Here is a 144,179-nt window from a genome sequence, read left to right as displayed (position 1 = left end):
AAACAATCTTGGAGCAAACTCAATAGCTGATATTGGCGATAACTTTGAGAAAATCAAAAGAGGTATAACCATCTGCCAAATCTGATGCGTGACTAATCCGGAAGGGCTGCAAATTGCTAAAGAAGCAAACCTGCCTCATCCAAAGTTGTAACTAATTGCCAGAGCGTCACTGATATCCTAAGAACATCAGCAAAGCCTCTGTGGTACTTGAAAACAATACAATATTAAATGAACTATATATGAAGTAATTTTGAACATCTATTAATTGCCTTTATGACCTGGAATTTTAGTTGGTCAACTGGTTTCTTCCTATAAATAAATGCTTGATCAACTTTTGCCTTTTTTTCTCCTTTGTATGATCAACCTATGCAGTTGCAAAATTGAGGTAAGCTTTTCTTAATGATTAATTATAGATCGTCACTAGATGATCTTTATGTATGCCTGACATGCTCGTTATTGATATAAAAAGGTAATAAGACATTAAAGGAGTAAGTGTTGCTTAATCACTAGCCACTCATGAAGCTTCACATGAACACATGATAATTCCAATTCATCTTGTTTCATTAGCTCCCGAGGTATTATAAATACTAGTGGATGACACTATGATATAGTAGGCTATCTGAAATAGATCAAATTAATAGATTGTGTCTTCTTTCAAAACCGATTCTGGCTCCCTGCCTGACTTTTGAAAGCCGGTCAGCGTGGGCTTTCCCGAAGGAAAGTCCGTTGGTTCCCTCAGACCCAGTTCCAAGTCCCTCAAATCCGTCATCAATAAGGCCCTTCGATTTTTTATAAAGAAGCGGGACCACCAAACCCCTAAAAAAAGCGCTTGAATCCGCTTACCTAGAAGATCTATTTCAGAGGCACAAGCAGGTGTGGACGAAGCGGAAGCGAGAATGTCGGCCTGGAGTGGGTAAAACAGTACTCATCATGGAATTGATCAATAACATTGCCAAAGCTCATGGAGGCGTATCCGTATTTGGCGGAGTAGGCGAACGTACTCGTGAAGGAAATGGGTAAAAAATATATGTATGGTTATGGTAAAGAACTAAAGTGGGATTATGTTCCCTTTTTATCTCTGGATCTATGCTTATTTTCAACTCCCCGAAGCATTTCGTCGCTTGCTACGCCCTTCCTCGTCTCTGGGTGCCTAGGTATCCACCGTAAGCCTTTCCTCGTTTGAACCTCGCCATTAACGTTAAGGCTATGCCATCCTAAGGTGCTGCTAAATGGAAGGATCTTATCAACGTCCATGAATGATAAATCATATATCGAACTGCCGAATTGAAAAAATTGGGTGCTATCATAGTATACTACATATTACCCGAATACTAGATAGTGGATATCGAGATAGGTTACACATCAAAAATTTCATATCGAACAACTCTGATACACACACACACTTAGTAAAATAGATTTACCCATAAATAGCATGGTAATGCTTAATCATATCTATCTATGCATATGTAAGCAGAGAGTAAAGGTTTAGATGCAAATTTAGAATTTGACATAGACAAACCTTTAGAGAAGAAAAGACAAGGGGAGGTACAGTAAAAGGCAGGCGCTTGGGACCTCCAAGAAGAATATGCTTCCTCACAGTACATATGATCTGAAAAACCAATACATGATGGTCATAATCAACATTGTACTATAATGTGGTCCGATCTTCCCCCTCAAAAGCACAATACAATTAAGTGTTAAGTTACTTGGGCAACATAAATTGGTGACAGTTAGCAAGAAAATAAACATATTTCATTCTACCTGAAATTTCAACATAGTGATATTTAATTAATTTCGAATCTTAATGCACAAAAATTAGTAAGATAATTAGAAAAGTAATCAGAAAAAAGGCATATGAACAGAATGGATGGAGCACAGATAGCTTTATGCATCATTTATCCAATTCTTTTTCAATGCAAATAAACTTCTAGATCTTGACATTTGGAGAACGCTTCCTACATCAATTTGAAAGTTTACCAGGTAGTATATCTGTTACTCATAAATTTAGGACATGGATAATGGGGGAAAAAGCACCATCTTGATAAAGATTCAAGACTTTTCATGCTTACTATTCAGAACTGAGCATAGCATGATTAGCATACTTGCAATGTAGTTCAAATGGACCCTTCATTTAAATGTTTTATGTAGCATATCTAATGTCTGAAAAATTGGGATGCATCCAAAGAATTATAAGAATAAGGAAGAGCTGCTAGATATTGAATTGAGCATATTCTCCCAGCAAGGTATGGGCACACGACCATAAAAAGTTGAGAAAAATCTTCCAGTACACAAAGGAACTTCTATCCATACACAGCATAAAATCGAGGATTTTGATCTACATTTCAGCATAGCAACACTTGCACTCCAAGCCAAGATTGGTTCTGACTTGGTATGATTTTAATTTAACAGGGATTCATGTTTTAGTGCATCCCGCTAATACCATTACTGTTTTGACAAGAGAATGGTACCAGGATGCTCCCGGACACCAGTTAACTCATGAACCAGGGCATCCCAACTAATCGCAATTGATACTAGCTGAGCGGACCAGGACAGTTGCATCCTGACAGTTGAACAGCCTAGAATCCTGGGACATGATTTTTTTTTATTTTTTCCCCTTCATTCTGGTTGTTTCCAGTCCATCCTGGTACTTTACTGACTAAGCTATCAGATGGGGGTGAGAACTATTACTGGTACTTTAAACCTTGAACTGAACTGTTCTAAATATTCTATTAAATGTTTTAATGATATGTTAAGCTAGACCCATACTCGTAGGATTGAAAGCTCAGAATCCATAGATATCAAAAATCAAATTTTTTCTCAGCATTACTTACTAATGCATCAAAGTCATAAAATGCATACCTTTAAAAGCACAATAAATTGCTTAAATATGATCAACAGCTTGAATTCTCGATTTATTTGGCCTAAATATAATTTATCATTGTAACATTGTCTACAGTAGTTGGATCCACTTGATGCATGGATACAAGAATTCTTAAATATATAACTACTTGTTTTTAGAATATAATAGTAGATCATGATGAATGATGCAAAACCCAATTTGTAAGGCATGTCATTGATTTTGCACTAATAGAGATTGAGTTCCCAATCACATCAATAGGATTCTAACTTAAGATTCATGTTGACCAGAAATGTAGTAGCTATAGCATCTAAATCTTTTGATTGTCAATTATCTTCATGCTATTGTCATAATTTATCAGCAAACTGAAATGAAAATCAAAGTTTCAAGTCAACTAGATAAGTATGAGTAAGGCTGGAACATTATACAATCTGGTCACTCTTTATTGTAAACAAAATAAATACAATTGTAAACAAAATAAATACAAATAGTAAAATATTTTACTATCTCTAAGAACCTATATAAATCTTACCAGATTTTGCAGTTCAATTTGATCTGACCATCTCATGTTTTTATAAATATTTTATTTTAAGTTTGATTCTTGTTTGGGCCAACTGCACTACCAAGACCTCATCCAGATTTAAGAAAAGGTACACAATATGTAGACCTAGTCATCTTTAATTCAAAAATCCCTGGATTTTAATTTTGGCAGAAATGGCCCACAAGGAGTAATCATAAACAAAGCATCTGTTATTTAGTCTAGAACCTCATTTCTCCTAGCTCACTCTACAAAACAGTAAGAACCAAAAAAGGCACAAAACATGTAAACAGCTATAAACTTAAAGGTGGAAATTCATTGGAAGTTCTCATTATCAATTCAAGCATTGACAATATGCATATATGCAAATGAGAATAAAGATGTGCACATGAGCAATAATGTCAGCTACCTTCAACATCTCCTCAGGATCATCGTTATACAGCATGTGAATGAGTCGAGCAACAGAGTTCTGCTCCTCTTTAAAATCCTCTTCATCAAGCTATAGAAAAAGAAAAAATAATTGTAAAGCATGCCATCAACCAGATAACATGACACCAACAACTAAATCCTTGTGAAGGAAGGATAAAAGAGGAAGGTATCAGGTGGAAAGGTGTTTGAGCTTCTTGGCAGTGCAAGAATTTTTTTCTTGAAAACAGAAAGTGTAAACCAGATCATCTAATCAATATGGATATTTCAATGCTCACCTCATCATCTGGGGTTCCATCCATATCCTTTATAAGCCCTTTTATTAATTCAAATAGAGCTTCCACCTTTAAAAAAAAAAAGACATGAGAAGAAAAGGCCAATCTTATGTTATAACTAAAAATTCCCCCTATATGAACATTACAAACATGAGAAACAAAGACGTACTTTATCAGCAGTTGATATGCAGGTACTGTTTTTCATGATGCTTTGGATAATCACCACAGCCATGACTTTGTTTGTCCCATTATCTAAGTGATCCATGACACGGGGATAGTTAGAAAGCTTCAATGCAGTAACAATATCATTATACTTCTCCAGTGGAGCACTCAGAAGTGCGACAATTTGCTTAGTTGCTTTGCTATCCTCAAGCTTTGCTTTGCCTGAAAGTTTCTTAACACATGCTCCCTGTTGGAATATAGAATGGCACATATTAGTCAGCATCTTTATTCACATAGAGCCAATGTATGAGATTATGCACCAAAATAAAACACAACTAAACCAGTGAATATAACATCATCTTTGTGTGTGTTATAGGCATGACCTTAAGAGCGGTCATATAGATGTTTATCATATTATTTCACAAATATAAATGGGACGTTTTGTAAGGTAAGCTTGCACATTATATATTTTAGGTAAGAAACAATTCAAACATATCATCAGCATAAATCATCCTCTTACAATATAACATTCTTTTACCTTGGTCGGACCTGCATATCATAGTTCAACATACAGCTTAAAATGAAGAGCACATACCAGTACTTGATCCACATAATCAAGCCGATCAGGATGTACACGAAGAGTAAACGTCAGAAGGGACACATATAGAGTTATTGCTCCAACTATAGGCATGTCAACCTGTGCTTCAATCACCTGTCAAATAACACCACAAAAAAAAAACTAATTTTAAAATATCAAAATTTAAAGGAAAAATGGATCAGACCTTGACAACTTATCAAGATAACATTTAATACACCATGAAATAAATAACTACGAATATTATAGGGGATCTAAGAAAGATAATTATGGTGTGGAAATGCATAGTTATATGAGAAAAATGCACACTCTCACTCACGAAAGTGAAGCAAGAAAAACTGTATAGAAAATATTTATCCAAAGCATGAAATCAGAAAGAAACCATCTAAACAATGCAGACTTTTATAAAAACATGCATCCCCAACCTTCCATTACTGAGAGCCATATGATGATTACAAAATTTTATATAAGTTTACTTCCTTTACCCATCACAAATATTAAGATTTCAAAGCTTGGTTATGATTGACAGGTTGACACTTGATCAGCAACATAAAACTGCTACACATGAGATTATAAATTACACAATAACATATCTACAAACACAAAAGAGGTCCTGCAGTGATGATATCTTTTCAGGGTAAATAAGCAAATAGAATGGAAAGTATTACGCAAACCAAGAAATCAAGTACTATCCTAAGGGACTATCTGAAGGGTGAGCAGAAGATGATAAACTATAGAAGTGCAGCAGCAGAAGTGGGCAACTTGAACAGGCAGAAGAACAACATAATATACAATTTTTACACACTGGGACACCTTACTTATGCAGCAATACTTGAATTAAAAGATACAAAAAGACAGCATATATTCATTACAAGTTATACATTGTGTAAACACTGACACAGGCAGAAAGATTTAGTATAATAACTTCTATAAAATGCATATACAAAATACCTTTCCAATGGCACTGCTCAATTTGGCAAAAGCTTCAACTTGCAAGAACTCTGGTAATACCTGCAGCTTTCATATATGAGAAAGGATTTTGCAAATCTTAGGTCAGGGTACAAGCATGTTGAAAACTCACTTCTGCACTTGAGGCAGCATAATTTGACAACCTATCCATAAGCTGAGATAGTACTGTTTTGATGTCAACTGTTGGCTGCACAAACAATGAAAATTGAAACCTAAGAAACTTCGATATATCGCATTGACAAGTTTCTGTGTAGATAATTAACAAGAGAAATGAAGAGCAAATTAATAATAGAATTGAAGAGTAAATCACTATCACCACTTAGCAATCTACCCAGCAAATAATAACAGAAGGGCAGAAAAGGAGTCCATATTCTCCACTTAATATGTAAATGTTCCATTTAAAAGGAAATGAAAAGACCAAAAAAATGGGCAATTTTTAGATAATATTATGCTATTTTAGGCAAAAGCAACATCAGACCGAGGTGACTAGGTGCCACTTGTCAATAGACTAAGATTTATGCCCCCTCCCAGGCATGTTTAATCACCCACCCATTTATCTCTCCTTTGCTATAGAGTCTCAAGGTAAACGTGGACGATGGATAAATAGTGCATGAATAGGGATGGGGTGATGATAAGGCGGAGGTTTCAAGGTATGAGATGGTTCTAAAGATGAGGAAGCATCATATACGGGGAACTGAATCTTGCCAAGAAAGAATGGTGTTCATGGAAGTAAAGGTGAAGAAGTCCAAGTACTATAAGGATATAGAATACAATGGTTAAGCACTTCACTCAAGCAATGCATGTTGTCTGGTGGTGAGAAGATCCCATTAAGTTATAAATTTTTGTTGTCCTAGGTAGTTATCAACACCAACAAAGATCTTTATACGGCTTGACAGAGGTAATCTGTGAATTGGTGCAATAGAAAAGATAGAAATAACTTTAAGAAAGCAAAACTGATTTGTCTCCATGTCATGTTCAAGAGTTAAGAGAATGCCTGGAAGATAGAATGAATGTTCAAGTCAGAGCCGTAGAAGCTGTTAGTGCTCATGGTGGCTGTTATGGAATGTGAGAAGCAATTGAGAATGATCACCGAAGAGGGTATCAGCTTTTTGGTCGCTTGGGAGGTTCAAAGTTAAAGACACAAGCTTAGCTGATTTCAGGTGGGGCATTTGCAGGTATCATTACTCTATCAACCTTTAGGCAAACGAAATTCTCCATGATGAAGCATATACGGTAATTTTGCGTTATAACTCAATCTGCATCACCAACTTATTTGAGGGTTATAAAAGGATTTTTACCCCATATATACCTTTAAATCCTCTTCAAGCTTTATTTGGATGGACATGGAAGGGAAGCAAAAATGGTGTTCTATGCTTCAATGACTTGGTTGACTGTGATGCCATTCTTTCTTATTCCTTTTTAGTTTCTTTGTTTAGAAAGCAAGTATCAATCAGTCAACTAAAGCACTCTCACATTTTCTTCATCAACTGCAATCTTTTTGTTTCCCATGTAAACTGACATTGTACAAAACCAATCAAAGATGAGGACTGATTGCCTTCCTATTTCAAAGAAAAGGAATGACTGGTCATAAATTCATAATAAACAACCTTTGACCCACCCAATTTGGGCATTTGAAAGAATGTTTTGCCTTTAATTACTGAAAAAGATTAGACCATCGAATCATTGAAACAAGTCATTATTTTCAAAACCATAAAGAATGTTTCCTACCATTCACCCCTTCCACACCTCCATCTGCACGATTTCAATATTCTCCGTTCACTTTATTCTCCATTAATCCATGTCCTTATGCTCATCTATGTAAAAATCCTTTTTATTGCCTAATCAACAGTATTAATATTGTAATTATAATATTATAAATTAAAATTTAAAATTACATTGAGAGAACTCTAGCAGTTACATGATGCTTCTAAGAACATCCACATTATCCATTACATGAAACTCTGTTAGAGATGTCTTCAACTATCTCCCCCAATCTCCTAATTAATTTTAAACCGAGATTTATCTTTTGGACTTTATTTTACTGAGTTTTGTTCCATGGTTTCTATCTAGCATTTGCACTTTTTCTTGCTGCATCAATTATTACTAGATCTACCATAAGACAGAAGAGGAGAAATCAATTAGGATAAGCATCAGCTGCTGATCTAGAAGAGCAAATAATCCATTCGTGCAATTGCAATTTGGGAGATCAGCAATTTCATGCATCTAGTTCATAATGTAGTCGTTACCTTTCCAACAAAGATCCTTCTTTTTTTAGTTGCCAAAATAGTATTACTAAGTCTCTATCGCCCCCCAAATTACTGTTGCAAAACTTTATTATATACTCTCTGGAGGTGATATTTGTATGTATGCATAAATGTCTATGCATGTAATGGATGCTTCCTCTCAACAATCCATGAGTCATCAAAATGTTTCAGGCATCGCCTGCTCAGGAAATTCAAAACCCCCCCTTCACACTGCTAGCATGCAAACCACAAAGGTTACTTGAAGCAGTAGTTTCCTCTACAGTAAAAACTCAATTTCCATATTACCATCTTGCATTAGTGTCTTCGAGTACCTTACAGCTATGCTCATAAACTACTAGACAAATAGATAGCCAGTAAAAACCAAGATTTCAGGAGTAATTGTCGAAGTTTGAATTCAACATCAACTCAATATAGATTAGCACTGATCGAACTTCCATCCCTTTAAAAATTATTTCATCTAGGGTGGATATGCCAAAAAAAAAAGGAATGGAGGAAATAATTATTTCTCCTAAACATCATAGAACCATGAAGAAATAGTGTGGTATATCTGATCATCATGGTGAACTAGCATGCTCCAATCTCAGTGCTCTCAGACGTCTATCATTCCCCAAAACTCATGCCACAGATAGGTAGTTCATTAAGGGTCAAGGCGTCAAGCTGAAGTATCCCAGGCTCACCTTATACACGTTTAAAAAAATGAAACCCAAAATTTTATAATGATTGGGGAGTCCAATTTTGAACCACCATATCATAATCAATTGTTTAAATAACAGATCTATAAAGTTCCTTAGAATCATCATCCTAAGAAAAAAAATAGATCATAATAGAGGCCCCTTATTGTTTCCACATACATCTACCCAACTGCATGAAAGCAGAACTGAACAATGCCATCTAATAGATATAACTAATTATTCCAGCTTTTTTGTTAATATTTAATGGTTATTAGGTTTTTACCAGTATTATCTGAAATTCAAAATGTCTCAATCATGAGATATCTAGCCAACATCCTGCCAGAACTTCAAATCTTTCTTACTAATATGACATCTGATGTTTGGAAAAACCTTAGACTGAATAAAGTTATTTCAGATGTAAAAGTATAAATAATCACCATATATGGATGCTCAAAAATACAATTGACCAGATAACAGATGGAATATATGTGCGCGTGCATGACCAACTCAAGTAGAGGATGTTTGCCAGGTTTTGTTAAGTACCTGAAGCTGGGGGAATGCACTTAATAATGTTTCAAGAGTCTGCAAGTGGTACTCATCTGGAAAAACTTGGATTATACAATCCATCAAGTAATGCTGGGCAATATCATCTTTACAATTGACAACCTGTCGAACCAACACTCTCACCAGAAAAAGTATCAGAAAATGCGCTAAGCCATGATATTAGTCTAAAAATTCTTCACAGTTAAGAGTACTCTGACCTGTTCCAATATTCTGGGAAGAACGGTTTCTTTGTACATATCAAGATCAACACCCTCTAACTGGCTGAGAACATGAAGGTTTTTGCCGACCTAGAAACAAAAATAAGCAGAGGTAAAAACATTAGAAAAGGTGAAGAATTTAGCTTGATTGATGGGAGTTAATCAGTTCCAAGATTATGATATTACAAGATCACGAAGTTCACTCCTTTCTTTTTCCCGCTTCTCTTTTTCCCGAATAGGCCCCTGCAGACCAGAAAGCCCAATTCCTAGTCTCAACTCAGGATCACCTAACAGTATAAATAATTCAAAATCACTAAAATACCTGCATAACCACAACTATGGTTATGGTACAGAAGCATGCCGAGTCTATAATATGCATGTACTTGGGCACCAACTATACATGCACAAACAGAACAGTGTGTGATATCTAACTACCATTGCAACCAACCTGATGTTGCATCCGGACCCAGAGTTTATTCATCTCCGTGAAGTTTTGAAGTACGAACTCAACAGCATCCACAACGGTGTCAGCATCCCTGAGAGATGGCAATGCAAATGAAAGAGATAAAACCAAAAAAGTAAATAAATAAAATAAACATGTGCAGTAGAAGATCCCTATTGCATTGTGATCTGGTTAGCTGTTCCTCATACGAATGAAAGAATTGCCTTAATAACATTTCAATGACACAAAATGACTCCTGTGGATCAGTAGGAAGCAATTAAACAGTACCCAATGCAGGTAGGCTTGTAGAATGTTTTGCTAATTTAACATAAAAGGTTCACTCAGCAATCAATTTAGACAGCAAAAAATTTCTAGGCTTCACAAATCAAAACAGACTCGTCTCAACAACAACTCCCATTTTTGCTCCAAGTAGTGCAAAAATAGATGATATGATAACAAACACGGCCTGTCATTTATATCACATGAAATGCTCCTTCTTTTCTGGTAAAACATGAGATGCTCCTTGAATAGACAACTCGCATGAATGAAAGACTCCGAAGCTAGAAAAGAAACACATCAGTGTATTTTTGCTAAAAAATATATTATTTATCACAAATCCTTCTTACCCTTCATACTCAGAACCAATATCAGGCAACTTGTCCCTGCTGATTTGAGAGAGGTAACTTCTTAAGAAAAGTCCACGAACAGGATGCTGAATGCCACGGCACATTTCTACAAGGTCTTTAAGAACATCCTTGGCAGGTGCCTCCTTTGATTTGATGTATACAGATCCTACTGTGCAGAGGAGATACCTGATAAATCAACAATCTGAACTTCATATACATGAATAAGACGATTCTGTGAAAGTTTATTACATCCTTTGATTTGATGGATGCAAGGAAAGGTTAAATTACTCGGATACAAAGTAAAGAAAACAAAATAAATCAAAGTGGACTATATTAAAATGGCCTCGAATGAAAAAGAGGACAGAAGACAAGATCCATAAAATAAAATAACACAGAACAACTACTACCAACTAATCGAATCAAATGCTTTACAACCAAGAAAAACTCATAAACGAAAATTCCCTCATGACTTTGAGTACCCTAATTTTGAACAAGAAAAGTTCAATTAACAATCAAGGATCTAATGCTTGAATAATATTAAACATCCATACTAAAATTTGAAGAAATGGAAAAAATATGACATCATCATATATGTAACTCAGAAATATATCAGATGTAATACTTGAAAAGGAAAAAAAAAGTTTAACTGAAGCATTATAAACAAGCTCATAAATCAACAGTGAGACAAAAAATGGCATAACAATTGAGCTTCTATAATTATTAAGGTATACTGATTCTTCATTAGTGTTAGAAGAAGTAACATTCTGTCAATACAGCATAGAAATTATATGTCCCATGCACTGCCTATATCTCATTCCATCCCTTTAACAACAAAGAATTTGTAACATTTTATTTAGATGCAATCTTTATGCCTGATCTTGCTCATTACATGCAAGTCTGCACATTTAACTTTATTTGGCTCAATGATGTGACATGATTATTGAGATTATTTCAGTACTTGCCTCACATTGCATAGAATTAGCGAAACCGATCACCATTTTAGGACCAAATTCTTCAAAGATTTACTAGGATCCACTAATCGCACATTCCCATCCATGTCAAAAACTTCACTACAGCATTGGCAGTATTTAATGGCCCATCAACTGCCATCCATGGGTCAATGATCTATTAGAATTCGACATAATCATTCAAAGTTTTATCCATCAGACTCGATGCAACATTCTTGAAACCAGATTTCTTGAACTTTATTCAGGTCAGTAAGTAGCATAGAGATGGAGGTTTCAATCATTCTCCATGACCTAGTTATGGGGGGAAAATGCTGAGGTGGAAACTTTTAAATTTGGTTTAAATCCCAAATCATTGTTCAAAAAAATGATTGAAATTTCTAAGATAATTAACTTTGACGGGCAGTCTTTTTCCATTTAAGCTAATGTAGCTGACATACTTGCACTCCAATTAAAGTCCAAATAAACAAGAATCATTACCTTCTCTAGAGCATCTTTTGCACCCATTTACAGTTCAACTTTTGATTCTTAGAAAATGCCAATTTTGATGCCTTTTGCCCTTAAATCATTCAATTTGATTCTGGTTGACCAAAATTAAACTTCTTTCTTACATATTCAATTCACCTCTTATTTTTTTATATTTTAAAGAGTTTGTTCACCTATGAAAGTTTATTTCTAACTATTTTCGCCCAACCTTCATGCTAAACATCAGCAATTCGATCAACAGTTTGTTCCAGGACCATCCTGGATTAAAATGCTTACTTCCAAGATCAACTATACTAAAAAGTCTTTTTACAGATGGGCACTCCTCAAGAAAACACCAATGCAACTACGGATTCGTTACAAGTCTTCCTAAGCAACACATGCAACTGCATATCTAAAGGGCAAGTCCATCAAACTGGCATCTAAGTCGATCATCAATTCAGAACTTAGCACAAAGAGATAGGGTAAGTCACATGTCTTACAGCCTGGGCAAGATGTTCCCCGCATGCTGCACGAGCTCGTACAGATCGATCACGGAGAAGCTGCCACGCTTGGTCTCCTCCCTGAAGAACATCTCCAGCTTCCGCAACTCATCAAAAGCCCGCATGTCTTCCCAATCCCATCGCATTTCAAAAGATGAAGAAAAATTATAAACAGCTGCGCATCATCATCATCATGAAAAGGGAAAAAGAATGGATCGCATACAAAGCTCGTAGTATTTGTGCGGGGAGAGCCGGGAAGTCCGCAGCTCCGAGAGCATCTGGGCGGAGAACTTGAGAGCATCCCTCAGGTTATTGGAGTCCTAAGAAGGAGGGGATCAACACTATATACATATATATATATATATATAAAAAGAGCATTCTCGGAATTAGGGTTTGGGGGGTTTGGGGGCCGACCAGAGAGCGGTGCATGTAGAAGGCGTTGTGCTGGAGGCCGGCGATGCCCTCGGCCAGCCACTTCTCCTCGTCCTCCGCGCCGGCGTCCGGCACCATCTCTCCACCTCTACCGCGGTCCTCCGGTGGCCGCTCGCTCAGATCTCTCTACTCCGACCCCTTGATGGGAGTTAATTGATTGATCCAAGGAAGGAATTCGCCTGATTTCTTTACTTCTGATAACTCGATTTTGCTGCGGCGGCGACGCCGGTAACGGAATAATAGATGGGGGATTTCTTCGGTTGATCGATGAGATGGGGGATCGGGGTGGAGGGAATTGGTGATTGGGCTCGTCCAATGGGCGATGGGAGTTGGAGCTTGCCGGCCGTCCGGTATCTTGACCACGTGGCCCGGGTGTTTCCATTCTATTTGCATTTATAATGATCAGATGCGACCGTCCGCATAAACTAAGTGCACCTCCTCCCCCTCCTCTCTCAGCTCTAAATTTTGTACAGTTCGTAGAAGAATATACGCTAGGACCCAAATCTGAAACTAGGAAAAGCTTCGGAGCCAGGCGTCGTAAGGGAATTGGTTCCTTGCACCAGCCCGTCATGCATGGTGCTGACATCTAGAAGGCACAAATTTCCTATTGTCATATGGCACCCTAGTTATGAGTCTTTTTTTTGTGTGTGTTTTTTTTACCGTACTCGGCCCCCCATCGTTACTCTATATCACCTATGCATGCAAAGGAGGACCATGCAACATGACGCTGGGGGCTGGAGGGTAGAGCTAACATACACCATGCTTGTGATACCTTCATTACTTGGCATGAACGTATTTTTTAGTACCAAGCTTGGCCCTGTAGTATTATTCCACATTTGTCGAGCATGAATAAGAGGACAATATGCAATAGGAGATTTGGGGGTTGGAGAGTGGATTTAATGTATGCAAGGCTCCTAGAATCTTTACAAAGAGAGAAAATTAGCAAAATCTATAAACAGTAATTTGTTTCTTAGGATCATAATTGTTACTATGTTGGATCCGGACCGACATCGAAGCGCAGCTTGGACAACCCTGAGGTCGACTGAAATCGAGCTGAGCAGGTTGGCCGAGGCTTCCGTAGTCGAGCTCCTCCGAAGGTAGCATGCAAGAAGACCGTTTGCCGGACAATTTCTAGCGGGAACCCTCCGATGTCTAAGTCGGAATAGAGAGTCAACAATATGGGAGGAAGAAAACTTCAGTAGATGGTGGTTCTCTGTAAATAATATTGCATGTGTGTTCTTGCATTTTTGTTACGTACCTGAGGTCCTCTGGGCTGCCGCTTTATATAGAGGAGCATATTTTGTCATTACCCGGGCTGACATGGCATGCACCAATGGCTAGGTAACGACTAGTAGTACGGCTACGATGCAAACGCCAGTCCGCATGGATGGCATGCAGCGCTGGTCGGGCGCAGACTGTAATGTCGCCATGACTGTAGGCTGATAGAGTTGTCAGTTATTAGAACTATCAGTCCTTGTCGATACATGCTAATTGTTCTTCTCGGTTGATTGGTTCCTTGGTTGGTCGGCTCCTCGGCAAGGGGCGAAGTCGTTCACCTCGGGTAGACCTTTATGCCAAGGTCATGGAGAGGTCGGTCTTGTCTGAGGTCAAGTATTTAATATTTTCTCCATCACTTGCCCTCTACTTTGGAGGCCGAACTGTATTCTAGTTCGGGCGACAGAAGTTAAATTGTCAACTCGATCGAAGGTGAGATGTCCTAAGGCATTATCATTGCGGGGTTATCCCATAGCTTGGCTGATCTCCTCTTGGTCAAGGGCGTTAAATGCGTCGGTCGGTCTTCTTAAAGTGTCGCCGTATCCGGGGTGTCCTGAGGCATCATTATTGGGGGGCTATCCCACGGCTTCATCATTGTAGGGTGACTCTGGGGCTCTATTAATACAGCAATCCGGCAAATCACCCGTCTTGTACCTTTGACTGACACATAGCTCGATTTGACCGAGTACTCGAACCGGCACTTCGATCAGGGCTGCCCGCGCGTGCTCTATATAAGGGTGCCTACTTCCTTCAGCTTATACTTCTTGCTTTATTTGCTCTGCTCGAATGCCCAAGTGTTCAGGCTCCCGGATGGTGCTCCGGCGAATCTCTGTTCCTCCAGCACTAGCATCCTCGGCCGCTTTTCTTCGTCTTCTTCCTCGCTTCCTCGTCTATTCATCCTTCTTCATCTTTCCCACCATGAGTGACAGTGAGATTAACGCCTAGGAGGGGAGGTGGTCGTCGGACCCATCTCTCCAGGCTCGACAGTCGTTGCCTTCGGCCGAGTCCGAGGTCCAATCGAGTCCAGACCACGAGGTATCCATCCTCACACAAGAGGAGATGGACCTCGTCCGAGCCCAGCATTTTATTCTTTCCGAGTTTGTCCTCAAGCTCGCCATCCCCAGTGACCGGGTTATCCGACCTCCTCCTCGACTTAGCATGTACGAGGAGACTCTGAGGGCCAGGCTGAGACTACCTCTCTACCCTTCTTTATCAAGCTGATGAGGGCCTATAGCCTCATCCCGAACCAACTAGTCCCAAACTCCTAGCGGGTCCTCGTCGGCTTCCTTTCTCTTTGTTTTCTCTAGGGCATCTAGACCTCGATTCTCCTCTTTCAGGAATGCTTCACTCTAAAGAAGCATCTTCGAGACAATAGCTTGTGGTATTTTCTCTTCGAAAAGACCGCCAGTCATGATATGATGTATTGTACCGTACCAATATCGGTACCGATGGTGTACTGCACTCGGTATGCTGACGTACTGCATACCATACTGTACCGACACTATGATAGTATGGCACCGATACAGGATTCGATACCGGTACGGCGAACCTTGTCGCCAGTTGCTCCGAAGTACTCCCTCCTCCATCCACAGATGTAAAGGGAGGTTTTTCTTCATTTTTCCCGAGCAGCTATGGTGGTTTGAGACCGTATGAAGGAAACCTCGAAGAAATTTGAATCGGCCCCAAAAGCTATCTAATGGCGATCAAAAGGCATTGGACAAGCGTCTCTAGTCTTGATCCGAGATTCCTACATTGTAGGAGTTGTTGTCCAAGGAGATGCTGATCAACATCGGTCTGAGCTCAGCCGACCCCTAGGGTAAGTTACTCCTGAATTTTTCTTCTACTTTCTCACCTTGTCACATTCCTTTCTGACCTTGTCCTCGGTTCTGCAGTTCTCACTGCCATGAAGACTAACCTCGTGTCGATCCGTCAGAGGAGGAAGATAAAAAAGAGGTTAGTCGCGACCACTGAGGGTGATGCCCCTCAAGGGAAAAGGTCTGGGGGGAGATCTCCTTGGCTTGTGCTATCGGAGCTACCATCGAGGCCTCGGTTCCTGAAGTCTACCCTGAGGTGCCTGTACCTTGGGGGGAGACAATGGTGCTTGACGTTGGGGCCGAGGTTGTGTCGCTAATCAGGTCAGCCCCTTCGGAGGAGGTTGTCCTCGCTCAACCCCGCATTGCCGCCATGCCTCCACACTGATTGTCCTTGGGGGCCCTCACCTCGGCTCGGTCAGATCCAAGTCCATCTATTCTTGAGGAGGGCCCTCCAGCTCCGGCCCATGTCTCCAAGATCTACTCCCCAGGGTGGTCCGTCCAAGAATCAGATTTAGCTCTAGCGACCCCCAGGATGGTGAAGGAGTTAGTCCAAGCCATACGGCTCCCAGTCGACAAGGAGGTAATGCATTGTGATAGCGCCAGTAATTTCTTCAATGAGGCCTTCACTATAGTCATCCAGGTATGCTTCTAACTTACAAACCTCCACTAAATTCTTCACTTCAGCTACTGACCCTTATTCTTCTTTTCAGCATGCCCATGAGATCAGCTATGCGCATGAGATGCTCATGATGCTCGCGAAGCGCAGCTCGGTGCTCAGGGCGAAGGGGGAGGCTACCGAAGGGCGCGCCCATCTAGCCGAGGAGGTGGCAGAGGATGAAGACAAGATTGAGTTGGTAGAATCTCTGTCTTGGCCATACAAACCCAAGTAAAAACGAAGGAGGCCCAACTGTCCACGAGCATAGAAGCCATCAAAGCTGCAAAGTAGAGGGTCGTGGAGCTTTCTGCGAAGCTAGTGTGAGCCGAGCAGAAGGCTGCTAAGGCCAAACAGCAGGCTGCCGAGTCTAGGGAGCAAGCCACTTGCGCTGAGGCAAAGGTCGCGAATGCGGTCGAGGAGTAATGTGTCTCGGAGGAATTCCAAGAGAAGATCATGGAAAATGCGACCGACACCTTCGAGAAGGGCTTCGAGGAGTGACGAGCTCGAGCTCAATGACTCTTCCCATAGATGGACATCTCTGGCCTTGACGATGATGACGACGACGTTGGTGAAGGCGGGGGCGATAAAGTCAGCGACGATGATGGCGGTCTCGAGAGTGGTGGAGGTAGAGAAAGTGAGGAATGAAGTCATGCCTTTCCATTTGTTGTTCTTTCTTCCTTTTGCTCGGATTAGCCGAGCTCGATGTACTTTTTTTTTGTTCAGCCTCTACTAAGGTCAGTATAAAAGTTCAAAATATAATGAAAGTTAAGAATTTTCAAAGTACTTTCTTGGCTTCAATTTTTGTCCTCATTGTTTGTCTTTTCTCCGAGTTCAAATCGTTGCCCCAAGCTTCGACCTTCTTTTGTAACTCTTTTTGCTCGACTTCTGTCGAGATCAATGTATATACTAAAAGATAATGAAAGTAAACAATTTTTCAAAATACCTAACTTCAGTCTTTACTTGTGTTGTTCATTTCTTGGTTTGAGTTTGGGTTGTTACACTAAACGCTTCTCCTTAGGGGCTTTAGCTTGTCTTTGGCTCCTCGGTCAATCTTTTCAAAGTTTGGCTCCCTAGAAATTTTGAGTGAGCTCGGCTGAAAGAGGTCCCAGGTCAACCTGGGGTGTCTCCTTTATTGGGCCTCTCCAGACTATGATCCTAGAGGCATCCTTGGACTATGGTCCTAGAGGAATTTCGAGTGGGCTCGGTCTTTAGGAGGTTCCAGATCAACCCGGGGTGTCTCCTTTCATCTCTAGACTACGATCCCTGAGGCATCTCTAGACTATGGTCCTAGAGGAATTTCGAGTGGGCTCGATCTTGAGGTGGTCCCAGGTTGGCCCGAGGTGTTTCCTTTCATCTCTGGACTACAGTCCCAAAGGCATCTCTGGACTAAGGCTCCAGAGGAATTTTGAGTGGGCTTGGTCTTGAGGAGGTCCTAAGTCGGCCCGAGGTATCTCCTTTCATCTCTGGACTATGGTCTCAGAGGCATTTCTCGACCATAGTCCTAGAGAAATTTCAAGTGGGCTCGGCCTTAAGAAGGTCTTAGGTCGACCCAGGGTGTCTTCTTTCATCTTTGGACTACAGTCCCAAAGGAATTTTGGATGGGCTCGGTCTTAAGGAAGTCCTAGGTTGACCCAAGTTGTCTCCTTTCAGTTCTATACTATGGTCCCAAAAGCATCTCTATACTATGGTCCTAGAGGAATTATAAGTGGGCTCGGTCTTGAGAAAGTTCTAGGTTGGTCTCCGGGTTGTCTCTCTTGTTAGCCATCTCTGGAGTTTTTACCCTCAAAGGAATCCCAAGCAAATTCGGTTTAAGGAGGCCCTAGGTATCCTCAAAGGGTCTCCTTTATTGGGGCCCAAGCATCCCTGGGGTATCCCAAGTCGAATCCGGTTGCCATAGTCATCCTATCTAAAAGACAAATACAACAGGAGAATTTTTATTAAAAATAAGTCTAGACTATAATGAGCCTTACTGATAATAGGTGCAAAGGTTGTCGGAGTTCCAAGTCCGTGGAATCATGATGCCATCAAGCTACTCCAACCTATATGCTCCTAGCCATATAACTTCGGCTATTCGATATGGGTCTTCTCAATTTGGGCTTGGATTTTCGAGTTCTTCTGGTCGGGATGCTTCAATCTTTCTCAAGACGAGGTCAGCGGATCGAAAGAGCTTGCTTTTAACCCTGGAGTTATAGCACCGAGCTGCTTTCCGCTGGTATGCTGCCATGCAGATTTGAGCTCATTTTCTAGTTTCTTCCAGCAAGTTGAGGTTGGCTCGGGGCTGATCTGAGTTCGTTTGGTCATCGAAGCCTTCTACCTGGAGTGATGGAAGCTCGATCTCCAGTGGGATCACTGTCTTCATTCCAAAGACAATATTGAAGGGCATCTCTCTCGTGGGGATGCAATGTGCCATGTGGTATACCCACATGACACTATATAGCTCTTCAGCCCACAACCTTTTTGCTCGATCAAGCCTTGCCTTTAGCCCCTCCAAGATAGTCTGGTTGGTCATCTCAGCCTCTCCATTGGTCTGCGGGTGTGCCACCTGTTGGAAATTTTATCCTAAATGTCAATCGTCAGCATGTTGATTATTGAATTTTGTAAATGAATTGACATATTAATAAAGTGTTATTTGGCATTATTCATCATTTCATCTTCAAATGAACTCTTATATGATGAAGTTCTTAGGAATTATGTTATAATAAAGAAGGATTTATCTTTGAGTCCTTAAACTTGTTCGCGACCAAATGATATTTTGTTACTAGGATGACAGCATTATCGAGATTAGGTCGTTGTGTGACATATACGTTGGTTGTCCTCTTAACTAAGAAGTGTGGAGACACTGATATGCCACACAGGTGAAGTGTAAGAGTATATTTCACTGAACGTGACCAATTCCGAAATGCTCTACTGTCAAGAGATGTTCCGAGTGGATATGAGTATAAGTTTGGTCCTCTGACCTGAGACCGCAACTTGTGACTAGCAAGCAACTCACTATACTTTGGTACTGGACTACCTGAATTTCTAATTCAGTGACGGAAGGTCACTGGGTGCAGTCAAGTACTTGCGTAGTCAATTGTGAGTCGAGATGGAATTGACCCCTTCTGAAAATAGGAGATAACGTCTTGTGATTAATTTAGCAAAATCTTAGCTAGGGTAATCCCAGTGAGGAGTCACGGGATATCTAAAGTTAATCACATAATGGATGTACTAATTATAGGGTTGACAGTGAGCTCTAAGTCATCCTGGCATTAGGAGTTAAAGGGATTGAATTATACAATAACCATAATCCAGAATTCCAGAATATTTGCTTCGCATATATTCGGCCTATCTAGACGTCGGGTACCATTACTAGATGCTCACATCGATTAGTGTAGGAAGACATTCCTATACTACCGGCTTAGGTTCGAACCTATGAGGTCACACGCATAGAAGTTTTCTGATTAATCAAGATGACTGATAGATGATTGAGAATCATTCAGGAATAATTTGGTCAATTCGATTGAAAAATTATCCTATAAAATAATTAAAATAATTATTGGAGGATTAATTAGTAACTAGATTACTAATAAACTCTATTTGATTCAGTAATTGGACTAAGGATGAGCCAAATTGAATTGGATTCAATTCTGGGCTCAATCAGTATTTTTGACCTGATTGGATTAGGTCTGAATCAAGAGGACTTAGGTTGATCAAATTAAATTAGATTAAATTTGTGCTTAATTAGGGATTGACCTAATTGGATTAGGTTCAACCCAAGGTAATTGGACCATCCTAATTGTTAGGATTTAATTTAATTAAATGGGTTTGATCTAAAACTGTTCGGATCTTAAAATCCACATGTCAATGCATGGCGCCATAAATTAATTTTTTAATATGATTAAAAATTAATTTAATTTATTTAATGGTGCCATGGGACATGTGGCACATATCAGGGACCTCCTTCATCATCAGATGGGGTGACATGGAGAGATAAATTCATGAAAAGAATTGGATAAGATCAAATTATCTTTCTTCATGGCATATGTCATCTTTATCTTTATCTCACTTCTAATTAAGTTTGAATTTCAAATTTAAACGCCACAAAATCACCACATGACTCTCTAATCTGGTTGTGGGCATGAAAATTCGAAATTGAAAGAAAGAAGTGACGACATGATGAATGGTTTAGATTAGATCAAGCTTCATCATGTGATGGCACATGAACTTGAATTTTGAATTTAAAATTCAAAACCCCACAAAATCCTCTCCAAATATGGGATGGTTGGCGTGAAGTTAGAGAGGAGAGAAATATTAAAAGGACATCCATCAGCTGGTGGTCGAATTCAAGGAAAAAAGAAAGAAAAAAAGAAGAAAAAAAGGAAAGAAGCCCAATGCATGAAAAGAAAAATCAGCCTTCCACTCGCCATTAGTTAATCTACTAAGTTCATGTTGCCATAGCTGCTAGGGATCCCTAATAAGAGTCTTTAGATCAGATCTAAGTCCTCTTCAATCTCTCTAAACCTTTTCTCCAAGTTCTTCCAAGAAGGCGGATCAAAAGTTGATAGCGTTAGGAAGATCAAATTTCAGCCTTAAGAAATTCTGCGTAAGCTAGTACTTCCGCAGGATTGGATCTCTCCAGAAACTTCATGTGTACTTCTCGTAGAGGCCATTCGTGTGCGTGGCTGCGAAGTCAATGATCAGATCTATAAGTTTCATCCATCATAAAAGGTATTAATCCCATATCAATCTTTTATTTTGGTGTCAGGGTCTAGGTCCGATTCTCCGAAGTTTTACCCTCCTTTGGGGCTCCTCACAGAGTTATCTTCAGAATCCATTCGATGGATATTCGGAGATTAATCGGAATAGAGTGTTTAACTTTCAGATCTGATAGTTAATGATGTATAAAGTTTTAGCATAATTGTTTAAACGATTCCGGCATAATCCTATGTGTTCTTACAGTGCTAATTTCTAGATTTGATCTTATAAGGATGCACGAATTAAATTGTTTGATTCGATTTTTTCGCTGCGTTTTTTGAAACTTAAAAAGAACTAAGTACGTAGGCAACCCAATCAGGTTCAGCCATGGTTTTAAAAAAAAAAAAATTCAGCATGCTTAACACCGAAGAACCTAGGTTCACTTTCACCGCCGAGGTGAACTGGTGGTTAATCCCGAGTTCAAAGCAAAACTTCTTGAATCGGGCATTGTCAAATTGATGCCTGTTGTCTATGATGATCACCTAGAGAAGTCCGAATCTGCAAATAATGGCTTGCCAGACGAAGTCTCGAACTTTCGCCTCGGTAATCTGAGCTACTGGTTCGACTTTTGCCTATTTTGTGAAGTAGTCTACCACCCTGAAGAGAAATTTGCACTGCTCTGTTGCCAATGGAAAGGGTCCGAGGATGTCAATTCCCCATTGTGCAAAAGGCCAAGGGGTGCTAATCAGCATCAATAGCATAGCTGGTCACCGTTGGATGCTTGCATAGCGCTGATATCGGTCACACTTTTTGACAAAGTCGGCCACATCCCTGTGCAAGGTCGACTAATAGTATCCTTACCACAGAATTTTGTAGGCCAAAGACCTGCCCCTCAGGTGATTGCCACAAATTTCCTCATGCACTTCTGAAGTACATAATCTGCCTTGGTCGGACGCAGATATTTGAGGAGCGACAGCAAGAACGATCTCCGATATAACTTGTCATGAAGGAGGACATAGTGCGAGGCTTGGTGCTTTATCCAGCAAGCTCTAGCTCAATCTTCAGACACTTTTCTGTCCTTCAAGAAGTTGATGAGAGGATCTATCCAGCTTGGCTCATCGATGCTCGGTGCCTCCAGGACTTCGAGGGAAGTGGACTTCGTCAGCTCGGTAGTCTTCGAGGTGGCCAATCTTGACAACAGGTCGGCCCTTGTATTCTCTGTCCGAGGGATCTGTTATATGTAAAAACTATAAAAAGCTAAGGTGACGTCCTTTACCTTTTGTATATATTTGATCATCGACGGTCTCCAGGCCTCAAATTCTCCTCACACTTGGCCGACAACCAGTTGCAAGTCGCTAAAGACCTTCAGTTGCTAGCTTCGAGCTCCTTAGAAAGCTTGAGTCTGGTGATGAGCGCCTCATACTCATCCTCATTATTTGAGGCCAAAAACTCGAATCGTAGGGCATACTATATGATTACTCCATCCAGACTAGTGAGGATAAGTCCTACCCTGCCACCCCCAGGCCCGACGACCCATATACGTGCAGAATCCACGACCGCTCTGTGGTCTTCTTTCTGGGGAGCTCTGTAGGGTCTTCATCTAGGATGGTGCATTCCACCAGAAAATCTGCCAGTGCCTGTGCCTTAATAGATGGTTGAGGTCAATATTCGAGGTCGAACTCTCCAAGATCCACTGCCCACTTTGCCAACCGACCTATATTTCAGGCTTTTGCAGAATCTATCTTGTTGGTTGGTCGGTTAGGGCTGTCATTGAAAGGGCTTGGAAATATAGTCGGAGTTTTCGAGCTGAAGCAATAAGTGCATAGATCGTCTTCTCTAGTTTGGAGTATCTCATCTCGGCATCGCGCAGAATCCAACTTATATAGTAGATCAACTTCTGGCATTTCTTTTTCTTCTCGTACCAAAATCGAGCTCATAGTAGGAGAAATGGCTAAGTATAGGTAGAGCATCTCTCTGACCTATGCTTTAGTGAGGAAGGGCGACAAGCTAAGGTACTCCTTCAATTGCTCTAAGGCCTCTTGACACTCGTTGGTCCATTGAAAGTCCTTCGGGTGCTTCAAAGCTTTGAAGAATGGGAGGCAGCGCTCTGCCAATTTGGAGATGAACCTCATGAGTGTGGCCATTCGTCTAGTTAGTCATTGGACTTCTTTGATATTCTTAGGGAGCTACATTTGTTGCATAGCTCGGATTTTCTCGGGATTCGCATTGATGCCTTGCTGCATCACTATGAATTCTAGAAAATTTCTCGAAGTAACCCCATAAGCATACTTCGTCGAGTTGAGCTTCATATTATACCTTCTCAAAGTCACAAAGATCTCCTCTAGGTTGGCTGTGTGATGCTCTACTACTCAACTCTTCATAAGCATGTCTTCCTTGTACACTTTTATATTTCGGTCAATCTACTCTTTGAAGATCTTATTGATGAGGCGCTGGTCAATCGCCCATGTATTTTTTAATCGAAAGGGCATTACCTTATAGCAGTAGATGCCTTTGTTGGTGAGGAAGGCAGTTTTCTCCTCGTCCCTAGGTGCCATTTGAATCTGGCTGTAACCGGAGAAGGCATCTATGATTATCAATTGCTGGTATCCAAAGGTTGCATCCATGAGGTGATCAATCCTCAGGAGTGGAAAGGTATCTTTTGGGCAAGCTTTAATCAGATCGGTGTAGTCGATGCAAACTGGCCACTTTTCATTAGATTTCTAACAAGTACAACATTGGCTAGCCAATCAAAATAGCTTCCTCACGGACAAAGCTAGCTCTAGGAGCTTGTCGACCTTCTAGTTATGATCTGCTGCCTTTTCAGGGTGAAGTTTCTTTACTTATGCTGCACAAATCAGTGAGTCAAGTCCACGTTCTGCTTATGAACCATCACCTCAGGACTTATGCCTCGCATGTCGGTGACCGACCAAGCGAAGACATCGGCATTGGCCCGGAGGAAGCCGATCATCCTGACCTGGTCCTTTTCATTTAGGCTCGAGCCAATCTACACGGTTCGGCCAAGCTCGTCATTCTTCAGGGGGACCATCATCAGCTCTTCGGCCAATTCTCATCGCTGCTCCTTGAGCTTGTCCCTTGCGGCCATATAGCATTGACAAGCTATCATCTAGTCACCTTAGATTTCTCTCATTCTACTCCTCGTGGGGAATCACATGAGCAAGTGGTACATGGCTCGAAAAGCATTTAGGCCTGCTCGGCTCAGGATTACGTTGTAGGCCGAGAGAACTCGAACCACAAGGAAGTCTAGCCTCAAAGTGTTACTTTGAGGTTCTTGTCTCGCGGTGACCGGCAGATTGATTACTCCTTCTACGAGAATTGACTCTCCCAAAAAGCCGACTAAAGGAGTGTTGACCTTTCGGAGCTGTTCGACTGGTAGCCTCATTCTTTGAAAAGCATCGTAAAATAACACATCGGTCAAGCTTCTCTTATCAAGAAGTATTCTTTTTACATCATATTTTGTGATAGTAAAAAAAATGACTACAACGTTATCATGAGGAATCCGTACTCCTCCCAGGTTGGCATCAAAGAAGGTGATGACGTCCCCTGCATGTCGTCTCTTCAGGGTAGTTTCAGCCTCTTGGGGAGCTCGACTACTTGAGGTGTCTGGGACCGCAAGAGGTCCACTTAGGGTAGTTTCAGCCTCTTGGAGAGCTCGACTACTTGATGACGCCTGAGGTCGAACGATTGTCAATCGGCTTTAAAGATGGCGGATTAGAGACTGAAGCAAGCACTCTTATGACAAGGTGAGGAAGCCCTCGGCTCCTTTCTCTCTTTGTGTCCCCTTTGGCTCCTTAGGGAAGTCTTCCGCTAGCAAACTTGTGATAGGAGGTCATGGCTTCCTCCACATTCGCATATTTGTCTACACATGCTAGCATTGCAGCGAAGTCCATCGGAAAGAGCTTTTCTAGAGAGAAGAGAAAGCGCGATGGTTGCAGACCACTCTTTATTGCCAACATCGCGATCGACTGATCTAAGACACGGACCTCCAGTGTTGACGCATTGAAGCGGCCAACATAGTTCCTAAGGAACTTTTTCTCTTACTGCTTGATGTCGAGTAGCACGTCCGAAGAGGCGAGCAAGCTGGTCGAAGAAATGAAAAGTTTTGGACCGAAGCCCAGAGAACTAAAACCGAGTGCGAATGGTCGTCGGAAACATCTTGCACAACATGACGTCGGTAGCTCCGCATAGCAACATGAGAGCATTGAAGCTCTCCAGGTGGTCTAGGGGATCAATGGTGCCATCAGACGACTCCACTTGGGACATCTTGAACCAAGGTGGAATTGAATCCTTCATGATCTATTGGGAGAAGGATTTCAAGAAGAAGTTGAGGTCGTTATTTGCCCTTGGAACCTATACTTTGAAAAATTAGATATGTCGGCCCATTTTTCTCAATTTTTCTATCGAGGTCGGCATCCCATTGAGGCAGGAGCTCCACGTAGTGAGGAGGTGAGAGGCTCAGAGCGGAGTCTCCACTAGAATGGGGGCTTGAAATACACTGTTTCTCATCCCAACCAGAACTACTCTACTGAGTGCGTCGACTCTAATGCAACTGCTCGAGATCTCGATCCTGAGAACGGTGGCTAGCCAGGCGCATGCAGTGCGCTGATGAATGAGAGTGGTGACTGGGCTGGCCGGATTCCGATTGGATTGGCTCCAATCGTGCTGTTGCCTACTGTCGGCCTTAGACTATCACGGTCGGCGACTGCACCTGCTGACCGAGTAAGTTGAACTACTCATTGCCCACCAACGTGGTAGGTTGTTTTGGCAGAGCAGGTTTCGGGCTCTGTAATGACCCTCGAGAGGTCAGAGCATAGCATTATGAAGCATATGATGTTGCAGGCTCGTCGTGACCTCATACTGGTTATCTTTTTCTTTGATTGATGTTGATGTAGCTGGGGACATGCCCTTCCTCTAAAGTCAATTTATTGTCGTTGGATCCAGACCAAGGTTGAAGCGCAGCTCAGGCGATCCTGAGATTGGCTGGAACCGAGCTGAGCAGGCTGGCCGAGGCATCAATGGTTAAGCTCCTCCGGAGATGGCCTGCAAGAAATCCATTTGCCAGAAAGTTGCCAACCGAGGCGTCATTGGTTGAGCTCCTCCGGCCAGGTAAAGGTCGGTAGAATAGCTACAACATGAATGTCAATCTGCGTGGGCGACATGTAGCGCTGGTTGGGCAAGACTGCAGTGCTGCCATGATTGCAGACTGGCAAAGCTGTCGGTTGTTAGGATTGTTAGTTCTTGTCGACATATGTTGATTGTTCTTCTCGGTTGATTGGCTCCTCGGCTAGTTGGCTCCTCGACAGGGGTAAAAGTCGTTCACCTCGGGTAGTCCCAGGGACGACAAGGTCATGGAGAGGTTGGTCTTGTCTGAGGTCAAGTGTCCAAAATTTTTTCTATCACTACCAAAATCCAATTTGCTGGATGAAAAACCATTGGCGGATCTGTGCTCCGAGAAGAGGAAGATCCTAGCTATGCCTACTGCCTTTCACACGAGAAGAGAGACAGAACTTAGAGATCGCTAGAGCAAATCTAACTTGGGGCCCTCCAATGCTTAAGTCAGACTAGGCTATGAGAAACAACAGGAGGAGGAAACCAGAAAAGTGTAGAGAGAGTTGAGAGTATGTATTTTCTCTGTGCATGTTTCGCATTTGGCATCTTGGGTCTCCTTTTATAGATGAAGAGTCTATATCCTACTAGAGTTTGGCTCTAAGGTCCGAAGTCGAGTGGAGAACTATCTTGAGACTTTTTTTATTCGGATTAGCCTAGAAATATGAGTCTAAGCAAGTTTGATGTTGGCCACATCACATGCCCCTACTTCCGTGCCTAAGCCTTTCATTTAGTTCGGGCTAAAGAAGTAGATGGATGAGTCGATATTAGGTCAAGTATGATCCGCCTCATCTCGCTAATTGTTTAGGTCATAGAGCTTACCTATTTAGCTCATAATGACTTTAAGCGGTATGTGTGAATTTTTGGTAGGCCGATTTGGATGCATTAATTTGGAATCCAAAGAGGCTGACGGTTTGTATGACAGGATAGGTGGTATCTTGTCAAGTCAGAAATGTGATTAGGCACATAAAACTATGATTATTTTGGGCCATTGAGATTTTCTTGTTCTAAGAGCCATTGGGGCCGACTTCTTATATCAACAGCCGTTGAAGTCGGTTCTTTAACTTGAAAGCCATTAAGGTCGGCTCTTTACCCTTTGCCCCTCAATCCGACCTTTAGAGGCCTCAAACTTGGAGGTCAGCTTTTGTAAGCTATTATTGCTTGAGATTGGTTCATAAAGGCCATGGTCCCCTTGACGTCGGCTTAAAAGCCGTTATGGTCAAGGTCAACTGCCAGACCCTTGCCCCCCATTTCTAACCTTAACTCTAGTAGTTGTTGTTAAGTAAGGCAGGCTTATCTTTGCTTTACCCTCTAGATTGGGCGGAGCCATTATCGAGCCTAGACGAATCTAGGGCTTTTCCGCATGCCGAAGCTACCTTCGTGTTTAAACAAATCTAAAGCCACCTTCGTGTTTGAACGGATCTATCTTTTCTACATATGAGAATTTAATTGATGAGAATTACATTATTTTTTTTAACACTTACAGTTGAATAAAAAAAAATCTGTCATAATGCTTGAAGTCGTGTTGCTAAGCCTTGTGAATAGCTAGGTAATGTTGTAGTCCTCTTTAGGCCAGCTTAGAAGCCGATATGGCCTGAAGCCGGCCACTAGACCCTTACCCGCCATTTCCAGCAATAGGAGACCGAGCTATTAGAGTTTTGCATATTGGATCTTCTCTAGGTCATCCTTACTTGGGTTGGCATTAGGCAGTTGTAGCTATGTGAGATCACTCTCCCTTTACCTTCGCCTTTGGGCTAGGTTCAAACAAGATGCTGGCTGATATCCGTGCCTAGACTGATCAAGAACTTCCTTCTTCCGCCGACTTTAACTCATGACCGATCAAGCCAGGCTACCACTTTCATCTGACCTAGCTATAACTATAAATTTCCTCCTCCTGTTGGACTGTCACTTTCATCCAACCTGGCCAAAGCTAGAATTTTCTTTCCTCAGTTAATTTTCTACCCAATTGGCCAAGCCAAGCAGGATCACTGATGATCCGAGCCTAGCCGAAGCTAGGTTTTTCTGCAATAGCTGGTTTTGCTCACAACTGTGAGATCAAACGTAGTAGTTTCATCAAACCAAGCCGTAGTTAGAATTTTACCTCGGCTAATGTTAAAGCACCACCTATGATCCAAAGGCGGTAGTTCTCACCTTAGGTTGAGGACGCCATAGTTCCCACACCCTGAAAGACAATTTTTATAGTTCGACCTTGAAGACTTGGATCCCCAAAGATATTTGCACATCATCTAGGAATAATCTAAGCTGAAACAAAAGTTTATTGATAGCAAGTAACAATAAAACAAAATTTCAGTATTATATATCTTAGTGATGGCTCAGGTATTTCAGTATTATATATATCTTACTGATGGCTCAGGCTTTTAGGTCTGCCTTCCGAGCAAAGATCTTCCAGGCATACATGCATCATCAATCTGTTATCAGAACTCTCGAACAAGATGTTTTTTAATAGCTCGAGCTTGCTTGAAATTAAATTTGCTAGCTTGAGCTAGTTTTGAAATTATAAGTGGCGCTAAAGGCTTGGCTCATGTTCACCTCATTCCCACCCTACAAACAATGGAAATCTCTAAATAAAGAATTAGTGAGGATATGAATTTATGAGCTCCTTGGAGAAGGCATCTTGGAAAGCCAATCACAAGCCATCATCCGATATAAGTACCACAAGGAGCGAAAGAGCAAATGATAACATGACAAGAAATCTGTTTCTTTTTTACGTACCTTTGATATCTTTACCGACAACTGCCCTGCCTGAGGAAAGAAACACACTTGAACATATGTACAGTTCTGATTTAAATTTCAAGCATTCGACAATTTTGATAATAGCTGTTTGGACATCTCATTTTCTCTTCCTTTAGGAAGTGATCAGTAACAGTGGCCCATTAGAGTCAAAACTGAAAAACAATAAGATAATGCTCTCTACCTGCTTCCCAACATATACAAAAAGAATAATCCGCCGGCATCAATCCTACATTTCTGACAGCAAATCAAAAAATGAGAAAGAATGGAGGGGGGAAGGGAGAAAAAAGAGACTGGAAAATTATTTCGCATTGTTGACAGCGTTCTTATGGAAAGGCCAGAGATTAACCAAACGTTCTAGCACAGAACTCTTCGAGAAGTAGCCTGAGAAAGCCTGAGGAGTTGCTGGAGGTGGGAAATCCTCAGCTGGCATAGCAAATGGGCGAATCATCCTCTCAAACTTTTCTAATGTGAGACAGGAACCTGCTTCTTGCAGTCTCTCTGGCCCCATTATGGGCAGCGTATGTTCTTGATGCAACAAAGCCCCTTCCCCATCATCATTCTGTATCAAAAAGATTCAAAAGGAAACAGAACTGGCATGATTCCACGGCTAATCCTTTCCAGACTCAAATTTTTCTCTTTGAATTGTTAATCCTTTTTATAGTTTGAAGGAGAATATATTACCTCTAAAGGACTTAAATCTGCACCACGACTGAAGGTCATCTCTATTCGAAACCTCTTTGGGTCATCCAGAGCTACCACCTGCAATTTAACAAGCACACAACATTAGCAACAAAAACTTTCATAAAATTCCAGGTAATCATCCAAAAATAAGATAGTTGAGGCCTCCGACAATCTCATCCTTTCATTTACTGGTCATACTGGAACTAAGCAACAAATATTATCACTCTTTTTTCTGGATCGGAAGTTTGAAATACACACATACATCCAAGACTGCTCATGCCTGTATGCATCAGTATGCAAGCATATGCATTAATGCAGGCATGCCCAATGTGCATTTAACATGCATATGTATGCATGCAAGGATTTGGACACCATCTATACCTCAAAACAATATCCTAGCTTAATAAATATCCATTTTAGTAATGTGGAGTCAAGATACAAAAGTCAGATGACCAATTCTTGATCTTGATCGTGCACTAAACAAAGATAATGCACTAAACCAAGACCACAAGTCACTCGAACACACCTTTCACTTTTTCACTCTAGCAACCTTTGCTTCCCTAGATTTATTTTATGGCCCTAGTTGCTTCCTACTATCTTCAACTTACCAGGGATCATTGATGGCACCAGGTGTTAAAATTTTGATTATGACAAGATAAAAATCAGGACCTTCACTTGGATTTAAGTATAATGGAGCCCATCCAACTAACCTTGACAACTTAATATGCAAAGCAGAAGGTATAAATATTTATTAGTGCCTTCCAATACATTATTACCATCCATAAAACCTTCAACCAGTTTGCATGTTTCTTAATAAATGATCAACAAGCAACCACCTTTGAAGGAAATTCCAAGCTGCACAACATATGTGTGGAATTGATTTCCGCAAGCCAGCTCCATGATGAGTTCCACCATAATCAAGCATTCTAGGAAGACAAATGAGCTTGGGACTTCATATAGCACCTAATATCTAAGATCCTCCATGTTCTTCCTTGTTAATGGTAACATTTAACATTGCAAAACAATACACAATTGTGAAATGGGATTTCATCCATAAAACCAAAAAAAAAGAGAAAATCGAAAGAACAACCCCAATAAGACCTAAGCCCCTGATGCAATGTCAACTATGATGGCCCCTATATTTGCCCCATCAAGACCCTGAGTGGATCTCTAGTCCACAAAATGGTTGTGCCTAAAGCATCAAAAGCATTGTTTTGGTTGATAAGGATATTAAAGCAATAATTTATGAAAACATGAGTTATTCTTTCCATATATTGCTCTCTAATACAACTTTTATGTGTAACAGCAGATACCAGAATCTAGCCATAAATAAAGGATCAATACTTGTAGGTTTTCTCCAAAAAGGACACTATAATAGTTTTAGAATGAAGACAAACATTTTTGCATGTTAATCTTAAATTGATGCCAAAATTGCATACCTCTGTATTTTCGAACATCCTTAGAACAATATAACTCATGTAGTCAAGTTCCCTGGTTTTAAATAATCGTTCCAGACCACAATTGCAGACAAGGCTTTCCTCTCCTTGCAAAGATTCATCCAGGTTACAGTAGCGTAGAACATTCATCAGAGAATGTATGTGAGATTCCTGTCATTTACAAGATTAATAAATAGTTAAGAAAAGAAAATATTATACATGCATACTACAAAATTGTAGTTTAACTTTGCGTTGTACACATGTTTTAACAAGGTCAAGATAAATGGACATTTTTTAGCATGTAAGCTAAATGTAACTGCAAACCTAACGATAACCAAGTAACTACAACTATTTATGGCCAAAAAGAAAAAGAATAAGCTTAAGCAAAAAAGAAAAAAAGAAAAAGTATTGTCAAGCCTTGTCCCAACTATCCCAACCATTTGGTGTTGGCTTCAACAAAACTATAAATATGAAACGACAAAACATTGCTAGATTATAAAAAAAGGAAGAAGAAAAAAAAGAGAAAAGAGAGACTCTGCGTATGCTTAAAATAATGATTCCTTAGTAAAGTCACTTTTCTGTATCTTTACCATTTGAATAGAATTGCTTTAGTCCTAAAACCTTGAGTTAGAAATAATAGCACAATCAAAGAGCTTGACAGCTTTTATATCTCTACAAAGATAATCAAAAGCTATAAAAAGAAAATATTTAAACAAATGAAAAACAACTTTTGATTTTAAGGATACTGTACTCCTGAATTAACACAGGAGCCTTCGCTTCCATTTTAAATTGCTGGAGAAGCAAACATGAATGCAAACTATACCAATGCACTCTGACTGCTAAAATTGTGCTGATGGAAGAGGCACACGTTTCCAAGCAAACATAATTCTTTTTGAAAGTAGAAAGGCATAAAAGATAATATCATTAAAAAATAATATTGTAATTGACGGTATATAGTCACAAAAAGGACAATTTATGCTGGGTAAAAAACAATTATCGTGTGTATATCATATCAGCAACTAGTGGGTTCATAGGCATACAATAATAATTAAAGATCAAGAATCTTCAAGACATTCCAAATGCTGGCATCAATAAATATCAAAAGCCAAGATGAATGGGATCATGAGGAGAAGCAAACATTTATGTGGTGGCGCAAGGTCTAGCACTATGAATTGTATAAATAGTGATGAAGGATTAAAGCAATATCACGCACATATACACCAACACATATAGTGGAAGAATAAAACACAAGACACAGAGAAGAAATGGTGCAACCATGGATGTCATACTAAAGGAGAATGGAAGAGATGAACTGAAAGAAGAGGAAAGAAGGAAAAATGACTATATAGAAGAAAGAGTTTTCAACCTTTATATCTAGTCAAAACCAAAGTAGCTTTTGGTGAGCACTAAATATTGTGTTACACATCATGTCATGGTCCCTAAACTCAAAATCCAAGATCCAACTAATAACATCCACCAAAAAAAGGTCCAACAATCACTAAACATATATAAAACTTGATCTAGAAATACAAATTCGATAAGTTCTCAACAGTTTAATTGATGAATATACAGAATAAAATCCATAAGAAAGAGGAACAAGAATGGAATGAAGGCTATAGCCTCAGAACAGATATATGATTCTTAGCAGGGGAAGAAAAGATTAAGTGCAAACATAATGGAAACCTTCTTTAACTAATGGGCCAGACAATAAAAGTAGTCCACTTCAGTAACTTAAGTATATCCAATTGCTCCAAACTAGTAGACAACTGAATTTCTGAATTTTAGCATTACTATCAGTTATGTCCATATAGAGGCATGGGATGTATTAACCAGTCAAGAGACGGGATGACATTTGCATAATTCATAAACAAGGTCCAATGCAGGGAAACGAAAGGGACTATTTTGTTTTAGACATAGGGCAACTTTGAGGCTAAGAGAACCAAAAATTCCAGAAAAAGAAAAAAAAAATTCAGACACAAGCACGTACTGATGTGAAATAAAGTCTCGTACGAACATGTCGCTCAGGTGATCTTACATTGGCATACCTGAAAAAAAAACAATTGACATACTAAGCATATTAAATTAATTCAGTAAATAATTAAGTATTGTATAATAATAATGGCAATATAGCAACTTTGGATCTAAACGATATTTGGTTTCTTTATCATCATCATCATCCTGGTCCAGCGACTTTTCACTTGTAGAACTAGTTCTTCTTGGATCCTCATTCTTAGGCCTTGACTGGCAATCTGTCTCCTCCTTCCTAGCCTTAGAAAAATATGAAGTTTGGTCCTGACTGAATTTTAGTTCAGCAACATCAATTGCTTCTTCTCGAGTATTGTGCAGGTCGATTAGAAGCTTTCCTAACAAACGACGGGCAATCTGAAACAGAGCATAAAATCAAAAATAAAAAATCCCAGACAGTGCATGCTAATTTTGTTGCGGAGTAGGTTAATGGAAAAGATGGACCCAAACTAAAAACTAAGACAAACTTGTAACAACTATAATAGTTTCTTCAGGAAGAAGAAAAAATGCATTTCATTAACGAAGGTAGTTGATGCAGGCCCATGAAACAATGCTTCTGGACTTCTTTAAGGATTTGGAGCGAACAGTTTGAAAGATTTTATACGTTATGCACCCAACTCTTATTTTGTTATTAACTATCTTGATTCAGTGAAGAGAGACTTAAATCAAGTGCACACTTTGTATCCTGTAGAATTCTAGTGCACACCTTACGGAGGGGGAGGGGGGGGCTTGTTGGTAGAATTTTAGTCTAGTTTTGTGTTATCTTACCCCCATGACAAGATCAATTTATCTAAAAGAATCAGTTCTGACATTATCAGTGTTGCTCTTCAATTTGTCTATATTCCTAGGTCATTTGATTATCATATATTTATTATCATTCTTTTCTCCATAATTTCAATGTTTAATCAGATTAAGCATCCTATTTATTAGCACAAAAAGGTAGTCTTCCAGCTATATTCTATACTAGTTGGCAATGCTGAATGAAACATGGGGAATCCTACTGTTACAAATTTTAACTAAGGGCCTGTTTGGATGATTGGACTGAAAATCCTATAGGATTCATAGATTGGGCCAATAAAACCAGCAAAATCATAGGATTACAGGCTGGGCTAAGCCTATATTCATAAATACCCATGAATGCTTTGGAGTGGGCTAGGCACATCAAAAATCATTGGACATAATTCAATTTGTACATATGACATATGGTTATATGTGAAATCACTTTCTACATGATGATCATTGACAACTTGAACAGTTATACATGCAGCATCTTCCAATCTGATCTCCTCTGAATCACCTATTAAGCCTTAGACATCAAGATTTCTACCTTCATTTTTTATAGCAATGTCAATATTGCAAACACTACAAAAAAAATTTTCAACCTGATGACATGTTTATTAGATTAGCATTTGTTTATCAAACATTTCACGACCAGTTGATCTCCTCAATAACATCAGATAGACAAAATTGTATAGCACCTATGAAATCAATGTTTAAATTGCTTTTGTACATTGTTTCAGAAGGAAAGTGACATGAAAAATACCTTGGAGCCAATCTTTAGTTTCTGCTTCGGATTTATCCCATACTCATTAGGAATGACACCATCGGCAAGCAACTGAAAAATGGAAAAACTCATGGCAATGAAACAACAATTCCTTTTTCCTTTTTATGGTTAGCAGAACAACTACTCAAGATAAGGTAATAGAGTAGTCAGCTATAATATGCAAGAACAGAAGGGTAATTATCTAAGTAATTAATCAGTTTTGCATCTATAGTTTCCAAGAAATCCAATACATGCCGAAACTTGAGGACAACGGATGAGTATGCAAGTGAATACAAGTTCCACAAGGCATGCAGCAGCCAATACATATGTTATTCAGGAATGCATTTGTACGCAGACACTATCACATTATGCACACATCCACTCTACATAAACTTTACACAAGTATACAAAAGCATGTTTTGATGATATGCTAATATAGGTTCTAGTTGACTCCAGCACATCAAAAAACCTAAAAATCCATTTTAAGGAGAGATCATGGACTCATGTTCTCTCTTCCCACTCCCCTGCTGTGGGCATGTCATATAAAATGTAGATACAGATTTTCCCTTAATCCATATTAGGATGCAATCATTAAGAAAAAAGAACATCATACACCCCCCCCTTCTCTCTCTCTCTCTCTCTCGCATTTCTCTTCAGCAAAAGATGGTAATAGACTGGGTTTTCCATTCTCCCTCTTCATTTGATTGACAATAACAAGCTTTTCAAAAAAACAACCCTCTCTCTCTCTCTCTCTCTCTCTGCTTGTGATACTGGAATCTCTAATGACAGCACTCATACAACTCCCAGTAACAAGACATCATCCATTCTTCTCATAAAAAGCTAGACTTTATATCATATAATGGCTCTCTTTCCTTCTGCCGTACTCATAACATAAAGATGGCGTCTAGAAATTGTAACAGCACTATCAATTGGAGACCCTGTTGTGAGAGATGAGGACAAATCAAAAAATCAGGGTTTTTTTTATTCTAGAGATATCTAATCCGACATAAGCCATATTCCCTGTATATTCTTGAACAGTTGTCCTTTTGATCTTTGCCCCCTGTTTTCTATGTCCCAATTTTTCTTATATCCCACAATAAAAGGTAGTGTGTGTGTGTGTGTGTGATAAATTAAAAATACATATTTATTATTTTATTCATGACTGAACTCTTCCTGGATGGTCCCTTGCACATGCATTGCATGTGCTGGAGTCTAATTCTTGTATAGCTGAAGAACCTGATTTTACATGAACAGCACTACAGTAAATTATCTAAAACATGTCCTCGATGTACCTCTTCCAGAGACCCACTTTTATAAACACTAGGTTTTATAAAGTAACTTTCATAGGGAAACAATACAGGTTGTAAGGCATGTATGCAGGAATAAGCTATACTCACCCCCCCCCCCCCCCCACCCACCCCACAAGGTAAATTATATATTAGAGTTCTTCATGTTCTACCATGCAAAGACTAACAGATCGACTGATTGAAAGGAGAAACACCAGGAAGAAAGTATAGTGGCCAAGAACTCAAGTTATTATCATCACTAAATCAATGGAGCCTTTAGGGCCTGTTTGGATGGAAGCTACATTATCCATTCGATAAGGCCTAATTAGTTTTGAAAGTACAATGGATAGAAACGGATGGAGAGGAGAAGGCACTTGATGAAGATCCAGAATCATGTGATAATGCATTGAAAGGAAGCAAGACATATGGTTTCTTTCCATTTAATTTTAGCAGTCAATTTTCTGTATTTTTCCCGTTCTTTTTTTTTCAGTTATTTGTTGGTTATTTTGAACCAAAGGCTAAGATTATCTTAGATGTCATGTAGGGATTTGATAGGCCTAACTTTTGGTCATGGGCTCATGGCACTGTTTATGGTCTTTGTTCATGTGGTAGTTTTTATGATACAGTAAACTTGAACAATAACCACACGTCATTAGAGTATTTAGGGAGTCAATAAGTCCTGCTAGGGTTTCTTTTGTTATAAATAGGAGTCTTAGTGCCTATGTAACATAGCTGGATGATTGAGTAATGAAGAAAGGAACAAGTCTTTGATTTCTTTCCCCTCTCTCTTGTGGTGATTTCGCCATGAAGGTGCGAGACATTCAAACCCCAGGTGCAATTCCTAGGTTCCAAGTGAGTACATTACTATCTTTCTTCATATCTTCCTCCCTGCTCCTTGTCTCTTTACTTTTATTCTTTGCATTTTTCCACCTTTTCTTTTGCCGATTTCCACTATAGCCAACAGCACCTGATCAAATCTGATCAGATCTAGTCAACTACTACTAGATCTGAACCTATCAGACCTTGACAAACATTTTCCCCAGAAATCATGTATGCTGTAGGCGTTAATCTAAGTACACTGCTAACTGATTTTTAATGGACAGAAAGGCCTTAAATCTATTCCTAAGCACTTGCACACTACATTATTCCCTGACTAAACCATAGTTTTATATTCTCAGATTAATCACCAATCCACTATCTGTTTTGCACTGAAATTTCGAATTTCACAGTTCAGATTTTTCAAAACTCAGGTCTGAACCTGAAATTCCAGCAATCTGGAGATTTCAATCATTTTCCTGAACCCTAATAAGGTCTCTTCCCTCAACTGTCATACACTAGGACTAAGATTGGAGCCATTCGGAGCCACAATTCCTAAAAAATTGGGATTATTAGTTCCATTTGAGAGGTGATTTTCCTCATGCAGGCTGTTAAGGATCTAAATTTCCCATTATGGTTAAATATTCCCTTCCCATTGCATAACTTCCCCTCAAACCCCAATTTCTTTGGCTTTATTTAGATTAAAACAGATCTTGTCACCATGTAAGAATTAAGAAGCTCCAGCACCAAACAGGGCTTTCATGCTGGCTCCATAAAGCCTGACCCATGTTAGGAAGTAGTCAAAAGAACAATGATACAGCATTGTTCCTATGAAGCTTAAGTTAGTGAAGGTAAACTGTTGATGATTATAAGTTTGCAGCCTTGAGCTGACAATGTAATAAGCAATGTGGCAGTTCATTAGTAACCATGGAATTAGTACATAAGAATGCAGGCAATGTAATAGAATAGGAGTTGCAGTCAGCAGGAGTTAACCAGGAGTGCTAGAAAGATCAGCTGAAATAGTAACCTTGGTCATAGAGCATGCAAATTTAAGCATATGAGTAGAGGGCTGGCTGATAAAGTAAATTTTGATTAAAAACCATTATACAAATACACTGGGGCAAACCACATCAAAGCAGAAAATATAAAGGCAGTGACAAACTATAGATCTTAATATACTACTGCCTGCCCTTTAAGGGAGTAAACAGTATGATGAAAAGAAAATAAAGAATTGATTTAAGGAATTAGAGAAAAACAAATAATAGGCTACCATGCTAAATATCCTAATAGATGCAAATATCATGTAAAACAATAGCTATAATTTTCAGACATGTACGAATGAACATAACTGCACAAATTAATTGAAATGACTCCAGTATCCACAGTTACTCCACTATTTTTAACCTATATCCAATGTTTAATTTACAGGATGCAGGGGCTAAAATGAATATTTCTATTCAGCAAATATAGACAAAGAAAAAGGCATAATGTTCTTTTCACCTGAGCAACTTTGAAGAGCTCAGCCAACCCTTCAAGATTAAGATGGGCATTATGCAGAAGGTCATACCTATCAAGCAATTAAAAAGTTATAGAAGAGGGAAAGGAAGCAGGGAAGGGGATGACTATTTGCACTTTATATATATTCCTATTCATAATGGTCCTCTAGAAAATAGCCTGGCACTTCATATTTAATGAAGTTTGAGTAACTTACTTGCAAGAATCATAGACATCTGGAATTTGTGTAATATCAAATCGTCTGCAAAGTAAACAATGATCATTTAATTACAAAAAGTTAGAGGCATAAGTTGTAACAATAGTTAGATTTAAAGGGGTAGAAGAACTATTTAGCGCCTATTTGAGTAATCCAGCAGAATTAGGCTAAATTTCCTGCTGAGTTAGTGGACCGGGCAGCCCTTTTGAGAATGGACATATCAACTTAGCACCTCCCAACCCGAATCCTGTAGGAAGAAAAAAAAAAGACCTCCATGGGTCTTTTTTTCTCTTCCAGCAGACCAACAAGCCCACAGGCTGAGATTTCAGCAGGCCCTTGGAACATGCAGGCTGGGCGTGCCAACAGGTCCTCAAGAATCACACAGCATGTAGCAAAAAAATGCAATTAGTAAATTATCTTTAACATCACAACAAATACTATTGGAAGGTACAATGATTTAAGACGTAACATACTCCTTTCTTTCATTATATAGGTCCCTCTCAAGCTTCTTCCAGCGAGCAAACATTAAGAGGAAGCCTTCACTACCACAAGGTAATCCAGCAGCAATACGTGCCACATCAATGGTGGTATTTCCAAGTGCCTTTGCTTGGTCATACGGAGGCAGAACATCGTAGGAACTTGTCCTTGCAAGTTTTTCATCTTCAGCTTCAGCAAGTAGCTTCACTTGTCCGGTAACTTTTTTGGTCAATGCAACCTATTCAAGAAATCCATATTTGTCAACAGAAAGGATATAAAACAAACAAAATCAGTTTCACCTTTCCAGTACAGTATATAAAGTACAGTAATATAAAAGGAACTTGATACAAAACACTCTGGAAATTTCTGAGCTTAAGAGTTTGCAGATCCCACAATGAGGAGTAAAAGGCCTGAGAAGACCAAGGAGAAAACAATTCCACCAGTTATACCTATATCTTGTTAAAATCATTGGATTTAGATTATCAAAAAAATCAAAGGATTCAGATTACTTTTCCTTGTACAAAAAAATATCATCTTGTATGTCCATGAAATGAATTATTACAAGGCATCTACCATTACACATTCAACTTAAATTTTCAAGGGTCTCTAGTTCTCTATTGTTCCTCAGACCATTAAAACCAGACACCAGAAATTTTAATGGATTATCAGAATATGGCACTTTTCACTTAGACAGCTTTCACTTGGTTGTGATGTGTGTCATCAAAGGCAAATATTCTTGCTCATATATCAGAATACAGATTACAAAGTTATTCCAGGCAAAGATGAATTTGTTTGTGTTTTACACAACACACTCAAAATCATTGTTCGCGTACTTCCCCAAACCACCCGGCTTGGGGCATACCAAACCGTACCGAAGGCAAACCAGCACGGTTTCGCCCCTCAGCTCAATAAATGGCACAAACCGATGTGAACCGGACAGTTCAGAGCAGTTCAGGTTCTCGATTTTGACAAGATCTCATAATATGTTGTAGATCTATGAATGATGCACACAATACCACCAAAATCATAATTTTTCATCAATTCTATAATTTTTCAAATTAAAAAAATATATCTTCAAATTAAAATTTTAAAAATGCCAAAAAAATTATGTTAAATTAGTAGCATGATTAGGGGTATACATGTTATTCTCTATCAAAATTTGGAGCCAATTTATTCAAGTTTAGACATGATCATGCGCATTATGACATATACCCAAATTTGAATAAATTTGAAAAATAAATGGTGCTTTGTGCATCCGCACAGGCTAAGAAAAATATACATAGCATCCTTGGTAGGATGCTACATAGATCCGAAGCCAAATTAATTTTTTGAATATTTTATATCTAAAAAATATTTTTAAATAAAAAATATATAATTAAATAATAGAAAAAAGTTTTTTGCATTAAAGTAAAAATTTACTATTTTCTAAAATTTGAATTAAATAGCAATACTCTGAGAAAAAAATATATCTAGCATCCCTATTAGGGTTATTCTAAATTAAAATACATTTTCTAAAATTTTTCATTTTATTATTAATGTATTAATTAAATTTTGATTTAAATTATTTAATGGAGTGCATAAGTTATAAGAAATTCGAATTACACGTAGATAATGTATAAAATTTTTTTTTAGGTTAATTTAGAATGTGCTTGAGAAATTTGCAAGAATTGATCCACATAAGAACCCAAAGCATACATTGGATGGGAGCACTCTCAGGTCAGCACCACTAAAAGTACAACTAGTGCAGCTGATGCAAATAGTATAGGTATGGGCAAGGTCCCCTGTACCAGTACCGGTCGGCGTACCGGTCCGGGCCGCCACCGGTACGAAACCGGTCCCGTACCGATCCCGTACCGGTTCTTCAACAATAAACTATCGGTACCGGATTCCACGCTGATCCGATACCGATCGGTACGGACCGGTATGTACCGGCCGGTACGGTAGGCCATGGGTATAGGAATATAAAAATATATTAAAAAAAATCTTGGGTTAGTGTCACTGTTACATGTCTAAATCAATTCTACAGTAGAAGTCTAGAGTCAAATTAATGCTCTTGGAAGTTGAAAAATCAGTTATTAATTCAGTCTTGTTCTCTGTAAAAGTTATGAAAAATATAGTGTCCAGTCTTCTAAGTTGAATATATTTAATGTTGGTGTCTTCTAGGCTGACTAAAGTAAATACTTTTTATTTCCAATGTAAGCCCATTATTAAGGTGATTACTTAGGAGTCTATATAAATAAGTTGTAAGGGACTAAGGAATGCAATTGAATGAATCTACAACTACTTTTCTAGACAGAACTCAGTTCTTTTCTTTACAAGGTTTTCCCCTTGATTGTCCTTCAAGGAATCCGGGCTCCAACGGTGTTTGGAGCATCTATAAAGTGATCTATTCACTTTTCTTACTCTGATTTACTTTAAGTAGCATCAGTGCCTTGCAATTTATGATCTGTGATTACCGCAGATCCATGGCCGGGCGTGGAAACAATCTGGAGCAGAACCAAGAGGATTTGGAAGCACCTCCAGCAGCACATAACAGAACAATGGCTACCAGAAAAGATGTGGAGAACCTACAAAAACAGCTTGCTAACCTATGTGGTAGGCTTGAACAAGTTGGGATCTTCGGTCCTAATGCAGCTATTAGGGAACAAAGAGGACAGCAAGTTCATGTTTATCAACGAAGGAATGGAAGAGGTCAACCTGCTGTAGAAAGATTTCAGCAGCAGCAACAACCTTTGGATGATTCATCGGAAGAAGAAATGGAGATACTACCCCAAGTAAGGCAGCCTCGTGCTCATTGGAGGGCTGACAATAATAGAGATCCACGTGTAAAGGTGGATATTGATGAGAGCACAAAAGTGCGACCTACATGTTACTAAAATTAGTGTTATTGCTAACTAATAATGATAAATTCACTAGATTAATATTATATTCGGGTTTAACATAGATTAGTATAAATTAGAGATAAAATGCACATTGAGTACAAATTTGACTTCAAATCGGGTCCGAATCGGCTCCATTTCTTTTGTGCTTTTGGAAAATAATTTTGGGCAAATCTAAATTGGCCATGTCATAACTATAAGGTGCTGGGTGACCCATGACTTGAAAGACTTGCAACTGACCTCTAGTCAGAACAGATGACCCGTGACGAACTTAGTCCGTCTGTCTACAAGCCAAATTTCATATCACATTATTTTGTTCATATGACTAATTGGATGGAAATGGTATCTCCCAGACCTTCCTCCAAACCCAATTCCATTGCAGAAACTGGCACATGACCCATTTTCAGCCAAGCCAAGCACCCGTGCCAGCTCTTTCGGATTCCCAGCATCACGCGTCCGTATTCATCTTCCACCTCATCACCGGCGTCTCCCCAAGGCCGTGGTCCCAGCATCAAGCCATGATCCATGTCCCAGCAAGGCGTGATTTCCAGCGATCTCCCAACGCCCATCAAGCCGTGATCGGCTCCTCCGCGTCATCCCCACCTTGCAGCCGGCCCGTGCGGTGCCTCCCGTCGATCACGACCCCAGATCCATTGCGTCTCCTCCCATAACGTCCACACCTCCAGCTCATCCCGCAGCTCCTCCCTCCTTCCGCTTCATCAACGCCTCCTTCATTCCGTGATCCGGCGATCTAGCACCACGTTTTCCCCTCTTCCGTGATGCTAGCAGTGGTCCCGCAGCGTGTCTCCACCGCGTCTCTAGCCGTCTGCGACCAAATCCCCACACCTCCAGCCTCCCATTTCCTCTGTTCCAGCCAGCCATCCAGGAAGGAAATTCCATCGCATCCAAGCACCCGTGCCAGCTCCCGCGGCATCTCTCCAGCAATCAAGCCTCCGTCCGCACCATCCGCGTCGCTTCCAGCGCACTCCAACCGCACCGTGACCCCAGCTCTTCCACGATCAAGACTGCAGCTCCTCCGCCTCAGCCCTCTCCCTCCTTCCGTTTCTTCTCCAGCCAGCAGATCCCAGCAATCACGCACTCTCCCCCTCTCGACGCTTCAAGGATTGATCTATAAATAGGGGAGAAAGGAGGAGGAGGAGGGAGCTCGGAGTGGTGGTAGCCGGCGGGTCCAAGGAGGTGGTGGCCGGCGGGTCCAAGGAAGAAGAAGAAGGAAGGAGAGAGCTCGGTGGGGAAAAGAAGATCAGAGCAATCCTCTGTTTTTTTGGGAAAGAAAAGAGTAAAAAAATATTTTATGTTCTAACGGGAGGAAGAGGTTTTTTGTTTTATTTTTTTTTATGTTATTTGCAAAAGAGAAGAAACATTAGGTTTCCAATCTCCACTTTTATTTGTAATGAATTTTCTTTTAAGCAAATCTATCATTTCTCTTTCATGCAATCCTTGTTCTAGGTTTAGTTAAATTTCTGTTTTCTTTATGCAATCATTTAATTTTTCTTTTTATGCAATACATCTAATTTTTCTTTATGAAATTTATGTTCTAGGCTTCAATCTTCCTAAGCACTATTTTTATCCATGCCAAAGTTTTCCTTTGAATAGTAAAACATTTCATGAATTTATAAAGGCTCTTTGATTTCTAAGTACTTGTCTTTTTATTATTTTTTTATAAAAAAATATTCTCCGGTAGACTAGAGAATTCATCAACATCCTCAAAATAATGTTTTTTTCTTTTATCATTCAAAAATCGATTTCAAATCCGAGGGAACGTTCTAATTTTTATGCAACTCCAATCGCCTCCCTGTGGATCGACCTCTTACAACCGCTATTCTTCGAGTAGGAAAGGTAAGAGTAGAATTAAATTTAACTTTTGTTCGTCGGTTCTAACAACGATCTGTCTAGCATATTTTTAGGTAGACAGGAAAGGACGAACAGAATTTTGGCGCCGTTGCCGGGGAGGCAAATCGAGAAGCAAGAACAATCACGAAGATCAAATTGGATTTTGGATGCCCGGAGTGAACGCACTCCGGTAGTAAGTTTTTATTAATTTTCTTTATTTTGATTATTTTTAGTTAGTAATTTCGTAGTTATTAAATTCTGAAATTTGAAATTCGAAATTAAAGTTTTCTAAAAAAAAGTAAAAAAAAATTGAAAAAAATTTCAAAAAAAAAATCAAGAATTCAAAATTTAAATTCAAAATTTGAATTCTGTGATTCGAAATTTGAAATTTAAATTCTAAAAAAAAGTAAAAAAATTAATTAAATTAAAAAAAAATTCAAAAAAATATTATTTCTGCTAGTAATTGATAGGGTGCAATCCCCCGAGGTGATCATACCTCTATTGGGACTCCTCACGGAGTAATCTCCAGAGCTTATTCAACGGGCATTCGGAGATTGACTGACGCATAAAGATTGTGTTTAGTTTACATTCAAGTTATTGCTAAAAAAAAAAATAAAAAATAAAAAAAATAAAATTTTTTTTAGTAAAAGTAAAAAAAAAAATTGCTTGCTCATTTAATCAATACAACCTAATGACATTGCATAAACTTTAAAAAATCATTGATTATTTGCTGCATTTAGTATTAAGCATTTGCATAAAAGAATTTAAGGGCAAAACCCATTAAAAAGATAAGGTCGGGAAGTCATTACCTGTCCTTAGCCCAAAAATCACCACCTTGCATACATATCCTAAGCCAAATTAAATTAAAATCAAATTAGACGTTGGCCTTAGGGTTTTCGAGCTCAATTAGGCTCTTGGAAAGAAGCGGCTGAAAGCCACTCCAGTGAGAATTTAGTAATTGGTGATGTCTAGGAAAGTTTTACAACAGTGAGAACTGTTACGGGTATTGTGGTATCGGTGTATCCCTTCTGGCACCACCGCACACCCCGGGACTTTCCTGGTCACTGGTTACTGGATCACTTAACTGGTAAGCTCAAGCTTAATCTGAAAGGGAGATTAGGAGCTGTCTAATCTAGAGGAAATTTCAGGAATTTTTTTAACCTGATAAGTCTCTGTGCAACTAGATTTAAGAAGCTACTAAACCTCACTTAGCTCTAAGACTAATAGGGTCAAATTGTTGTGTGGTGTTGATTGTGGTCATCTTGGTCTAGCCCTTCTTCTTATCTTTTAGGATTTCGTTTAAAAAATTGAGTCTAATTAAGTTGTGGAAAATGTATGCATGGTAGAAGGTCATTAAGGGATAAGTTAACCCCATTTGATCCTGAGATTGATAGAACTTTTCATCATAACCTGCGAACTGTAAACCAACCGTCGATCTCTACAATGGGTGAACATATTAGAACCCTGAATGAATTATTCGCTCCTGCATCCGCTAGTCCACCTACATGTATAGTATTGCCAATAAATAATGCAGCCCAATTTGAAATTCGGGCTGCAACAATAAACATGTTACCCAAGTTTCATGGGTTCGAGAGTGAACAACCCTATATTCATCTAAACAAGTTTTTGACAATCTGTCAAACATTTAGAAATCAAAACTTAGATGAAGAGGGTATTAAATTAAGATTGTTTCCCATGACTTTAGAAGATCGTGCTGCTGCATGGCTGTATTCCCTTGCTTCAAATTCCATCACATCATGGGAACAGTTGTCTAGGAAGTTCATGGCTAAGTTCTATCCCATGGTAAAAACTGAAAAAATTAAGGATGCCATCAGAACTTTTAGAGAAAAATCTGAGGAGGAATTTTCCCAACTTTGGGAAAGATTCCATGATCTGTTAGTCAAATGCCCGCACCATGGGCTTGACAAGGCTGATCTAGTACATTTCTTTTATAAAGGACTAACTCCGGCACATAGAAACATGATTGAGTCCATGCACAAGGGTAGGTTCATGAACCAAACCCCGGATCAAGCCTATGAATTTCTTGTTGACTTAGCCGAGAACGCCCAAAATTGGAGTAGCTATGGTGAGGAAGTAAATAGAGATGAGTTCGGGTCTAGAAAACCAGGTAATTATGAAATGAAAACAGACCCAGAACTCAAAAATGTTATGTCCAACCTAGTGAATGGGATGAACAATTTAAGTAAAAAGTTTGATGCTTTTACTGTTTCCACTAGTTCGAGTTCATACAAAGAGTCAAATCCCATCATGAAAGTGGAACACGAGTCATATAGTTTGTGTGTCTTGTGTAACAGTCCGGAGCATCTAGTGGAGTGCTGCCCTAATCTGCCCATCATAAAGGCCGAGCAAGCAAATGCTCTAAATTCATATAGTGCCTTTAAGAAGCCCACTCCCAACTCGTTCAGCCCAGTTTACCACCCTGATAATAGGTTCCACCCAAATTTCTCATACAAGCAAAATGAACCTATTCAGCATCAAAGTGGTCCACCAGGTTTTCAAAACAACTTCCCCAGGATAGGTCCACCACAGATGAACCAACCTTTGGTTCCATCTGTACCGCCTTATAATGCCCCTATCCCACAGCAATCTTCACAATTAGAAACCATGATGGCTAATATGATGAAACAACAACAAGATTTTATCAAACAACAACAACAGACCAATACAGCCCAAGCTCAGACTAACCAATTCCATGCGCAAGCAATTGCAAAACTTGAGGTTAGCTTGAGCCAAATAGCTAACTCTCTAGGGGATAGGAAGAAAGGTGAACTACCTAGTCAACCAGTGCCTAACCCTAGTAGACAACAAAATCAAGGTCAGATAGGTCAGTATCAAATCAATTCTAATGGAAATCCGACCTATGAAGTCCAGGCGATTACCACTTTAAGGTCTGGCAAGCAAGTGGACAATAAAGTCCAACTTCCTGAACATGAAAAAGAAAATAAAACTGAATCCGATAAGAACCCTATTCAGAAGAAGGGTCAAGAACAGGATAAATCAGACAAAAAGAAAGAATCCATAGAAACATACAAACCTAAGGTTCCCTTTCCCAGTAGACTTCAGGACTCCAAGAAACAATCTAACTTTGATGAAATCATGGAAGTCTTTAAAACTGTTCGGATAAATATACCTTTTCTCGATGCCATAAGACAAATTCCCTCCTATACAAAATTCTTGAAAGACCTCACCACGGTCAAAAGAAAAACCAGCATTCCTAGGCAAGCTGTTATGGCTGCACAAGCCTCATCTCTCATTCAACAACAGATTGCCCCGAAATTCAAAGATCCTGGTTGCCCCACCATTGAAATAAAAATAGGAGAGACGATCATCCAGAGAGCCCTATTAGATTTAGGAGCCAGTGTGAATCTACTTCCCTACTATGTGTACCAAAAGTTAGGTTTGGGGGAATTAAAGCCTACAAATATTACCCTTTCCTTAGCAGATAGGACAGTGAAGTACCCCAAGGGGATTGTAGAGGATGTAATAGTGAAAGTAAATGAGTTTTACTATCCTGTGGACTTCGTTATCCTTGAGACCGAACCTGTAATATATCCAGACAATCACACACCTATAATTTTAGGTAGACCCTTCTTAGCCACAGCAAATGCTGTGATCAATTGTCGAAATGGGATGCTGAAGTTATCTTTTGGCAACATGAAAGTCGAGCTTAATGTCTTCAACATAAGTAAACAACCACCAGACGACAAAGAAATCAATGAAGTTGACATGATTGAAAGTCTGGTTCAGGAGACTTTCTTACAAACTTATAATAAGGATCCTTTAGAAGCTTACCTTGCCCATTTCGAGGAAGGGGTCAAGCATGTGCCCCTTAGTTCTGTTCCCCTTATGAGCATAGATCGTCACCAGCCGACTGTTCTTCATCGGACTCTTCCAAAACCATTCTTAGATAATGGTTGAAAAAAATGGGGATTTACATTTTGTCTGGCTGAAGACATAAAACTTAGCGCTCTTGGAAGGCAACCCAACATGTAAATATTTTCAAAAAAAAAAAAAAAAAATTTGCAGGTTTGCCCCTATTGTCACTTTACCTACCATATCAGGTAACTCCTCTATCCTATTACTGTTTTAAATTTTCTTTCACATTGAGGACAATGTTAGATTTAGGTATGGGGGAGAGAATATTTTTGATGCAATTAAAAAAAATATTAAAATTTAAAAAAAATATAATAAAAAAAAGGGGATTTCAAATTTTTAACTCAAAATCTAATCTTTTTGGCTGTATAAAGTAGGAATTGCTTTGACAATAGCTTTGAGTTAAGGAATATGATAGCAGTTTTAGCTTGAGTTGTCGTCCCACCTATCTTCTGCTAACATGATACAAGATGAGTTAGCACCTACACATAAGCACATGAATAGTGGGGTATGTAAACTTACGACTAATATGAATACTTTTAATCTTCGGGATAATTTAGAGTTATATGTGTGATGAACACCCTAACCTAACCAAAAAAAAAAAAGAAAAAAAAAGAAAAAAAAGAAGAGATAAAATAAAATAATGAGTTTAATTTAAGTCTCCTCACTGAGTAACTGGGCCTCCTGCCTGGTAAGCAGCGAGTGTTCGCGTAAAAAGGTGAGGACATTGAGATTAAACTCTGAGTGACTAATTTGGCCTTGAAGCCTAGTTAACTTGAGTTATTAAGCCTGTTAGGGTGTCTCTACACCTAGTGCCCTGAGCCATCTGGATCGGGAGTCATTGGCCTAACACTCGCTACATGGGTTAGCTAGAAAGCTTAATAAGGCTAGATATTGCACAAGTCATTCTTCTTAGCATTCAGTCTGAAAAAAAAAGAATAAATAAATCCGGGGTGTTCATTACCATTTAACTCTAGAAAGTCTTGAAAATTGGAATGATCATGTTGGAAGTAAGTGAAAGCCACTCATTTATATGATACTATCTTGCACCTCACTACATTCTTGACTTGTTAGCAGATAGATGGGGTGTAATGAAACTTGAGTTAGAGTCTGTTTAAATATGATAACAACAAGTCTCTATTGTCCTTGCAATTCTAGTTTCATACAGTAATACTTGTTCAAATTTCGAGTTAAAATTTGGAAATTCCTGACTAATGAAGTTTGTGGGTAACTTCACTGCAAACCCTCACGAGACAACACTCGTCCGCTAGGGTAACCTAGGGGTTTAACGGCTTGTTGCACATGCTAAGTGCAATCGTAATGCTCTACGAAAGTGAGTATTTATCTTAGGATATTTATATAATAAATAACACATTTGCTCTCTCATTTTATCATTTTCGCACTGAATTGCTAGAGACTAGCAATAAGCTAGTTGGGGGGTGTGATGAGAGCACAAAAGTGCGACCTACATGTTACTAAAATTAGTGTTATTGCTAACTAATAATGATAAATTCACTAGATTAATATTATATTCGGGTTTAACATAGATTAGTATAAATTAGAGATAAAATGCACATTGAGTACAAATTTGACTTCAAATCGGGTCCGAATCGGCTCCATTTCTTTTGTGCTTTTGGAAAATAATTTTAGGCAAATCTAAATTGGCCATGTCATAACTATAAGGTGCTGGGTGACCCATGACTTGAAAGACTTGCAACTGACCTCTAGTCAGAACAGATGACCCGTGACGAACTTAGTCCGTCTGTCTACAAGCCAAATTTCATATCACATTATTTTGTTCATATGACTAATTGGATGGAAATGGTATCTCCCATACCTTCCTCCAAACCCAATTCCATTGCAGAAACTGGCACAAGACCCATTTTCAGCCAAGCCAAGCACCCGTGCCAGCTCTTTCGGATTCCCAGCATCACGCGTCCGTATTCATCTTCCACCTCATCACCGGCGTCTCCCCAAGGCCGTGGTCCCAGCATCAAGCCATGATCCATGTCCCAGCAAGGCGTGATTTCCAGCGATCTCCCAACGCCCATCAAGCCGTGATCGGCTCCTCCGCGTCATCCCCACCTTGCAGCCGGCCCGTGCGGTGCCTCCCGTCGATCACGACCCCAGATCCATTGCGTCTCCTCCCATAACGTCCACACCTCCAGCTCATCCCGCAGCTCCTCCCTCCCTCCGCTTCATCAACGCCTCCTTCATTCCGTGATCCGGCGATCTAGCACCACGTTTTCCCCTCTTCCGTGATGCTAGCAGTGGTCCCGCAGCGTGTCTCCACCGCGTCTCTAGCCGTCTGCGACCAAATCCCCACACCTCCAGCCTCCCATTTCCTCTGTTCCAGCCAGCCATCCAGGAAGGAAATTCCATCGCATCCAAGCACCCGTGCCAGCTCCCGCGGCATCTCTCCAGCAATCAAGCCTCCATCCGCACCATCCGCGTCGCTTCCAGCGCACTCCAACCGCACCGTGACCCCAGCTCTTCCACGATCAAGACTGCAGCTCCTCCGCCTCAGCCCTCTCCTCCTTCCGTTTCTTCTCCAGCCAGCAGATCCCAGCAATCACGCACTCTCCCCCTCTCGACGCTTCAAGGATTGATCTATAAATAGGGGAGAAAGGAGGAGGAGGAGGGAGCTCGGAGTGGTGGTAGCCGGCGGGTCCAAGGAGGTGGTGGCCGGCGGGTCCAAGGAAGAAGAAGAAGGAAGGAGAGAGCTCGGTGGGGAAAAGAAGATCAGAGCAATCCTCTGTTTTTTGGGAAAGAAAAGAGTAAAAAAATATTTTATGTTCTAACGGGAGGAAGAGGTTTTTTGTTTTATTTTTTTTATGTTATTTGCAAAAGAGAAAAAACATTAGGTTTCCAATCTCCACTTTTATTTGTAATGAATTTTCTTTTAAGCAAATCTATCATTTCTCTTTCATGCAATCCTTGTTCTAGGTTTAGTTAAATTTCTGTTTTCTTTATGCAATCATTTAATTTTTCTTTTTATGCAATACATCTAATTTTCCTTTATGAAATTTATGTTCTAGGCTTCAATCTTCCTAAGCACTATTTTTATCCATGCCAAAGTTTTCCTTTGAATAGTAAAACATTTCATGAATTTATAAAGGCTCTTTGATTTCTAAGTACTTGTCTTTTTATTATTTTTTTATAAAAAAATATTCTCCGGTAGACTAGAGAATTCATCAACATCCTCAAAATAATGTTTTTTTCTTTTATCATTCAAAAATCGATTTCAAATCCGAGGGAACGTTCTAATTTTTATGCAACTCCAATCGCCTCCCTGTGGATCGACCTCTTACAACCGCTATTCTTCGAGTAGGAAAGGTAAGAGTAGAATTAAATTTAACTTTTGTTCGTCGGTTCTAACAACGATCTGTCTAGCATATTTTTAGGTAGACAGGAAAGGACGAACAGATATACCAGGATTTTCTGGAGAGGAACAACCAGATGAAGTCTTGGACTGGTTGAACGAGGTGGAAAAAGTATTTGCATACCTAGAGCTACCCGACAACAAGAAGGTCAAACTAGTGGCCATTAAGTTGAAGGGTTATGCTTCATCATGGTGGCAGCAAGTCCAAATGACAAGGATTCAATCTGGAAAAGCAAGAAATCAGACCTGGTCCAAGATGCAGAGAATGATTCGAAGCCAATTTCTTCCTCTTAATTATGGAGTTCTGTATCAGCAGTACCAGTCCCTCAAGCAAGGTATGTGTTCTGTTCAGGAGTATACAAATGATTTTTATAACATGAGAACTCGTGTGCAGATGGCTGAGACTGAAACCCGGGTTATTCATCGGTATCTAATGGGTTTGCATCCTAGCATTCGTAATTTGGTGGAGTTACAATCTTGTTGGACATTAGCCAGTGTTGTACAACTGTCTACCAAGGTTGAAGCCCAGCAAAATCAGCCAAATAAGCAACTAAACCAGGCTGGTAGGGTATAATCCTAAATCCCATAAAAAGGAAGCCGCAGTTGATGGAGGACAGGGAAGGTTTGTGCAACATACTGATGCATTGACCAAAGGCAAAGGACGTGGGCAAAACAAACCTAGCACCAATGCTGGAAGTAGTAGCACAACATCCCAATTTGTTGGGTCTAAAATGATTTGCTACAAATGTGGGAAAGAGGGGCATAGATCTTCTGATTGTCGAAGAGCAACCAACAATTTAATTGTTGAGAACAATGAATCCATGGCGGATGATGATGGTGGGCAAGTTGATGACACAACCTATGATGAAGGGTTGCTGGATTTTCAGGAAGATGGAGTAACACATGAAGATCAAGATCTTCCAAGCCCTGTGGTACAAAGAGTATGTTGACTCCCAAAGCTACGAAGGCTGATTGGTTGCGCAATAACATTTCAGGACAAGGTGTTCATTAGGAGGAAGATTATGCAATGTTAACATTGATGGAGGAAGCTGTAAGAATTTAGTATCCAAAGAAATGGTGATCAAGCTAAAGCTCAAGGTTCAGCCCCATCCCAAACCATATCGGATAACCTGGTTCAAGAAAGGAGGCGAAGTCCAGGTAACTCAACAATGTATTGTTCCTTTTTCAATTGGTAAAATGTACTCTGACAAAGTACTGTGATGTGGTGGAAATGCAGACTTGCCATTTGCTATTAGGCAGAACATGGCAATTTGATAAACAAACTGTTTACCTTGGCGACAAGGATACTTATGCCTTTTACAAGGATGGTATGAAAGTTGTTCTTGCCCCCATGAAAGTTGAGGAGTTTCCCAAGTCCCAAAAGGAGGGACACACGTGTGACTACCCAACAGTTCTTAGAGGAGTCCAAAGACATTGGAGTGGCTTATGTTTTAATGGTGAGAGAGGTAGAAAATAAAGAACAGCCAGCCATACCTACTGAAATTAAACCTTTGTTGGAAGAGTCTAACCTTTGAAGAGGTAGTTCCAAAAGAATTGCCTAATGAATTGCCCCCTATGAGAAGTATAAGGCACCATATTGATTTGGTGTCAGGTGCTAGCTTACCTAACTTGCCACATTATCGAATGAGTCCAAAAGAGCATAATGAGCTCCAAAGGCAAGTAGAAGCACTATTGCATAAGGGGTTTATTAGAGAGTCCATGAGTCCTTGTGCATCCCTTTTGACTCCAAAGAAGGATGGCACATGGAAAATGTGTGTGGACAGCAGGGCCATAAACAATATAACCATCAAGTATCATTTGATAATACTAGGGTTAGATAATATACTTGATATGTTATAGGGTGAATAAGTATTTTCCAAGATAGATCTTAAAAGTGGTTATCATTATGGTGCACGACCTAATAGAGCCTACGAGGACACCATTGCATACAGAAGATAGGCTCCTTATAGTGTCTATGAGGTGATGATGTTGCAATAACTTGATATTACATGTGGAGTAAGGTCCTTGGACGTATTTGGATTGGAGTCGCACATCGAACCCTATTCCACACCAATAACCTACGACCCGCATGCATATAGATATGGACTGTCTGAGGTGTAATCCTCAAGTGGATACTATCCTTCATAGCCTCAACCATTCTTCGAGTTGGATTTTGCTATCAGCATCTTTGGATGGCCAGCCCTAGGGTGGTCTTGAGTCAGACCAATGAGTCCTAAAGCAGCTATCCAATGGACCACAAAAGGATCGTGAAGGCATATCACGATATGGACCGCTTGGAGAGCTAGCATGATGCTCCTCCAAAGTACTATGATAATCCTGACGTCTATGAGTCACATTGACACTACCAGATTTTAGACATTGGTATATATTTTGTACTTTAAATATGTTAAAATCAATTCAATTTGCTACATTATGTGTTTTTACTTATAAATACATTCATCGGACAAGTCGCAATTCCATTTCATGAAAAAAAATAAAACAAGGTTAAAATGACAAATTGGACAACAAAACCAATAAAATTTTGAAGTACAAACCCGAAAAAAATCAGAACAAAAAAATTGGAAAAACAAAAAAATAATCAAAATGGTGTATCGTGTGTCGATTCATTACTGGTACCATACCATACCGCACCATCGAGCAACCAATGCATGTCCCAATATTGATACAGCCAATTTGCTACACTATGTGTTTTTACTTATAAATAAATTCGTCGGACAAGTCCCAATTCCATTTCATGAAAAGAAAAATAAAACAAGATTAAAATGACAAATTGGACAACAAAACCAATAAAATTTTGAAGTACAAACCCGAAAAAAATTAAAAAACAAAAAAATTGGAAAAACAAAAAAATAATCAAAATAGTGTATCGTGTGTCGATTCATTACCGATACCGTACCATACCGCACCATCGAGCAACCAATGCAGGTCCCAATATTGATACAGGCAACCTTGCTACAAATAGATGGGATATATATTTCCTCCAATTTTGCATAACATCAACTCTAGGTGCAATAAAAAGAAAATAATTGTTGGCTGAATTTCTAAACCACATAAACTATAGTCATAAACTCCAAACAAGTGATATAGCTTACATTCGTTCTCAATTTTTTTTCAGAGATTATATAATTTATTTTTATAACTCAATTAAAACCAATAGTTTTTTAACTTTTAGCAAAACATGCAATGACTCAGAAAGTTATTGCATATAGTTCATTAATTCTGAATTGCTAATTCTTTTTATTTTCAGCCTCTTTAGCAGCATGTTCTAGATGATAACTGATCTATTCGACACCTTCAAAGATTTTAAACATGACACTTTCAAATTCCTCCCAACTACTTGCCAAATTATGAATGCTTGATCCCCAACTTTGCAATTATAAACAAGAATAGAGAGGCAAAAATACCATAAATCAGCACAATTGCATGGTGAAATTAATATGCTAAGTCCATGGGCTTATTTCAAGTCCTTACTATAAAATTCTAGCCAACTCAAATAGGGTGGATCAATCCATAACATCTGTAAGCCAACCAGACACATATGCCTAAAACAACTCCCACAACTAAGGATGAAAACGTGTTGTTCTCAGGTCGGGCTTACCCCCGCCGGACTCGGCCTGCTTTATTTAAGTTGCACGTCTTTAGAGTCCAGGCCAGGGCAAGGCTCAGACCGGGCCCAAGACATGAATGCACCCAAGCAGCAGGGAGGAGAACAATCATTCCTCTGATGCCCCTCCACTTCACAGTGATTCCCAAAACTCAAATGCAAAGGGAGAGGGAGATAGATGGTAACATAGCCATGCTGAAGAAGAAGAAGAAGAAGAAGAAGAGGAAGAAGTGGATTAAAACAAAGAAGAAAATGAAGTGGTTAACTAATAAGCATAGCCACTTGACCGAGGAGAGGCTTAATTGCAAAATAAAGTGGGAACAGGATGCAGATGAACAAAGATGGATGTTGGGCAGTGACTAGAGGAGATTCATATCAGAAGATGGAGAAAGATCAGAAGGGTTGCTGTCGAGCAGCTGCAAGGCTCAAATGAAAGGGAATAGGGACACAGCTAGTGGACTCAGCAAGGTTCTTAAAGACTAGGAGAGAGTGATGGGAAGGAAGAGGACCAAAGATGGATGTTGAGCAGTGTCTAGAGGAGATTCGTACCATAAGATGGTGTAAAGTCAGAAGGGTTACGGGTTAGCAGCTGCAAGGCTCGAATGAGAGGGAACAGGGACAGCTAGTGGACTCAGCAAGGCTCTCAAAAGACTAGGAGAGAGTGAAGGACAGAAAGAGGACCAAAGATGGATGTTGGGGAGTGTCTAGAAGAGATTCATGCCAGAAGATGGAGTAAGATCAGAAGGGTTGCTGGTGAGCAGCTGCAAGGCTTGAATGAGAGGGAACAGGGACAGCTAGCGGACTCAGAAAGGCACTTACAAAACTAGGAGAGAGTGAAGGACAGAAAGAGGTGTAGCAGGAATTGCCAGCATGCAGCAACCAGAGGAGGTCTCAAATCAAAGCAAGGATGATGGGAAAGGGTGTTGTGTGAGACTGATGTTGTTGAAGGTAGATAGAACAGTGACATGGGGTGGGCTTAGAAACCAGTGTTTGTGTCATAGTCGAGGTCCAGGTCTGCACCTTGACTAAATCCTTGATGCACAGGGAAACTGAAATTGCACTCATACAACAAATATCTACCAGAAGAGCTGTTGTTCAAGGCTAAAGAAGGGAACAGAGCAAGACAGAGATGAGAGAAGTTCAGGAATGCCTTACACCTGCCTACTTGAAAAGCTAAAGTAAATTGTAATGACTTTTGTATCAGATAGTACTCACAACATCATCATTGATGTCACAAAATAGATGCCAGTAACAAAGGTAGTTGACAAGCCAATGCTAGTCAAAGGAATACACCCTACAATTAAACATGGCAGCTTGTTTCTATATTGCTTAAGTCCAATCTCTCCAGATGGCCATGCAACTGAGAACCATGGCAACACTTGATTTTCATTAACTTCTTGGTAGTTAACTTTCCTCACCTTTTTTTTATTTTTTCATCCTTCCCAACTGTAATTCCCCCCCTTTTCAAGTATATATGTTTTTTTTATCTTAGCGATTACATAACTAATACCTCCTTCCGTAGTCCGTACTCTTCCCCAATTAATTATTGAAAACTAATCACCTATTTGTTTGAAGAAAAACTTTTTAATAGCTAATAGAAAGGATTAAAGTACAATATTGCAAACATGCTATGTTGTGCAATGCTAGTCACATGCCAGAACTTCTAACTTCTAACAATGAATGAGTTTGTTAGACAATCCATTTCAATCCTTCTCCTTTGTGCCAGTTGACACACAATAGTGCAGACTGGCACACATTTTACAAAGGTCCATGCCCCTGTTCCATGCCTGCATCTTGCCAGCATGGTATGCCATGCCACACTTGCAGCACAACATGATAACCTTATGGATGCCAGAGACCAATGGTTCGTTGGTGCTCCCTATCTCCATAGTATTTCAAATTTTTTACACCACGAAAGATAAAAGAAATGTTTGTCAATAGTTTATACTCATAACTGACTACCTTATTTTCAGTTATCTTCCCGCAAAATTAAACTATGCCAACCAAGGTTCATCATCTCAATACAGGACCCCGTACAAGTACCATCCTATTATAGTGTTGGTACACAGTACGGTATGATACAGTTTGGCATACCAAATGTTGGTATAGTATGGTACAACATACCAGTTTGGTACCAGTAGGTACGGTATGGTGCTGATCAGTTCAGCAAACTTTACTAGCTATACTACAACCTTCAACTACTGGTACCAATCAGTTGCTATAAGTGCATGGGGAGAGCATGTGTAGAATAATAATATAGTTTCATAAGCAACTTGCATGCACACAATCGCAAAAAAAAGATAAAAAGCCTGAAAAAAATTAAGACAAAAGGCTTTACTGCCAAATTGAAATATGCATAATAGAATCAAGCATCAAAATGAGCCCTTGAGCAAGGGCTGGACAATGCCACACCTTTAAAAGGCATACTAGTCATGCTACTGCATAGTAGTGTTTAGTGTTTCACCACAAGTTTGTCTGAAATATATTAGTAAAGTCTGGATCTGGTACTACTACAGTGCTTAGAGCAAACTGGAGATTCTGGACCATTTAACTCCAAAAGCAAGCCTAACCATCTAAACTGAAATTAACTAGAACAGATTAACATGTCCTCAACCTTGAAAGCACTAACATGTCCTAAACCTTCATGCATTCTTCGGGGCCTAAAGGAGAATCAAAAGAAGCTCTTTTAATAATAAAAACTCCTCTAGAAAAAGTTTCAAACTAGCTTAAACACATGATTAGATTAAAACAGGCATACCAACTATCATTAGCTACACCAAAAAAGTATAGGCAAGAACTGGACCCCAAATATACTGAATCTAAAGCTCTTCAAAGGGCACACATTAAGTTCATAAGTAGACCCACAAGGTGCCGAAATATTCACTATGCATTAAAAGGTTCCTTGAAACTCCATGTATATATTAACTAAAGAAACAAACATCACCATGCCAGCAATAAGACAACTCTTCAGAAAGAAGAGATCTAAACTGGTAAATGATTATAAAAGAGAAAGTAACTTGAAGAAAAAAAATACCATTTTGGGAAGAAGTTGAGAAGCATTATTAGGAAGGCCTGCACCATCAACCATCCAGGGAAATTCTGCACTTCCATTGCTGTTTACCGTCTTTGCTTCAGAGGTTATGATGTCATGTAATCTAAACTGCAAGTTTAGTAAATTTCAGAGTTCAGAAAACAAAAGCAAGCTTACAAAGTTACAATATTAAGTTGATTCAACTCAACCAGAAATTCCTATAACTTTGAGCTAAGATATGAGGAAAGTATATCGTATAACTATAGAATGACTAAATCTTAGTACCTGTCTCAGACAGCAGAATACACACACACACATACACATATGAATATATATACATATAGATGTAAATATACATACATACACATATTTGTATATATAATGTATACAGTCGTCTCTTTAGAGACCCCAACCCGCCCCCGCCCCCAATCAAAAAAAAAAAAAACAGAAATCCCTGACACTGATGGAGGGGCTTTGAGGGCTTATGAAGATAGAGATGCTCGCTAGAAACTAATTATTATTGTTCAAAAACGGCTAGGGTTCAGCTAGGAAGCAACTGTGCTCTTACCAGAGAAAATACTTACCTGAAGCATCTAAATGTATGAAGGAAGCTTCATGTCAAAAATTACATGGCCTAATCCTTCAAAACTGGCTTTAAATACCATAACAATTTCTAACTAGCAAGTAGATTTTCTCTAGAAATAGAAGTTTGATCCGAGCAAGTTTGATGGTGCAACACCAAAAATAAAAGAGATAATAGGAAATGAGATACTACGTCAATTTTCAGATTCCAGCACAATTCGGAGTTTGGATGATTTGCAGTTGCACGTGCCAGCAATTCAATGGCTAATGTCATTAGATGGCAGTGAACACAATGCCCTTGATATATCTAAAAATCCAACTTCCAGATCAAGTTTCAAGGCTCTACTAGTAATAATTGATGACAACAATCTTAAAGGCAGTATCTCGAAAACCCCAAATTCCATTATATTTGTGCACAGCTTTGGAGAGGAGACCATAAAAACATGCAATACTCTCAGGGCAACAGCGGAATAAAACCATGCAAGATAATATCAATAGGTGATAAGAATACCACCAACTAGAAAACTCTACTATATACAATTGCAAAGCATAAAATAATCCTAAAAAACCTCCAAGAAATCCAAGCATAAATTCATCTCTTCATTTCTCTGCTCATTGCATTTCATTTTGCATAAAAATGGCCTATTTAAATTTTTTTAATGAGTTATACTAAGTTCTCCTTGCAAAGAGCCTTACCACTGTATTAACATGTAAATCTACAATGCATATTATATATTTTAAAAGATCACAATAAATGCTTAAGTTATTGATACGATGTGAAATACGTTAAATCAGATTCTTCTTGGGCAAAGGATGATGAACTCAAAATTATATTGCAGTAAGGATCTCCACTTTTACTAAAATATCAAAATATCAGTAACTTTTCATCTTTGATAAACATGATGGTCCAAATATCAGTGATTTTTCATCTTTGATAAACATGTTGGTCCAACTAATCAGCATTTCTATATTAGAAAACAAACCTTTGCTTCATCCATCTCCGTGCTAGCATCTTCTAGTCCATCCAACATAGAAGAGTCTTTACTAACCAGTGAAACCTAAAGGACATGAAAAGGTAGATAAAAGTAAAATTAATAAACTATTATCAATAATTTACAATGAAAAATACAAAAAAAAAAAAAAGAAAACGAACCAGAATTGGAGTTAACTGACCCTCCAAATCAAGAAGCCCTTTGGCAAATGCTGCTGCAGACATCTGCCAGAAAATTGGTTTTGATAAGCACTATATATTTCTTCTCAAAAAAAGTCTTATGCATTGCATGGCATGACAGCAGGACTCACCTTTTCCAAAGACCTTGAAAATCATTAACAAAAAATGATATTGACAAACACAAGAAAAACTAAAACACAGATAACAATGACAAGCAAAGTGTTAAAAAAATCAGCAGAAAATTTGATACTTTCAAACTATCCTGTAGTTGTACCTGAACCCGGCCTTCATCTGAACTGTATATCTTTAAATCATGTCGATAGGTACTATGAAGACGAAGCAAGCCAGTTCCTTCACCTAAAATTCAAAGAAATTTTATGAACAAATTAGTCAAGTTAACAACCATACAGTATGCAATTTATTCAAATTTGTATACTATAAATAATCATTGTGAACATAATTTGCTTAGAAAAAATGATCTAGCTACATGAATCTTTCCTTTTTGCTATTTATTTTTGCATAAAATGGCATCAAATATCACAACAAGCATTTCCAGATCCTATTCCCTAGATCCTAACTACAATTTGTAGTCCTATCCACTGTAACTTAAACTGGATCGGAGTGTTCCCTCTCACTGAAGCCACACATGCCTTTCTGAGATATGAGTAAACCATCTCAATTCAATCACTTTATCCTTCAAAGAATGCTTCTAATCGAGGTTGAAAACTCATGACCAAATCATGGCACACCCACTCCAAATTATTTGACTTGGGTTAGTTAACTAGGCAAGTTATCAAGTTATACAAACAAATAAAATAACTTACATGTATATCAGAAACAAAGGGATAAAAAACATAATAAAAAACAGCTAAAAGCACTAAATATTATATCTAAGAAAAACTAAGCTCTTAAGAAAAACAGGGAGAGAGAGAGAGAGACCTGCCAATAGCTGATGATGTATGATAATTTCCATAGAGCCATTTCACTTGGTTTAAGGTTTATTGTACAATAACAATGATGCACATCATACCAACAAGTTATCAGCACAAAACTAGCTAGACAATGTTGTATTGCCATGTGCCCACCCATACTATGGGATCTCAGAGCCAATAATAAGGGGTACTCCAATAGCATGATATATATGCTGATATGCAGGGACACAAACATCAACACTGCCCCACAAAATCCTTCTCCCTTTTTTTTCTAGAAGGTCTAGGCGCTCATTTATTTTTTTAGGATTTTTCATTTACGAGTTGAAACCTGGTGGATAATGGCACACTAGTATCATTCCACATCAACTCAAAGCAAGATCTGCAATCTTAGTAACAGATACCATGCCAATACCCATGGCTTGCTGTACTGGCCCAAACCGGGCAGTATGGAGCGTACCTTACCGTACTGATTCGGTACTGGTATCTGGTACAGGTGGTGTACTAATACTCGTATGTCGAAAAAATTACATATCATACTATACCGACAGTGCTTATGTAGCACCGGTACAGGACCCAATGCCGAAATGGTAAACATTATCAGTACCTATATGTTACTAGTTCATAAAGTATGGTACGCTGCACACCCTATACGGAGAACTCCGGAGCTCTTTTTTTCACTTTTTATTATGTACCATCTGAAACCAGCTGGTACGATTGGTACATGATGGTATGGTACAGTATGCATGCCGGTTTTGAGTGGCACCAGGCGGAACGGTACAGTTCAGCTCAATATGGGCCGGTAATGGCCGATTTGTGACCTATACCACCTTAAATGGTGTTTTTCTACCAGTGCCAACTCCGTACGGGTCAATAAGCCCCGAACCGAGCTATTCGAGGAAAAAAAAAGAAAATTTTGCCTCAAAGGAATTATTTCTTTCATCTTTCATATTTATATTAAAAAATCAATTTTTCTTTCTTTAAATTTAAATAGAAAATTGAAATCAAAGAAATTATGTTGTAAGAGGCATTGTAGGTTCATATCCTCTAGGAACAAATCTTCGGAGCTTCGAGGTGATTAAATACAAGTCAATTGGTGTTCTACGTCCATGCCATCATACTAGCACACTTAAGGATGTTTTACATTTATTCTTCAGATATTTTGTCATCCCATATATCTGACAATCAGAAATAAGTCCAATCTCGTACATGCATATCCTAAATAATAATTTCTCTATCTATATCCAAGAATATTGTTTGCAAATTTTTTAATAGAATTGTTTATTTTATTATGCAGGTGCAAGCTAAGTGTCGACACCATATGAAACAATGTGTCTACCATGCCAGCCACAACAGCATGATATTTGGACCATAACGAGGTAAGGAGTTTCTAAATGGACTCACCAAAAGTCATATTGTGGAACAAAGCTTCCATATTGGAAGCTCATGAGCAGTTATGTGAATATAGAAAAGAATTTGCAAAATACTAGAACCAAGGATTCATGTCCCAACAATGCCAACATGCATTCCACAGGTAGCATATTTCCAGGAATTAAGCTTCATATTTGTTCTATCTAAAATCTTCAGTGGTCTTGGGTTGATCTGGAATTAAGTGCATGGAAACCTCCACTATTAGACACTAGGTTGATCATTCCAAAAGATAGGTTTCTTCTGATTATCCCTTCGTCTAGTTTTCTTGATGGATGCCTAGAGGGTACTCAGCATTCCTCTCTTTTGTCTTGCTGGATACCTTGAAGAGAAGAGAGTAATTTTTACTATCACATTCATTAACTCTTTTCTCCAAGTAGGCATAGATCTTGTTCACATCATCCCACAATTTTCTTTTTTCATAGCGTCAATTGATTGGACCTGTTCGGAATGAGGTCTACTTGAGCTCAGTCCAAGCCTAGAATATAGCAACAATTATCAGTCCAAGTTTATGTACGCCATGATATATGGTTGTGCCAACTCCAGATGCTCGAAACAAGAATTCTTTAGACATGAAATTAGAGTAAATCAAGCCAATCCAGTAAATTGCCACCCAAAATTAGTCCTAACTATGAGGGTAAAGCACATTCTTAAAACTGCTTACAGGGTTTGCAGTACCAACCTGTACTGGCTGTATGGAGAATACCATCCCTATCCAGTATGCTGCTAGTATGGTATAGGTGCTTGGTACACCCTCATACCGACACATGGTGCCACAGCAGTCTCAACTCCAAAAATGTAGCATATGTTGGTACGACGGCTTATTACAAACAACTTGACTCATATCGGTAAGTTACAGGTACGACATCCACTACCAAGACTGAAAAAACATTGCTTCCGTATGTGTAAAATCTAGATGTTCAAATTGGTAAGATAGCATAAGGGCCACCAAATCATACAACTTATGATTTTATATCACCATGCAAGGCATTTCTTATTGTCAGTAAGGTTATATTACCAGCATAGATATATAAGAAAATTACTTCAATGAAAAAAATTATGGCTTCGAATACAGAGTTTTAAACTCCTCTTGGCTTATCGAAATTAAAAAGAAAAATGAACCTAGATAAGTGAATACATTAAACTCTAACAGAATGATTCGTGCAAGTTCTTTTGAGTTGCCAAGTCATTTTAGTCATACTAGACTAAATCAAACCCAACCAATCTTGTTACAATCTAAAGCTATTTGAGCCACCTGAAATTTTGACTTGAAATCTAAATATAATTTTCAAGACCAGGTCAACAAAGACAACTGTTGCCTAGCAACAAGCAACATGTGTCAATAAAAATAAACAAAATTTAAACAAAAGAAGAAGGGCTGTGTGCTTGTTTTTATATATTGCATGTATATATACATATGATAAAAGGTATTTAATTTGTTTTGAAGATTGTAGAAGAGGAGGAAAACCTAAGGTGACATGGGATGGATGTTTCGAGGAAAGACATGGGCAAGCTTGAAATATTACCAACGTGGCATTAAATAGGAATACTTTGAAAAGGAGGATACGTAGGGCTGACAACAAGTAGCTGGGATAAGGCTGGATGGCCCCGGTGATGATGTAAATAAACATAGTAAGATACAAGTATGAAAAACAAAAAATTGAGCTAAAGTTGAAACCAACTTATTAAATGCTTAACAGGAAAAAAATTCGCTTGTGATTCTAGGAATCAAAATATGTCAAGAGAATAAGTAAATCCATTATAAGCCAAATCTTTCAACAAAATAAATGTCGATCCATCAAGCTATGTTACAAATGATAGGAGTCAGCTCTATGACTGCTATTTATCAAAAATATCAAATCAGGTTTATTTGAGCTTTTCTTTTGATGAGTGGATCTCAACCTAGTCAAATTCACGGCTCGGAATAGTCGGTCATGTTGTCTAATAATCAGAACGAAACAAAGAAGGTAGAAGAGCCGAAAACAAAAATACAAGGAAGAAGGATATGTACAACAAGGCTTGAAAAGGCAAGTGTACCAGACCCATACTGCCTAGTATGTACAAACCCGGTTGGCCAGTTCAACCAGTACATCCTAGAATATGCCAAACCATGCAGTAATACTCCATGGGAGTGGAGATGGAGATTTAACTAACATTTTGGCTTGATTATATCCCAAAATTTATACAATTACTATAATGATTAGATGGCTAGTTAAATTTTAAATATTTAATTACATTTAAGACTAATTTACATCTTTATTTAAAAGGATTTTAAATCTCATGGGGTGGGGCTGTCCTGATTTGTCCATGGAATGAGACGCACCACCATCTCGCCCCATCTCAACACTTGGGCAGAATTCACAAGACATGCCAATAGGGACATTAGGACAATGGCAGGACAGTCTTGCCCCAATACTCGAGATGGTACCCTCCCGGTGTCCCATGAGACGTCCCACCAAGATCTAAGACTAGGCTTCATTGGTTAAGAAATTTTAGACAATTGAAAGCTTAACTACCAAAATTAATATAAATATCAATTTCTTAACTAAACATATATGACAATCTAAAAAAGGATCTAGGACTGAAAAAATTAGGAATTTATTGACAAAAATTAGATTATAACAATATATTTAGAAAAATTGATTTTGATAATTATTAAGAAACTCCATGGTCTAGAAAATTGAATGATATTTCTTTAGGAGCTAACACGTTTTTGCAAGACTAAAGGATTGTAATAATATAAACAAATTTTGATTTACTAAATCTATAGATTCTTGTAATTTACTATTATTAAGCAATTTACATAAATCAAATATAGTATAAAATTGAAGATATAACGCTTTTACAAGATGTCATCCTTTTTCATATACAATTTGCTTTTTTGATCATATATACTGAAAATTTAGAAAAAAAAATATAATAGTTTTTATTTGATATGAACTGATCAAATTGTTTTGTAATGATTGTAGCACAGTCTGCTATGTCATTATCGAACACCGTACCGATTGCTCGACAGCACGAGTCGGTACGGGTTCGCATCGTGTCGTGCCGGGCCTGTATCGACACAGCAGAGGAGGCAAGGAAGAGCGGACGGGAGAGAGGAAATGAAAGAGAGAGAAGGGGGAGAGAAGGAGGCCGACGGAGAGCCAGCGGAGGCCGACACCCGAGCAGAAGGCAGAGAGGCCAGCACCCGAGCAAGAGGTGAAGGCTGCAGCTAGGTCCCTGTTTCGTTTGAAACAGGGGTCCGACCGCTAAAAAATTTTGTAATTTTTAAGTGAAGTTCACAACTCATTTGCAGACTTTCCTTAAATATTGCGAAATTAAAAAAATATTTAAAAAAAAATAAGTAAAGTCAGCAATGGGTTTGTCGACTTCAACTTAAATCTGCAAAAATAAAAGGGGCCCGGAGGCAGAGCACCGCCTCCGCGTCCCCCGGCCTCCGCCTCCTCTGCGCGAAGGCTCCCCAGCCTCCGCTAGCCGGCCCTGAGCCGGCCTCTCTTCCTCTCCCTCCCTCCTCCGCGTTCTCTTTTTCCTTCTCCTCCTCTGGCAACGGCGTCTCGGTTTGCTTGGCGGAATCCTTCCCGGTCCGCCGCCCGTATGGCTCAAGAAACTCCGAAACGGGCGATTCGGGACGGTTCCACCGATCATGGATTGTAGATTATGACCAATTAGCAAAATTCAGGATAAATATGATTATTGTTAACTTTATGTACCACTTCAAAAACTGCAACATACATTGATGTCTAGGGTAGTTGAGTCAATACTCTTAACAAATATGTTGCAAAAATAGCATGAATACGATAAAACATAAGAAACTAGAAAAAAAATAATTTTGAAGGCCAGGATAGGCTGTAGCAGCTTGTATAGCTATTCAAAAGCATATTAATCCATAGACTTTGTCAATATGGCATGTGATATGGCAGTATGGGTTTGTTACTCGACCCCCCCCCCAAGTCGGTATGGGTTTGTTACTTGATAAACAAACCCCCCCCCCCAGTCGGTATGGGTTTGTTACTTGATATTTCAAATGTTGATGGAGAGCGAGGAAAAAAAGGAGAGGCCACATCAGTAAAAATCAATTCATGCAGTCCACTTTTCAATATATTTTAACTTATGGTGGCTGCTTACAGGCCGAAAAGACCATAATCTTCTTACTGAATAGAGCTCCCTTATGTTTTGGACCCTGCATGAGAAGTTCGACCATGCGCCTGCATAACTTGATCACGTACATTCCCCGCATAGGTAAATGACTTGGAAAATAATTCTAAAAAATTAATAACTCTAATTTGCAGCAACAGGCTGCAACGGGCCCCTCACACCGACCTTATGTAATAGATGTATGCATTGTGTTTTAATTCTAATCACTGTTACTGTTATTAAATTTGAATTACTAAACTAGGATAAGTACATGTCATCATCACCATCAGAGCCACTAGAGAATGACATTATCGTCAGCTTCACACAAGCAAAGGATCTGCTCTAGTTTATAGCATCAAGACTGTACATATGTACTCTACTTATTTGCTAGAAAATCAGAGTTCCATGAAATTGATGTTTGGACAAGGAGAATTATTAGTGAAATGGGTATGGACGTTGCAAACATTGTGAAACAGATATTTCAAGTCATCCAAGTCATATGTTTGCACTAAACTCTATTTCTTTATTTTAAAATGCACCCCCTGTAAATATTCACCCTCAAATTTAGTGGGAAAGACTTAAGGTTCCATTGCATGGCACAAAATATAATCTAATCAAGGGACTCCAGCATAAACTATTTTCGCTAGCCTTAAAGGCTCAACTGATCTGAGACCAAACTTCTATGCTCTGAAAAATTGAGATGCATGCAGCTAATAACACAAAGAACAAAGGATAGCAAGGGGCAGCTCATTAGGAGAGTGACTTACGATTAAATAGATCAGATTATTTCATAATAACGAGATAAGTACAAAAAGTACATTTTTTATCAAAAGGAAATAGGATATAGCTTCAAGATATATAACCTGGATACATGTTATTTCTGAAATATCTTCCCAGCTCTTCTGCCTGATTCAAAAATCAAGAGTGAAATGGCTCACATAAAATCATGAATATTCATGAAAACAGACCCACGTAATGTTTACTTTGTACAAGGGTTTGGAATTAAAAAAGAAATCCTCAGAGTTTTGACATCCTATCACCTCTCACTGAAGTGCAACTTACTGGCACAGCTAGAAAAGAACCATATACTGCAGTCAAGACAGTTTTGTATATAGGTCATTTTTAGCTGCTCCATTGAGCAATTGAGTTAGGATTCAAGGCCAGAACTCATGAGGGAAATGCGAAAAGACAGAAACCTAAAAGAAATTACCTGCTTTCTACCAGCATGAGTAAGAACACCACCATATTTAAGGACCATTAAAGCTTCAATAGGGCGTTCTTCTTCACCATCACCGTTACTCTTTGGAACCTTAACCCATTTTAGTGGCTTCAATTGCACTTTTCGATAAATACCTGAGAAATATCCACCCTGGGCACCAACACCGTGGTATCACATATAAATACATTTAATTGTTAGCCTAGAAAATTTCTCCAACACTTTTTCTGCTAAAAGATAAAAAGAAAATTTAGGATCAATGCCCAGAAGTACAAAATCAAGCAGAGAAAGAGCCAATAGCTAAGCAAAATAACATTATGTAGAACTATTTTTCCAATAGACTTTTATACGAGAACATTTGGTAGTTTCTCCAGTGTAGCTGACAAGAGTGCAATGTCAGTTGATCGACCAAGATCAGTTACATTCTAGCCTTAATTTGATGTCATTTCATTTGTACAATGCATAAAGAGACTCGTCAATCAGTCCTTTAGAGCAAGTAACTTGCACAGATACAGGTCTGACATGAACCCCACCAAATTAAGGCCTGACATGGACATGAAATCTGGAAGCATGGGTTGGCAGCTGGCTATATTCAAAAACTACACCTAAATATTATTGGGCTTCATTGACTACAGACATAGCATTACGGCATCAACATGAGCAAAGCCAATAAGACCAAATGAATGCAAGAGCAGGAATCTGAAAACTGGGTCTAATCCATAAAACTTGGATCTGATTCAGACCACACCGAAAATTTAAAAAAAAAACTCATAAAATGGACGGGCTGGACCCATACATAGAACATAGTTCCAAAGCTAGCTCCGATTGATTCTAGGTCAGGCTGGACGAGGCTGTCAAAAAGCCAAAAGCGCCCTTAAGCCGACAACAACCACCACCACCACCCCCACCCCCCACCAAAAAAAAAAAAAAAATGCCAAAAGTGCTAGGCACCAAAAAGGCATCGCCTGAAAAAGCATGGCATTAATTTATGAAAAGTTCTACAGATACATTAGAAATAGGTTTTATTTATATCTAAAAACAATATAAGCACCATTGATCATACAATCATCCATTCAAGTTTCAACATTCTAAATCACAATCATCTTGAACATTAGATATCATATTCACATCTTTCAAAACATCACATCAAAATACCACTTCTGTGAACATGTTTCTAGGCAAGAGTCAGAAAAAATAAACTAGTAGACATCCTAAAGCAGCTTCAAAGTTCAAATATGATCGAATTATCACTTCATAAAACATGTTTGATGTTTCTAAACAAAACTTAAACAAAAAAATAAATTGTTTCACATCCTATAAATCCCTTATTTAAAAAGAGCCCAACAGACCAAAATGCCCCTCAAAGTAAAACCAGCAGTCTCTAAAAGAATTGGCAAAAAGGGGACCAGAACAATAGTGCCAAACATTGGAAAGGCGCTTGCCTGAATGCCTCTCACTTCATCGTAGCCTCCTAGGCGCTCACCTCAGTAAGTCTACCAAACATAAAGACTGTTGAAGCACTATGAGGTTTCCTCGCCTTGCCTGGATTCATAGGCAAGTGCCCAGAGTGCCTTTGACAACACTAGGCTGTCTGGAATCTTACCATGTGTACATATTACATACATCATATGTGGGCCTCCACATATATTACCACAAAAATGGCATCAACACTAATTTCTTCAATTGAGGACTCAAATAAAAAGAACTCCAAGGGTGCTGCAAAAATGGAGTAAAATATTTGGTTCTCTTCTTGAGGAGGGAAAAAACCACCAAATAGGTACTATGTAAAAATAAGATTGGGTGTATGCAGATGTTCATCTTGTCATCTAAAAAGCTAAATTTAGATATATGATGTAGCCTTTTTTTGAAAGGCTGCACCGATACTCCTCTCTCATTGAATGAACACCTTTGTGCAAGATTCGCCATATCAGTACCGGACCCCATACTGGTACCACACTGGCACTGTGTTGGTATGGTACAGTATAGAATCTTTTTGACATATCGAGTGTCGGTACATCGCCCATACAGGATACCGATACAGTATGATATGCTCCATACTGCCTGGTTCAAGCCAGTACGGCGAACCATGTCTTTGTGCCTCTATCCCGACACAAAAATAAAAATAAGAAGGTGGACCATTTGTTAGCCTCGCAAGTAGGATAAGTTATATGAACATCCACCAGCACAACGTGAGCATCTGCATTATACCAATAGTCTGATGCACGTCATATAGATTAGATCTAAACAAAAATGGCTGCCTAGTAGTTATCACACAAAATTAAGGCTAAATAGGCTTGCCCATATAAAATCAAATTATCTTGATGCTTCTCAGCACAAAATGCAACCGAGCTATCAAGTCTATGGGAATATTCAGAAAAAGAAAATGTAAAAGCAACATTTTCGAGTCATGATCATGCCCTTGAAATCACGAAGAAACTAGTAGATCGTGCTCCTTCGTAAACCTAAGCATTTGCCAAGACAGGGCCACAGTCTAATACCAGGCTAAATTGTCAGGCCCGAGATTGGCCTGAGCATAACTTCGGGCCTAAAAATGGCCAATCTCGGGCCTAAATATGGAGAAGAGCCCAACCCAATGGATAATACTAGTGCCCAGGCCCGCCCCGAATGGACTAGACTAGAAACATAAAGAGAGAAGAGATTGTAAACTTTAATTGATAATTATCCTTTAAGGTAGCCCCACACTACATTCATGTACAGCTTTCTTGATAAACTGAAGAGTTGGATAAACATCATTATGAGGTAGTTATGGAGTTAACCGAAATCAACGTATCCGTACAGTGTCTGTTAGTATTCTGTGATGGACTGAATGCTAATGTTTATTACAATAGAGAATCAAGGGTCCTTGGTCTTGCCTATAAAAAGGGCTTGTGTACATCCATCAGTACGTCCCATAAGGTTAGAAAAAGACTAGAAGTCCCTTTTCTCACTAAAGTGTTTCTTGCCGAGTTATCTTGATCGGGACTTCAACGCTGGAGCTTAAAAGACAAAAGACATTCACTATGGCAAGAGGTATACGTTCCTACTTCCGCTACTTTATATATGATATCGGATTATTTATATATGTTTAAGGCTTTTATTTGGTATCAGAGCAAGCCTCCTTGTCTGGTGTTTGTTACTTTTGAGATTTGCTCTATGCATTTTTAATATCCTGGGATCATATCTTGTTGACACGCATAAAGTGAATATTGTCTTTTATTTTATCTCGAGATTAATTTTACTACTCGAGAAAATCATTTAAACCCAAAAGCCAAGTTACCGGTGAAAGACAACGCCCCTTTTTTTTTTTGAAGCTTTCCTCTCAAAACATGTTCCGGGTTGTCTTTCACCATTTTCGATCTTTTCCTTGTTTAAAGCTATAACTCTCTCACAGCAAGAATGCTATTGGGTTTCTCACGGTTTTGGCTTGATTTCTCTTGGCTGGAAGCATGAAAGGTAAATGGTTTTCTGGGTTTTGCTCGGACATACTTTGGATTTTCTTGTTCCTAAAATCCAAGTGTATGCATGTATCTGAATGGGTTATTTTTGCATTTCTATTGAATCCCAAAGTGGACTTTCAATCGGTGAAGATGGGATAATTTGCAACTGTATTTTCTGTTCTTGCCGCACGAATTCTTCTTTGTGTTTAAACTTCCATTATGGATCCTGGGCTTGTTTCTAAAGCCGACTGGAATTTCGGTTGCTGGAATTCAACGGGTTCTTTGCTCAAAATTAACCGTGTTTGGGGCAAACAATGTTTTTGTTTAACTTTGTGAATCTGTTGTTCTTATTGGTTGGTGACTTTATTGTCATTCTCGGACCTGTGCTATGAAGTCAGGATTAATTTTTTGGTTGGCCGGGCTTTTCGTTTTATGGAAGTCGGAATGAAAGTGCTCTACTGCCCAGACCCCAGAGGGTCTTCTCGATTATTGCAAAGGTTTTTAAGCAATTATTTTGTAAATACCATGAAGTAGTGTTTTACTATTATTATTAGGGGTCCAGCCACAGCGCCCTAATAGTTTTGGAAAATCACATCTAGATTGAACATCATAAGGATCCGGTATTGAATTGTGATTGGGTCACGGTTATTAATATTTTGTCCCCATAGGGAATTTATTAGTTTCCTGTGATTTAATTAGAATGGGAAAATGGATTTAAGAGCATTGACGGTAATTTATCCTTTTGCCCACAGATGTGGATATCTTTATTCGTTGATGTTTTAAATTATTTGTCCCATTAATAAAGTAAAGTAAATCCATGCTGTTGCAACCTTTGCCCACAAGTAGGTGAGAATTTGCTTTAAGAAAATGTCTCATATACTAAAGATATTTTCCTTGGTTACTGCAATTGTACCAAAATCTTTTATCGAAAATGGTGGATACATTCCAATGCTTGATAATCACAACTTTTTTGACTGGAAGGATGCTGTTGAGTTTACCTTGGGGTATAGAGATCTTGATCTGGCACTTCGTGAGGACCCTCCACCCGTCCCCACAAATACGGATGCGTCTAGTGTCACTGAAAAGTACCAATTGTGGGAGAAAAGCAATTGCTTGGGACTACTACTCGTTAAATCTCGAGTTAGTAGAAGCATAAGGGGTGCTATCAGTGACTGTACCACTCTCAAAGCTTTTATGAAGGCCGTTGAAGAGCAATTTGCTCGATCGGATAAAACCTTGGCGAGTACTTTGATCAAGAAGCTCGCAGCCAAAACTTATGACAATTCGAAGGGCGTGCGCGAGCACATTATGGAGATGAGGGACTTAATTAGCTGCTCAGCTTAAGTCTCTAAAGACAGATATGTCTGAGTCATTCTTGGTTCACTTCATCCTGAACTCTCTCCCGTCCGAGTATGAACCTTTCAAGATTTCCTATAACACAGATAAGGAAGAATGGTCAATCAATGAATTACTAGCCATGTGTGTTCAGGAAGAGAAAAGGATGAAGCACGATCAACCTGCAAAGGCTCACATGGTTGTTCGTGATAAAGGAAAGACAAAGAAAGGCAGGAATGGCCAAAAGAAAGAACACAAGGCGCCACTAAAATTTGATGACAATAAGGTTAACTATTTTTACTGCAAAAGAAAGGGTCATGTCAAGAAAAACTGCCTAAAGTACCAAAAGTGGCTCGAAAGGAAAGGTATATCTATCTCTCTTGGGTGTCATGAATCATATTTCACTAATGCTCCTGAAAATTCATGGTGGGTTGACTTCGGTTCTTCAATCCATATTGCAAATACTTTGCAGGGATTTCTCAATCGAAGGAAGCCAACAACAAGTGAACAATGGGTTTCTCTGGAATCAAAGGTCGTTCACGAGTTGTGGCGGTTGGGTCTTTTCGGATAGTTTTGAAATCGGGATTTGTTTTAGATTTAAACAATGTCTTTTACATACCAGATTTTAGTAGAAACTTGGTTTCTATTTCCCAATTGGTTGTAAAAGGATATGGGTTTTTATTTGAAAATGAAATGACTATTTTTCTTGATAAAATTCCTATTGGTTCTAGTTCAATGATTGATAATTTATTTAAAATAAATTTAGATTCCGACTTTGAGCAAAACTATATGTCCCAACATACAGTTGGTGTTAAAAGAAACCTTTTGAACGAAAGTTCTTCTCTACTATGGCATAAGAGATTGGGACACATCTCTGTAGAAAGAATGAAGAGGTTACTGAGAGGAGTCTTACCGACTGTTGATTTCACTGATCTCAAAAGTTGTGTGGACTGCATAAAGGGTAAGCAGACCACTAAGTCCTCTAAAGATTCAAGAAAGAGCAAAGAAAATCTAGAAATCATACACAGATATCTATGGACCTATTTCTACTCCTTGCTTGAATGGTCAGAGGTTTCATAGATGATCATACAAGGTACATGTATCTCTATCTTCTGAATGAGAAGGCTAAGGCACTTGATGCTTTTTAAGTCTTATAAGGCAGAAGTAGAGAATCAAAGTGAAAGGAAAATCAAGATCGTAAGATCTGATAAAGGAGGGAAATATTATGGAAGGTACATAGAAAAGGGACAAATGAAGGGACCATTTGCGAAATTCCTTGAAGGTGAGGGTATAGTTACTCAATACACTATGCCTGGCACACCACAACAAAATGGTGTTGCTGAAAGAAGAAATTGTACGCTCATGGATATGGTAAGAAGCATGATTAGTAACTCTAGTCCGCCCTGTCCTTGTGGAGTGAAGCTCTTAAAATTGTAGTGTACATTTTAAATAGGGTTCCATCTAAGGTTGTTCCCAAAATGCCTTTTGAATTATGGAAAGGATGAAAGCCTAGTCTAAATCATGTACACATATGGGGTTGTCCAGCTGAAGTAAGAATTATAATCCTCACATAAAGAAGTTGGATTCAAGAACAACCAGCAGTTTTTTCATTGGCTATCCAGTTAAGCCCAAAGAATACAAATTTTACTGTCCATCTCATAGCCCTAAAATTGTTGAGTCAATAAATGTCAGATTTCTTGAGGATATTGAGCCTAGTGGGAGTGTTGATCCTCGTCGGATTGAATTTGAGGAAACACTCGAACAGGATCTACTTTCTCCAGTTGGAGGACCTTCGGTTGTGGTAAGGGATATTGAGGTACAACCGAACAACATGTTCATCAGGAAGAGGTTCAAACTGAGGTTATTGAGCCAGTGCAGTCTGAGCCGACCGAGTTACCTCGGGAAGGCGGAACCATGGCTTTAAGGAGATCCTCAAGAATAAGGAGACATGCCATTCCCGATGACTATATTGTATACCTCACTGAGTCTGATTCTGATGTCGGACCTAAGGATGATCCTACTACATTTTCATAAGCTGTGAATGGAGAGCATTCCACTCTCTAGTTAGATGCCATGAAGGATGAGTTAGAATCAATGGCCAAAAATCAAGTCTGGGATCTCGTTGACTTACCTGAGGATGCAATTGCTATTAGTTGCAAATGGATTTTTAAAACCAAAAGGAATTCCTCAGGAAATGTCGCATAAGGCCCGACTTGTGGCTAGGGGTTTTACTCGAAAAGAAGGCATCAACTATCATGAAACCTTCTCTCCAGTTTCTAAGAAGGATTCATTAAGAATTATCATGGCTTTGGTAGCTCATTTTGATCTCGAGCTACATCAAATGGACGTGAAACAGCTTTTCTTAATGGGGATCTTGAGGAAGAAGTGTACGTGACTACGTGTCAACCTAAAGGTTTTAACAGTAACAATCCGAAAGTATGCAAGTTAAAAAAATCTATCTATGGATTCAAACAAGCTTTCCGACAATGGTATTTAAAGTTTCACAAGGTAATCTCTTAATTTGGTTTCGTCGAGAACCTTGTCGATCAATGTATATACCTTAAGGCAAGTGGAAGAAAATTCATTTTCTTAATCCTATATGTAGATAATATTCTTCTTACTAGCAGTGATTTGGGTTTGCTACATGAGACCAAACAGTTTCTTTCCCAACACTTTGAAATGAAAGATATGGGTGAAGCCTCTTATGTCATCGGCATAGAGATTCACAAAGACAAGAAACAAAGAACTTTAGGACTGTCTCAAAAGGCCTACATTGAAAAAGTTTTGGAGAGATTTGGTATGCAGAATTGTAGGCCCTCTATAGCTCCCATAATCAAAAGGGATAAATTTTCTAAGGATCAGTCGCCCCAAAATTCATTGGAACAAGAGCATATGAAAGATATCCCATATGCATTTGCGGTCGGAAGCTTGATGTATGCTTAGATCTATACTAGACCCGACATATGCTTGGCTATTGGTATACTCGGGCGCTTCCAAAGTAATCCCAGTTTCCTACATTGGGTAGCTACAAAGAAGGTTATAAGGTATTTGCAAAGCACCAAGAACTACAGACTGACTTTCAGGCATACCGACATGTTGGATGTAGTTGATTATTCAGATTCGGATTTTGCCGGTTGTGCAGACTCCAAAAAGTCAACTTTGGGATATATCTTCCTTCTTGCTAGAGAAGCTATATCTTGGAGTACTAAGCAGACCATTGTTGCTACGTCTACTATGGAGGCAAAATTCATTGCCTGTTATGAGGCAACTACCCAGGCTTTATGGTTGAAGAATTTCATAAGCGGTCCCAAGGTTGTCGATTTTATAGAGAGACCGATCAGAATATACTGTGATAACAGTGCTGCGGTGTTCTTTTCGAAAAACAATAAAAGTGGCAGCCGGAGTAAACACATCAACATAAAGCATCTCAGTATGAGAGAGAACATCAAGAGTAGTATGGTATCTATTCACCACACCACTACAGACTTAATGATTGCAGATCCAATGACAAAAGGTTTACCGGTTAAACAGTTTAAGGGTCATGTGGATTCTATGGGCATATGCATTTAGTTCTCTCATTGGACTTTCTTGTTTCATAAATATTATCAATGAATTCAGTTTGAGTATTGCGTAATAAAGTTTGTGAATTCATTTATCCATCGAGATGATAAAGTTGGACCCGAGTGACTTGCTAGTCTTTCATAAAGTTTTCTCATAAAGCACTACTTAAGAGGTAGAGTACATCGTAGCACATGGAAGGGACGGTTTCAATAAATAGAGCCTTACTGCCATGGTTCGTGTATGATGTTTCTTGAGTTAGTGGGAGTATCCACAATAAATGATGTATAAAATTTGGCCATACTAAAGTTGCCAATTCTATACGATTTGAATGTGTCACGTGGGCCAAGTGGGAGAAAATGTAAACTTTAATTGATATTTTTTCCTTAAGGTAGCCCCACACCACATTCATGTACACCTTTCTTGATAAACTGAAGAGTTGGATAAACATCATTATGAGGTAGTTGTGGAGTTAACCAAAATCAATGTATCTGTACCGTGTCTGTTAGTATTCTGTAATGGATTGAATGCTAATATTTATTACAATAGAGAATTAAGGGTCCCTGGTCTTGCCTATAAAAGGGGCATGTGTACATCCATCAGTACGTCCCATAAGGTTAGGAAAAGACTAGAAGTCCCTTTTCTCACTAAAGTGTTTCTTGCCGAGTTATCTTGATCAGGACTTCAACGCTGGAGCTTAAAAGACAAAAGACTATGGCAGGAGGTATACGTTCCTATTTCTGTTGCTTTATATATGATATTTGGATTATTCATATATGTTTAAGGCTTTCAGAGATAAGGAGCAGGGCGAGGATGGAAGGCAAGAGAGAGGAGGCTGTCAAGGAAGGAGGGAGGGAGAGAGAGGATGGCAAGGCCAACTAGGGCCGAGGGGAAGCAAGAGAGGGTGGCGAGAGAGTGAGAGAGAGAGAGAGAAGCCAATCCCATAGAGAGTAAAGGGAGGGGGAGCAGTGTTGCATTGGCTATGATTGGAGGGACTTTGAGCTCTCCCACCCCTTATAAAAAATATATAACATTATTTTATAGATAAAATTATATCTATATAATATGCAATGTTTTGGGGCTAGGCTAAGCCAAGCTAAGTCAGTCTAGAAAATGGCTATCAAGTTTGAAAATTGAGACCTGGCCATAGCCTGAGCACAGCAAAAATCAGGTTGGATAGGTATAGGGCGGGTATGGGCCAACCTTCCACGGGTCTGCTCTTCACACTATAGTCAAAAGAATGTAGTAAACAAATCCAAATTGAATTTGTAATTTAAGAAACTAAAAGATTCATTTGACACTAAAAACTGGACAAAGAAATAAAGCCTGGACTTGTCTACATGGTGGAAGGTAAGCATTTATTCTTAGATGTAAACAATATATTATCTGAGCATCAATCCTCGCATATTCCACACATCAACACCATGACCACAAGTAAGAATGATTCCTAGGGACCCAAAGCTGCTAGCAAGTCCTCTACTGGATGCTCAAATATGCAGACATAAAAATTACAATCAACACAAGTTTTTATACATTTTCAAGACATGAAATAATTTTGCTTGCTTTAAAATGCTACAGTTACAGTTGGAACACTTCAATTAAATACATGCAAACAAGTCTATTGAAATTTGCTTGCTTGAATGGTCATGCTAAAGCAAAATGTTCCATGCACAAAAACAAATTGAAGATGCCAAAATCCTGTTATTGAGATAATGCAGCAACAAAATTAGCATTCATGACCGCATGTAAAATTAAAATCAAATGAGACCAATTTCTGATACCAATAAACTTACCTCCTCAAGAACCGCTTTGACTTGACGAAGTTTTTCAGCATGTTCGATGTCCTCAGCATCACTATCGCTTTCACGACCAGATCTAATGCATAGATAATTACATATATAGAAGGAAATCATTAACTGGATAGGGTCACAAAAAGCAAAGCGATTTTCTTTATTGATAGATTTGGGAGAGAACATTTGTTCAATTGAGTTGTTGTATGAGAGATACAACCCCTATGGTGATGTTATAGGAGTGGCATCTACAAGAGACTCAAATGCAAATCTGACTACATTGAAAATTAGAAAGTGCGTGCCATGACCATATAGGATATTGCTACAATACAGTAAACAGCACCATTCCTCTTCACAAAATCTCTTTCATCTGAAAACTTATGAGATAGGTTCACTGATATATTAATCAAATGAAAAGCCCATGTGTTTATGTGGCATTTACTCCATTCCTTATCCATTCCAAACTGTAATGTGGTGTATATGCAAATACTAGGGATTTAGGTACTAGGCGACAACTATTGCATATGGTTGCAAACATCATTATAATCCTCATCCAGGCCTTCTACCATCAAAATCTGGTGACCAAAAAATAATCATAGCTCTAAAAGGCGCCATGAAAGAAATGAGCAAATAATAATAGCAGCTAACATAATTTTTTTAAAAACTGCCAGCAAATGGCAAATGCTTGTCCATTATCAAGCTGATTGAACATTCACCAAAATACCGTAAGGATATGACCTCAATAAACAAACATGAAATATATTCTTTGGGGCTTTAAGCACTAGGTGGTCACAGCTGGTTACAATCAACTCATTAACTTTACAACTATTAAAGAACAAACTAGAGTGTGCATATCTAAGTAGGAATTTCTAAATTTGAAAACGTACTTAGAACGTGGAACCAGCATTCGTGTAGCATCTAGCAGATCTTGTAACTGAACGGCACTTTTCAGCTTTGTCTGCAGCAAAGTTAATGCACAACAAGATCATTTAAAAGTCTTCATAAGCACCAGCCCATTTATTCTCCAAAACTGATTTCAAATTTGGAGGCAAGAAACACCTCAGCTCTTGGCCTTCCTCCATTGTACTTCAACATTAAATTTAGTAGTTTCTCTTCCGTAACTTTCAACTTCACCTTCTGCTTTGGTGTCCGATCACCACTAAGATAATTATGACAAAAAATTAGAAAGGATATGAGAGATGAAAATAACCATCCCATAAAGCAAGAGAAATCTGCCCTTACTGACGAATAACAGCAATAACACAACGGAGCTCCTCTGACTGCCCAAATGTGCCAATAATTCCACTTCCCTGGCGTGTTAGCCCCTCAGAAGATTGGATTGGTTCATTAACTCTCCAAGGAAGATTAGGAGGAATGGTAGATGAAAGATGGGGAGCTTTTGCATCAAGAAACATTTTCCTCAATACACAAGCTGCATCATCATAGTACCTACCATACGAACAAACTTCTTCAGAAATACAGATATTAAAAAAACTACAAAACAGTGTTGCAAATTATCATCATAACAAAAACTATTCAAATAATATATTTTATTTATACATTAAATTCAGTTAATAAAATACTTAAGACAGCAAACACAATTACTTGTGGGAATTCTTCACAAAACTCCATCCATTCACATCACATACATAAGATCGTCTTTCGCACCTTAAGAGATCAAAGCCACAGACCTGCCAAAACATGTAAAGAGTGATGGAAAATAGCCACTTAGCATTCATGTGGAGGAAGTAAATCACTTCAAATTGATTTCTTTAACTATCCAGCATTTAACTGACTCTCAATCAATTGCAACAATTTAATATACCTTCTTTCTTGTTACTAGCGAGACCCTATGTTTTCCAATATGAGCATGTATTAGTTAACATACCTTAATTTCAACATATTACCTTCAAACAATAGACAAAATACTATAGCATTTTCAACAGCCAAGAGCCACGCCATGAGCCTTCATGACCTTAATGTTGCTCGCGTTCAGAGAGGGTGCACTTTTGATGGCCCCAAACATACCGTTGAACCATTATGTACCTAAGGGGGCACTTTAAGCCTAGGTGGGTGGTCTAGGTTGGAAGCCAGGGCAGGCCAAACCGCCAAACCATCAATGGTTAACTGCAAGCAATCATGATGCATCCAACAAACAACCATGAACCCCCCATCTCTCAGAACTCACAGCCATGAGAGACATCATCAAACAATCAGAACCCACAGCCATCAATAGAGGTAAAAATTTGTCCTTGAGAGAAGAAAAAAAAACTCGTCCATCCAAGGTTTGCTATCTCGATACCATACCCTATACCAGTACTATGTTGGTATAGTATTGGTACACCGTACACCAATATAGGGGTCGGTTCAATGTACGGAAAGTTGGTATGCCCCCTGTAGCGAGTCTTGGTTCAGTACCAGTACAGTAGAATATGCTCAGCATAGGGCACTACGCATCAGTACGACGAACCATGCTTCCATCCATGGTATGCTGTACCGGTCGGTACCGGGCGTCCGTACCCGTACCGATGGATATCGGTATCGGTACGCCAATGTTGATACGCCTAGCGTACCGCATACCGTACTGTACCGACACTCGGTATGCCTATACTAGTGCGGCACCGGTACGGAGTTCGGTACCAGTACGGCGAACCTTATTCCATCTATCATTTTCTTTTCCCAAATTCTATGATTCCTGTGTAGGTCTTGTTCACCAGCTTAGCATCAAAGGCCCCTTGATATGCTATCATGCAAAATCAGTGATCCTACACAAAGGATCAATTTCAAAGCATGCATGCATTGAACGGACTTCAAGTTATTGACAATTCCTCAAACTAATCATTCATGAATAGGTTGAGTTCAGTTTGAAATTAAATAAGTTTGAGCTTGAGCTTAGAAGTTATTCCTCAAACCTATCATTCATCAATAGTTTGAGGTTCAGTTTGAAATTAATTAAGTTTGAGCTTAGAAGTTAGTAAGTTGGACTTGAAATTGCAACTAAATGATGTAAATGCAAATTCTAAAAAGATAGAAAACTAACTTCATAAGTTCATATTGAAGCCCACTCACCACAACATAATAGTGAAAGTAAAAAAGGAAGAGGAAATCTAGAAATCCTTCACATTAATATATAGTGACATTCTAATCAGTTTAGGATTGCTCAAGTGAAAGCACGTAACTATTCTTGCTCGGACAGGTGACCACAAGAGACTTAAGTTTTGTCTAAAGTGTCAATTATGAGAACAAATATAGACTGCACCAAATCATAGTGATAAAAATTAGTCATATTCAACAAGCTTTTATAATTTTGAATAACATGAAAAATAAGAACAATTTAAAAACATAATAAACATTTGCAAGTTAAAATGCAAAAACTAAAAAGTATACATATTGCAAAATATGTTAAACGGCATAAGGACCATTCTGTAGAGTCCAACACTGAGCAAGGACTTATCATTCACAACTTCATAGAAAATATAAAATAACAAATTTAAAACCCTATAAACAGATACATTGCAAGGCAACATCATAAAGAACATCACAATACGATTTAAAAAGAACAATAAGCACATGGAAGCTTCATATCTGGATAATTTTACCGCTTGTCTAAAAGCAATACAAACTTCCCTTGCCATTTGTTTCTCAGTCGGAGTCAATAGTACGGGGTACCTGACCTGCAAAATAAATATGTTTTATAAAACAGGGAAATGAATTCCGTGGAATTTTTAAAAATCTTGAAAATCAAGACAAACTGCATTAGAGATTAGGTTTATAACTCAAGAACCTCATAGCAAACGTGAAAGATCCAAGTGCTAGCATAAATAAAGAACGTTCTACCAGCATATGGAATCAGAGAGGTCAATTAACTAAATGATCGAGGTTACATTAATCTATGACAGCATGGTTTTTCCCTAAATGACATCATACAAAGATCATTGATTCAAGGAAAAGGTTGTCCATTTAGCGTTTAAACAAACCAGATAAATAAGAAAACACAAATTAGGAGCTACATTTTGGTACATAAGCTTTGACTCTTATGTGTAGAGTTCCTATATCATATTTTACTTTCTTTCCTCTTCATCTAGATTTCTTTCATATCTATTAGAAATTCAACGTTGTTTCAGTTGTATTGAATTAAAATTGCACAACAAACGAAAAGGTTGTTTTTGCCTGAAAATTGGCCTTCAAGATCCTACAGCAAGCATCTCTCTTGCGTCATAGCTTATATAGACCGGCTAATTAGTTTAAATAGATGCCTTTTTTATTATTTTGTCTGACCTTGTTTCCTTTCTTGATGGGTAAGTTGAGTTCCAGACTACAATCAAAAGCTTGCCGACACCACCGAGTGAAAGAGCTAATCAGCTTTAATTCCAAGGTTCGCCGTACCGGTACCGAACCCCGTACCGGTGCCGCACTAGTATAGGCATACCGAGTGTCGGTACGGTACGGTACGCTCGGTACAGACTGTACCGATATTGGTGTACCGATACCGGTATCCATCGGTACGGGTACGGTACGCTCAGTACCGACCGGTACCGACCGGTACAGCGAAACATATATCAATGCAAAGCACAATTTGGATTTTGGGCAGTTAGAATTGAATACTGCATGATGATATTTGTCACGAAAATCGAATATTGAGGGGAACTAGCTATTAAGATCATTTTGCTCTCTATTAATACAGTTTCATTATACTTCCTAGTTCCCAGTACAAATTTTGCTGCTACTAACCGATTTATTGTCGTTTATTAATAGAATGCATCAAGAATAAAGGTGATTAATAAAATGGATGTTAACTGAGTTGCCGATGTCATTTTATCTATTTGCAATTTCATCAAGTTGCTAATCTTATATGTGAAATGCCTATGGCAAAGTAAAACTTGTCAAAAAAGTCTAATTAGCACAACGGAACCTAGGTGTATCAGATGAAATATGCTACAAGCACATTATGTAAAACTGACGAACATAATTAAGGATAGAGTTGTTTCGTGCTAAATATACTACCCCTGCAATAAGAATCTACATTCATCTGTGAATACAATTAGCAGGCCTGATTCAAATAATCTGAGGAATAGCCTGTAACCTAGCAATTTTCGTGATTTCAGATAAATCCAGCCTCGTACTTCTCTAGCCGAAGAATAGAAATTGCTAGTCTAAGTGATAATGAATAATTGAATGCTTACTTCTTTTCCATCAGGATTCCTCATAACGACACCATCGACAACTGGAGACTTCCGTGCTTCAGCATGTGCATATTCTGGACCAACAGTATATACCTATGGTAGACATACAGATCTTAGTTCTAGCATATTTAGCATTTTCAGTAATAAGAGACACTACAATATATCACATGGACAATTATGTTAGTAACAAAAGACAACTAATACATCAAACTGTAAGAAGCAGTGATGGGAAAGCTTATAATATAGTGAACTATTCCATTGGATAATTAAGGTAGTATCAAAACCTTTATTGGCACCAAAAGCAGAAACTTAACACAGACCGAAAAAAAAAAGAAGAGGAATGGAGGAAGACGGGCTGAATTCATGATTTTCAAGAAGCTGAAAGAAAAAAGGAAGGCAAGGAGAGACCAGGATGTTGTCACACTGGCTAAAGTTTTGAAGTGTTTTAGCAATTCTCCCTCAAACGTCTACCTACACATCTATCTCATTCGTAGTCTGTCAATTGATTTAACACTAAGAAATGGGAAAAGTCATAGAACAAAGAGTAAAATTAGATCCAAAAAATTATGTATATTAAATTATAATAATAAACTATCAGATACTTGGATGCGACGCTCTTGCCAAGGCAGTAAATGATTGTAAAGTAACTTGGTGCTCCCAAACAACTGGGTAATTGCCTTGCCTCGGGCCTATTTATGTGGGAGATACCAAGTAAATGATTGTAAAGTAACTTGGTGCTCCCAAACAACTGGGTGATTGCCTTGCCTGGGACCTATCTATATTAAATTATGATAGCCAGTGCAAACAACTAAACGAGGCCCAAGTATGCAAGCAGAGGATGGCCCATAATAATATAGGAGTTAATTGCACTCCAGACAGTTTTCTGAATGATGGGATCAACAAAATAACAAATCTATTATACAGGTCAAAGTTTTGATGGGCAAAAATGGATGTCAAAAAATAGTTTGGTGGGTTGACTAGTTGCTTATTTCTTTTGTGTGATGAACATGAAGAATAAATTTCAGCATTTCAAAACTATTGGTCCAACTTTGCAAAATTTGTCACAAAGAAACCATATTCATGGAAATTATAGGTAGATAGGAGGTGGTTATTCTTAATATAGGTGGTCCTTTTTGTAAAGGACATTGAATAATCTCAATTCAAGATATATAAGCTCATCCCTTCTAATGTTAAAAGGGTACATTCATATTACATAAAATTGTCTTCCAGAATAATCATAGATTCTGAGAGGCAATAAATAATATACTAATCATGAAGAGGGGGTATTTTAAATATGACCACATACATAGTCCATGCTATATTGCAAAATGCAGTAAGACTGTTAACAAAAGCCAAGAATAAAAATTATCAATGACAATATATTAAACAACCTTGACATCTGTTCCCCCGGTAGGCATGAACTCCTCATAAATGTAAGAGCCCTCACGCCTCACTCTACGAACATCTGGGTGAAACTCACTAGATCGATTCCCAACCTATAGAGATGGTACTAGAATCAGAAAAAGAATTGCATCACACGTATGCTACTTAAAAATGAACACAACATATAAATATTACCTTTCTAAACAATTCTTTCATTCCCCCACCAGCAGAACTAGGATAGTATATCATTATACTGTGGTTGTCCCCTTTTTAAAAGAGCAATGAAAATCAGGGTCAAATTATGTACAAAACCAAGCATAGAAGCATATAGAATGGCAAAAGTATTCTTGCATGTACTACAAGAAGGATTTAGAAGTTTAGTATTTTTTTGGTAATAACTCAGAGCCTACAGTACCCAAAAGATCTGTTAGACAACTTACCATTATAGAAAATTAAGGCAAGTTTATGTTGGTTTAACTCCAGCAGCCTCTTGTCTGACCTTTCCAATGTCAGAGTGTTTATGCACCAGATAATATAAGTTAAAGGAATTGTTAAATTAAGAAGAGGTTTTGATAGTTGCATCCATGGTCTGCTGAACCGACCGGTACCAGTCGGTTCAGCCCATACCATACCGGTACCGACAAGCACTGGTACAGTACGGCTATTGAAATCAGTTCCGACCTAATTTGGGTCGGAACCGATCAGATCATGGCCTGTACCGATGCGAACCGGCTCGGTTCGCACCGGTACGAGGTGTTCTTCACGAGAGACAGTGCAACTAAAGCCACGCGCTGTGGCACTTTCGATACAGTACCGGTTCGGCTGTTCAATACCGGTACCGCACCGGTACGTCGGTACGGTCGGTATAGCGAACCTTGGTTGCGTCTATACCCTTTGCCTGCTTCAATTTGTCATTAGACTTCAGACATGTTCCTTGTACATGATGTGAAACTTCTGAAGCATAAGCTCCATTTGGAAGAGCACTGGAAGCATTGATTAGGAGTCTAAGAAGTATTGAAGAAGTGTGCATTATTCCATCTGGTGTGTCTTACTCATCCTGATTTAGCAGAGAGAACTGAAGAATTTTTTATGTCTTCTTTTTCATTCTAGACCTTGATGTGTTCAGTTACTGGTTTGGCACCTAACAACTGACACCTCTGCTGAAACTCTTAAGTTTCAATCTAGACCTATATTGAAAGAATCGCCCAACATGAAGACCCATGGAGCTTTCTTGCATGCAATTGCCAATTAAAAATGCAACATAGATAATAGAGATACTCTGATGCAGGCACGCAACAAAAATTGGAGGGGTAAGGGAAAGTTAAACCATGCACTGTAGAGGAATAGGGATTCCATGGAATAGGGAATTTAGTGTCTGGTTGAAGGGATAAGTGAAGGGGGAATAAGTAAATTGGTTTTTTGTGAAAGATTTGGATTTTATCACAAAGACAAAATTGCCGTCCCACTTTTTGGTTAGATTAAAGAGTGAATACGGGCTAAAGAGTAATTAGAGAGAATAAGATTCCCCTCTTCGAGCGGTCCCGCGGGGGGCGGGGGGGGGGGGGGGGGGGGGAGGTACCGAATAGATATTGCTCAATTAGGTGTTGGTACCGAATAGATTTGTTGTAATAGTGACTAGCTTCAAGCCATAAACTTGTATATGTTAGAACCCAATGTCTTATCCTCCAATAGGGAATTACTATTCCACCTTCTAAACAGGGTCATCGACATCGGGTTCTAACATATACAAGTTTATGGCTTGAAGCTAGTCACTATTACAACAAATCTATTCGGTACCAACACCTAATTGAGCAATATCTGCAATTAAATTCTTATGATTTATGTGGATCCATCGTCTAGCTAAGCGGACAGAGACTCCAAAAGGAGAACACTTGATGCCTATTCTGCTAGAGTCTAAATCGTTCATTTTCCTGAATTTCCATGCATTGTGGATGGGCTTTTATCTGGTGATCGAAATCAGCTATGCATGAATAGAAGGAAAGAGAACAGAATAAAATTGATTCCAAACTTTGCACGAACTGTGAGACAGTCAAATCAGTGTAAGAAGTGCATGGCTTGTCGCCCTAGGTTTGAGGCCTCATCACTGATGTTGGAAGTTAAAAAAGAAAAAAGCAAATGAAAGGAAGCATCAGCGCATCAAATGGACAAAAGTTACCTAGAGCAATGTCTCAGCATACCTTGAAAGAGGTTTGTGACCCTATACCTCAGCACAATATCATCTGACTGCATTGTGGTAACAGCATTCTTGAATAATATTGCACTTACAGGTCTCATATTATTACTTCAGGATGGCTAAAAAGAAGCTTATAGTCAAGGTAAGTCGTACCGAGCCATATCATACCATACTGGTAAGGTACCAAGGTCCGATTCGATATATGAGCTGAACCAGTCTATAGCAGTCTGAATAGAGCGGAATCACCCGTATCGACCTACACCGCTCGATTTTGAGCTGTACCATGGTTAGGAGTAAGAAAAAGTTTGGAAACCTATCTTGGTACAAGATACATAGTAAAGGTACGCGGTACCGACTGTACCGATGTACCGGTGGGCATCGGTACCGGTACGGTACCGAACCAAACCAAGCCGAACCGGTACTGTACCGATGAGGCTAAAAGCCAAAAAAAATTGGAGCCGGTACGGACTGGTCGGTTCGGACCGGTACCAGTTCGGTACGGGCCGATACCGAGTCGGTATGGGCCAGTACCGGTCGGTACGGGCCAGTACGCGTTGGTACCTGTCGGTACGGGCCGGTACGGTTCGGTACCGAAATATGTAGCTGTTCCATACCGGTAGGGTCCGGTACCGGTATGTACCGGCCGGTACCGGCCTGTACCGACCGGTACGGCAGACCATGATACATACTATACCATACCGTACCGTACCGACATACCGTACCAACACAGTTCTCAATAGCAGTTTTGTGAACCTTGCTTATAATGCTTATGATACCAATGCGGTCCCCATATATGTATATGTGTGTGGATTGTATGCCATTTGGAAAATGATATTGGAAAATTGATCCCCAAACCGACTCTTTTAAGTTTAACAGCCTTACCATAAGAAATTTGTCTCATTCATGAAACTAAAAGGAAGAAAAGAAAACTCAAACATTTGCACATGTAACTAAGCTGCCAAGTTGTTGGTTTTGTGAGCTTCCTGAAGAATTCAGATTTGAAATGGCAAATCTTAAACCGCACTTCCTTTTGCATCAATGGGAATTGATGTTCAAAGTTGATGTCATTGAAGATACAACTAGTAAGAAGTCCGAAGAGTTCAAACAAGTTTTTAAGGACCCTAAAGTACCAAGTGGTAAGGAGCAATTTGTAGTCCCAATGTAATAGGGTATTGCATCAGTGCCAGTACAGGATCAGTGTAATCCCCATACCAATACGTGGTACTAGTAGTAATTGTGCCAATTTTATCATCTATCAATAAGAAGAGGGTGACATGATACTTTTACAGGGTGTACTCCACCATATTAATAAGGTACTAGCACAACGCCCAACACAAAGACCTAAATCATTGACTCCAACAATTAGTTTTTACCATTAGTAAGAAATTATGAACGTCAATTATTTTCCACGAAGCATAAGTCTAATGCCCCTTATGTAAGATACACATATCTCATGACACATGTAGCATGTCTTTCTATTTGTTGTTCATTTATTTGATTTCTATTTTGTAAAATCTATGGACAATGATACTTTACAAACATGCTGAATTCTAGAAAGTGGTATCTAATGCATGACTGATTTATTTTATTGATGCTTGGTTTATTTCATGATAATGACAGTAGGTATGTGTCTTCTTTGTAAGCAAAAGAATGAAGAACTATAAATATGGAAGCACATCGCTATTAATATCAGAGAAGAAAACGAAAAAACAAAGAGCCTTTAGTGCATTATGAAATCATAGCAAGAGAATTTACTGCAACAATATATTTGACTAGAAAAATTATAAAAATGCCTTAAAAAATTAACAGTTCTTTAGAGGTTTTCTTCCTTGATTACTCTAAAAAGAAATTATTTTCATATATGACTTCACTAAATTAACAGAATCAAAAATTAACAGTTCTTTAGAGGTTTTCTTCCTTGATTACTCTTTAAAAAAATTATTTTCATATATGACTTCACTAAATTAACAGAATCAAAAATTATTTGCATAGGGCGAAGTCATACCATCAACAGGTTTCTCCACAAAAGGCTTCCAAAAACGCTTTCCATGAACCTCAACAAAATCTTCTTGCTCAACAAAGTAGTCTAGTTCTTGATAAGGATACTCTCTATTTACAAGAGCATAATTTGGAACAGGAATTCCAAACATTTCAAGACGCTTCACAATTATTAACAAACAGGTTAGCATGTTATGAAGTACTAGATGTCAAGAGATAGATTACTGGATGATCTAAGACAAGCCACCTCATAAACTTTCCTGCGATCATGGAGAAGATGTTGTGGTTCCAATTCATTCACCAAGAAAGGCCTTAAGCATATCAAAAAAGAGGAAAAAAAGGATTAGTCATGAATGACAATCCATGCAGAAGACTATTGTTCTCAAAAAATACATGCAGAATACCTAGCTTTAGCATTCATAACCTATAAAGAAGAACCAAAATAGCTCATGCAATTTCTCAAAAAGGAGGTTAATTTTCATAATAATAAAAACGGCTAGAAGGTGAATACAGATTGTACAAAGATCGGAATATCGACATCATCAGACACAATTGTTAAATAGTCTGACTTTAGAGTGGATAGTATTTGTTAAAGAATGAATGCTTAGCAATCTTAATATTTATCAAGAATATTAAATAAAAGAAACAGAAAAACATGGAAAAATGACCATGGTGCAATCAAACAATAAGCTTGGTGCAATCTACAGTTTAGTTATGTTTGAGGCATTGAGCAAGAAAGATTAAATGACATGCCAATATGATGGAACAGGGAAATAGAATTGATGGTAGACTTCATATTACCTCTTTACGATCTTCAACAATTGGACTAACTAGTCTAAATTAGAGCTGATCATGGGCTAGGCCTCAGGCCTAAACTATATTCATTTTTAGTTGGGCTTTGGGCTGGGCCTATTTAAAATTTGACATTTTCTGTGCCCAAGCCCAGTCTATGATCAGCTCTAGTCCAAATCCCCACCATTGTGGTTGAACCTAGATAATATACATTGCGTCAATTCCTCAATGGTGAGCTTGTTCATGAATAATAGTCTGTCTATTCTATGTATGCCTACCCATCGATCCTCCAATTTCCTTAGTCGGATTATAAAATACCTTAATGGCATTATTATTTGACTCAAAAGTCCCCACTTGATTGGATCTACACGCATTTACAGATGGTAATTGGGTATATAGTCCAACTATTCTGTATGCACATTGTCTTTCACAGGAATTCTGTATCTTCTGGAAAAGCAAGAAAGAAGTTTCTTTAAATGCATTGCTATTTCATGCTTGAGCACTTTGTAATTCCTCGTGACATGGCTAATACGACTTAGTTGGGTTCCTTTTGTTCCAAACCACTGTGCTATGATGTCTATATTTCTTAAGTACAAGGTCATTTAGATTGCAAACAATATAGTTGTCTCCAAATCAAAGAAAGCACATCAACTTCAACCGTATTTTCTCTAGCATATTGGCTTAGATAAAAATTGCTTCCAATCTACCAAGCAACTTGCAACTTCAACAGAAATAAGAAAGAGACTTTCTGCATTTCCAATACGCTAGTTGTGTAGCCTAAACATGGTCGATCACCAGTAATGGGTTAGGCAAAGCAGGGCAGAGTAATAGCCTGTATAGCCATTGTAATACATATCCAACTTAACATTGAAAGTATTAGGAGTGTGTTTTGTGTCTTGTTGTGAGCAGTGAAGTGTACCACTATTTTATAAATTGTGTTATTTGCTCTATCTATAAATTCTAGTCATCACACTTACTTCAATTCTCTCCTTATATTCTAGTATGGTCACTAATATGTTGATTAATTAAGCATTTCCCAAATAATAATTTTAAACAAATATCTAAATAGTTAGATTAACAGGATGCAAGATAAATATTACTATGTTTCAGAAATATCTTACAGCAAACGATGAGATGAAAAAGATTTCTATCTATGTAAAGAATCGACAGCAGTGCATAACCCATCAGGACAACAAAAGATCAATAAAATATGATCCAATCTTCAATATTACAATACAGGAATTTGAAATGAAACTCAACAGTAGAACTCAACTTGAAGTATCACAATAAGGCAATTGATGAGCTTGTCTCTAACTTGAGCCGACTATGTAAATTCATATCATTACATGACAAAATGAAACAGATATGGTCCAATTTGTTTACTAGGGAGAAATGTCCACAGATAATAAGGGAAAGGATCTCACTTCCGTAAAGCCGCATATGCCTCAGCCTTTTTGAGTGGATAACCAGAGGAGTAGAACGCAATCAAGCAATCACAAATTGGCCAGCTGAAATGTCCAGTTCATGCAGTAAGAAGTCGTTACAATGGAAAAATGGTTAATACGAACAAACAAGGATTTTTCAGTGCACATAAACCCAAGATGGATGCTGGATGCATATGTAAGCTATAATACAACTTCATAATAGAGATGAATTGATTGACATCAATGAAACTTAATGCTGACATTAGAAGGTGAAATATAGAACCACTCACAAGCAAAAATAGCTCTCATCCGAAGACAATTAACTTCATGCAGTAGTTAAAATAACATTAATTTACAGTATAAGAAGGGTGACCAAGACAATGTTTGACTCCTCAAATTGCTAAGAATCATTCTTAGCCTAGCACATTTTCCTCCATGCTATACCTCTTAAGTCAACATGAAAACACATTTTGTTGAAAAGTTTGCACTAAAACATATGCATCAGGTATATGTTAATCAGTAAAAATAAAATATGTACAGATTTTGCATCTTTAGAATGCAAAAGCATGTTGTACAGTTACTGCATCAATTTGAAGTCCAGATAATTACAACAATAAGAGTAACAAAAAACCCTTTTGTGTTAGATATAGGAGCAAACGTGAAAAGATATATACCTCTCTATTGGATCTTCAAGAATTACCTTGTCACCAAAATGTACAATCTGCACCAGAAGAACATAGGTTTCAATAAAAAATAGCATATGCCAAGATAAGAACTAAATAAAATTAGAAAGTCAAGATTTCTTAACGGATGGTGCTAACTGCTAAATGGAGAAATTGTGATATATGGATTTTTCCAACTAAAAATGGAAGTTTCAATGGCTTCCCCATTTGGTTGCTTGGAAAAGACACCGGAAAACCGAAGTTTTGGGGAAAATTAAATTTACCATCTGTTTGGATGGTGCAAAAGATTAAATAATCTAAAAACAGGTTTCCGAACTCGGCTTCCTAGGAAAACTATTTCTTTTCCTTTTTAAAGTGAACAGTCGCGATGTAGAAAAAGCCAAAGGCACATGCACATGTAGGCAAAGTGCACATACATGCAGCATGAACCCCGCACCTCAATGCTGGGCCCGTTGTGAATTGGCTATGGGGTTCTATAGAGAGTTATCTGCGATCGGCATCACACGTAAGCAACATTTGCTTAAATGCCCATGTACATCTATTAGCATCATTTAGACCTAATTTGTTATGTCAACTTGAATTATGAAGAAAAATATTGGAGGATGTGACCCAAAAAAAAAGCTTTCCGCATCATGTGTAAGCAAGCTTTGCCTAAATTCCCATTGACATCTAGCAGCAGCATCTAGACCTACTTTCTTATGCCAATTTGAACTATGAAGAAAAATTTTGGAGGATATGGCCCACAAAAAAAAAAGAGTGAAACTAAAGGAGAAGGTTTGAAATTCAGTTATGGCCGGTACCCAAAAAATTTGTGGGGCCCAAGTCGAACTGAATGATTAAGAAAAACCATATTGTGATCATGTCTATTACCTTGGATCTATCAGCAGTACAATGATTAAATGGATATTGATGTATAAAAATGCTAGAGTCAAGCAAGTCTAAAATGTTTCAACTTTCAACCATGTCATGCCTCTAACACTCAATGGAAAGTTTTATTCCCAATGATATGAACTACAATTTTCTAAGTTTATAATAGTTTGCAATAAATAGGTTATAAGCACAAAAGACGAATTGGCAAACATGAGATCACTAACATGTATTGATGCTAAAAGCCTAAAACTAGGAAGGATAAAGATAAGAGACAAGGTACATTTGGAGAAGCATAGGAATTGCAGCATACAAGAGCAAAGATACAGATAAATAATAAAAAAATGTCATTCTACTAAAACAAAAAAAAGGAGGTGATGATAAGAGGAGGGCACAAATTTGTAAATTTGTGTAGGAGGGCCAGAAAACAGGATTTAAAAATCTAACATAGAATAAGACAGAAGCTGCAAGAACTAATTCCTATGAGCTTGCAACAATAAAAATGTAGTCCCAGCTAAAAATAGCAGCGCAAAATAATAACTGCAGTCAATCCTAAATTGCTGAAAGCCTGAGACAAGACTTGATGGTTATGGTTATGTATCATCCGCAATCAACTTCTGAACATATTCACCGAACTAACTTCTCAAACTGCAATGAAGTAAGAAAACTGAAGTACATGCATGTAATTGATGCCATTTCAACTTATCAACTAACAAGTAATATAAATATATGCAGATGTATATATAATTTTGTATGCATCAACTATACAAGGCCGCTACTTAACCCTTCTTCGTTTCTCCTCTTTCTCAAATTTCTTTCATACCGTGCCATCTTATGTAACAGACTTTTTCCATATCTATCAAATTCAATGGACCTTTCTTCATTGTTGTGCTCAATTGCAATATTTGTTTTTAAATAGTTACGGTTTGCTAAATATTATTTGCCATGTTGTCATATCCACAGGGCTGCAAACAGCTCAAAGCTGCATGTGAGGATGGCTCATTTGGGCTCCACTCAGAAAATGAGCCAAGCTCAAATAGATTTCAGAGCCCAGCTCATAAAAGAGCCAAGCACAAACAGGAATGGATTGCAAAAATAAAGGGAAGCTTGGCTTCACTTGATAACAACTCGAATTGGAAAATGTACAAGCTGCACTTAAACAACTTATCTTAAGCTTGGTTTGAGCTAAAGAACTTGAGCAGCCCTTCTATATGCCAAGGGGAGACCAAGCAGCCTGGTTCTCAGCTTGTTGATAACCCTACATGTCCACTCATCTCTCTCTCACACGCACACATTGTACTGTAGGAAATGAAAATATTGAAAAAAGAGAGTGATGGTAAAACAGGAAATAAAAGGAATGCAACTTGAGAGTAGACCTTGTGGAGCAATTATGTAAAATCCAGCGCACGAGATATCTATAAGCTACTTCTTGACTGAAAAGCATTACAGCCCTCATTAATCCAAATACTTTCAGACAATTAAATGGCCTAAAACCTAATTTTATTTACACAATACTTTCCCTACAGAAACTTACATTTAATTTCATTAGAGCGGATAATAGTCATAAGATAAATTTCCTTGAAAGCTAAATAATGACTGCCTATGAACCTACATGTCGACATATGTTTGTCTATATAGGGTAACATATGCATGCATGTACCCATGCATGTACATTTTATACATAGACATAAATGTGCACATATGTTTCTACATATCTTTAATGCATATGTATCTGCACAGATGCCTGCACGCCTACGTATGCATGTACGGCAATTCCTAAACTAAACTGGTAAAGATTGATCAGTTAGCCATGCAGGCCCTTCATCGGTATTCATGCATGAACCTGCTTGCATCAACAGGAATCTTGCATGCAATAACTAAAAATATCAAACCCAGCCCCTTTATTCCTACTTTATCCCCGTAAATAAGTGCGCTCTTGCATTGAGCTCCAGGCTCCGTCTTCTAACCATAAAAGATGGGGAAAAAAACATGGTACATCATTGAATACCCATCCAAGAAAGATACAGAAATAGAAAGTTACCTCGAATTCACCAAATGCCTGAAGTCTTTCAAGAATCTGCCCCATGGGAGCAGAAAAGGCCTATGAAACCAATAAGAACAAGATCAAAACCAGAAACGGAATCAATAAAAAGAACGAGACGGACTGTTTCCCGATACCACCTGCATCTATGTCGAAACAAAGAACGAACCAGTAAAATAAAAGAAACAGCTCCATGTAAAGCATAAAAGAAAGATCGCATTAACAAAAAACAGTGCACAGTACGCATTCAAACCAGAAGGCACAAGATTAAAACCAGAAAGGGAATCAACAAAACCTCTAAGAACCGAGCATTGCATCAACAGAGATTCTTTCCCAATACCACCTCCATCTAAGAAGAAATAAATCCAAGAGAAAACAAGAAAAGATCACATTAACAAAAGAAACAAAAAAGAAGCCCGCCCGTCGGGAACAGAGGACACCGATGAACCAACAAACACAAGATCGCAAACCAAAGAAACAATCAAAAAGAACCCTGCAAACCGACCGTTTCATCGAACCTCAAAGCGCCAAAGCCGTCGAAAGGTAACTGATGCAAAGAAGGAGCTGTTCTCTTTTCACGAATCCAAAATCACCTCCACCCAAGCGAAAACAAAATCATGCCTCCGAATCAAGAAATACGACATCAAGAACTAAAAGCGAAATCGAGAAAACACCCCGCGAACCGACCATTGCACCGAAAGCGATCAAGAACCAAAAAAAAAAGATCCAAAAAAGAGCACAAACACCGCGAGAGAAGGTAAGGAAGAAGAAGAACGAAAAGAGGGAACCAAGAAGAAAGAACCTCCGATCCGCATTTCACCTTCTTTCCCATGACGCAGACACCGATCTTGATCTTCTTCGGCGCCGCTCCTCTATTCGCCACCATTTTCGCTCCGCAAGAAATCAGAGGAGGAGCTTCTAGGCAGCAGCTGCGAACACCGATGACCCGGTCTTTATATAGAGAGGGGAAGATCCGTATCTCGAGCCGATCCCCCCTGTGGTCACCGTCGCCGCCACGAAAATAAAAAAAAAATAAAATAAAGCAACAAAGAGGGGTGGGGGGAGACAAAAAGGTAAGAAGAGAAATATTTTTAGAGGAGGAACGAAGGCGAATGCCGGTATACTTCCATTTTATCTCGTTCAGGCATTTAATGTTTGTTTTTTATTTTCCGTTCTTTCTAGTTTCAATGGACGGTCAGAAGAAGGCGGTGGATTGGTATTATTATATTACTAATATACTGTGGTGGAGACTTGGAGTTCTATTTTTATTTTTTTCTTAATACTGTCGTATTATTTGGTTAAATTAAAAGTTATCGAGGCATGGGAGTTGCGAGGAAAAGGGGGTGCGATGGCGGAGTTTTCGCTGTAGTTGGAGCCGATGGGGTAATCTTCTTTGGCTTTTTGGGGGTGTGGTCAGTGGGAAGGGCGGAGGAAGTGATGAGTAATATAAATAATGGAGGGTTTGGCTCCACCGGATTCGGGAATCCATCGGTAGGTACTAACTTTTTGACCCGACCGGGTGGGCCACCGGGAATGTCTTCTGGGTCCCGCATTACTTTCGTTACCTCCGCAGGGAAGCCTGATGAAAGAGATTTGCGGTGCGCCAAAAAGAAGTGGGACCGTAAATAGGGAGAGTAATGAATATTGTGATTTTTTTGGCAATAGTATTATATTTAATTGAAAAATATTGTGATTTCTTGAGATATATTGGAAATTTGGATTAATAGGTCTGATTAAGTAACATATTTAAAGAGTAATGAACATGGCACTCTGCATAGAGTTCTTGTAATGATTTCTTATATAGTTGTTTTTTTTAAGAATGAGGGTGGGAACAAACCAAAGTCACCAGCTCCCTCCCTAATAATTTACCAACTCAACGGATTAGCATCCTTATATAAACTTTAGAAAAAAAATATAGCTAGAAGTAAATAATTGAAAATGAAGATATTCTTTGCTTTGATAGTTGATTGAGTAGCATCTGAATTTCAAATATGATGGCATGAGAAAAATGTAAAAGTCAAGCTTAAGTAGTATGTGTTGCATAAGCTAAACCTAGTAATAATTTGTGAGCATGATTCAAGAATTGCAATCCAAACAAAAAAAAATGAACCAAAAGAAGAAAAAAAAAGTTAGATTTAATAAAAATTGATGGTGAAAGTCATAATGCGAACTTAACCAGCTGCAACTTCTAGAATTGATAAGTTAGCAAACACATGCAAATTATAGCCTGAGTTGGTCAGAATATTAAGTTATGAAATGGCATGCACTTCCGCACTACAAAATTTTCACAATTAAAATTAGAAGGATTTCAAAAAAAATTGTTGTCAAGCAATATAGAAATTTAATTTTCCATACAAGTACATAATAGAAATAAATTCATCATTTGATGGGGGGGGGGGGAAAGATTTCAAGCAATGATGCCAGGCAAGGGAGATTATCAACACTACTCGACCACCTTCACCGGAGTGGGCTAGGGATATTTGGGGTTCTCATCTTGCTATTACAGTGTCCCGAGTTACCTTTATTTCTTGGGAGCCCCCACTCTCTGATCATCTCAAGGTGAATTTTGACAGTAGTGCCTTGACTAGAGGAGATAGAGGAGGTACTGGATTTGTGATTCGGGATCACGACTCTAAATTGATTGTGGCAGATAGCAGGCACACCGGGGACATGACTGCAATTGGAGCAGAGCTCAGAGCAACGTGGGAGGAAGTCACCTATGCGAAGAGTGTATCATCCTGGAGGAGGACTCGATTATGGTGACTGAGTGGATTCGTGATGTCGGATGACAGGGCGATGGTCACCCCCTACTCAGGGATATCTAGAACTTGGTGGCTGGCTGCAGATCGTTCTAGGTGGCCTATGTGTATTGGAAGACGAACTCGGCAGCAAACTGGATCTCCTCTTTTGCTGTTTACCACTTGGAAGAGGTTTTATAGACATGAACTGACTTCGCTCTCCCATCTTTATGTATTCTTATTTCTTTAGACTCTATTGGTAGAACTCACGCCAATTTAACGTGAGTTACTGTAGTACAAAAGAAGAATAAGAAGGAGAAGAAGAAGATAACATTCCTTGATTATTATTAGGCCCATCACCCTGAAGAATAGTTGTCCTTGGACCCAAAGAAAAGAATACAGTAACTCACACTTTCCTAATGTTTAATCATATGGTTTGTTAAATGAAAACTTAAATGGTCAAAATCACGGTCATAATCTAGATTGAAGAATGAATCCTTAAATAATAATTTACCAGGATCTTCGTATAAATAATAATTATATTAGGAATATCCCATGCCATATTCTTCTAAGTTCAACGAAAAAAATAAATAATTTGTTGAGGGGGTCAAGCCTCAGAGTCATGGGACTCTTGCTTGCGTCGTACTCTCGGGGCATCGGATTGATGCCAGACGCAAAGCACTTTCGTATGGGAAACGCTTTCCCGGTGCGTGAGGTGTCCGACAGCCAAAGTTGAATCATAATTCAGTTTGGATTCTGATCCCCTGAGACTTTTTTAAATATTTTTTTCGTTTTCCATGGAGAAGGATGGTGGAGACAAATCATGGAGCTATCTTTCTTTTTATTTCCACTCGTAATCAATGTCCCATGTTTTTCTAATGAGAAGTCTAATCATGGACCAAGCCACGTATGCTAAATTTTCGTGCGGCCTGCTAGATAGTCATAGGGCCCGGATTGGTTGGATGGACCCCACCCAACTTGTGGCTGCAGTGGTTAGATGACCAAACAAATCCAAAAGATCGGTCCGCCTTAAAATGGTTATTGATTCGATCAGATCTCTTAACGTCGAGAGCTCCTACTGTACGTCGAGAGATGAACGGCAAGCTCAGGCACCGTTTTACTAATTTAGATTCTGGTTTAGAGGCGGTCAATCATAATCCGGCACATCGCATATTTTCATCACTAGTTTTTAACCAAACTTGATGGCTATATGTGTCAATGATGCTACGTTGAATTTCTGCCGTGGCATAGACATCACAGTAGGATAAGGCTAACTTGTGTTGTGCTGTGACGATTTAAATCCAACTTGCATTTTTTATTGGTGAACAATTTAATATTTGATGAATTTTGCATGATCACAATAATAAAAGAAGTCAATATAAAAGGATCAAAAAGCAATGCGGCTATGAATGCTTGGCAGCCACCATTCAACTTGTGGACCAATTCCACGGCAAAGCAACATGATGACGAAAGAAAAAAAGAGAGAGTGCCTGATATACACGCATATATATTAATCAAAAGTAGCAAAACTCCAGACCAAAAGGAGATCGTTTAGTTGTGGATTGGGTTCACGTGGACATGAGTGGAGAAGGATCGCTGGAATGAGCTCCTACCGCGGGTCGAGAGATGAACGACAAGCTCAGGCACCGTTTTACTAATTTAGATTTTGATTTAGATGCATACTAGTTTAGATTCTGATTTAGAGACAGTCAATCATAATCCGGCATACAGTATGTTTTCCATCATTAGTTTTCAACCAAACTCGGTGACTATTTGTGTAAATCAATGATTCCTCTTATGCTACGTTGAATTGCTGCCGTGTCATAGACATTACAGTAGGATAAGACTAACCTGTGTTGTGACAATTTAAATCCAACCCACATTTTTTATTGGTGAACAATATAATACTTGATGAATTTTGCTTTACAATGATAAAAAAAAGCGAACATAAAAGAATCAAAAAGCAATACCGCTTTGAATGCTTGGCTATCAAAAAGCAATACTCATGTATGATGATGGAAAAAAAAGAAAAAGAGCATGATGTATACATATATTTTGCGCGTTGCTTTTTTTTTGGTTGAATTGGTCTACCAACTCAGCAGTCATGCGATTCCCTGGTAGCGGTCACTTCCAAACCATGTGACCCGGCCAGCTGGACTGGACCTCAAGAACCAAGAAAAGTAGCAAAACTCCAAACCAAAAGGAGATCGTTTAGTTGTGGACTGGGTTCACGTGGACATGAGTGGAGAAGGATCGCTGCAATCCGAAAGCAAAGTGAGCGGAAGGGAGAAGGATAAGACGAAGAGTAAACGGCTGTCCCGTGGATTACATTTTTTTTCAATTAATACAACAATTAATTATAATCAAAATGAAGGTGTTGTTACATGGCCCAGGCAAGTTACCAAGGTGCTTCCATTCTAATGCGAACGTAGTGATTTATAAGAAATGCGATTTTTTTTCTTCATTACAATGGAAACTCAAACACGATGTATGTGGGTATAGCCCATGACATCAGAAAAGAGTATAAAATGCAGGAAAGAAGAAACAGACTCATGATTGTTCCAAATAAAATCTCCGAAATGATGAACTGCAAAGGACGTCACCCAGTCTGGCAGTACTATTTGCCTCTCTGTAGATATGTGTATTCCAGTAAAGAATCCATATCTTGTATTATTCCATTTGGGAGGATTGGTCTATAAACAGGAGCAAGTTTGGTAACTGGATTGGGTGATGTTGTATTTGCTTTTAAAAAAAGCATGACAATGATGGAGCAAGGGGCAGGGAGATACGCTTATCTGACTGCTTTTTTTCCAAAAATTTCACGCGTCCAAAGGCATGAGTCCCCGATCCCGTCAGGTATGGTCCACCCGCATTAGCAAAAAAAAAAAAAAAAGAAAAAAGAAAAAAAAAAGAAAAAAAAAGAAAAAGATTGAGTCCCGTGTCAATTGTTGTCACCTACTCTCTTTTCGGCACGCGGAGACATCGTTGGGGTGTGCAGGAGCCCACAGAAAGCAATATTATCACCATGTAGTGCTGTTAGTGGCGCTGATCGCAGGAGTGGATAAGATCTACAAAAGATCGGGTTTTAGGTTTTCCACGTTTGCAGGGAATTATCTAGAAGTGGAAGTAATTGAATGCTTGGATCATGGAAGGATGCATTTGAAAATTGAAATAGCAAGTGGATGCGTGCGGAGTGCAACCGTGTTGCATCGTGAAATGGGCACCACCTGCTTGCGTGAACGGCAGTTTGTAAAATGAAAATTTTATGGATCACATAGTTTGTAGAGAACTAGGGTTCCTATGGCAATCCTAGATACCCCGAATTGTATTCCAAGGAGCAGTAATGGTTAGTAGCGTGAATTAAATGTTACTAATTTAATTATATCAGCGTGCGTTTGAAAAATTTAGAAAACCATGAAATTATCAACTATAACTTTGATTCTAGAGAAGAGGTGTGTAACCATCTTGGCAAGCCCAATTCGTATTACTAATCAAGATTTTGTAACGTGGAATATTTAGTTGTATTATAAAATTGTAAGTTAATGTTCGTAGCAATGGATCTTGGAAATTTGAAGTAGGTCGATATCCACAAATCTCAAAACCAATCAATAAATCAAATTTAGATTTTTCTCTCCCTATTGTAAAAGCTTTCTATATTTGGACATTCTACATCCAACAACTCAACACCTCCTAAAATGTCTAGATTTTTCTTAAAAAAAATCAACCATTTCAAATCATGACTATTATAAAATTATTTTTTTAATCTAAAACCTTTAAGGTGTTTGGACCCTTGTGAGCACCATAGAACTTTTACAATAATTAATTGTAAGCAAATATGTAGATTATTGATGCCTAAATCCTGCCTAACCATATTCTAATAGTCTGAGTTTTAGAGGGCACCAATCAATTTGCTCGATAGATGATGGTAAAAGAGGGAGCATCGATCTGCTGTGTTGAGTTGTGGATCTATATGCAAAGAAAAAAGAAAGAGCCATTAAGGTGGCTCCAGCCAAGATTTCTTTGATGCTTAAGTCAAGCAGAGCTTTAGAATAACAATGAAAAATAGCAAGAAAAGATATAATAAAAAGAATTAGAGTAGAGTAATCTACTTGGACCGTTAGGCTTTGATTACCTGTCCTAAAATGCTCGGCCTGGAGTTCTCGGCCTCAACCTTTGCAACTCGGTTATTGGAAGCTCGGCCATCGAGAGCTAGACTATAGGAGACCCGTCTTTGAGTGCTTGGCCTGGAAGCTTGGCTTGGAGTGCTCATCCTGAAGCTCGGTCTGGGTCAAGCTTCGGGAGCTAGGCTATTAGCAACTCGGCTATTGGAGGCTCGGCTATCGAGAGCCAAGCTATAGGAGACTCAGCTTTGAGTGCTTGGCTTGGAAGCTCGGCTTGTAGTGCTCATCCTACAAGCTCGGTCTAGAGTGCTCGACTTAGGAGCTCATCTAGAGTGCTCGTTTTAGGGGGCTTGGCCTAGAGTGCTTGATTTGGGAGCTCGACTTGGAGTGCTCAATTTGGGGGCTTGGTCTGGAGTGCTCGACCTGAGAGCTCATCTTAAAGTGCTTAACCTAGGAGCTTGGTCTAAAGATCTTGGTCTAGAGTGCAAAGCTTAGAGTGCTCGACATGGGAGTTCAACTTGGAGTACTCGATCTGGGAGCTCAGCCTTCTGGTGGACAATTGTGCATCTGAATGCACCATGCTCGTGTCTCGGATGGTACAAAAGGATGGCCTCTATGGACTCGCATCCCGATCTCTAAGGATGCGAGTTCCATACGCACGACACTTATGTCTTGGGGGGCATGGAAGGGTGGCCTTCAAAGTCTCGTGTCCTGGTCTCTAAGGATGCACGTTTTGTCTGAAGAAAAAACAGTGTGCAAGGATAGTCATGGAAGAAGAGTCAGGCATAAAAGTAGCTAGAGAGCCTCTCTCTCTTTGGGAGGCTCTGGCCGTTCCTTCCCTTTATTCTTTGGGCTCTTTGGTCGTGTTTATATAAAAAAGGGAACGTGGATTCATTACAATTTAGAGGCATAAATCAAAGGATTGTCATAACTTCTTTTCTTATCTAGATTCAGCCAGAAATTCAAATATGCCGTAACCTCCTTCTTCATTTAGATCTCTACCAAAAGTCTAATTTTTTTTTCGAATTCAAATCTTTTCAAAATGCTCACCACATGTCGACATGTGATGGACGGATTAGATTCTAGCCGCATCAGGTATTATGAGAGCCCAGGGCTGTTGAAGACGAGCAGGATTTGACAATGATTATGGATTATAATACAGACATCTGGAGGATCTAGTCTAACAGCTAATTGGCAATCCAGTCGACTTTATTGTATGAACCATCTTAAAGCTGTGCTACATGGAGGCTCATCTTCCACCCATTAGCAGCCCAATACATGGGTTTAGATTTTGCATGAGCCCAATGCATGGGTACTAATCGTCTTACAACTTCCTAGTAAATAGATGAACAGTGTCTTTTCCAACATAGTACTCTATTTATGCTGTATAGAAAAGTGATCTAATTATCAGATGTTCTCCGTGGCTCCACGTAAAACTTCTCTCTCGATCACCAAAGGCTAAAGTCGCGGTCAGCCATTTAGCAGTGGGGTAGTTCTATATACACCCCCCCTATTGCTCAGGACACCCCCCAAAAACCAAAAAAAATACCCCAAACTAACCTTTAGTGTAATTACCATATTGCCCTTGAAATTTTCTCATACACCCCCCTTCCTCCTCCTCCGTTTCGTTTTGAAAAGAAAAAAAAAAAAACCCCTCAAACCCCCCTTAAACCCCTCCTCCCCCGTTCCCCCTTCTCCCTCTCGTCGCCGGCATTCTCCCGATCTCCGACCACCTCGCCGGCTTCTCCCGGAACCACCTCGCCGGCTTCTTCCGAAATTTTTTTTTTTCACGGTTCGTGCTCCGTTCGGCACTGGATCGCCGAACAAAAGGCTTCTGTTCGGCTGAACAGTGCCGAACAGAAGCCTTCTGTTCGGCAACCCTCAACCGAACATATCTGTTCGGCTGCACAGTGCCGAACAGAAGGTTTCTGTCCGGCACTGTTCAGCCGAACAGAAGCCTTTTGTTCGGCGATCCAGTGCCGAACGGAGCACGAACCGTGAAAAAAAAAATTTCGGAAGAAGCCGGCGAGGTGGTTCCGGAAGAAGCCGGCGAGGTGGTCGGAGATCGGGAAAATGCCGGCGACGAGAGGGAGAAGGGGGAACGGGGGGTTTTGGGCGTTGGCGAGGTGTTTTGGAGGGGAAGAGCGGGGTGGGGGGGGGTTTGGGGGTGTAGAGAGCAATTTAGGTGAGGGGGTGGGGAGGGTGGGGGGTAATTTAGGAATTTTTAATTTTTTAGGGGTGTCCTTAGCAAATGGGGGGTGTAGAGAGTATTTAATTTTTTTTTAATTTTTGGGGGGTGTCCTGAGCAATAGGGGGGGTGTATATAGAACCACCCTTAGCAGTGGAAGTATCCAATGAAGTATCACTTCAAAGAGCGGGGAAAAAGCATAACTGAACCTTCTCACACATTGTACAAAATATATAGCGTGCATTTTAGATATGGGGCAAAGTATTATTTACATGCTAATATACTTGCCAAATCAAAGGTAGGCACAAATGGTGTACCGATGGATGAGCACCCTGAAGGAGGGCTAACTTAATTGCCTTGCCAGACTATTCCGTAAACAGGCTGTTGCGATCATTAAAATTATATAAGTTATACAAAAAGATGCACATATCCTCAGCTCTCAATCTCCCCTGTCAACCCTGGACATTTGCACCTATCACATTTCAAGTTATTTGTTCCCATTCTTGTGCTGAGATATCATTCTCATGGTTATTTACTTCTGGCCTCTGGCAGATTAAAGGTACAACAAGCGTGCCACAGGACCTTAACTCTTACAAATACAGATTGATAGCTTCACTTATACCAAGGAATTGAAGGTCTAACCAATGGAATCAATCAAAAATAACATCACAGGACATGCGGTTGACACCAAACACTGTATAAGTAGCTTGTAACACAGTCATTGCACAAGAAAGCATTATTCCTCTGCTCACAAATATAGTTTTCTGATATACTATACCCAAGTGTTACAAGAGCCACATGGATAAACCAAATGCATCTCAAATATTTTCATTGCTTCGAGGGGTAAAACAATTCTAAAGTTGCAATTTCTATACGCCTAGAATGGCTATAAATTTGACCAATTCTGATGAATGACATAAAAACCAGCACACAGTTGGCTACAATGCCAAATTATCTCATCATATACTCCATGCCAACTAAGCTGCAGGACTTACCGGAATCCCTTGATAAACTGCTCAGGCCTTCGAATATCCAGTATACAAAGAAACGTCAAGATGAAGACAACTCAAACATGATCAGAGTACTGCTGAAGCAAAGTAAATCCATGCAGAGAAATAAAACATTAAACTACAACTAAGAAGTCTGTTTTCCTTTTCTGCAACCACTTGCCTATAAATATTGCATGCAACCCATCTATAGTTCCTTCAAAATATAAGCAGAATCCCTACATGATAGTATTAAATCAGCATCTTTGGAACAACCGAGTGAGATCGGACAGAAGCTCTCAAAATGAAGTCTACTCCTAGAACATCAGACATTAACTTAAGTGCTTGTTCCCCATTCAGCATTCACAGGGACATGATCTCCATGAGGTCCTCCTCCATGATTGTTGTACATGGCTGAACCACCAGAGCGACCTCCCCTACCCCTTGAGTTGTAGTTTCTTGGATGGTATCCAGAGTCGTAATACTGACTCCGCCCATTTTGGTAACTGCCACCCCCACCTCGGCCACGACCACCACGACCATTTGGATAGCCCCTCCTGCCCCCACCTCCACCACCACCACCACGACTTCCACCTCTCTGGTTCTGGTAACCCCTCCGAGGAATGTATTGTTGATCCTTCGGTTCTGGATCTCTCTGGTTCAGTTCCTTCTCATCTGCCTCAAGCTTCTGCTGCTCCTGTTGGACCGAGGCAATGTCGCTTGACGGGTTTAGCACATCTGCCTCATCCTGAGAAGCAAAAGGTGAAATAAATTTGTAAAGATAAAGTTTGACAGAAGGCAAAATGTATTCTAATGCTTCTAGTAGGTACCATCTTTGGAGGTTCATCAGCAGGGGAAGACTGATGCTCAGGCTGGACTTCAGTTGGTTGAAAATCATCTTGCTCATCCTCCTGTCACAACAAATTTCAGATCCCAAACAATTTTTCATAACCACCGAATAACATCTTAATATGTAACAAATTTCGATTAGGAGACCTGCATCCTGCTGCTGGATAGTTTGTCCAATCACTAACAATCATAGCGTGCAACATTAGCTGATTAGTGAAAAGGCATCAATGAGATATTCAACGCAAAACAACATGAGATTTCTTGAAAGCCTAGAACAAACTAAAATCTTTAGGTGATTTTTCTGGTTCAATGATAGACGACAGACAGCAGCAAAACTCGACCTGATCAAAGCCAAAAAAAATACACCAACATTCCACCACATATATTGAAGTTCAGAATGTAGATTTATTTGTATAAAACACAACAGTATATACAAGTGTCTAAAACATTTTGGAGCTGTTAGATGCGCGATAAGTAATCTGGTGATTTTTTGGCACAATAACAACACTATATACAAGTGATCTATAGCATTTCGGGGCTGTTTGGATGCTCCGATAACTAATCCAGTGAATAAACTCTCGTGCCCAGGATAAGTAATCCGGTGGATGAACCTCAATTTAGAACCTTCGTGGCGGAACAGAAAGTTTCATTGGAGAGAGTAAACTCTCTCATTTGCAAAGAGCCAAGGAACCTGAAAAAATAGGGATGCTGAATTTGTTTAAAAAAATAACTAACCTTTTCCTAATCCTAATTTTAAGGGATTTTACCTATTCGGTGGCTCTCATGATGAGAACTCACTCGCTTCTCTTGCCTCAGCCCATAGCTCTTTAATCCGAAGCGTAATGTATGTAAATATCCTACCGGTGCCTTGGATAGGCCTTAGAGCCTATCCAGATAACTGAACAAACTGATCGGTGGATAAACCCATTGTGAACAAACTGATCGGTGGATAAACTCATAGGCCATTGCAACCTATCCCGAGAGAAGGGGCAGCGGCCAGGAAAGGAGAAACTAACGCACCCCCCTTAATCCCCGATCACAGTAACCCAAAGAAATAGGAATTATGGATCCCTTTCAAAAGTTGATTCGTGGTAATATGAGTTTTCTTAAGATTGTGCATTCTCTAACTGGCCCAACAAATACAACTCTTGCTCTCCCCACTGCTTATCTTCCTCCCCCCGCTGCTTATCTTCCTCCCACGGTTGCCCATATTGGGTTAATTCGATTCATAACACATGCAAGCAGCCAGACAAGCCTAAAAAAACAGCATAATTATGCCCTACTTTGGCATGAAACGGAAAACTGGATCGGTAAACACTAAAACTCTTGATTCGAAGAGTCAAACATAGAGAATGCAACTTGTTAGCTTTACATAATCAAATTAATCATAAAAGGTGTTTAAACATCGCCTGTTAGCTTCACATAGAAAATACAACTTGTTAGATAAAAGACCAACGATGGAATTCTTTTAGTTGGCGAAAAGAGAGGTCATCAAAACTATGAAAGTGATATGGCATCATCTAGTGAAATGATCAACAACTTCCAAGAAGCTATTAGAAAAGTGAGCCTAGGTTATGAACATAGCTTGGACTTTCGACAAAATCCAATAAAACAATTTCTTGACTTTCAGATCTGGATTTTCCAAAAGTCTAAGATTGAAGCACCTTGGTGACACAGATTCACCATCAAACTCAACCGGAAGATCTTTGTAAGGTACATCTCTCATGAATGGAAAAGAAATTTTCAATGGGTTAGATACTACTGCAAAACCAACACCAAATTCAATCTACAATTTTAAAAGAAGACATACCATATGGCAGTCAAGACTCCCGTGCATTAAGCTTGGTCTTATAGGCTGTATAAGGGTGCCTCTAGATATTCACCATTCTTCTCTCATGGCAATTTCATTCCAAAAGTGACATTGGATGCATTGATTAAAAAGTAAAAGCCTAGAACAAATTAGAAGTGGGTTATACTGAATGAATATTTCTAATATTTGTCCTTCTCCCTCAATGGAAATGATGAACTTGTTTGGTTCACGGGAAGAGGAGAAAAAGTGTCGTCAATAAAAAAAATAAAAAAAACCTCATATTTGATTGGAGGTTTCAAAGAAGAGAAATAAAAAAGTAGCTTTTCCATTGGAATAAATTTTCTACATTTCATGAAAAAGAAAAACTCATGTAAAACATGAAAAGGCCACTTTCCCCTGGACTGAAGATTATGGTAAATTTTTTTACCAAAAATACCCTTAATCCATCATGATCTTCTTAATAGCTATTTTTAATAGTTAATCTTTTACTATTAAAAATATACTGTTAAAAATTACCACAATATAAAAAAGTTGTGTTAATTTTAATATAAAACTATATTAATAACTATTAAAATTACCAATAATATAAACAAGTTATCTAACTATTAAAAATTGTTGGAACTCTAAAACTCAACTCAATAAATATTTTTAATACTTACTTGAAAATATTGTAAAATATTTAAAATAGCAATTAAAGAGTATGCATGTGATATTTTAAAGGTATTTTACACAACTTTATTAAGGGCATAATAGATATTTTACACAACTTTTTCAGAAAAATAAATGCTCAAACAAACATAAGTCACTCTAGAAAGTGTGATTCATATGTCACTTTTCTACGTCCAACCAAACATGCAAAAACCACTTTCTCAGGTATCATATAACCAGGCATCATCTTCCGAGGAAAAGCATTCTAACAAGGTAAAGTTCTTCTCGCGAACCAAACGAATCCGATATATGTTAGATTACAAATGCATCTCAATGAATCTAGTGGTTCATCAACAAAGGCACATAGCATCTACAAAAATTGGGTAATGAAAAATCTACCCCAAAAGAAAAAATAATCAAGTACAACAATGGTAAGAGCCAAGCTAATACTAAGTTTGATCATCAACAGAATTTCCATTAGCACTTTTGCAGAGCTTAATATATATATATATATATATATATATATATATATATATTATTAAAGTAGAAGGAAACACGCTGCCATAATAAGTATAAAGTGCAGACATAGTTGAAATCTTGCACAAAAAACATCATATGAATTAATACCAATATGTTCGATAATGATAGAACGATACTGGTTACAACTTTTGAGAGAAATGTTCTAACAATAGAAACTAGTAACATAAATTCAGTACTGATTACAAAACCACAGACCTTGTCAGAACCCTAAGATAGTTAAACGGCACAAACAGAACACTCATTGGATATTTGTAGACCATAACCATGATAAACAGAACCTTAAGATAGCTAAACAGCACAAGCAGAATACTCATTAGATATTTGTAGGCCATAAACTAACTTGGTATCCATTACGCACTAGTATGGCATGGACATTTGTAATAAATGAATGCACAATGTAAAAGAAGAAAAGGAAAAACCTTGGTTGGCCTCCTAACAAGAAATTGATTCGAGAATCCAGTAATCAAAATTATGAACAAGTTGAACCAGAAATATAATGCAGCTGAACAAAACTAGTTGTCTCACAAAAAATGAAGCTTCTACATCTCTTTGAATCAGAGCTATGTGCAAGACAGAAGGACATGGGTTACAAATATTCTAACTTTTGAATCCACGTCTGATACTTGTTTCTGGAATTTCAATCTAAGTTTGGTGCCAATCAGAATCAGTTCAATCCCAGCCAATTCTATTTCTATAGAGTTTGGGGTCAGGTATGCATCAAAAAATTCATGAAGAATTCTAGATCTGGGTCATGGTCTAGGTCTAGTAAAAACATATCCAACTTGAACTAGCAAATATACGTGGTGGTCCGTATTTATATTATACGATAGTAAAAATCCATGAAGAATTCCTAGGCTCCATTCTGGAGATGGCAATAGGTTAGGTGTGGGTCAGGTCTGCCATAACCTGTACCTGCCCCACAATTGGGAACCGCATACCTATACCCATTTTGTACCTACCTCAGGACGAGGCAGGGCAGGTAAAGCTGTAAAAATCATTTTTTTCGTATACAAGTCAAAAAAACAAAAACAATATATAAAAGTAAATCTCATACTTCATATAATATTAAACAAAATAAGAGTTGAAGACATAGAAGACAACAAACCAAATATTCAATAATAATAGAAATAACAAACAAAAATACTGTTATTTAGAAAGTCAAATATCCCTTAAACTAAGACAAGTATTCAATTTAAAAAAATGAATAACTAATCATGTATATTGTAGCCTTTCACATCATTAATCTTTCTTATGATTGATCACAATACTTTCTTCTCCATTATCATCATAATTATTATAATCATCAAGGTGATATATAATTGAGTTGGCTTTGGGGCGGGCATTACCATTATCTACACCCACGTCGAATGCTCTACAGGTTTTAGGATGAAGACTCATCCTCGCCGTCAACTTTAAAAGGATCAAGTAAAACCAGCTCCATTAGTGTCGAGTCGGGTTGGGTACCTGATGGGGCGGAATAAATTGCCACTTCTACTCCATTCTAGGTTTAGTAAAGGTATACCTAACCTGGACTAGAAGATACACCTGGTGGTTGGTATATATATTATCTACAATGTTATATTATCAATTACATATTTAGGCTCCTATACCATAAGTTATTTTCTTATAAAGGTATATTAGAAGACCGTAATTTCACCTCCCACAAATGCTCATTACCACTTCATATATCACCTTGCTACATCACTGCTGTCCAACCTCCAACAATCACTACACATATTTCTTCCTGTCCCTATTCCTTCTAATTGTTCACATGTGGGTCATTTTGGTACACGGATCTGAAACATATCTGATTGCTGACCCAGAGACCTGACAAGTCTTACAAATTCATACCTACCCAAACCCAACCTAGTTGGTGGATGGTAGGGTATGGGCCAAAATTTAGAGCAAAATCCCATAAAAATTGCTGGTCCAACTTGGGTAGCACCTACCCCCAACCTGAACCAATAGCACCCCTAGCCATGTCCTAAGGGGTCTACTTGAGGTACATAGTATGCACAACAAAATGTAAACAATGTAAATTTTCTTAATCATGCATTCATGTAAGTTATGTTGAATTGCAATTATATGAACTTCAAACATGACTCATTGAATCTTACGCTAATTTTTTTTTTAGCCTAAATTTTAGTTGAAGCACAGTCAAAATATGGTTTTTTGGGGTGGAATCTGTCATTGAAAGCTATATACAAGGCAAAGACAATCTACATGCACTTGACTATTACATTATTCACTAGTGAATATAACAACTAAAGTAAGGCTTGCCTTGCAACAAAATTTGTATAGGAAATTTTGTTCCTATGCTATTGCAGTTTGTTAGAACCTTTTAAGGATAACTACCATGTAGTCATAATTTGGCTAAGGTATGATCTGAACAAGGTTAAACTTTGAGAAGACATAATTTGAATTTATAGTCTGAAATGGATGTTCTCTCTACAATGCACCTCTGCATGCTTTTTGAGAGTGAGTGAACCTATTGATTTGCACGGTTTTCTAATTTAAGAGTTTATTGGTTTTTGAAATAATTCAACCCAACAAATCTCACTTGTTATTATCAGCTAGTTCAAATCTATTGATTGTGACCTTTTGTGTTCGGTCAAAATTCAACTATAATGCCCTCATATATCATTTAGTAAACATATTAGTATATTTGAAAAGGATACAAGCCAAGAAGCAGAAATATACGATGTATTTAGCAATCGTCACAAAAAGGAAACATATTGGGAACTAGTTTGAACTTGACGCTACTGTTCATAAGAATTGAAACTAAAAAAAGAAAGAAAGAAAAGTTCCTCAAGAACAATTAGGATCTCTTTACATATATTCATGATACAGCCAATGATGAACTTGAAGAAGGCATGCAAATGACCCGGTGTTAGAAGGCAGCACAACTTTGTCATCAATCTATACTCAAAAGAAAAAAGAACCTACTTTTCATGAACAAACTCGCTAACCTATTGAGAAACATAAACATACAATATTGAGAGAAATGTCAAAACTTCCTATATTCACTTCATAGTCATGGCTCAAAAAGAGAATCATTCATCATATGTCAGAAAAATCACAAGAACCATTACATAGAACAACCAAGGATATAAGGGCCCTTCAATGCCATTTATGCTAGCATGTGCCGTCGCATATTAACAAGTATCAAAGATCATCCAGGCGACACACACTACAACAGGCTGACAAGTAATGGCACAAATTTAAACTGAGTTCCCATCTTAAACAAATGCCCAACAATCTTGTTTGGAAATCTTTCCAATCAAATTGTTTTTGGCCTTTTAAAAAAAAAGGATTATAAGGTTTGAACTACAAACTGGATAAACACATCTCATCATATAATATTCTCAATGTATCGAGCATGTCTACAAAACCTATCACCAGTTGTTAATTTGCATAAATCGTTATAAATGACCCTGTGATTTCTCTATTTTGACTTTTGAGATTACATGCGCCTTTAGTGAATAAACATAAAAGTGTTGGGTTAGTTTGCATGAGAAATTACATGAAATTGTAGTTTACATGATGTACACCAATCAGCACATGCATGCACACATATGCATGCATACATATATGAATCAGAAGTCCTATAATTTTGCCATTTTGCGATTTCAAAATAAGAGAACACTATGTTTGTATTTAAAGCATCTTTTGTAAAGCAGATCCAGCTGTATGCATCTAGCAATGTGCATGAGCACAACAGCACAAATCTTTTTCACAAATTTGCTGGGACCATTATACGGTATGCTTAACCCTTAAGGAAATAATAACAAAAAGCCTCCTATCTCCTTCCTTGTCCTATGTTTATATTTAAATCATCTTTTGCAAAGCAGTTCCAACTGATATGTATCTAGCAATGTGCATAAGAACAGCAGCACAAATGTCTTTACAAACTTGCTGGGACCATCATTCACAATACTTTAGCCCTTAAAGAGAATAATAGCAGAAAGCCTCCTATCTCCTCCATTTTCATTTAAACTTCAAAACACCTTCAAGTTCATGAACCCACTATAATATCATATCTTACTCAACTGATCAATCTAGAATCGATATAACCAACATCGAACTATGTTATGAAAAATGGATATCACCTTCAATTTAATTGCAAATTAATTGTAGCCCAACTAAAGTATTCAAAATCTTTAACATGTTCACAGGCACATTCCGTTTTTTTTTTTTTTGATCGAGTTGCACAAATTAGCAGCATTGCAAGATGCCCTTAACTATACGCGAATTTACAAATTCCTCTAAAATTAGAAGAAATGAACACAAAATTGTATAAAATATTAACAGTTGTCATTGGTTCTATTTCCAATAAGGAGAGAAGTACAAGAAGGGCCTCATCATTTTTATTAGTCCTCATTTTTGATAGCTATGTATGAGCCTGAAAACAAGCCATGTATGAGCCTGAAAACAAGCCCCATTTGTGGATCAAACTTGGCAGCACTACGTTCAATCTCCTCAGGCAGATTAGCTGGATAGACGGAAATATTCCAATACATGGTACACCTTGCAGTTCCCTAATATTTTTCAATGAAGAAAATAGAGAGGAAAAAAATGCAAGGAAAGGGAAAGGCCTGACGTAAAAACTGATGGTAGACATTAGTAACAGATAGAAACCAATAAATAACAGAAAACATAATGGCAAACACACACACACACACACACACACACACACACACTCAAAGCAACGAACTTTGGCATAATATTATGCTGTAAAAAATTCACCTTCTGCTGATAATGTGCTGGGGAACCTTCGATTTGGGCAGCAGGGGATGCCACGGTGGTGGCCTCAGAAATCTGCACTTGGCAAGTCGTGCTGTATTTTCCGACAGCCGCAGCCACATCCACCGGAGCTTTCATCTCCGGTGTTGCGGTGAAGTAGTCTGATGCCATAATCTTGTTCAGCTTTTCCTTCAATCCAGCATCTGCAAACCAACCCAAGAGTCAAAAACCAAGAACACCGATAAAAACTCAATCAACCAATCAATAAGTCATCGAGAAGCCGAGGTGGCAGATAGATACAGGTCACCGAGGCCCCTGGATGGATGGGCTGATTGGACTTCTGGAACCAGAGCCTGGCACGCTGGACGCATTCCTGGAGCGCGTTCTTGTGGGAGACCCCGGAGTAGGCCGGCCTCGATATCACGAGCGAGCCAAGCGCCGAGATCGTGTCGAGGTCCCGCTCCCCGAGCAAATCGGTGGCATCGTCGGTCACATAGTCGTACGTCAAGCAGCAGTCGCGCTCGTGCGTCCGCGTGAGCATCATGGCGGTGAACTCGTTCTGCGGCCTGACATCGAAGAGGCAGCCGAAGTAAAGCAAGGAGAGGAGGTCCTCGATTGCCTTGTCGTCGGGCTCGGCGGCGACGGGGGCGGAAGGGGAGGGTTGTTGGGGCGGCGGGGAGGGGCGGCGGGAGAACTCGTCCTGGAGGGCGGCGGCGAGGGGGGAGCGGAGCTTCTCAAGTTCATCGATTAGGGCGGTGACGGCGGGCTTGGAGCGGAGCAGCTCCTCCTGCTCCTTGTTTAGGGATTTTCCCTGGGCGAGGCTCTCCTCCGTTTGGAGGATGCGATTGTTCTTCTTTCGCAGAGCCCTGAGCCGCTTGCTTATCAGGCCCAGTACCGGCCCCTCCGCCTCCGCCGCCGCCGCCGCCGCCGCCGATTCCCCCGAGACCGCCATAAGAACGCGCCCTCTCACTCTCTGTCTCTCTCTTCCCTTCTCTTCTCCCCTCTCGGATGGGATGGCCGCTGGGAGAAGAGAGAAGGGTTTTAAAGAGAGCCGGAGGAAAGAGGGGGGAGTGATTGAGACGCTGAGGTAGGGGCTTTGATGGGAGAGAATTCCGAGTGGGGGTGGCCGGGTCGGGATTGGAACTTGGAAATTGGGGGGCTACTAAAGGCTACAGCTTTCAGAATCGTGCATGATGTACTGCAGGTGGAACGACCCGAAACGGAGTAGAGCTTGGGGACCGTATGATGGCGCTCGAAAGGTCACGCGGCTTTGATGAGACGGTGATGGAGCTTTGGGCCTTTTGAGCTTGTTTTGGTTGGCTATCTAAAATTGATGGGTTTCTTCGTCTTTAAGAATTTCTAATTTGGAACGGATTCCGCTAATAAATTACTGAGTTGTTTGAGAGGTTGAATAATTTGTTTAATCAATTGAAAACAGTGTCTTATGGGTGTGCATAAGGCATGGGTTTAATTTGCCGGCTAGGTCTGTGTAGCTATTTTATTTCGATTGGGTGCTTGCTACTTGGGAACTCATAACCCCTTCAACCGTCCTATTCCATGCTTGCAGCAGCTAGGCAAACAAATTTTATTGGCTAAATGGCTTCACTAATCTTTTACAGGAAATCTTACATTGCAGCATTGTTAGTGTTGCTTGCTTCAAAAAGACAGGATGGTTGGTGTTCGATATAATGCATAAAATAGGAGTTTGATAATTAAAAACATGTGGCATAAGATGGGTTTTTTTTTTTTTTTTTTGGTAAGCCCCTCTTCTACCAGAAAATGTCCGATATGGATAGAAAAACTCATACCCTCAGCGTGTGAGTACGTCACCCCAGCACCATCTTAGTACCGGCGGACCAGATAGCGATTTCACTGTATAAATCAGACGGGGAGCATCCGGTCCCCATATTTAATCGACGCCCGCGCGTTTCGAACCTGGGTCACTCCAGTAAAATCAAAGCCCCGTTCCCACCGTGCTACCATCTCGGTGGTTATAAGATGGTTTGCTAGGAACAAACTGTTGAAGTTTTAACTTTTTAAATAATAATAATTTTTAAAAAATAAATATACCATTTTTTTTTCTAAATTTTAGATAGTTTAATGACCTTAAAAAGTTGGTTCTGGTTTTTGCAATGTTTCTGAAACATTGCACCTTCAAAAAGGCCGCATCATATCAGTCACCGAACAAAGTATATATATAGGCTCTGGGTTTAGTATTTTGGAGAACTCAATCCACATTACTTATGTACTTGTTGAGATGAAACAGAGAATTTTTCTCTTCTTTTTTTTCTCTTCTTCCAAACATCTTTCAAGTTTTTCTTTTTATTTGGACAACTGAAGGAGTCGGTCGGATCACGCATCCACAGGATTGGGCTGAGCCGGGTCGTTGTACCTTAAGGACGGGATCGCCCAAACCTGCATATGGGGGGCAAATCACGTTCTTAGGGCAGTGTATATCATACGTCTTGATCCAGATATTTTTTTAATTTTCTGATTTTATTTTAGTAGATTATCCTTTATAATACTTTTATAAGATAAAAATATAGCAGTTTTAGGCAAAATATTTCGAACAGTCTAAAAACGTGATCTTATTAAACTAGAAATTGCTATTTGATCATTTATTAAATTTTGTTCAATTGCATAGGACTAAATTTGGTTTTAATGGTATAGAATTAAAAGGCTGTTTTTTTTTACAAAAATCGGTCATTTTAGAAAGTCATATTACTCTCAAAATTGTATAAACAGTTTTTTTACAACTTTAAAAACCATACAGATTTTTTCTGACACTTCAAAGTCCTTGCATAAATTTTCTGCAGATTAAAAGTTTGTGTAGAAAATTACTGCAACTTTAAAATCTGTGCAAATTTTCTACAGCTTTAAATTTTGGGCAATCTATTTTCTACAATCTCTAATTTCTATGCAGAATTTTTTGAATCTTTAAAATCTGTGCAAAAAGCACCTACACTTTTAAAAGCTGTGTAGAAATTATTATTGTTTTAACAACTGTGAATATTATTAGTTGTTCTTAATATATATAGTGTTGCTTTGAAAAATAGACAGAAATTACAAAGTACATTACTTGTTATATTTCTTAGTGTGGTTAGTTAGTTTTATTGATATTATTGATCTTTATTGCATTGATTTCAAAACCTAGAATCTAACTCAAAATCTTTCGAATCAAATGAGTCTTAACAAAAAGACGAACCGGCATATCCAGATTCATTATAAATTTGTATGGCAACTCAAAAAAAGTAATGATATTTTCTTAGAATTTGTCAAGTCTAGAAAAAACTTGACAGATCATTTAACCAAGGGTTTGTCTAGGAGTGGACTCATAGAATCAGCGAGGGGGATGGAGCTTAAGTCCATTATTTAGTCACCAACAGTAGATACCTACCATTTGTGATTAGAGATTCCGTGAAGGAGGTTCAATGTGGTAGAAATGAAACTGATTGAGTGACCATGTCAGAGCACATTTATTTGAAATATATCTCCTTCCATTTGTATGATGAGTGCTCTTATTAGTGATAAAAATGCATACTGAAAATATTGAGTTATACTCTTAATCGGTCCAAGATAGAAAATCTGCAGGGCATTAGGTCACAAATATTCTTGAAAGACTCACCTATGTGAGAATTATCATATAGGTCACGACTAGGGGTTTGAGACTTTGAGTGAATCCTAATAAAATTCTCATACAAAATTAAGGTACTAAGCGCAAGGCCTTTAAATGGCGCTAACCGCATAAAGATCCAATTGATATGTACTATGTGTGATAAAGAGAAGTCTGAGTCAAATGATCTAATTTAAGATCTAATCCACTATGGTTCCTCCAAATAGATACTATCAATACTAAGTGAGGCTCAAGTCCACAGGACACCTCACCCATTGTACAATACAAGTTGCCTAGATTTTTTTCTATATAATTTTTTTTAAAATGAAATATTTTGTGGAAAATTGTTGGAGTTTTAATTTTAAAAAATAATTAAAAAAAATATACCAGCTTTATCCGCTAAATTTTAGATAGTTTAAAAACTTTAAAACTCTTTATTCTTTTTTTCAGACGCTTCTAGCTCTTTTGAAAAGAACGTCAGTTTTGGTTTCCGTAGAGATGCGATGTTTTTTAAACATTGTATCTTTGGAAATGCTGCACTGTATCGGTCACTGGATAGAGTCTATACATAGGCTTCGGGTCCAATATTTTGGAGAATTCGATTCACATTACTTCTCTTCTTCTTGAGATGAAACAGAGAATTCTTCTCTCCTTTTTCTTCTTCTCTTCTTTCAAACCTCTTTCAAGTTTTTCTTTTCATTTGGGCAACTTAAGGAGTCGGTCGGATCAAACCTCCACAGCGATTGTGCTCATTAGAGGAGGATTGGGCTAAGTCGGGTTGGTGTACCTTTAGGAGGAGATCGCCACAAACCTGCATATAGGGGGCGAATAATGTTTTTAGGGCAGTGTATACCATACACCTCGATTCAAGCAAGCTCTTTTCAATCTTCTGATTTTATTCTAGTAGATTATTCCTTTATAATACTTTTATAAAATAAATATATATCAATTTTTAGGCAAAATATGTTCAATACAAACAAAAAGAGTTGAGCACCTCAAGGATTTGTTGTTCTCAATTGTTTCATTTTGGTAATTGGGCATTCTTCTTGTGTGTTTCAAAATTTTGATGCGTTGGAGCATGATGGGAGGAAAGTTATGTTTGAGCGCATGGAAACAATCTTGCATTTCCCACGGAAAGAAACTCATTATTTTCTTTTAATGTGTTTCTTTTACCTTCCAAGGGTTCGTTGTATGTGTGCCTTTTAAACAAAACAACAAGGTGCAATTGATTGCGCTGGTCATATGTCTTGAACTTAGGTCATCCTTGTTTAGTCTTTGGCACTGATAATGTTATGGATTTTAGTTATATTATTATCTTGGTTGAACAATAATGTTGTCATTTGGTTGATCAGGCTGAAATAGTTTTTTTCTCTTTTTTTGAAAAAGTGTACATAAATTGTATTATTGATTTAGTTTCGAAGTATAGATTGATTTCATTGTACTACAAGAGACGGTAACATGCAAAAATGCTTAATAGAAAATTATACCTTGGGGAACTTGACATCTTGCAGCCTATTTGATTGTCATGCGAGTTTTAACTCTCACAAGTTGAGCATGCTAAGTCTTTCCTCTTTTACATGGTTAGACCCTTTAGCATTATATATGCTTTCATACACTATTACCCTTGTGCTGAACACAATTATAAACATGTCAATGATTAGGCATAAAATGATATTTAAAACCAAGTAGTCAAAATCGCATAAAATGGTAGGAGAAAGTTCCCACTAATTCAATTAGTAATTTGAGGCAGGTAGTGCAACATAACTATATTTATTATTAGTCTATTTGTCCAAGCCCATGACTTTTATTATTCAATCTTTGCCCATGCTTCTTACTCATTTCTCCATCTTCCCCCATTGTCCTAACTTGTATATAGGGGTGGCAAAATATGACCCGACCCGCCAACCCGACCCATGTTCGACCCGCCATAAACAGGTTTGGGTTTGGCCTAAATAGGTTCGGGTCGTAAATATGTTGACCTGTTTAACCTGTTTATTAATTGGATCGGATACGAGTTTTAAACGTCCGACCTGTTTAACCCGTATAACTTGTTTAACTGTTGGGCTGATAGATAAGGGCCAGGAGACAAGGCCAAGGCCGGCCCAACTTTCTGGCGCATTACCATATGGGCTGCAATGATGGAGGGCGACTTTCGACCCCAAGTCCCCACACCAAATTCTTGCTTCGCACTCCTTGCGTGCACGACGTTAAGTCGCTGATTTGGGCCAAGGAAGGTAATGCCGGTTGATATCTCCTCCTTCGGATGGTCACGGATACAAGTCAAGGGGCGGGCCTACTGGCTACAGCTTGGCCCAACCCTTAGCTTGTTGCAAATGATGGATGCACTCCTTCAGATGGTCGTGGGAATCGAGACAAGGGGCGAGTCTACTGGTTGCTGCTTGACCCGTCTCTTGGCTTGAAAGAGACAATCACACAAGTTGGAAGATGTAGAGGAAAGCTTAGAGAATTGTTTCAATTTCCAAAATGAAGCATAATTTAGTGGAACTATGATGGGTTCTCACTAACCCAAGCCCTTAGAGACAATCTAGGACTGAATAAATAGGGACAAGTCCCTCCCAAGCCCTTAGGCTGAATACAAGGTGGAAACACTCACTAGACAAAGGTTCAAAAGTCTCCTAAAGATGTCCCTCTATGGCTTATTTATAGCCTTACAAGTCTTCATATGGATGCCCAAAGGGATGGCTAAGGCATGGCTTCATAGGGCCTAGGCATGGCCAAGGCCATGGTTGCTTGCGGCACAAGGCTGCACACTTGGTATGGTTGCTGCAGTATGGCCCTTGGCAAGGCTGTGGCATGGGTTGGCAGCATGGCTGGGCTGGCATGGCCTTTGGCAAGGCTGTGGCAAGCTGCAGGGCATGGTTGGTTGGCTGCAGGGCATGGCTAGGTGCTGACATGACTGTAGCAGGTCTGGCAAGGCATGGTAGCAGGCCATGGCATGGCCTGGGCTGGCTGACAGCAGGCATGGCTGTGGCAAGGCTTTGGCAGGGTGGCAGGGCATGGCTGGCAGGCTTGTAGCACGGCTAGGCATGGCTGGCAGGCTGCTGAGCATGGGCTAAGGCACTGTAGGGCTAGCTGGCCATGGTCTAGCCAAGGCTGAGGCTAGCATGGGCATGGTATGGCTTTGGCAGGCGCTGGGCATGGCCTGGCAGGCGGCAGGACAAGGTTAGGCATGGTGGCTAGGCTGTAGCAGGGCTGGACAGGGTTTGGCATGGCCCTGGCAAGGTGCTGGCAGACGGCAGGACATGGCTGACATCGTGGCTGGGTTATGGCAGGGCTGGACAGGGCTTGGCATGGCCCTGGCAGGGTGCTGGCAGCAGGCTGTGGCTGGGGCATGGTGCTAGCAGGCCGCAGGGCATGGTTGGCCAAGGCTGGCAGCAGGCCAAGCATGGCCAGTGGCAAGGCATGGCACTGTAGTGGCTTGGCAGGGGCCTGGGCGCTGGCAGAGGCATGGCCATGGCCTGGCAGGGGCTCCAGCATGGGCGTTGCAGGCTAGAATGGGTGTGCACAGGGTCTGGCAGGCTGGGTGCATGGCCTAACTCGGCCTGGCAGGCTGCAGGCGCTCAGCATGGCCTTGGCAGGGCGCTGGCATCCTGCTGCGCGGTATGGGCGCGCGCGGGCGCACCTGGGCGCGGGCGGTCGGGCGTGCACGGTCCTGCAGCCAGCGAGGTTCGGGCAGTCGAACCACGCCCGGCCGCGGGCGGGCCTCGCTCCGGCACGGCCAGCGCGCACGGCCGCAGCTTGGGCGCGCACGGGCGCGTGCGGTGGGCACACATGGGCGCGGCTTGGGCCACGCATGGGTGCGCCATGCCTTTGGCATGCTTGGCCCACTCTTGGCTGACTTTGGAGGCACTTGGCCAATCATTGGAGGTCTTGGCTTGGCCAAGTGTGAATGTGCTTGGCCTAGGCTTGGCCAAGTGTGAAGGGGCTTGGCCAAGGCTCGGCCACCCCTCCAAGCAAGGTAGTTGGCCTGGATCTTGAGTTTGGCCGTTGTACGACCCTTCTTTGGCATCATCCGAGCGTGGGCTCTTCCTTGGTTGTGGGATCTGGCGGCGGTGTTCATGAGGGGTCCTCAACATTCTCCTTCCCTTGAAAACTATCCTTGTCCTCAAAGATATATTGTGGACACCTTCGAAAAATTTTGACATAGTCTCCTCAAATAGCATCATTCCTCTCCATTGCATGAACACTTGCCATATCTTACTTGCCATATATTTCTTCTTTCTTTCTCCTCCTTCAATATCCCCCGGTGAGCTTTAAGCAACCTTCAAACTTTTGGAGGTAGCCTCTCCAACTCCTCTTCTTGCCGGTTGCCTTCATCATGTTGTTAGCCGGTCAACTCCAAGGATCTTTTTAATGCCAGCTCAACCTTGGGCAAGGGCCAATTAATCATGGCCTAAAACTTTGATTGATCATCCTTCATTTCCTCTCCCAAAGTAGTGAGGGCAAAACACTTCAACTCTGGTTGGATGAGGGTATGTATTGCAAGCTTGATGTGAAAGTGGTGCTCATCCAAAATGGACAACATAACCTCCACATGTTCCTTGTGTTGCTCCATGGGTCGGGAAGGGACTAAAATATCATCAAAGGAAGCAAAATTTGTCAAGCAAGGCCAAGGTACCTCATTTGGAAGGATGAACGGTCTTTGCAATGCAAACAAAGAGGGCTCGGCCTCCTCCTCCTTTGTACTATGTTCGGCCTCATTATCATGCTCAAGCTCCTCCCTTTCTTCTTCTAAATTTTCAGATTTGGTGCTCCACTCATCCTCATGCTTGGAGCATAACTTTCTTTCCTCAATGACTTGTGGCTCTTCTCTTGGCAAGCTCTTGACTTCCTCGGGTCGGTCCTCATTGCTATTTTCAATCTCTTCTTTGTCTTTGAAAGGAGTTTTCGTTTGCAAGGAAGAAAATACATGGTTGCTGAAATTTTTCTTGGTGCATATTTGCACTTTCTCCTCTTGCTGTGTTTTGGCCATATACTCATGGTGGTTGATTATCGGCGAGGATCCCCATTGAGACACGAATTTTCTCACAAATGTGTTCTAACCAATCCTTCCCCCTTCTTTGTCATAGAGATCCCGGATCCATCTCCACCACCATCTCGCCTTTCCTTCAAGATGGGAGCTAGTAAGGGTGACCCGGTCAGCCCTTGGAACCTCATTGACCTTAAAGTATAACACCACTTCGTCTAGCCATTTGTATGGGGGGTCACCTCCAAATTGGGGAAAGTCGATCTTGGGCCTCCTTAGCCCTCTTTCGTGTAGCCGAGGACCTCTTCCATACTCCTCTTCTTGGACTTCCTCCCACCAACCTCTCCTATGCTCTCTTTTCTCTTCTTCTTTTCTCCACCAACTCCCTTTCTTTTATTCTCTTCTTCTTTCTTCTTGCTCCCCTCTTCTCTCTTCTTTTCTTCTTTCTTCCCTCATTCTCATGGCCTCATTTTTTCTCTCTCTTTCTTCCATATCCCTTAGATCCTCCCTAACCTTAGATATGGTTTCCATTGCCCTCTTCAAATGGGCCGAACTCTCCTTCATGGCTTCTACCATGTCTAACCCAACTTTCCACTCGAAACCTTTTTTGGCCGTCACCCAAGGGATGATCCGACCCTTCTCTTTATAAAAATTTCGAAATAAACACCACTCAATCTTCACCAATTACAATAAAGATTTACAACCAATAAGCCTCACAACCCGAGAGAAACGTGTTGTTACTCTACTTGTTCCCTACCCGGTATAGGTAGAAGGGCACGAGGTACTACCAGTAACCTTCCTCTTGTGCCGTCTCTTATATACCCCAACACCGAATAGTTGGGTCAAATAGTGCCAGGTACTACCAGTAGCCTCTCCGTTGGCACCATCTCTATGATGAGCAATATAGAAAACAATCCGTCCTCTTTACAAGCAAAATGCTCACTCCCCTTTTGCAAATATAAGAGTATGTTGCAGAAATTTAAGCAATAATTGCATGCAAAATAAACTTCCAAAGTACCCTCGCACAAGCTCAACAATTAAAATGAAGGTAGGAAGAAGAAAACCTCACTTCATAGGGCACGCAATGAAAAAAATAAGCACATATCTAACCTGAACCCCAAATTTGAAATTTTGTTGCGGGTTTAAGGCGTTACCTCAAGAGAGACCTTCTCTCAGAAGTATCTCAATGAAAGCACCATTGATGGAGGGCGGCTTTCGGCTCCAAGTCGCCACACCAAGTCTTGGCCCTTTGCTCCTTGCGGATGCCTTAGGAATGTAGGAAAGTGGGCTAAATGGGTAACGCCCTAGTGTGCCAAGCTTGTGCCGTGGTGTGCCAAGCTCTTAAGTGACTGTGGGAACCAAGGCAAAAGGAGGGTCTACTGGTTGAAGAACACTGACAAGTGTTCAATCTTTGTCAACAACAAGGAAGTAGCTGCTAAAAAGTGTATAAATCTAAGTTCAGGTTGTTTGCTTCAAGTACAGGGATGGTTGTGGTTTGGCATTTAAATTGTTATATTCTTTTGAAACATACTGTTACACAATCTTTCAATTCTTGATATAACCATGAGTAATATTCTTTTAATTATTTTGCTTACAATAATTTTTACCATTATGAGCATGCACATATACATATACGAAAGCCAAATGCCAAAAAGCCTTATCCCATCTATATGAAGCCGGCTTTAAAAATACAAACTAAACAAAGATCCATCAAAACTTGTGGATTTTTATAACCATCTGCATTGGTGCTGAATTTGTTTGAGGCATCTGCAATGTTCTGTCATTTAATTGAGTAATTTTCATTAATTTAATACTTAATGAGACAAAAATCCTTTTGTTTTTTGCTAGATGTATCAACAAATGTCTCTTGTAGGTAGTTGTCATATGGAGCAGTCTTGATAAATGAATTCAAGATACATGGCATACTTTTTAAGGGGTTTTTGTACTTTGATGTTTTGATTGGTAATAGGCATCCAGATACATCCACACACATTTATTAGTGCGAAATGTTTGGTCAGTAAAATTCCAATGAATAGCATTTGACTGTGCTTGCAGATAAGGAACATGAGGTTCATTTTTGAGGTCAATCAGAAGGCAGTGAGACAATACATTACTATGAGAGGGAGCTGCCAAAAGCAGAATACAGGATCTGAATGGACTCCAGGCCAGAATCCATGAATTTATGTAGAGTGATTGGGACTTTGTCGTAGCATTCCACTATTTAAATCATGTGTCTTATCTTCCAGTGAAGATGCGGATTATAAAATGCCCTACTCTGTATGAAGTTTGTGCTTTGAGATTTATGCCCCTTTCATATACATAGATTAGCTGAAATTTTTCTCTTAATAAATATTGTACAGGTGGTAGATCTTCAATATAAATGTCAAGAAGTTGGTAGCTGTTATGCTAGGGTCGCAGGACTGCGATGAAGGCTTATATATGTTATAAGCTGAGAGCCCATCCATTGCAAATGATCCAACCTTGCTCAATGTTTGAAAGTTTTCCAGAACTTCTTTAGCTTCCTTTTTTTCTCGTCTGGGTAAACACTATAGTTTCCCTTCAAGCCGACTTCAAACTACTCTTAATTGGTCCAAGATCCAAGCCAGGTTACTTTTAGCATTTTAATGGTGTATGATGAAACGTAGACGGCTAATTTGTTGGGAGAATAATCTTCGTTGTGAGTGGCTGATGCAATGACCAAGAAACTGTGTTGGGATATATTTTGTTTTATTATATGATTGTGTGGGGACTCATGAGATGGAATGACGACAGATCCCAAGTCTTACGAGTGTGAGAGGTGTTTTTCCTTAGAAACAGTGGAAGTTTACTACCCTAAAAACACATAGCTGGAAGCAGTACCATGAACATGTATTCATCCAAAGTTCCTTAGCCTTATGCACGAATTTTCTAAGGAATTTGCTGGTACCCAATACTGACCTTGTTCAAAGGATTGGATCAGAAACTTGGTACCTCCCTTAGCGTAAACACATAATCATATCTTTTCTCATCTGTAAGTCAGTGACCTGTCATGATCTCACCCGACTTTCTGAATTTATTCATTCATATGCGGGTTCCAATTCACCATCATTCTCGACAAACTTATTAAACCAACTCAGAAATGCTGAATTACCAATTATGGATAGCATAATATTGTCAAGCTACTGGGAAACATGGATTAAACATACCATTATGTGATCCATAAAACCAGAACCTTATATATATGACCTTGACTTTCAGGTCTGCATGCGAATGCTTGTGCCTTTTAAGTGCTCGTCCAAAAGTCCTATGAGTAACTCCGCATACATCTGTTTTCAAATGCTAATGTGACCGGAGGAATCATACAAAAACATACAACTTTTTTATTTAAATATGTCAAGCACTATTTGTTTTTGTTTTTTTTTTTAAATAGCTATACCTGGGAACCGTAGATTAGGGGCACACGGGCGAGTTGCGGAGGGCTACTTCCGGTTTATAATTTTTATTTTTCTCTTTCTCTAAAAAAAATAATCCTTTTCTCTATCTGTTTGCAAATAATTTTTATTTTTATTATATTATTATTTTGCGTGTTTTCGAGAGCAATCAGAGCCAGAAGCATTGTGGGCATCGAAAAATCGGCATCGAACCTGCCGCACCAAGTTGCCACCAAAGATATAAAAAATGCTGCTGTCTCAGCGTCCAGATTTATCTACTTCATTTGGATACCTCCATCTTTTGTTCATCTCAAGATGAATTTCGATGGAGGCATGACGAAGGATGGTTCCTCTGGGAGTATGAGTTTTGTGATCAGGAACCATAGAGGTAGATTCATAGCAGCTGGAGGGCGGAGCACACCAGGTCTGACCCCGTGGGAGCGGAACTACGGGCAGCTTGAGAAGGTATTTTGTATGCGAGACGGGTGCTGGGGGCCGACAGCTTATTCCTCGAGGGTGATTCCTCCACAGTGATTAATTGAATTCGGAGAGCGGATAGGTACGGAGATGGTCACCCGCTGATACAGGATTTCCGCACATTGGTGAGGGAGTTGACTTCCTTTCGGATAACTCATGTTTATCGGAAGGCGAATAGTGCATCAGATTGGGTCGCCTCTTATGTCGTCCGACACTCTGGAGAAATTTTTTGGACGAGCTTAGCTAGTATTTCACATCATTTGTATTATTTACTTTCACTTGATATGGCAGATTGTACTAATGAAATGCGGCTTTGACCATAAATAAGTAAATAAATAAATAAAAACCGGGCTGTTGGCAGCTATTTTAGGCACCGACGCGTTCTTGGACCTTGCAAAGAGAAATGGTGAAAAGCAAGTAAAGGGAAAAATGGGGCTTCTGTTCTCCTCCCCCGCCGCCGCCGCCTCCGACGACGGCGACTCCCACGTCCTCGCTATCCACTCCAAGGACGCCTGGAACGACCACTCGCAGTCTCACGGAGACTCCTCCAAGCTGGTAAAATACTCCCTCTCTTCCCCAATTTCATCCCATCCCATCTAGGATTTTACATCCATGGATTTCAATGGCGATCTGTTGCCTTCCTTTTTTATGATCGGTTCATTGCTTGATTGATTGATGGATTTTATGGGCAAGATGGTGATCGATTTCTCGGCATCGTGGTGCGGACCGTGCCGCTTCATGGAGCCGGTCTTCAACGCTATGGCCGCCAAGTACACCGACGTGGTCTTTGTCAAGATCGATGTCGACGAGCTCTCGGTATTCTTTTATATTAGTAAATAACTTCGTCGTTGGAGAGAACGAGATGGGAGTAGGGTTAGGGGTTTAAGAATATTGATTGGATCTTTCTTTTTAAATTTTTCAGGAGGTGGCGCAGCAGTGGAGGGTGCAGGCAATGCCGACCTTCGTTCTGGTGAAGGGAGGGGGCGAGGTGGGCAGGGTGGTGGGCTCGAAGAAGGACGAGCTCGACAAGAAAATCGAGCAGCTGAGGTCTTGAAAGGTATGCTTGTTGGTGTGTTCCTCTCCCATCCTTAACCTTTTCTTCTGTTGGTGAATGCCAGATACTTGGATAATTGGCAAGAATAATTAAGATTTTCTGCTTCCGCTTTTATAATTGTGAACAATAATGTTTATATTTATGGCTAGAAATTTGCTGACCTGATTGGGCATTTTGTTACTGGTGCAAGTAAAACTCTGACATTGGAATGTTTCATCATCATGCCTGATGGGTTTACACTTTTGATCATGAATGTGACATGTGAACGGGGTTGTTAGTGGCAAAGTGAACGTTTTAGTAATTGCATGAAGGTATCAAGAGCACAGTTTCCATCTATGGTACTGAATTATTCTGTGCACGCTGTATGGTCGATCATGAACACTGCTTTTTATTAGCAAACCTTCTGATTGAGTATATATTGCAGTTGATAAGCAATGACTTCCTTTTTGTACCTTGGCAATGTCGGCTTATAATTTGCCATGCGATCTAATATCATCCCATAGTAGCAGGAATGTTTTGAAATAAGTTATCTAAGATTTTTCGAGCATTATCTAACTCTTCATGGTAATTATCACCCATATAGCAACAATCATCATTCGTATAGGAATGATGATCATCTACATTGGAATGACAATCAGTAGCAAGTAATATAATAATGATCATTAAGATAATAGTAAGGAGAGACATGGTAAGATTCATCGATTGCAGGAGAATAGAAGGATACAAAGTGATTGAGAAAGATAGATTGAATGTTTGAGAATGCGATAAGCGCTATTGTCGGTCAGATCTTTATTCTAGAGAGAAAGAAAAGAAACAGATATATTGGAGAGACTTAGAAACTTTGTCTATGTTGATTTGACATCAATTATGCATGAATCTATAGAATCTTGAACGAAACCTTGTCTTCTTACCATGCAGAAAAATAGTTTTTCAGAGCAGAAACTTCATTCTTTTGGAAGGTTTTTGCGTCAGCAACTTTGTGGTGGTAACTGATGGTTCCCTGTATGAGCATTGTCCCCTAAATAATCTCTCCTAAGTAGATGATTCTAATAATAGACTATCTGCACATGTTTTCTTATATGAGCGAGAAGTAGTCCATTGTAGTTTCTTCAAGTGTCAATAGATAAACAAGTTAATAAATCTTTGTTGTTATATCATTATTTAGCACTTAGTTAATGAACACTTGGCCAATTTCAGATGTAAATAGATGCCCCAGGGAAATGCAATGGTAACTCAAATTTCTCACCAGCCAAAAATTACTCAACTCATTGACACCTCAAGAAATGCTTTATTAACTCAAAAATCTAATTGAAGAAAATCACTCGGTTGATGTGCTGTAATTTTATAATCTTGTTGAACTAGCATCACGAAATGTGAAATGAAGCAAAATGAAAGGTGGAAATCAATCGAGTGATTTTTTTTTATAAGTGAGATTTTTGTGTAACTATAGAATTGCTTGAATTTTTAGTTTACTAAATATTAAAACTATTGCCTAAACTTCTTCCTGATGTTTGATGAATTGTCTGATGTCAAAATATTGATATCTGAATCGTTTGACATCGCCCAAAGGTACTTGGATATCTTGCTCTTTCAAATTATTTCTTCGACCTGTAGTCTCCAGTAACATGAATTGAATTCTCCATTAATTACAATATTAATAGCTCATCGAGATGGCACGCTTAGTGGTTGAACTAGCATCTGAGAGGATGATAGTCTCAGAAAGGAAAGGAGAATTAGAAGGAAATTTCATTTTAGGAGAGGCGACATGTTATTGCTGTACCAGTCACTAGACCAAGAACTGCTACCAACTGTTCCTATATTACAAATGATAGAGCACTGCTACTTGGATCATTTCATGGGATAGCTGATGTGCCATGCTGTTTTTGTGCTTATTTTATGGGATAATTTCCATGTGATCTTTTTTGGTTTTCTTATTGCAGTCTAAAATTTCAGCTGTTGTGATCTAGTTAGGATGTGGGTTTGTAAACAAGGGGCAATTGGCCTTGCCACAGGAGAGATGGATCATAACACCCAAAGTCAGGAGTTTGGTTGGCCCAGTGGCCCAACAAGCCCCTCTCATCCAGTCATCCTCCAAAGAGGATCGGACCGGTTTAGAGCAATTTAGTGGGCCGGCCGCGTAGGAACTTGACCTCACTATCTCAGACTCGGTTGGGCCGGGCCAAGATTCCAATGGTCAGGTAGGCTACAAAGGGACAAGTAATAACAAGCTACCATTGGTTAGTCTGCAAAATCCTCCTCCCCCCCTATTATGACCACCCGACCCTGCCACACTAACAAACACGACATGTGCCGCCCTGATCCGGGGCATAGGGATGATGATGAGGGATGGAGTAGCCTTCCAAGCCAAACATATATTCAGAGAAGCCAATAGGGCGACCGACTGGCTGCTTATGCGGCTCACCACTCAGGGTACATCTTTTATTCATAAGAGGGGGATTTGCCACAGGCACTCCGCGAGTTAGTGTTTTTTGACTTTATTAGATGTAATCGTACACGTATTGTATGAAAAATCCGCTTCAAAAAAAAAAAAAGAAAAAGTTAGGTGCCATGCCACGATCTCCTCTCCTTCACCTGCAATTGCTACCACGACAGTGCTACGCTTGCCTTTTAGCAGGAGAGTTTTCAGGTTCCAACATGAGGGTTGTAAGTGACTGTTTGTGATTTTTCCAAAAAGAATACGTTGTCGAAATGCATGGCATGGCTAAGCTCAAATGTCAACAAGACTGGGTAATTTATTTTATGATTTGGAAGGGGTCTCGGTGAGTCGCTTTTCTAGAGGGACACTCATATATAAAGAACGGAAATCTCAAACGTTATTTTAAAAGGTAACCTGATGGTAACATTTTTAAAATATAGATATTTCCTCAAACTCTAAAGCTTCCTGCCAAGGGAAATGAAGCTATAATTGACAGCTTGTATATATCCTCACTAGGAATCTGGTTGTGCCCCCATTGGGTAGACCCGTCATTATATCCTCTCTCCATCTATTGGTCCTTGATTTGTAGGAGTTCCCTCTCTAGGAATCTCTAGATTTATTCATTCATATCCTCGTTGCCTCTCACCATCATTTTCGTCGTGATGCAATTTCTATATTCTGATGTCGCATCATTGACGAGTCATGCATTAATGTCGTCAAGCCAATGCGATAAGGATTGACAAACCCAACCACGTGCATAAGCGTTATCTTGATGCCCATCTACCTACAGAATCGAATGGTCATGAGTATCAGCATGTGCGATCATTCGATGGACGCCATGTACGACATAGTTTTCCGTACCGAGGGTGGGTTGGCGCTAACTTCTTCTTTCCTTCCTTCTTTCTTTCTTTTTTTCTCTCCCTCTTATTCTTTTTATTACAGTCTCACAATACACGGCCACAGACACACCCAATAAAACCTGAAAACAAAATATTACGAAGAGCTCTGGGCAGCTCTCCCTCCTGCGTCCCCAAAGTATCGCCTATTGAACTAGCCGCGTAAGAGGCCATCCAATTCGCGGCCCTATTGGCCTTTCTATAAACATGCTTGGCCAGGAAGGTCTCTTCATCCCTATCTATAGCCCCAATGTCTTGGAGTAGGGGGTGGTCCCCTCCGACACCCTCGGACTCTCGTGGATCCACCCAATAATGGTAGCCGAGTTACCCTCTATAATAATGAAGCTGGCCTGCAACACTCGCCGCGCATATCGAATACCCTCCCATGTAGCCCTCAGCTCAGCACTAGGAATCAAGGTCTCCGCTAGCTGACAGCCACCAGTTGCCACCACGCGTGTACTTGGGTCCCTAATCACGAACTCGGCGCCCCCTTTACTCCCTCCATCCTGTATCGACCCATCAAAGTTAACCTTGAGGAAGCTCGAGGGTGGACGCTCTCAGGTGAAAAATACCAAACGAGCCGCTACCCGAGGGGAATGAGAGTTCTAAATATTCCGAACTATCAAAGGTCCATCTAACGAGGTTCCACGATCAAGCTTCTCTGCTTGTATCCGCGCATGTTCCACCACAAACCTCGGCGACATACGACGTTCGCCAAAGATCTTAGCATTTCTGGCCAACCAAATTTGATAAGCGATGCATGTAGCTCCAATAGCGATGAGGCACAGCTGGAGGCTGCCAAACCAGCTTTGGATAACCCATATGAATTGATCCCTCAATCTCCAGACATCTTGTGGAATTCCTACTAGAGATCAGGTCGCCCTCTCCCACTCACACTGTAACAACACATGCTTAGCTGTCTCATCAGCCCCGCACATCAAGCGTTGGCGAAAATCCTCACCCCGCGCTTCTTTTTTTCTCTGATATATGGGTGGACCAACGCCCTCCTTTTCCCTTCAAAAGATAAAAATTCCCGGCCAAAAGTTCGCTCGTGTGTATCAAGAAAATTGACGCGTACATCAATAATTCCGCACAGATTCTTGCACATCAGTTGCTCACCAACCAAGTTCCTTCCTTTCCAAATGTTAATTACTTCGGCAATTATTATGTGGGAATCAAAACATTAGCATTCACAGCAATGTAAAATTAATAATACTTGGAATTCTAAATGCAGCTTGACCGGAGAATCAAACATTATATGCAGGTATCGCTCTTTGGTGTTCGATCTCAGCTGAAATGGAAAATAGATGATAATGATAAATTAAATGTCGAAATTTCAAAATAGATATTGGAGAGGGATGCTGCGATATTCAAGATTGTGATAAAATGGAAAATAGAGATTTAGAGAATAAGGTTGTTAGAGATGGACAAAGACAAAGGTAGGTTAAGTTTGTCAGAGGGGGTTGGGGGTTGAGGAAAAGCGGGGGAGGGGGGATGAAAGAAAATTTGGAGTGTTAATAGATTTTATCAAGTACAAATTTCAATGCAGGTGAGAGAATATGTCACAATTTTTCTTTTTTGAAAATACTCATAATAAGTTTCTATAACAAAATTATTTTTTAAGAATCCAATAAAATGTCACCGGCGAGCAAATAAGACATATCCAAAATGTTCTCAAATTTTTTTTAATATAGTAGATATAATGTGAAGGTGACGGAATCACTTTAGGAGATGATAATCCTAAGATGATGTGAGTGAAGGTGATGAAATCACTATATTTGGTTGCACTATGGCGATCTTGCGTATGTGACATTAATCTCGAATCATTCTTGCTTCTTAAATCACTGCCCAACAAAGTGACAAAAAACTCGTCCTTGTAGTTGAGTATCTAAGATCATCTCATAGCAGTGACCTTAGGTTTGAAATTTGGAGACAAAAATATCCCTTAATCTTATAAAAAAAATTAGTATATTAATATGTCATTAATATATTATATTAATATTATATACACTATATTATATTGATATTACATATATAGTATTTATGATATATTATTAATCATATTATTATTCAATTGTACTTTTAAATTATAATAGAAATATATTATTATACTTTATATTTATATCATGAAATTATTTAATATGTTACCTTTATTTGCCTTATTTTCTTATCAAAATATATACTATTATTAAAATAATAATATGTTATTAGTATAAATGAAAGTATTAATTCTATAATAACAAAAAATATACTTTTATAGAATATATTAGGGATAATTTTAATATTGTATGGTTAATAATTTTGGATTCTTTTGGAATATCAAATAAGTTCCTTGTGGAGACCAATCTTAGTTATTGGAACATTACATACCAACACAGTGACCTTAGATTATGTTGAGATAAGAATCGGCAATGATCTAAGATCACGTTAGTAATTCCATTTAGATCAACAACCGCCACCTTAAGGTGCTTGGATGTATGCTTGTTGAATGTTTCAACCAAGTCTATCCCTCTACTACAAATTTATGATATCACAAGAAAAATAAGATTGAAGAAACAAATTAAGTAGCCAAGCTGGAAGGAAGTTAACTATCAAATATCCAGAAACAATCTGAAAGAGTATTTGAAACCTAAGAAATTGCCCATGATTGAAATTCTAATGGATTACCTTGAGATAAATTACTGTAGACCAGGAGTATGACTGGGGTCTTGGACTCCACTGCTTCATCTGCTAACCTTTAGACAAGTCCGGGTACAAACCCTAATGGTAGCTTCTAAGACCTCAACTGCAACTCCTCTTGGCTCCGCAAGGTGTGAGAGTCTGGCCGATAGCCAAACAGAACAGTTTTGCTAAAATCCCTCGATTCGTTGAGGGTTCCATCGATCATATGCTCCTTATTTGGAGAACACTGTAACAATAATTCCATGACGATTCAAGAAAAGTTGAACACTTCAAGTGAAAAATCGAGAATGATTTAAAGATTTTTCAATGTTTCGGAGAACACTAACTAATTCTACGAGTTCCTTTAGGGCTCCTTTGGCTCGCGGGAAGCATTTTCCCTCGTAGGAATATAATTCCCGAGAAACAAATTCCTAGGAAGAGGATGCCTAGGAAAGTACTTTTGGCATATTTGGTTGACCATGGAAAAGTGACAAATTTTCAAATTGCTTATGTTTGGTTGGTCATCCACTTTCCTAGGAAAGTTATGTATAATTCCTATTATGCCCTTAATAAAAATTAGGTTTTTAATGCCTCTTTAATACTTCTTTAATGCTAAATGGCCAATTTGGAAAAAAGCAAAAATGGAGTGATTCCCGTCTCATGGGAAAGTAGCTTTGCCATGTTTCTCATGGGAAAGACTTTCCCATGAAATGTAGGAATTATATTTCCATGGGAATACAACTTTTTCATCTCTCTCCTTTGAAAACTCCAACCAAACAAGAGACATTTCATTATTTTTTCGTTGACCACACTTTTCCTCCTTCTATTCCCGCGAACCAAACAAGCCCTTAGATCTTTTTAAACCTAACTTGCAAAAATACTACCGTTATAAGCCGGTAACGGCGGCACCAGTCGCAATGAACATTTGGAAAAATGGATATCTTCGCAGGAAAATGAGTCCGCTTTACAGAGTCTCAATCCGCCTCCTCGCATTCCTTATTCCTTCCTTTGTATTCCCCCAAAACCCAAACTTGCCGTGGCCCCCGCTCCCATGCCCTCCTTAAAGAGCTCCGTCGGAAGCAAGGGCGGCAATCTCCACCTCGGCGCCGGCGGCAAGGCCGAGGACGACTTCTTCTACAGCGCGCAAGACGAGCGCTACGGGGCCCTCCGCTCCTCCTGGATCAGCCGACTCCGCCTCCCGCCCCTCCCCCTCCAGCCCGCCAGTCGTCCTCCTCCTACTCCGGCGGCGGCGGCCCCCTATTCTCTCCCGGCGGCTGCCGACCCCCCCTGCACCACCTCTTCCGGTGGCGGAGTCCTCAGACACAAGCACACCATCTCCACCGACGAGTCCTGCACCCTGACCTCCATCTCCAATCTTAATTCCGCCTTCACCGTCCCCCGCTACCTCAATTACATCCCCAAGAAGCCGGCCTCCCGGCTGCCGCCGACCCTGCCCCGGGCCCCCGTCGTCACCGGCTTCGGCCCGTTCCAGGTCAGGACCGGGAGGGCCCTGTCCCGACGAGCTGAGGGGAATCCCGGCGGCGATGGTGGGGAAACGGAGGCTCTTGGAAAGCGGGATTATGGAAAAGATGGCAACTTTGCTTTGTTTCGGAGGAAGGCTCATCTCGGGGAAGAACGAAGAGGAGAAGAGGTGGATGGGGAACGGGGAAAGATTGGATTCTGCAAAGGAAGGCAGAAGAAACCTTTGAATTATGAGGAGATTTGGGATCGGAATACATCGTTCCTTCCACAGAAAAGGGTGCCTGATGGCCCGAATGCGGTTCGCCTGTCGCCAATCTTTCAGTTTCAACCTCGTCTACATCCCGGCTACTTGAATGATAGCAGGGTTAGTGGCCATGGAGATATGGCCAGAGACACAGGGCTATTTGTTCCTCCTCAAGGGGAGGTAGACTCTCACTTTGTGGACAATTATCCTACTTCTTCTTCACAAAAACTAAGTCAGACGAGGCCTGCAAGTAATGAAAATATGTGCTCTCCGTTGGCGAAATCATACTTCCCTCCACGGGATCTGATCAATGAGTCTGCATCTCCGAGCCAGAGGGCTTACGATCAACACTTATCTGTCGATCCATGGCTGGCGAGTTCTTCTGTTCAATGTGTAGCAAGAAGCAGAGGTGAATCCTCAAATTGCTTGGGAGATTAATTATGATATTAGTATGTGTTCTAGTAATGAAATTAACATAGTTCAGTATGGTTTATTAGAATAGCTATCTTTCTTTGCAGGCGTTGTTTATCATGATGGCACTGATGACACTGCTCCAAGTAGAACATTTTGGGTAAGAAAACCTATTTATTACTGTAATCACACTACAATGATATGATATGTCGTTGTGTTGCTTGCCTAAACTTTCTTGTTCTTTCTAATATATAGAAAATCTTACATGAGATGATTGTGATAGTCAATATTTCAGTACCTTTAATCATAATATGGAACTCAGGTAATGCTTGTGCATCAGTATGTTGAGGTCGAAGGCTTTAAGGAACTAGGACTCTATCCAATTAGTCTCCAAAGAGGTGAATGCAAGTGATATCACCCATTTCTCACAAGCTCATTTGAATTGCTTCCTCTACATGAGGAATCGATTGGACCTCATCGTCAGTCTTATTATGATTGATAAGTGTGTGACTCCATCTTCATGATGGTGTATAGTCTCTAAGATGGCACCTTTTTTTCCGTTTCTCTAAGATAGTTGGAACAATGGATGCTGCCTACATCTTATATTGATATTGTTTGATTCTATGAGATTCCATCTACCCTTGTTTTGGAAGAGGAGGTGAAGTTTGGAAGTCATTCTGGGTGTAAGTTGTGGAGGAAGATAAGGAGCAAGCTGCAATTCTAAAATGGCTACAATCCCCAGATGGAAGGGCAGACTGAAGTCACTAAATAGCAGTTTAAGGAACTTGTTCCAATGCGTCAAAGAAAATTGTGGGGAAGCATGAGATATAATCTTACCACATGTAGGATTTGTATTGAAAAGAGGAGTCAGTCAGACCATCACTAGTGTTCTTATTCAAGCTGATTATGGTCTTAAGCTATAACATTCACTGGACCTTGGTTGAATACCATGTAATGCTAGGCTAGTGCCGTATTACCTGGATGCCTCATTTTCCTTTTCGGAATTATGGAGTGCCTATACTTTTGGACATGACATAACTCTCTGCAGCACTTTGGAAAAGGAGTCTCTCTTTTATGTTGGGCTATGTCACGACATTTTGGAATTTCCTGCCAAAAAAAAAACAATTGTCGATGCTTGATTTCTCAACTGCTTTACTGATGAAAAAATACCAGTTTAGATTGTTTAAACATTCCAGTAAAGCATCTCTCATATTTCTTCCTTTTCTTTTATGTTATTATGATGCAAATATAAGATTTCTTTAATCCAAAGTATCATATCCTAATCAATTTTAGTCATCAGCATATTTTTATATAATTGATTTTGCATATTGTATTGTATCAAAGTGTACCATATCATGGGTTTTAGAGATTAAAGTGCTGAACACTTATTTAACTATAAGGGCATCTTAAGCATGTGGGGAAACCACCAGATTTTATCAGCATAACTGTCTGCATCATCGCTAATGGCATAAAAGGCTAGGAATTTTGGAAAAGTGATTTGATGGTGATACATCTTAGTACATAATGCTATACTGTGGGTTCTATTACATACTAATTAAGCTTAAAAAGGTTGATTCTTGCAAGGTCATATGAATATGATGTAACCTAGTATTAATGGCGTCTTTCAAATAAACTTCCTTGTAATCTGAGGCATGACTAAAACTACTTTAGAAGAGATGTCCAATGCAAGTGATGTATTATCCAGTGATAGTTCAAGGAGAGCATGAATTACTGAAAGAGGAGTTGAACTTAGATCTAGAAGTTTATTATCAGATTTTCTTAGAGTCAAATCTCAGCAAATTAATCGCTATCATTGTGGAAGCTTTTACGATAAAATCAATTTGTTGGAGACACTTAACTTGAAGGCTATGATGTTAGTGGGATTTCTATCATTAACAAATCCAACCTGCAGATCTCTAGAGTTATTCCTCACATTGACACCATAGATTTGTCTTTATTATTAGTTAAATTCCCTAACAAACATGCACATGTAATCAACAACTTTATCATTGAAAGTATAGATTTCATAACAGGGGTGAGGCAAGTAAAATATGCCCTTATTTTTATCATTTTCAGGTTAAACAAGTTATTGTCATATTCCTTGGTGAGCTAGAAGTTTGTTCTAGATTCCTTTATAAATATACAAGCATCAAGATACAGATCAAACTTTTGGCATATTTAGTGGTAACCAAGGACTTGGGTATCATGTGCCAATGGTATGCCAATATGTGCTTCCTAGGCTGTGCCAGCGTTGGCACATACGAGCAGATAGCATGCCAAGCGTGCCACAGAGCTGGTGGCCTGTTGTGCCAATGTTGCATGCCAATAAGTCATTGGCATGGTATGCATGTATCCTGTCTTGCTGATGGCACTTAAATCCATGCTTGCTACCACCCAAGTGATAGTGGGGAGCTTTCAATATGCTTTAAATTTTTTTAATTGCTCAAACAGCTTATATAATATCAGTTAGCATTATTTCTTTATGCATTTCTAACTAAAAACACAATAAATGCTTTCTTATGCCAATTGGCTGCCATGCTGTTGCTTTTATTATTATTATTATTATCAATTTCTAGTTTGTCGCATGCAATGCATTTCAGCCTTGCAGACAATAACCATGGTTACTTTCTCCTGCCGTCATTCTCTCTGTTTCTTTCAGGAACCTCATATCTTGCATCACAATACAGCACCACGCCACCTTGAAAGACATGCTCCTGCTCACATGAGTGAGCCAGAGGAACCTTTTTCATTTTGGAACATGGGAAGATCTAAGAGAAAGAACACTGTTTCCTCAGTCTCTCCAACAATTGCTTCGACTAGCAATCTTAGCGGGAAACAAAATCCAAATATTAACTTTCTTCCTTCAAAGTCTAGGAAGCTGAGCTGCGAAGATTAGAGGGTCAGTGTCCTGTCAAATGATCTGCTGAATTTCAGAAGCCATAGGTGGGAAGATGATATACAGCAGCCGAACATACTGAAGCAGATAATCAGTGTTATTAAGGTCATTAAGTTAAGAACATGGGGATGATGGCCAAGCCATTGGGTTTAGATGAAATTTTCACCTCAAGCACCCCATTCCACCTATGAGTTATTGCAGCCTGTCGTTCAATATTTGTAAGCAGCAGTAGCTGTTGTTTTCAAGCATTCAACAGAAAATTTAACATATGTACTTTTTAATGATTATGCAAATTACTGCATCTTTGCCTTAACTTTTCTTACAATTCTCGGACCATTGAATAGTATATCCTGCAAAGTGAACTGTCAAAGTAGCAATTTGACCTCTAATTCTCTTTCTAATAACATTTATTTTGGAATTAGAGTATCCTACATGCAAGCGTATATGATCAAATTTATGTAGCGATGTGTGCTACATTTATGTTGGTGACACTCCATTCAGCCTATTTCCATTTCCCTAGATCCGTGGCCAGCCCTGTAATTTGATGTCAGATCAGTGATACCTCCACAAGAAAGCGTCGTTTGTAAGATCTCTGTTTTGATTGGTTGCACGAATGAATGTATTAGCTTTGATTTAAGAATAAATGAAAACTTATAATTCCTTGCTAGTTATTGATAAGGGCAAAAGAAATAAGCCATACTGGCATGCACAGATAATACAATAATAGGAATAGGCTAAATGAAACAAAAATTAGGCAGGAGAGTTATAACCTTGTAGCTTTGACTCGATTGTTGATGCAAGTCTGGGAAGGATAACCTGACTGCTAACCACTGCCGAGCATATCAGAGAATAGGACTGCTGTAGGAGAATTTTAATTTTGATTTGCTAGAAGCAATAAAATACAGGGTTTTGGATGGGAGGCAGAGATGACAAAGATCATTAACCAAACATTCCATAGGTTGGAGTTTTTAAATGACCTGTTATGTGTTTATAGTTTTTAAAGGATCTATAGTGTACTAGCACTGCAATTAAGAGAGAATGAATGGTAGCAGATAACTTTAATATCGACTACTTAATATAGATGAGATTAGGGACAGGTTGTTGCAGCCAAGATGCTCAAAGAATAAGTTGTCATGTTAAGAATTATTCAGTCTTTTATAGGTGTTCAGCATTTAGTAAAGGCATAGCCTTTTGACCAATACAGGAGGGGAAAAGGATTCGAGCTGGGATTCTTTTTTTTCCTCTTTTTTGGTGGATAAGTGTATGATAACTAACAGTTAGTTACTTGATACTGTGTATTAAGTAGTACATCACCTGATGCTGAGAATATCTAACTAAGAAAATTGAATTTGAAGTCGAGATGAATAACCTTTTCTTCATGGAATAATTTATCAATTATGGGATTCACCTGTTTGAAGAAGTGGGTGATTTGCATTGGCTTGAGAATTTTGAAGCTTGGCATGAAATCGCCCTGTTGTTGCACCCACTAATGGTTGTTAAACAATCCTGAAGCCAGCAGATACTCTAGTTGGGCCTACTTCCACCAGTAGATCATTGAATCTGTGTCTGTCTTGATGATGCTCTTGCAAGCAATTAGCAATCCATCTATCTGCACAACCACCTCTGGAGAATCATTTGCGTTCTTTGAGAAAAAAATAATTTTTTGTGGCTTCTAGAATGACATGTTTGCCATAATCTGAGGAAGACTTCTGTTTTGGCAACTACATCGAAGTCCAATTTCACGCAACATAACTTTGAGTTGCAGAGTTCTGGTCTAGACCTTGATTTATTTTAGCACTTTCGAAAACCTCTCATGACAAAAGAGTCCAAAGTTGAGTATTTTCAGCTAGATCTCCCGTTCCTGTAATCCTGTGTCCATCTTTTCCAGGAACGGCAATCTGTTATCCACTGAGAGACATACTTTATTCTATCAAAATGTTTTTTTTATGCCCAAGAGCTTTAGTAGTTGATCGTAGGAATTTAATAATCTAATTGGATTCCATCAACACCAGGAAGTCTTGTTGAGATAATGAGCATTGGATGGTGACATGACCCACTTTTTTGTACGCTCCAGGAATTTGTCCAATAGTCACAAATGATGCCTCCACAGGTTGACATCCGATCCAACCTAGTAGTAAGCGATCCGCCATGTTATTATTTCTCCACCGTCTTCCCGCGTCGAAAAATCGGTTTTGTATTGTAGACAGATTGGATCCAAAAATGGAATATAATGGGCATTTAAATGGGATCAGGATGGAAAAAAATCGGAAGGAATGGCGTGCTTGGCAGCTGGCTGGTGGGGGTGAAGGTGGTGCGATGAAAAAAAAAAAAAAAAGAAAAAAGAAAGAAAAAAAAAAAAAGAAGGAAAGGGCTCTAGAAAAGACTTTAGCATAATCAAATTAGAGAGTCATGATTTAGAAAGACTTATCTGCCAAATATGAGAAAAATCTTGTCTTAAAAATACTCCATCCCCCGAGAGCTCTTGCACATCCATGTATCTCATACTCATATTTTGCGTTCTTTTTCTCACTCAAAATTAGCATTCGCCATATCGAGCTAAATCCGATGATACATCCTGCACTTCATTATACTGATTCAGTACTAGTACTCGGTACAAAACCATTCGATACATCGAAAAGATGCCATACACTATACAATATCGATACAGTACTAATATAGCATCAGTATAAAATTCAATATCAAAATGGTGTATCCTAGTCAAAGTTCTTTTACTAAACCCTCCATAGTATCACTTTTCTCTCACACACCCTCTCTGCAAAATATCCTTTTTCCCCTTCATAATTTAAAAGTTTAAAATTTAATATCAGAAATGGTTAGTATCTATAAAAAAAAATTTACCAAACCTTAAATAGATTAACAACCCTGCACGAGCCCACCCACCTCAATTATTAGGTTCTCTTGCTGACGTGGAAGTGGACCTTGAGCCAAGTTTCTTAAAAGAAATAATAGAAGTGCACATGGCTACAGTCGGATTCCCACCTGCTCCCATTGTGCGAGGAATTATGAAATGGACCCAATAGTGGACCAGTCCAACAGTTACTCACTACCTTACCTCCCTTACATATAAACAATTCAAGATCGAAATAAGAACTAGAATTCATCCTATCAACCATCTTCCACCTGCCTTCGGATTTGGACTGGTTTTTTGGATCTGGTCCATCTAATAAATAATAATTCCTCCTCTCCCCCGTTAATGAAACAAAAAGGCTGGCGGGCGGAGGGAGAGAAAGAGGACAGAGTGAGAGAGAGTTGAGAAGAGAATTGTCGGCAATGGCAGGAGAGAAGGCCCAGGAAATGGAGAAATTAGAGAACGGCAGAGCAGCGGAGCCAGTAATCAAGTACAGGGGATGGAAAGTGATGCCATATGTCATAGGTATCCAGTACTGCATACTCTCTAAACACTTAGCTTTGATTCCTTTTTTTTTTTTTTTTCTTCCTTCAGTAGCTGCTTTCTCTTGTTCATCAATTGATCGAAATGAGGTGGAAAATATATGAGAGCAGGAAATGAGACATTCGAGAAGCTGGGGACCATCGGCACGTCGGCGAACCTACTGGTCTACCTCACCACCGTCTTCCACATGAACAGCGTCACTGCGGCCACCACCCTCAATATCTTCAATGGAACTACTAATTTAACTCCCCTTCTTGGGGCTTTCCTCTCAGACACTTACTTCGGCCGTTACACCACTTTGGCGTTTGCTACTATTTCTTCCTTACTGGTACTTCGCTCTAATCCGTCTCTCTCTCTTTCTCTCCCTCCGTGTGTGTTTTGTTTTGTTTTTCTTTTGGTAATTGATAGAATTCTGCCCCTTTTCCTTCATTTTTGTGAACATATTGATGCTTAGTTCCTTCAAGCTACGTGTACATGTAGCTGTTAATAAACTATGCCTACATACATCGTAATCTCCCCTTAGATCCATGAGGCTTGCATTGCGGAGAAGTTTCTTAATCTACGTCAATTAGCACGCTCGGCAAACCTTTTTAAAAAACAACTTGAGCTTTATAAGCTATATTTAATGCTTCTAGATATATAGCTAGTCACACTTGCAGCTTCCTAAAGGTATATACATCTAGGCTTGGATTACTAAGATAATACTCATCTGGCTTCAGCTGAAGCCTTGGTTGAACACCTCAATTGTGTGAATGGTGACCAAACCACAGCCTAGGTACTCCAAGCCTTGCTCGTTCCCTTCACCTTAGAAGCTGCAGAAACTGAGCATGTGAGTCATCTATATTCAAATATATACTCTATTGGATCTTGTGCTCATGTTCTACTTTCCATGAATGCCATCCATCCTCTCTTGGGTTTACTTTTTTATTTTTTTATAGCAAAACGGTCTCTTGGGTTGTTAGGACTAAACAATTAAATGAGCAATATATTTCTGTCACGTCCCTTAATTAGAACATAAGTATGTATAGGACAAAACAATAAATAGCATCATTATAAGTTGATGTTAGAGATTTTGACACATGCGAGTGTAGTATGAATGATTAATTATTATCTTCTAATCTAATTTAAGTTTTTGATAACATATAATTTACTGAATATATCTCTAATTTTGCTTGGTGTATTTAACTTGTTCTTCTCTCTATTCCAAAGCAACAACCACAATAACAAAAAACTTAGTCGAACCAAATCTAAAATGACTGGACCTGCAAGAATTAATTGCTAAATCTTTCTATATATTTATCTAAAGATGGAAGCAATCACAACATAAAGGAGATGGAGATAATGACCAAGAAAAAATAATGGAGAAATCATGTTATTTAACAAAGTTATTTATTGTAGGGCATGGTGATCCTTACCTTGACTGCTGCAATTTCCAAGCTGCACCCTCCTCAATGCTTGCAAGGCGAATCATGCTCGGGTCCCTCGGCAGCCCAGCTTGCAGTGCTCCTTTCTAGCTTTATGTTCCTGGTAATCGGCGCCGGAGGAATTCGGCCATGCAACCTACCGTTCGGCGCCGACCAGTTCGACCCCCATACGGAGTCTGGAAGGAGAGGCATCGACAGCTTCTTCAATTGGTACTACTTCAGCTTTACGATGGCCATGATGGTCGCCTCCACGTTCATCATCTACGTCCAGAGCAACGTGAGCTGGGCACTGGGCCTGGGCATCCCCACCATCCTCATGTTCTTCTCCTGCGTCCTCTTCTTTCTGGGGACCAGGCTCTACGTCAAGGTAAGGCCTGAGGGAAGCCCTTTCACCAGCATTGTTCAAGTCTTGATAGCAGCATTTAGAAAACGAGGGCTGGAGCTACCTGCTGACCCCAAGATATCCCTCTTCAACCCTCCTCATCTTAGTTCTCTCGTCACCAAGCTTCCCCACACCGACCAATTTAGGTAAACATAATTATCGATCTACCTCTTCTTTAATTTTGTCTATGCGCAGACATCATGCACACATGTAATTCAGATGTTTACAGATATTTGTTAAAACAAAAAAAATAAATAAATGCTAAGAGAGGCAAAAGCCACCCAAGACTTTATTAAAAGAATTGGTAATTACAGAGAGAATGAGTTATAGGAAGTAGAGAGTCTGCTAGATCGGAACTGTAGGTCCCAGCTGTAACTAAACAAACCCATGAGAAAGCAAAGAAGATAGCAATTTGTTAGAATAAAAACAAAAAGATAGAATTGTGTTATTTTTTGAAGAGCAGACTAACTCCAAAATACCTTTTGTTCCGTCAAGCTTTTGTTGAGGAACATTCTAGAGTTATGCATTATCTTGCAAAACCCTTTTTCTTCCGTCGAGCTTTTATTGAGGAACATCCTAGAGTTCTTTTAATTCCTCCCAGCAACACTACACAATTGCTACCACCAGCATAAGAAAAGCTTATTCTGCTGAGGAGTTTCTTCCATTTCGCTCAACCCAGCAACACTATATAGTTCCTTGATATTTGTAAAATTATTATGAGGTGGATCGGTTGTCATATTTGAATGAGTTTTAGGCTACAGTGAGCCTCATTGATCTTGTTGCACTTTTTACCCTTTTAATCGCTACCTTATGCAGCGTTTTATGGTGTCAGGTTTCTTGACAAGGCTGCAATCGTAACTCCTGCAGACGAAATCAAGCCAAATGGCTATGCTGCAAATCTGTGGAGATTATGCAGTATCCAACAAGTTGAAGAGGTAAAATGTCTCGCAAGAATCATTCCCATATGGTCTACAGGCATCATCTTCTACCTTGCAATCGTCCAAGAAACAACTTATGTGATCTTTCAAGCCCTTCAAGCTGATAGGCATTTTGGGAGGAGCAAATTTCAAATACCAGCCGCTTCTATCACTGTATTTGCCATGCTAGCCTTAACAATTTGGGTACCTATTTACGACCGCATTTTAGTCCCACGACTTCGAAGAATTACTGGGAGAGAAGGGGGCTTGACGCTACTGCAAAGGATGGGAGTTGGAATCATTCTCTCCATAGTCGCTATGATCATCTCTGGATTTGTCGAAGAACGGAGGAGGAGTTACGCCCTTCGTCGGCCGATCCTTGGGAGTACATTGCCCGGCGCCGGTGCCATCTCATCCATGTCTAGCTTTTGGTTGGTGCCTCAGCTTGTGCTTTTGGGTCTTGCTGAGGCTTTTAATTTGATCAGTCAAATTGAGTTTTACTACAAGGAATTTCCTGAGAACATGAGAAGTGTTGCTGGGGGTCTGCTCTTAAGTGGTATTGCATGCGCTAATTACTTGAGCGGTTTCATGGTGACATTAGTTCATCGAGTAACTGGTCACAATGGGAAAGAAAATTGGTTAGCCGGGGATCTAAACAAGGGAAGATTGGACTATTTTTACTTCTTGATTGCTATAATTGGAGTTCTCAACTTCATGGTTTTCATTGTTTGTGCCAAGTGGTACAGATACAAAGGCCTAGAAGAAGTCTCGGAGATTGCCTTGGAGAAAGCCAAATTAAAACCTTCTCCTGCTTCAATGAACAC

General features: G+C 39.3%; 6 protein-coding genes across 10 annotated transcripts in view; 3 read left to right on the top strand and 3 right to left on the bottom strand.

Annotated features, from left to right (window-relative positions):
- Window positions 1-13,319, bottom strand: part of LOC103720101 (vacuolar protein sorting-associated protein 35B) — a 16,256-nt gene extending 2,937 nt beyond the window's left edge. The window contains exons 1-15 of one of the 2 annotated variants that reach the window (XM_039134522.1): window positions 12,931-13,319; window positions 12,740-12,836; window positions 12,517-12,643; window positions 10,587-10,772; window positions 9,967-10,054; window positions 9,705-9,761; window positions 9,519-9,608; window positions 9,301-9,423; window positions 5,935-6,009; window positions 5,805-5,864; window positions 4,854-4,970; window positions 4,266-4,505; window positions 4,100-4,165; window positions 3,805-3,894; window positions 1,520-1,609 (exon numbers count right to left, since the gene is read on the bottom strand). In XM_039134522.1, coding sequence (XP_038990450.1) covers window positions 1,520-1,609; window positions 3,805-3,894; window positions 4,100-4,165; window positions 4,266-4,505; window positions 4,854-4,970; window positions 5,805-5,864; window positions 5,935-6,009; window positions 9,301-9,423; window positions 9,519-9,608; window positions 9,705-9,761; window positions 9,967-10,054; window positions 10,587-10,772; window positions 12,517-12,643; window positions 12,740-12,836; window positions 12,931-13,026 — 1,602 coding nt within the window. In that variant the 5' untranslated portion in view covers window positions 13,027-13,319. Of the gene's footprint in view, window positions 1-1,519; window positions 1,610-3,804; window positions 3,895-4,099; window positions 4,166-4,265; window positions 4,506-4,853; window positions 4,971-5,804; window positions 5,865-5,934; window positions 6,010-9,300; window positions 9,424-9,518; window positions 9,609-9,704; window positions 9,806-9,966; window positions 10,055-10,586; window positions 10,773-12,516; window positions 12,644-12,739; window positions 12,837-12,930 lie in introns of those variants that run through there. The other variant, XM_039134523.1, reaches the window with a different exon arrangement.
- Window positions 13,320-29,271: 15,952 nt separating this feature from the next.
- Window positions 29,272-95,107, bottom strand: LOC103720100 (inositol hexakisphosphate and diphosphoinositol-pentakisphosphate kinase VIP2-like). Of its 3 annotated transcripts, XM_008809650.4 has the most exons (31): window positions 94,850-95,107; window positions 94,170-94,175; window positions 94,030-94,089; window positions 91,113-91,159; window positions 90,439-90,522; window positions 88,470-88,533; window positions 88,230-88,383; window positions 84,226-84,296; window positions 84,039-84,143; window positions 82,648-82,740; window positions 81,064-81,138; window positions 79,070-79,155; window positions 78,707-78,913; window positions 78,524-78,623; window positions 78,352-78,422; window positions 77,468-77,549; window positions 67,339-67,497; window positions 66,992-67,034; window positions 59,909-59,991; window positions 59,617-59,679; window positions 59,447-59,521; window positions 57,885-58,010; window positions 39,216-39,457; window positions 38,743-38,787; window positions 38,532-38,598; window positions 34,930-35,001; window positions 33,496-33,743; window positions 33,349-33,406; window positions 31,365-31,532; window positions 29,926-30,003; window positions 29,272-29,803 (listed from the first exon to the last, which is right to left on the bottom strand). In XM_008809650.4, exons 1-31 carry the CDS (start codon window positions 94,913-94,915, stop codon window positions 29,543-29,545), a joined length of 3,159 nt encoding a protein of 1,052 aa, XP_008807872.2. In that variant the 5' UTR covers window positions 94,916-95,107; the 3' UTR covers window positions 29,272-29,542. The 3 variants fall into 3 exon arrangements, with proteins under 3 accessions (XP_008807872.2, XP_008807871.2, XP_008807873.2); XM_008809649.4 differs by lacking the exon at window positions 94,170-94,175 and having other exon boundaries at window positions 94,832-95,107; XM_008809651.4 differs by lacking the exon at window positions 94,170-94,175.
- A 9,051-nt stretch (window positions 95,108-104,158) lies between these two features.
- On the bottom strand, window positions 104,159-113,806 carry LOC103720099. Of its 2 annotated transcripts, none has more exons than XM_008809644.4 (4): window positions 112,953-113,806; window positions 112,656-112,855; window positions 104,896-104,973; window positions 104,159-104,810 (listed from the first exon to the last, which is right to left on the bottom strand). In XM_008809644.4, exons 1-4 carry the CDS (start codon window positions 113,602-113,604, stop codon window positions 104,400-104,402), a joined length of 1,341 nt encoding a protein of 446 aa, XP_008807866.2. In that variant the 5' UTR covers window positions 113,605-113,806; the 3' UTR covers window positions 104,159-104,399. The 2 variants fall into 2 exon arrangements, with proteins under 2 accessions (XP_008807866.2, XP_008807865.2); XM_008809643.4 differs by having other exon boundaries at window positions 104,893-104,973; window positions 112,953-113,803.
- An 11,700-nt stretch (window positions 113,807-125,506) lies between these two features.
- On the top strand, window positions 125,507-126,436 carry LOC103720098 (thioredoxin H2-1). Its single transcript, XM_008809642.4, has 3 exons — window positions 125,507-125,694; window positions 125,833-125,955; window positions 126,062-126,436. The coding sequence occupies exons 1-3, from the start codon at window positions 125,569-125,571 to the stop codon at window positions 126,191-126,193; spliced, it is 381 nt and encodes a 126-aa protein (XP_008807864.2). The 5' UTR covers window positions 125,507-125,568; the 3' UTR covers window positions 126,194-126,436.
- A 6,633-nt stretch (window positions 126,437-133,069) lies between these two features.
- LOC103720097 lies at window positions 133,070-137,577 on the top strand. Its single transcript, XM_008809641.4, has 3 exons — window positions 133,070-134,322; window positions 134,432-134,484; window positions 136,984-137,577. Exons 1-3 carry the CDS (start codon window positions 133,239-133,241, stop codon window positions 137,218-137,220), a joined length of 1,374 nt encoding a protein of 457 aa, XP_008807863.2. The 5' UTR covers window positions 133,070-133,238; the 3' UTR covers window positions 137,221-137,577.
- A 2,748-nt stretch (window positions 137,578-140,325) lies between these two features.
- The window catches only part of LOC103720096 (protein NRT1/ PTR FAMILY 2.11-like), a 4,081-nt gene continuing 227 nt past the window's right edge, over window positions 140,326-144,179 (top strand). The window contains exons 1-4 of the mRNA XM_008809640.4: window positions 140,326-140,614; window positions 140,743-140,960; window positions 142,031-142,584; window positions 143,271-144,179. The exon at window positions 143,271-144,179 is cut by the window's right edge and continues 227 nt beyond it. Coding sequence (XP_008807862.2) covers window positions 140,512-140,614; window positions 140,743-140,960; window positions 142,031-142,584; window positions 143,271-144,179 — 1,784 coding nt within the window. The 5' untranslated portion in view covers window positions 140,326-140,511. The remainder of the gene's footprint in view (window positions 140,615-140,742; window positions 140,961-142,030; window positions 142,585-143,270) is intronic.

Source organism: Phoenix dactylifera, chromosome 16 (genome assembly GCF_009389715.1).
Source record: "Phoenix dactylifera cultivar Barhee BC4 chromosome 16, palm_55x_up_171113_PBpolish2nd_filt_p, whole genome shotgun sequence".
Taxonomy (NCBI): Eukaryota; Viridiplantae; Streptophyta; class Magnoliopsida; order Arecales; family Arecaceae; genus Phoenix; species Phoenix dactylifera.
This window is presented reverse-complemented; position numbering and strand designations above follow the sequence as displayed.

Excerpts from the sequence above, each read along its gene's own strand:
- LOC103720097 (XM_008809641.4), top strand. The coding sequence starts at position 133,239 with ATGCCCTCCTTAAAGAGCTCCGTCGGAAGCAAGGGCGGCAATCTCCAC. Across the intron at positions 134,323-134,431 it reads ATGTGTAGCAAGAAGCAGAG|GCGTTGTTTATCATGATGGC; the intron begins GTGAATCCTCAA and ends CTTTCTTTGCAG. Across the intron at positions 134,485-136,983 it reads CTCCAAGTAGAACATTTTGG|GAACCTCATATCTTGCATCA; the intron begins GTAAGAAAACCT and ends TGTTTCTTTCAG.
- LOC103720099 (XM_008809643.4), bottom strand. The coding sequence starts at position 113,604 with ATGGCGGTCTCGGGGGAATCGGCGGCGGCGGCGGCGGCGGCGGAGGCG. Across the intron at positions 112,856-112,952 it reads TCCAGGGGCCTCGGTGACCT|ATGCTGGATTGAAGGAAAAG; the intron begins GTATCTATCTGC and ends GTTGGTTTGCAG. Across the intron at positions 104,974-112,655 it reads CAGCACATTATCAGCAGAAG|GAGGATGAGCAAGATGATTT; the intron begins GTGAATTTTTTA and ends TTGTTGTGACAG.
- LOC103720098 (XM_008809642.4), top strand. The coding sequence starts at position 125,569 with ATGGGGCTTCTGTTCTCCTCCCCCGCCGCCGCCGCCTCCGACGACGGC. Across the intron at positions 125,695-125,832 it reads ACGGAGACTCCTCCAAGCTG|ATGGTGATCGATTTCTCGGC; the intron begins GTAAAATACTCC and ends TTTATGGGCAAG. Across the intron at positions 125,956-126,061 it reads TCGATGTCGACGAGCTCTCG|GAGGTGGCGCAGCAGTGGAG; the intron begins GTATTCTTTTAT and ends TAAATTTTTCAG.
- LOC103720100 (XM_008809649.4), bottom strand. The coding sequence starts at position 94,915 with ATGGTGGCGAATAGAGGAGCGGCGCCGAAGAAGATCAAGATCGGTGTC. Across the intron at positions 81,139-82,647 it reads GGAATCCTGATGGAAAAGAA|GTCAGGTACCCCGTACTATT; the intron begins GTAAGCATTCAA and ends TTTATTTTGCAG. Across the intron at positions 59,522-59,616 it reads GTCAGTTAACTCCAATTCTG|GTTTCACTGGTTAGTAAAGA; the intron begins GTTCGTTTTCTT and ends CATGTCCTTTAG.